Below are 144,179 nucleotides of genomic sequence, written 5' to 3'. Positions count from 1 at the left end.
GACGTTAGCTAGCATTAGCCCTCTTCTGTACAGTAACGTTAAGCACTAGAGAAATTTCAGTTGCCAAAGTATTTCAATCTTTTCAGTGATCAACAACTAAACATCAAACTGACAATTTCTTACATGGCTAAAAACGTTGACATATATTAAAAGTTAAACATGTACATCATGTTGCAGTCGAGCTGCGCTCTTTCCTCTCATCCATCTTGGCATCTGTCCCTGTCCATCCATTTCTTTAGCGCAATTAATGATGGGATATTGTGCTTGGTTAGTTGCCATCAGTTGTACACTACTTTTCACTATGCATTGTTGGATACTTTGAGTCCAACAGGGTTTAATAATTCCCACTATACATTTAGACAGCACTAAAAATGGTTCACTATAAAGTGGACTATAGTGAGTCGTGAGGGATTTCTGACACAGCCAAATAGTCAGACTGTGTGTTCCAATCCCCATACCCAGAAAAAATTGTAGCATGTCTCAATACATAGTATGTCAAATGCAGTATGCCAAAAATACCAGGATGTTCTACTACGTTTGCAGTATCCAAGCCAGCATGCTTTTCTGGCTATTCTTACCCACAATCCTCTCCACATTGGACGATATGTCACATCGACTGAGCCTCAAACACATGACAGCTTGACGGCTCATTGTTTAACAGCTGATTGACAACTGTAAGAAGTTGCAATGATGAATGACGGTGCATTCAAGTAACTGATGACCAGTCGAATAGCAATAGTAAGAATATTGATTTTTTAAAGTGAACAAAATAATTATGAATATTACAAATAACAAGAGGACATATGTGTAACGATAACAATAACAGAGAACTCCAGATGTGATTTCACTGTGGCAAAGATGTTATAATCTTCAATCTGTGCAGTTAAAATACACACATTGCAAAGTAATGACAGCAGAGCTCTCCGGGTTGATCTTCGTCTCTGGCGAACCTGGTAAGTGGCGTTTAATTTATCTCCAAGATAACAAATAGTAAAGCAAAAGGGTGAAAGTTCAGGGTGTAATGTTACGAGACAGTAGTATATCCCGACTCTGTGCATACTGCATGCAGACGTACATACCTTTTAAAAGGAAATTTCGGTTTATTTCAACCTGTCTCCTATCGTCCTAAATTTGTAAAAAACACCTTCTCATTCTATATGTTCTCTGACATTTATCCTAACGATATGAGGCGGTCTTTGTGGAAGCTTGTTTAGTGGACTAACTTTGCACTTGAAGTATGCCCTTTCACTTACGTTTTAACAGGTCTGATGCTACTATGCGCCCCGGTTGTATCTAGGCTAACGGCTAACATGCTAACTATTATCTGTATGTCACTAGTCACTTGAAACAAATTTAGGATGATAGGAGACAGGCTGAAATAAACCGAAATTTCCCTTTAAGGGCAACTGCAATACCCACGAAAAGTAAAAAGAACGCACCCAGAGAGTCTGTGGGAAGGTGGTGAGCTTTTATGTCATGAACCACAACCAGCCCAGGTGACTCATGAGGTAAATGACGACCTTCTGTCTTGACACGGACCCAGTAAGACAAAGAGCAGCCTGCAATACAGGCACAGGGACACAGTGGAGGGGTCATCACAACGTTTACCTCGTTATTTGAAACTTTGGACACGTTAATTATGAACATCCAACACTGTCACTTACATATACAGTACAGGCCAAAAGTTTGGACACACCTTCTCATTCAATGTGTTTTCTTTATTTTCATGACTATTTACATTGTAGATTCTCACTGAAGGCATCAAAACTATGAATGAACACATGTGGAGTTATGTACTTAACAAAAAAAGGTGAAATAAATGTTTTATATTCTAGTTTCTTCAAAATAGCCACCCTTTGCTCTGATTACTGCTTTGCACACTCTTGGCATTCTCTCGATGAGCTTCAAGAGGTAGTCACCTGAAATGGTTTCCACTTCACAGGTGTGCCTTATCAGGGTTAATTAGTGGAATTTCTTGCTTTATCAATGGGGTTGGGACCATCAGTTGTGTTGTGCAGAAGTCAGGTTAATACACAGCCGACAGCCCTATTGGACAACTGTTAAAATTCATATTATGGCAAGAACCAATCAGCTAACTAAAGAAAAACAAGTGGCCATCATTACTTTAAGAAATGAAGGTCAGTCAGTCCGGAAAATTGCAAAAACTTTAAATGTGTCCCCAAGTGGAGTCGCAAAAACCATCAAGCGCTACAACGAAACTGGCACACATGAGGACCGACCCAGGAAAGGAAGACCAAGAGTCACCTCTGCTTCTGAGGATAAGTTCATCCGAGTCACCAGCCTCAGAAATCGCAAGTTAACAGCAGCTCAGATCAGAGACCAGATGAATGCCACACAGAGTTCTAGCAGCAGACCCATCTCTAGAACAACTGTTAAGAGGAGACTGCGCCAATCAGGCCTTCATGGTCAAATAGCTGCTAGGAAACCACTGCTAAGGAGAGGCAACAAGCAGAAGAGATTTGTTTGGGCCAAGAAACACAAGGAATGGACATTAGACCAGTGGAAATCTGTGCTTTGGTCTGATGAGTCCAAATTTGAGATCTTTGGTTCCAACCGCCGTGTCTTTGTGAGACGCAGAAAAGGTGAACGGATGGATTCCACATGCCTGGTTCCCACTGTGAAGCATGGAGGAGGAGGTGTGATGGTGTGGGGGTGTTTTGCTGGTGACACTGTTGGGGATTTATTCAAAATTGAAGGCACACTGAACCAGCATGGCTACCACAGCATCCTGCAGCGACATGCCATCACATCCGGTTTGCGTTTAGTTGGACGATCATTTATTTTTCAACAGGACAATGACCCCAAACACACCTCCAGGCTGTGTAAGGGCTATTTGACCAAGAAGGAGAGTGATGGAGTGCTGCGGCAGATGACCTGGCCTCCACAGTCACCGGACCTGAACCCAATCGAGATGGTTTGGGGTGAGCTGGACCGCAGAGTGAAGGCAAAGGGGCCAACAAGTGCTAAACACCTCTGGGAACTCCTTCAAGACTGTTGGAAAACCATTTCAGGTGACTACCTCTTGAAGCTCATCGAGAGAATGCCAAGAGTGTGCAAAGCAGTAATCAGAGCAAAGGGTGGCTACTTTGAAGAAACTAGAATATAAAACATGTTTTCAGTTATTTCACCTTTTTTTGTTAAGTACATAACTCCACATGTGTTCATTCATAGTTTTGATGCCTTCAGTGAGAATCTACAATGTAAATAGTCATGAAAATAAAGAAAACGCATTGAATGAGAAGGTGTGTCCAAACTTTTGGCCTGTACTGTATGTGACAGAAAATAAGGACAGGCATAGAGGGTCACCTTTAAAAGGTTTTAGTGAAAGGGATATGGGTAATACTGTTTTTTGGACTGACAGGGTGGAGCCCTACATGCTTAGTAGGATTTTAAGGAAACATAAACGCTGCAGGCCTGAAGCAGTGGGTCATGATAAGGCTGTAAAAAAGCTCCTGGAGGCATGTGCGACCGAGTGGGTGGGTGAGGGGTCACTGTTGGATGCAGCAGAAGATACCAACCAGACTTAATGTTGTTTACTTTCTCCTTCAAGTGGCCATTGTGCTCCCTTCCACCCATCACATGACACCTGGTCACAGTCTCCCCATCAGGGTTGTCCTCGACCCTCCACCATCACAAAGACACACACACACATACAATCACGCACTCAGATGCACACAATGGGATGCTTGTTATCCCCCCCGAGTGTACAGGAAGCCTCCCCTCCTAAGTTGAGTCGACTCAAGAGGATCCCAGATCATGATGTTGGCATGGTCCCTCATGTGCCCCGCACTGACCCCTAAACCCTCATCAATAAAGGCCATTGATACGCCGCTAATTTCCTCTAAGTGACAACATCACTTCTCATCCAACTGCCATTATCTATCACTGACAGTCAACACTGAAACAGGATGTGGTAATACTCGACCATTCTCCACCGCTGCATGTGAAATTCTGTATAATTAGTGTCTAATACATGTTTAACTGAAACAGTGGGAAAGTAGCTGTTATTATGTTTTTTACAGAGCTTGTAATCAGTATCATTCTATAAAAACACATGATGAGATGGCTGACCTGGCACTCATTTTGACATTTCCAGATATTTATCCCATAATTTAATCCTACTATCCCCAAACAATTCAATTTAGAAGGAACAAGTCTCCGTGTCCAGGTTTAATGGAGGTCAGATGTAGGTTTGTACAACATGGGAAAGTATTAGATTTGCTGAAGCTTAGTATTTGTCAAACACAGAGGAGACACTGAGTCTGATGACATCTTACAAGAAAAGTTGTTTCTTTTTGAAGTTTGTTCTGCCACAAAACTCATGTGGGCATTTGGTATTTTGTAGGAAACAAGAACTGATGCTCTCATTTTGCTCAACAAGATTATCACTTGTACAACACTTGTAATTAATGTCGCACAATTAACACTTTTTGGCTTATGAGGACCACAACAAAACATTTTTAACATAAATTTAAAAACCCTGTGTGAAGTAGGCATTTGAAATATAGCAAAGGAACCCCTAACTCGAATTTTACGCTTTCTGGCCCTCCTCTTCTGCCCTGTGATGATGGTGATGATGGTACACTGTTTTCAGAGAGTAAGTGGAGCAGAGGAAAGAGAAATGCAAAGCAGATGTCCAGCTGGGCTTGTAAGCACAGCCAGAACCCTACAGCAGCATCCATGTTGAGAATCCAGAACTTAAATTCTGACGGGATGTTGCACTGGCAGCCAAGGTCAAATATTTCATAATAAACAGTGTTTATTTTCTACTTGCTTTGTTCGCTTGAAATCCCATAATGTTGCTTTGAGACCAATCTGACCAAAAAGCTTCAATCATAGCGGACGTTTCATAGGCTAAGTTAAATCATAGGTTAAGTTAAATCAGACCGTCTGTCTTTCTCTCCTTTAACCTAATTGTTTGTAGTACAAAATAATCAGTGAAGTGTCTTATACTTATCGACATATACTTATCTCTCTGAAAGACAACTGGGAGCTTTTTGTCTCCAATTAGGCTGTCTGCCAGCCAGTAATGGGTCACATGAGACGGACCTGGAAGCCCTCAGTTGCATTAATGGCCTGGAGATTTGCATGCACACACAAACCCGCTTCAAACATACAAGAAGCCACAGCAGACAAACAACACTTGAGTGGACAAATACTCAACATTCCCCAGGGATGGCCACACACACACACATATATTTACACGCACCAGGGTGACCTCTCAACCGGAGGACAGAATGACTTGAACGCATCTTTGTCTGCAAGTATCTGCTGAAAATGTCCTTGAGCAAGACATCTGTCGTCCACTAGACCCATGTGCCTTTTGATAACTGGTCTCATGCTCTGACCTTCATGTGAAGGGGGCATACACAGTTCACAAGATCCTTAAAATAAAATTCCAGTATTTTAAAAAAAAAAAGTACTTATACTTCACACAAGGAATTAATAAGAGTCCAACTGTAAGTGTTCATCGCTGGATTTCACCTGTTGACAGCACAATCACAATGGGCCATGTCCTATTTTACAGTAATTACGTTCCCACAGTAATTGTTAACAGCCGCCACAGCAGGCCTGGTATTGTTTCTACCTTGTGAGTCTGTGTGTGCGTGTCATCACAGCAGAATGTGGTCCTGGCACAACCTGGTCTCACAGAAATACGTTGCAGAACAACCACCACTCCACCCAGCTTGGTCTTGGCAAGGAAATAGTAAATCTAGACTAGTAGAGAAGAAAAGATTAACACACACTTACATCTATGCAGTATTTCACTTTATTGTTGAGCTTTTGGGTCTATTAGACTTTCATCAGAGTGTACATTTGGCAACAATGGACATTCTGGCAAAAGTAATGAATCTCAGCTTAATTATCGGCAGTATGCAACACACCTGTGCTCAACCCTGGTGGTAGAAGCTCCACCTCCTTGGAAATGCAATACAATCCAAGTGTGGAATACAGAAAAACATATAAAATCACAAAGCACCTTATAACAGAATCACATTACAATTTCATCACACAGTAAATGGGGCTTTGGAAGGAATCAGGCTAAAGCCATATGGCTTTATGGCTCAGTTTTTCATGATCTCAACTATAAATTTGAACACAACTCTGGTTGTAAGTTTGCCCTGATATACTGATGAAATATTTTTTTCTTATTCATGTTCCCCTAAATAAACATCACAAATTGGGAGGTATTTATGATGATTGGGCTACTTTTTATCAGTCCACTGACTGTGTAACAGAGCAGTGATCTCAGTGAGCAGAGGATTTGCAGTAGATATGGCTTTGCGAAATATATGTTACTGAAGAGCAGAGATGGTAATACAGACTACTAAATTTTTATTTATTCAGCTTCGCTAGAGCTCCAGGATTTAGAGCTATATCTGTTGGCAGAAAAGGTATGTAATATAAATTGTCATAAAAATTAAATTGTTGCGTTTTCGTTACTACAGCTGTGAGCTGTTTATATCTTCATACTGAGCAGATCCTCTTCCACAGAGTCCGCCATGTTGTTTGTACTATAGCCCAGAATGGACAAATAAATCACTGGCTCTCACACAAAGTTCTCCTACATGCTTCAATTCTGCAACCACACAACTAGATGCCACTAAAGTCTACACACTGGACCTTTAAGTTGTCTTCACTGCCAACAATCTCCACTGCATATCAGCATATCACTAAAGGCCCGTTTCCACTGCAGGAACTTCGGGGTAAATTTACGGGGCCGGGGCCGTTGGTGCGTGTCTCCACCGCAGGAACCACCCCTGAAGGACAGAGTACCGGAACTTTTACAGAGGCTAAACAAGTCCCTGCCTCGGAGTAGGTACTCAGAACAGCCCATGAAAGACTCCTGGCTGGGGCTTGGGGATTACTTGGTGCTGATTGGATATTCTCAAGGCGGAATGTGACATCAACAGAAAGCAACAAAATAGCTGGCATTTTTAAAACTCAGCAGACGAGGGTTAGCTCGTTCATAGCTTCCACCGCCATGTAAACAAACTCAATAACCGGTCCGTGAAAAACATATTTTTTTCCAGCGTATATCTTAGTTACAACATGATTGAGCTAGCAAAGCAGGTTTGTGTTGCTATGTGTGGTATTTATTCAGTTTTGGGAAATCACAACATCTAACAAGTATCAGTGGCCGCAGCTGACAGGGTCAGCCGACAGCAGCAGCAAAGCTAACATCAGGACTTCATCTGTTAAAAGCCGCCCGTTGTCGGATACGACGTGAAACTACTCCAGTTAGCTCAATCATGTTGTAACTAAGACATCCGCTGGAAAAAACAGTTTTTTCACAGGCCACTTTGTGAGTTTAGTGAGTTATTACAGACACCGCTATCGGCTAACAGCTAACAGCATCCCTACACCACTACGTCGCCCCAGTCAAAATGGTCGCGCAACAATTACGTCACATCCAGAGCCCGGTAACTTTACAGGAACCTTCCTCCTACTCCGCTCTCTCAGTGGAGACACGGCGGTTGAGAGGGCCAAGTGAGAGGACGTTCCTGTGGTAGTTCCTGCCCCCCAAATGGTACCAGGAACTTCTTCAGTGGAAACGGGCCTTAAGTGGTGATATGTGGCTGTAGCCCAGTCAACTATGGCCTAGCTTTGGAGTCTACACACATAGCCACAGAAGGTGCAGCGTAACCCCTTCATGCTGAAGTAGCTTAATAATGACAATAATAATATCTTTATTTGTAGCACTTATCTAAGCAAGGCTACAAAGTGCTTCACAAAGTACATTAAATCAAAAAATGAGAAAAAAAAATACTGTCATAATAATCAAAACAATGTTAAGAGCCAAGAAAAATAGAGTGCACAGAATCAAAAACATAACAAAATAAATAAAACATAGAAGTTAAAAATCGCAAAAGTACAAATCAGGCATTGAAAAGAAAAGATTTCCATAAAAATATGTTTTAAGCAATGAAAAACAGGTAATTTTCTGGCAAGCCTGATCTCTTCTCTGGGCCCTGATGGCAAAGGCCCGGGCACCTGTGGTTACCAGCCTTGCCCTATGGATGACTAGTAAGGCCTGAGGGTCTAAGGTCACAGCTTCAAGCGCAGGGTGTCAGAGGCTCAGCTTTATCACTGGGGGGTCAAACCATTTTGAGACTCAAAAGTTATTAAAGGAATGTTAAAATGAATCCTAAAGGTCACTGGCAACCAATGGGAGGAGTCACGAATTGGGATGAAATGCAGTCTACCATTTGCTCAGTAAAAATTGGAGCAGCAGCATTCTGCACTCGTTGAAGCCAAGCCACTGAAGATTTAGTGAGGCATGTAAACAGTGAATTACAGTAGTCAAGCACGGGAGGACAAAGGCATGATTTTTTGGTCAGGAAAAGACACAGCTGATTTAATTTTGGTAATATTTCTTAGGTGGGTCATCACGCTAATGTTGTGTGCTCACCTCCATTGGAGAGATTCGTGAAACATGACTCATGAAACAATGTGTACTGGGGCAGGCAATGAAAGCCTCCTTAAAACATTTGTCTCTGAGACCAAATGAAAGTCGACACTGAATGTAGACGACTGGATTAGCTATTGATTGAAGCAATTACTCTCCGTGTGTGTAGCTAACGACGGGAGAGTTGGAGCTGAATCAAATGAGGAACTAAGGCGGAAAGGCAGCAAATTAACTGTGAGAAGAGACAGAAGCAGGCTAGACTAAGTGATCATGTCTCTGTGTGGTAAGTGATAGCAAAAACCACTCATTTTTGTAACAAGTGTTTACTTCTGTTTAAGCAGAATTATGATATGAAACAATATATGGTGTTTGTTATTGCTGCACATTATCACAACCTCGTTCTTGGGCCATGACAAAAGAAAGGAAATGCACACAGTTGTAAGGGGAAGGTCAACAATTAGATTCATTTACAGAGTTTACAACAAAATACATTAATTAAATGACATGATAAGTAGGACAGTAGTGTTAGTGTGTGGATGTATGAAAGTGTATGGTGTTTAAAACAAAAAAAGATTAGTGTAAGTAAACCAAACCAATCAAAAAGAAACGCAGTGCAAAAGGGAGAGCCAACAAATAATTAAGTGAGGGATGAAATGAGAACGGCTGACATCCAGTGTTTTCTGGATGGACTGAACACTACAATCTCCACCTACCAGGACTTGAAGGAGACTGAAAACACAAGCAGCAACCCAGAGCGAGACACAGACCTACAGGCCATGGACGAGGAGAGAAGCCTTTGATGTCAAATTTAAGTTTGTTTGGAAAGTTTCAGGAGCCTTATGCTGCTGGCCCTGATATATGCTGTTCTCTGCAATGGAGGTGGCTATTTTAACCCGGGTTGAAAAATGCTGGAATTCCCCTGTCAGTGAGGAAATAGATGACTGAAATGAATATCCCAAAACTCAAGATATGATTCATAAAATAATCTACTCTAATCTACAAAATACAGTCATGGCTCTTTATATCAGTGTTTGTGATTTACAGATCAATTTGGTGAAGTCATTTGCACTTCAGGAATTTTGAAGCAAGCCGCCTCAGCTGGGTTTGATTATCCAAAAACATGTTTTCAGTTTTCATATTGTCAGATTTTCCAGCGCACGTAACAGCAGACACTGACAGAAGAAAATGGATTGACAGAAAACTGGCAAACACAATGTGCCGTTCAGCCTCCTCCTGTTATTTTATCAGACAGCAGAGTGCAGTATATAACTGACTCAAACCAGTGAACTCATGATTCAAGTTTCTGGGTTCTCTAGGGCTGGAAGCAAAATAGTAATATGGAAAGCACATGAGGACGTTTTGTCAGCTGTGGATCAGCGTGAATTCTTCGGTCGAGGGAATACAGCAGACAGAATTGCTTACGGCACCTGCACCACGGCCAGTTGACTGTTTGCTCACATGAATACTGGTTGACATGGCAATGTGTGTTTTTCTGTTTCACTTTGGAGTCTTATCCATTTCCAGTCTCCTTTTTTTCTGTCTGTCTCTGTCTCGCCCTCTCAGACTCTTACTCCCTCTTTGCCAGCGACCATTGACCTTTGACTTTAAGGGTAAGTGCTGAAGAATGAAGAGATGAACAGTCAGACAATGATATCTTTGCATGGATGATACCCAACAACAATAATGCACAGCAAGTAGGAAATACAATAAATGAAAAGTACTAAAATATGACTATGCAACACTAAATTTCAAGGAATGGCAGAACACACAGTCCCATGAATTTATCTCCCTTTGTCCATCCGTTTTGCTGTCTTTCTGTATCAGCAGTTTCCTGCACAGAGGAATAAAGGAAGTACCCACCTATCCTGACTCTGACACTAACTGTCATTTATTTTCATATTGTGGCTAAACAGGGGGGAAAACCCTTTGCCCTGACACTAGCATTGTGCTCCTTGCAAATGTCGCTTGTCCAATAATAAACCAGATGTGTGCAGCAGGTCTCCCAGTTGTTGATGTCAGCAGGGAGTCACTGTTCCTGTTCCCAGGGTAGAACCGGGCAGGGCGGGTGGGAATTGTCCCACTGTGGAAGGGGATATGAGGCATGTGTATGTGTTTGGTGTTGATATGTTGGAAGTCTCTTTGGGCTTTTCACAGAACTGCTCAGGGAAAAAAACTGTCAAACAACCACCACAAAGACAGAAACCATCATACATTGTGAGGTCACCTTCTCCCTGCACCACAAGCCACACACAGCATCCACCAAGGATGAATGGATTTTTTAAAAAAAATTATAGCAGACAAGGGTGGAAAGAGTGATGGTCATACTGTGAGTGTCCATGCATGGCAACTGTATACTATTAGTTGTATCTTGGTGTCCTCATGGTCACCAGCGTCTTTCATGCCCTCACGTACAAAGAGGCCCTTATAGTATGTATGTTACCCAACAGAGCTCCTGTAGTTATGGCTGAAATATGACCTACAAATTGGGCTGAAACGGTTTGTTCATTCATGTCACACCATCACAATTTATGGGTCACAATTTAGTGCAAGCAGTTGCATGCAAAATACACAGTATGTAGATTAATCCATGTAATGTGGAACCAAGCGTGAGCTCTGCCTGAAAACTAGCTGTACACTGTCAACAGCATGTGCTGAGGTTAGCACGACAAACTACTTGGCATGTGAGTCACAACAATGAGGTCTATGGTCACGATATGGCGAGTGCAATTGAAACACAGGTCAGCCACAGCAATGAAGAGAGAGTTGTTTATAAGCAGGGATGGTGTGTTGAAACATATTCAACATACTAATGCACATTTCACACCATCACCCAGATGGGCCGTTCACTGGGATGGGACAAAAAACTAATTGAGCCCAACTCCTTATCTTACCTTCAAGCAGCCTTTGGTGCAAAAGCAGGTTGTGATAGGCATTTATATTGGCATCTAGCCAAATTGCCTAATTGTAGCATTCCTCCCAATGCACAGGTTTTGATTTGTATTTTTCAATTTATTTTGTGTTTTCATTTTCATAAGCAAAAAAAAAAGACTTCTCAGTTTTATAGCCTCTCGTGACTCGTTGCTTTTTAGAAAAGTGTTTGTTCAGTGTTCTTACAGTGTAATACAGAAGAGCTTGAATTGTTACAAGTTTCTGTAATGAAAATAGTTTGCCAAAGTAAGTGCAATGTCAGTGGGAAAAATGCTACCTCAGTCCCCAGCAAGAGGATCGTATCTGTCACACCTGCACTACTGTCTATTCAGAATAAATACATTAAAATGTATGCTTGCACACTGGCTTTCCCCCCACTATGCCGAACTTGCACCAAACCGTGACTCCTAAACAGGCGTATGACCTGTGACTTCTGTGTACCCTTACACCCCTACCTATATATGCATACGCTACAGGACAAGAGGGCATATTAAAGAGGGTATATTATGTAGGTATAAAGGAGGGATTAACAAAAACTATGTAAGTGAACTATATGTTTCAGAGTATTTGAAGCAAGAAGGCTCCAGGTTTGAACCAGCTGGCTGGCTGGGGCCCTTCTGTGTGGAATTTGCGTGTTCTCCCCATAGGTGTTCTCTGACTACCTCCCACAATCCAAAGACATGAGGATAACATTAATTGTTGATTCTTAAATCACCCTCAGGTGTGAGTGTGAATGGTTGACAAGTTGGCCCTGTGATGATCTGGCGACCTGTCCAGGGTGTACCCTGCTTCTCGCCTAATGTCAGCAGGGATCTGCTCCAGCCTCCCACAATCCTGTAAAGGATAAGCAGTTACAGATAATGAATGGATGTACTGTATTTGACATGCTCCTTCTGGCCATCTTGGGTTGGACTTGAGCAGGGTTCATTGTTGCTTTGTGACCATCACAATTGAAGAAAAACCTGCAAGAGCAGGGCAGGGGAGTGGGAATGTCAACATTAGTTTTCTTGTTTTCAGCACCATCTTCCATAATAATCCCAGAGGACACACACACACACACACACATACATAAGCAGACACCTATATATCCATACAATGATAAACTGCAGACTGAACAAGGGGAGAAATCGCTACCAGATGTCACTTTGCTCCATACCAACTGTAAAACATTATTGAGTTATTCTAAACTGTAGTTTTCTGGTAAACATCTTATTCATGAGAATGTGCAACATATTCATTACAAACTGTTTCTATGATATCATTGGGAAATCCCCTTGGACTGAGTAATCTAAATAATTGTTAGTATAACGTGCAATGGATCTTGGAAATGCAGTTTTCCTTACTTGACAAAAAAACACAACACTGAACTCACGTCAATCACAGAATTTAATGCTTTCAAGTGTTCACCTAAAGATAAATTCCAGAAGTCCCTTGTTGGCACCTAGCCAAACAATTTTCACACATCCAAAAACTATGCAAAGGTTTCCTCTACAATACTCCCCACTGCTTTTCAGCCTGCTGCCAAGTACAATGGTATTCTTCTCTCAAATAGCAGGCAGGACAACTGGAAAAATGATTAGAGCATTTATGGTGTTTTCTTAGACAGGCTTATGATCTCTTGCTCAACTCATCCTCTAATCCTGTTAGTCCTTTTGTCTTTTGTTTTCAAGCTTTTTTGAATGGTAGCCCCAAGGATCAACTTCAAATCCAGTAAGAGAATGATAGGTTAATCCATCTCTCAATTTATTCATTTTCTGCAGGGGATTAGGGCTGGACCATATCCCAGAATGACTAGGATGACCAGCGAGCTCTCCATCATGGCTCAGGAGGAAGCCTTATAATGGACTTCATTGTGTTCAAGGAGAAAACCCATGTTCATTTTATTGCGAAAGCTCTACAGTACATATCCAATTTACTGACGTAAAACTACAGTAGCTAGACACACTAGATCATCAGAAAAAAATGTTCTCATGGTCCCAGCCACCAGAACAGAGTTGGGTAAATCTGCCTTTTCCTTTAACACCACACAAGATTGGACTGAGCTGCAACCAGCTGAAAAATGAAGCCAACACAGAAGTGCCTAAAACTGCACTTCCTCAAATGGCCACTTGAGGCTGACTCCAAGTCTAAGTCAATTGCAATAGACAAGTCGTAACCACCATAACTCCAGATCCACAGAGTATAGAAAAAGATGTAGCTGTCACAATTTTAGCGTATTTTCAGCTCATGAAAGTTAATTATGATGTTTTGGTCGCTTGGAAAATACTTTTTTAGCACTTTGGTTGTAAAAAGACCCTCTACAGAATCGGATGCTCAGTGTTCCCAGTAAGTACATTTAGTTTTAATTGTTTTGAGACAGTTTTTCGCTTGCCAAAATTTGCGGAAGCATTATCACAGTGAACCATAGCTTTAAATGTGCTGTGCTAAGGAAGCTAGGAGCTAGCATTAGGGTTAGCACAACCCTCTTTTCTGAATATGGTCACTTCTGGCTCCAGAAACCCAAGATGGCAATGGACCAAATGCCAAAGGCTTCAAATCGGGAGTCCACAAACCAGTTGGTGAAGTCACAGTGGCTACATCCATTAGCCTACTCTAAACAGTCTATGGCTGTAAGGCATCCTAAACTCTGAAACTTGACCTTCTCTTGATGTGTTTAAAAATACTTTAAACCCAAATATTTTTTCACAGAGTTGTCACTTTTAATAAGTGCCATGATTTACCATGATTGTTTTAGCCCCTGATTCTGTATGTTTTCTTCTGTTGTTGTGTTTTGGTATTAGTGTTGGTATTGTAGTTTTTGTTTTGGTATTTGGTAATAAAACACTGAAACAACAACATGGTGTTGGGCTGTGTGTTAGGTTAGCTCTGGGTGAGACATCACTCTCCACCTAACACCTATCCCAGCTGCAAAGCAAACAAAAGGAAGTCAGTAATGTTGTAAGACACAGGCCTAACCAATGTCATCTGCTTGGCTACACACCAAACATGTGTAGTTCACACAAGTTAGAGTGCATGGTTAAGAGCTTTACCATCCTACAAAACAGATAACCATGCTACAGACTATATCAGGATATAAGCAACCTAACCTACCAACCAAACAGAGCACAGCTGGTCTGGGGGTTAAAAAACAAACTTCTCACCATTGTTTCAGTAGTTTACACAAAGGTGACGCAATATGGCAACAGATGATCTTTTCCTAGACTCCATTTGACAAAAACTGACTCATGCATAAGGTTGGACAGTGGAAACAGCAAGATCCCTCATAAAGAAAGCTGAGTGACTCCTCTTTCCTGGCACCACTTTCCAAAACAAAACAACTTTGCACGTTCATCATGAGCAGAGCATCCAATAATCCTACAGGCACCAACCTGTTTCTCTCAGGATCTAATCCTTGAGAGCCTGCTCTTCACCAGGCACCGTGTCCATCATGTCATCTTCTTGGTACAGTGCTTCCCAGTATTGGGTGACAGATGAGTCCATGTGTACCACAGCGTGTTGGACCGTGGATGAGGAGTGGAGAGGGGCACGTACAGAACAAGTGTGGACTTGACATGTCAGCTGGGAGGGACTGGAATTTCGACCATCCTGACAAAATGGACCAAAAACAGGCTCTTAATTAGCTGTTAACATCAAGGGTTGTTTGAAGCCTGCTTGTTGATAAGCCACCACGGTCCAGTTGTTTGCATCTTGTCCATGGCTTGAAGTTCTGCAGGACTAACAAAGCTGCTTTCATTTCCAGTAGCCTGTTTTGGCATTGTTCCCATGGACTCCAAACTCCACCTATTTCACCTCATTACGCAAATTCTCCTTTATTTCCATCAAGCCAAAACATGAGTGGTTTCCTCCCTAGAGATGATTCTTCTGCCAGTACTTGAGGGTTTATAGGCACTGGAAGTCCTGCTGTATCCCCAGACCTTTTCTTCATCTTAACTGTGTCGATAATGTTTCATTATTTAGTCCATTCTGTGGCAAGAGATGTATTTCCTGGCATTGAAGTGGTCACGTATGTGTTCCAGCTTACACATTTGAAAAATGTAAGGATGTATCCGGAGCACTTATCTATTCTATTTACAGACTACTTGCTGGGAAGGGAATTCTCAATGCCTCAGTGCTAGTTTTAACATTTCTTGCAACTAAATCTTGCAAAATGGTCAATTCACAATATAAACATTTCATGGGAACACTGTAGGATACTTAAAAGTAGCCACACAGGGGTTTGTGGTGGCCTTGATTAAGACATAAACCATATGCTGTGATCGCAATGTCCCTAGTTTAATTCCCAGCGAGGGGCATTGGTTTTATGTTGTTTCCCCTCTTTTTTTCAGTCACTTCTCCACTGTCCACCTTTGAGTTACAGTAAAAAGAAAATACCCAGAATACAGACCTTTGTTTCCATCCTGTAGAGGAACTACAAAAACATGTTTCTGGAAAAACTCTTCAGGGGAGGGCATCCACTTCCTCTTGAGACATCACAGATGGGGGAGATACATTTAGAGTATATGGTCCAGCTGCAGCATTCTTTCCATTGAGCTTGGAACAGCTGCGTTACCACTGTAGATGTGTATTACCAGGAGACAAAGTCAGGATAGGTCGGAATTAGTATTAGAACTAAGGCCATACTCAATCGGCTCTAGTTTCCCGGCGCAGCGCAGGTGGCGCAGGGTGGCGAACCCCGCACAGAGCTAGTTTCGAGCAGCGCAACCCGAAGCGCGCTCAGTTTGGTAGTTTGGCAGACTGAGGTGCGCTGAGATGGGTGTGGCGGCGCAGCAGGGGGAGGTGTCGACAGATCCAGCTTGGCGCAGTGACAGTTTCGTGCCAAAAGGTGCGCTAAAAGCTCGCCATCTGAAACCAGGTCTACTGTCAGCGCAGGGGGAGCACAGCTGGTGTAAGCCGAAGTTTGGCTGACCAGCGGACAGTGCGCACATGTCACCAAAACCTCACAGGCAGGTTTCCAGAATATCAGGCAGATTAACAATGAAATAAATAGCCACAAAACCACTATTCAATACAACTATCTGCAATCAACACATAAATGTATCTCTGTACCGACTGTCCCGTCACATCTGATGTCAGATCAAAGGGGATTGGCACCGTTTGGCACGTTTGGCACGCGTAATGGAAACCCACCCTGATTTGATTAACACAGCTGCAAACTAATGAGTTCACATCCTCTCAGCCAACCACAAACAGCCACAGCATCAGATAGGGAGTATATATTCAGCATCTGTCATCTTAGAAAAGTCAAAAGAAAAGAAACAGAGTGAGACTGCGAGAGAAAGAGAGAGAGAGCGCGCACACACAAGAGAAACACAACATTGATTTACAATTGTGGTGACCTCCTCCCAGGCTACCTTTGCATCATCAGCCCGTGGAGGTCTGCTCGCAGTTACGTATATTCGGACACTGCGAGCAGACCTCCCGGACCAAAACAAAAGTTTCCTCCTGGGAGGAGTTTGGCTGTCTGATGCTGCTGCTCTCTTCTGCCATGGCGAATTGAGTAAACTCTCATTACACCTTCGCGCGGCGCATTTAAGGGCGATGAGAGGGGCTCATTTGATTGGTGTGATGTGTGTAAAACCCACTCCACGCCTTCTCTCCTCCCTCTTTCCGACTTGCGCCGGTAGGAGGGACGGAGGTAGGAAAGAGGAGTAACTGCGCCAATGCGCACAGTGTGCCAAACTTACAAAATCCTCCTGGCCACACCCAGTTGGCGAAGCACAGGTGCGCTGCCCGGTCTGCAAAGCCCAATGTCTTTATTGTAAATATTATTGTTATTTAAAGCTTCTTTTGAGGTTTTTGAATGGAGCTTTGACTGTATGATGCAAGCACCCTAAAAGGAAAAATAAATCCTTAACGTGAATAAAGTAGCCTAAAAGAGTTGGTATTTTGTTTATTAAATCACCTTTTTTAATAAATACATTTGTGATGCTGTTAGATTGTTGTTTATGAAAGGCTAAACACCAGCAAATATAGACTGAAACAGAATACTTTGTTAGATGAATACATGTAAATTTTGGAAATGATTACATCTATACATCTATTACATTGTCTAACACTATGAATGACACCTCGAAGCTTTGAAATATTCGGTACATTAGAACAGAACATTATGTTCAGTCATGCAGTATGAAATCATTGTCCAAAAAGATCACAAGTAAAGATGCTACATTCCTCCTCACAGCGGAGCACAGATTGAGGAAATCCTTGGAAGAAGACCTGCCGCTTACAGAAAAAGAGCACATTCTGGAGAGTGCAGGGAGCTGGCAGTGTGAGGAACTCTTACACTGCCAGCTCCCTGCACATTCTGGAGAGTGCAGGGAGCTGGCAGTGTAAGAGTTCCTCATTGTTGGTGAGTTGATTTGATGCAGCTGAGCCCAAACAGGAACAGCAGACCTCAGTTCATTCTTCTGATGAAGCCATTCCTTGGCCAGGCTGTTTTCATGGTTATTGAAGTTGTCTGCTTGGTCAGTGGTTTTGGCATCACACACTGACGCAAAAAGGCACCTTTCGCAGCCACCAGGCGACGTCAGTTCATAACACTGCTGGATGGCATCAGTTTTAACAGCTGCCAGTTTAAAACTGACACTGCACCTTTTGAAGCGGTATGATACATCACTGGGCGGCATAAGTTTATAACATCACCAGACAACGTCAGTTTGAAATCCCACTGGTAACAAGGCAATATAAGGAGCCGTCCAACAAACCCCGGACATTCACCCAGGAGCCCACTGTTTACTTCTTGTCTGAATGTTGACCTTGATGTTATTTTCGGAACCTAACCACGTACTTTTGCTGCGTGAGGAAATAAATGTAAATACAAGGGGTTTTACCAACATTGTACATTTATTTTGAAAAAGAGTGTATGCATCTCACAAGCAGAAACTGGACAGTTCCTGTGAAAATGGCAGTGTATTTTGAAATGACACAATGCATATAACAAGCATGAATTGACACGGTGTCCCAGAACATCAACTAGAGACACAGGAGGATACCTAACGCGACATATATGGACGTGCCAGGCCACTGATCAAACAATATTTGACAAGTTGGGATGAGAATGTGTTGAATCATAACCTGCAGTTCACAAAGTTGAGTTCAGTTGGGGATGTGAAAAGTCATATGTTATTAGATTTGTCAGATTTCCATTTAGTTATTTGTGGCAATTTTAATGCAATATGGGATCATGTGCTGGATATGACCGGTCAAATTCAGGCAAGAGAACAACAGTTGGCCACTTCAGCTTTGCGACAATGGGCTGAGGAAATTGTTGCTGTGGATATCTGGCGTTCTGTCAATCTCACTGCCAGAGATTATTTCTTATACTCTACAAGGCATAAAACAAATACAATTTATTTTTGCCTCCAAGAATATTTTTGCAATTATCTATAATATAGGGTATATGCCTTTTGCTTTATCTGATCATAAAGCAGTGATTTGCAAGGCCTCTATAAGGATAGAAATAACTTGAGCAGCCTGTTGGCACTTTAATACCACACTCCTATATGATAAAATGTTCATGTCTTAGATGTCTTAGAAGGTCTAAATAAATCTTCCTTAGGTACAATTACTGCATCAGAGGTCAAACTGTGACATTTAGAAGCATAAACACATGTTGACAGCTCTCCCTAGGTTTCCCCAAGTGAGAAAGTTTGTTGAAAGAAGATGTACTGAACTTTGCATTCACAGAGCTCGCTCTAACCACTATTTTCAGAGTGCCCACCTTACCCACCTACTTCCTCACAAACTTCATATTGATGAATACTTTTCTAATATATTTGCCATAGATTAAGAGATGGCTCTATAAACTCTGATCCCTCTACTAAATTATACTTTTACTGATTTTTCTTCACAACCTCCAGTTGCCTCAGTTGGATCCTGTGGCTAGGCCATCACCTGATGCTCCCATTACTCTGACTGAATTAAATGAGACATCACAAAGTATGAATACTTCTGATCCAATTAGATCAGTTAATTCTGGACATGATTCAATTTGCAATCCTGAAGGGCTCCTTGTCTGGGGAGTTCAATACTGCAATAATCTCCTTACTGCTCAAAAATGATCCCTTGAACTATGCACATCATTGGCCCCTGTCTTTGTTGAACTCAGATATAAATGTGTATACAAAGGTACTTTCATGCCACCTGAAGCCCCATATGACTTCTCTAGTCCACCACGACCAGACAGAATAACATTTGTCATTTACCGCTGATAATTGGGGCCACCCTAAATATTGCCACACCAGCTGCTGTTCTGTCATGAGATGCAGAGAAAGCTTTCCAGCACTACAATATTTGTGGGAGGTTCTAAGGCACAAGAGGTTTGGGGAACATTTCACTGCATTTATTCAGGTTCTTTATTCTAGTCCTACAGCTATGGTTCAAGGCAGTTCAAAGTATCTAGGGCCAGTCTCCAAGGCTGTGGCATTTGTCTTCTTTGTTTGCCCCAGCTTTAGAACCACTGGCACAGGCTATTTGTCTGTCGCATGATCTTATAACTGTACAGAATACAGATCATCATATTTCTTTAAATGCGAATGACATCTTGCTTTATCTTGGTAATACTCCTCAGTTGGTACCTTACCTTCTTCAGCTTTTTAAAGAAATTTGCAGATTATCTGGAGAGATGGGTTAAAATCCCAAACTTGGTATGCTCACGATTCTTAGTGATTAAAATGAATGTTCTTTCTCACATAAACTTATGAAACACTATGATCTCTCTGTCATCTCCAGTGGGCATTAGATTAGATTGCACACATTAGTCTCTAAATTTATTTAGAAAGTCAAACACCCTCGTATCAAATGTTCTACCTTACATTGAGAGAAATGCAAAGGTGGGCAGAATCTCCCAAATTTTAAGTGTTATTCCTGGGCCTGTATTCTTCAGACCCTCCATTCTTGGTTGAACTTAAGCTTTTTTAGTGACCTGGCATCCCATAGAGGAGAAAGTAATGTTACTTTAAGCAAGACTTTGTGTATTCAAACATTCCACTATAAGATTGTAGTTATAGGTTTGGTCCAGTCATCTCCCAGTTAATTGCAGTTTGGCACCTGGTGAGCAATCACACCACAATCAATCCAAAATTTCATCAGCACCCTTCATTATTCCACAACTGTGATTTACTACAGGGAGGAGGGCCCATTTCCTTTCCTCATTGGACTGAGCAGGGGAAATATACAGTTGTAGATACTACAAAAGATTACTTTCTTCGTACTTTTCAGGAAATACAACAGCAGTTGATTTTACCCACAGCTTAATTTTTCTTTTATTTCCAGATCCGATCTGTCCAATGTGCTTATGGAATCCCCTAGAGGCAAGAATAGCCACTGCACATATTACGTAGTTTAAGTTTAGGTACTTGAGGTCTGGTCTCCAAATTAAACTCCCTGCTAATAATGGCAACTCTTACACTAATGTCAACTGTCAAAATATGGAAAAAGGGTGTACAATGAGTTTACACAGGTATTAATTGGGTCAAAGTCTGGTCCAATATATCAGTTACTTTAAGAAACCCAAATCATCAGATGAGGCATTCGTTTTTAGATATAACAGCACACCTCACAAATTATTTCTGATGAAAGCCAGACAATCCCTAAATTGCACGCTTCAGTCTCAGGGAGCTTCTGGAACATTATTGCATATGTTTGGGAAAGACCAAACGTTTTTAGATGTTGGGAACCGTCTCTCTTCACATCTGCCAGAGAATCTGGAAAGCTCTGTAACATGCTCCCCATTGGTTTTATTGTTGAATGATGATTATTTATTGAAACTTACACTTCAACAATGACGAGTCTGACTGGCTGGCCTAACAGCAACCAAAGAGATGATTTCTCTATGTTGGCAGGCCCTGCATTTGTTACAGAGACGAGAGTGGTTACTTACTCCTCTGGGTATTCTCTGCATTGAGCAGTCTGTTGCAAGAAAACATAGTGCAAAACAAAAGAATGTAAATGTTTTAGTTACGGCTGTGAAAGGAGCTTCTATAACTGCATGAGTGTTGCCCTGGGAGGGGGTTGTCTGTTATATTTGTCTTGTGAAATTGTTCCTCTATTTTTGCTCTTTATGCATGTTTTATATAATCAATAAAAATTTGCTCACAATGCTGTCCTTTCAGTAAGACTGAATGGGTTTTTTCTCATTTGCTGAGCATATTTTTCCAAAATTAAAGTGCTCAAATATATGAGGGTGAGTTTGTATGAACTGTATGAACAACGTATGTAGAGCAGTTGTGTTTGGCTTTGAGAGTCAGAGAGTCAGACATATAGAATAACACAAACATAAACCTGGTACACACATTATTGACCTCAAGGCTCTGGTCCAATGGGATATCAGATGCATGTAGAAAACATCCAGACAGCTGCAAGGTGCTCTGTGTGTGTGTGTGTGTGTGTGTGCGCGCAGAGCAAGGGGCTAGTGTTGGTTTGGGAAGTGATGGAGCAGATGGAGAGGGGTTTTTTTGAATGCCTTTACAAATATTTCTCTTCATTCTACATACAGTCTTGTGTTGTTAAAGTCAACGACTGAATCAGGAGAAACGTACAGTAATTATTCTCTGTTGTGAGCTTGTGCATTTCATTGCACCATTGCATGAGACCAATGAATTATCTAGCTATTCCCCGCTGTGCTGATCCCTTGGTTTTCAAAGTTCTACCACAAGAATCATGAACCCACTGACCCATTGACTAAGGGCACTTATACATTCTGCATAATCTTATAATCTTACTTCTGGTTTAGATTGGAAATGCAATTACCTACTTTCTTTGTTTGCTAAAAAAATTTTTTTAAGCATAAACAGGCTTTGGCTGTGTTTTCTTGCTTTGTTGGTTTCCTAATATGTGATCAATGTATCCAAAAAACGACTATTTAGAAATTTGCGCCAACATTTTCATAACTGTTGCAGAGTAGCTGTGGTGTAACAACATGTTGCAACAAGATTTCAGTGGAACCTGGGTTTGGTTTAAGCATCATTGTGGCCAAATTTCGACTCTCTGGTGCGGACCGTTGTCAACCCCTTCTGGCAGTGAGCAATGTTAAAGGTTACTTTTAAAATGTAATTACCCTGTAAAAAATGTATGAAGTCATATAACTATTTTAACTGCTTAATTTTTTATTACATTTGATTACATTTTGATTACTTTTCTAACAAATGTTTAAAACCGGGTGATAAAGCTGAAAATTCTCAGGAAATAGGCTCTGCCAGAAGAATGCATTCCTGTACAACGAAAAGATGCAAAGCAACAGAATAAATGTTAAATTCTACATACGCACTTTTTACCGAAAAGAACAATGTAACCTATTTTAAGTCACCAACATTTTCATTAGTAACTGTAATCTAATTACACAGTTATCCATGTAACTATTTACACCTTAACACTGGCAGTGAGAGTACATCACAGAAACACTGTCAACATGTGATTTTGTAAGCCAACTGGCCAGCACACAGCAAGCACCTCTTCTCAGCTGTTTTAGCAGCGTGTTGTTATTCCCAAGTAGTCAAATACCCCTGTTTTGTCAGTGATTTCCATGTAAAATGTAAAAAGGCACCTGTCGCAGCAATATGATACGCCACTGGGACACTAGACAGCTCTAGTTTGAAACGCTGCTGGTAGCAATGTTACGTAGGGAGCTGAAACATCCCTGTAGGGCGGGTAAGAGTAGAGGTCGATAGATTTTTCTAAACCTAACCATGTGCTTTTGTTGCACAAGGAAATAAACTTAAATACGAAGTGTCTTACCAATGTTGTACGTTTATTTTGAAAAGACACAATGCATGGAACAAGCGTAAATTGACATGGTGTCCTGGAATATCAACAACAGACGCAGGAGGATACCTAGTGTATCATATGTGTGCATGAAAAAAAAACAGCAATATTTGATGCGTTAGGATGATAATGTGTTGGTACAGTATTGTGCATGTAATTGTGCAGTACAGCAAAAAAACTGCAAAATCATAGACTAAAAATGTCTAAGTGGAGAGACAAAAGGTCTCACAAACCTTTAGTGTTGGGCAAGCCGCTGCTCAGCAGGCAGTGGAGAGGCAGAGAGAGACAGCAGGGATAAAGAGCATATACTGCCACATATTTTCACATCTAACTGAATTAAGAAAGTAATTCAGAAGTTGGTATTTGGTAGAATAGTGGAATGACTAACTGAAACAGTTTTGGTGAGTTTGTTTGGTTTCTGCTGAGTTTGAATTTCTTTCACGATGTGTTAACAAGGCAATTAAGCTAGTCTTTGTTTGGTTAAAGACAGATACTTGAATTCAGAGGGCACATGGATGCATTTTTCCGTTTAATAGGTGTAAAAACATTTCCTTTCTTGGCATTAAAAAACAAAGGAAGATTTGGCAACATAGTCACCTCGCTGAAGCAAGAGACACTACAAAGTAATTTAAAATGTTCTTATATGTGATTTTAGGCCATTTTCTTTATGTCGTCCTCACAGGCATTGTTGGCTGATGGATGTGGTACGGTAAAACCATCTGACCACTGCTGTATAGCTGCAGAATGTTCCAAAAGTTCATTTATTGTTTACAGCACCAGGTAGCACTGCTAGGGCTAAACCAGAAGCATGAATAGAATTGTGTCAGAATCAGAAGAGAAAAAAATGGGTGGGCTAGCATAAGGCCAGTAGGCGATGGTCATGTTTCTTGCTATCAAAGCATTGGTCTTTCTTGCTAGGATGAATCTTTGAGTTTTACCTGACCTGTGTATCTCCTTACATTTGCTACTATCAGGCACAGATATCCTCTTGAGACCTGATAAGTACAAAAAAAACTAACATTGTCAATGATAATAAAATCCCAATGTCCTCAAACAAGTACTTCCTAATTAACAGTGTCTCAGCTTGTTACTGTTGATGAAACTGGTCAATTGTTGCCTTATCAATATACAGACTTTTATTTTAGTCAAGTTTGATCGTCCTCTCAGCGCTCTGCCAGGGCCACTAGATGGGACAAAAAAGTGTCCACAAACAAGGCCAATAGGTCTAAGTTAAACAGAATGAAGTATAAGGTCAAGTAAACCCAAAACATGATGTCATCATATGAGGACGCAGGGTCTCAGGAGGATATAGTGTTTTTGTAGCCAGACAATGCAGCTACCACCTAATCCACCTAACAGGTGCTGCCTCAAAGTGTGTTGCGTTAAATTCATGAAGAAAAATCTATTTCTCTTGCTCACCTTTAAGGTGAACAAATAATCCAAAAATGGTGACCGTGAATACGAGCCACGTGCCTGGGCAAGCACATGCATTTGAACTCTGTTTGTGTACATGAGACTGTTTATGCGGATGTGGGTAATGAGACTTGGAGTATACTTGGGAGTTGTGTGAGAGTTTGTAAACAGATGTTTTGATATAGTTTTACTATTGTTAAATACAGTCCCACAGTTCTCTTCAGTTTTTGGATTCTTCGTTGACCACAGGGGCATGTGAGAAAAATGTTTGAAATTTCCTTCACAACTCAACATAACACAGTGTGAGTAATTGATATACAAATGATCGTTTTGTGGGTGAAGCATTGCTTTAATGGGCTGCTGGAAGTTATTAATTTCAGACATAAGTTTTAGATCTACAGCTGACAGACATAATTCCTTACACTTGTTTCCAGACTCAGTAGGAAACATTCAACTGCTGGTGCTGCTCAGCCTCAGATGATTTATGTTAAAGGTTATGCTTAAACCTTGAGTGCCTGATTTAGCATGAATTACTGGCCTACATCAGCAGACATGACCAACCTGGTGTGTCTGTGATTTCTTGAATTTTCTTCCATGATCCATATCATCAGGCTGGCTATGGCTTTTAAAGGACTTCAGACTCCTTTGCCGAACAGTCATAGATGTTTTTCATAGATTCAGACTAAGAATAACGGTCTTGTTTTTAGCTTGATGTCTGATGACTGTCTACGGTGGGTTTTAACGTTTTTTAATCCTCTTAAAAGTCCTGGGAACTTTTTCACCGTATGGATAAGCATGGTATCGTTTACATAGTCTCTATATACAGACTCTACATTCAGTGAATGTAAAGTCTATAGGCAAACCCCGGAGATCTTGCCTCTGGAAGAAAAAGAGCGGAAGAGCCCTGGTTTCCGGTTGTAGGCTGTTTGTGGTCCGCGTGATATTCACGTTTGAGCCGGCTGCCGTTGTTGCCAGGATAAACGGTCCATGTGGTGAACTAACGAGGCAGAACATAATTTGCGTCACTGCAAACTCTGAATCCATCACGATGGTTCAGCATATTTACTTACGGAAATTTGCCTCCTCCGCCCAAATCAAACCGGAATGTCAGAAAATCAGGGGTCTGCCCCTAGAGGCTGTATCGCTGTCTACCGGAAGTCAGATGCCGAATACAGCCGATGGGTTCCGAGAATGTTGTTTACATGAAGAGAATGCACAATTGGACCTGCAGGGTTTTCACATGTTTGGGGCTCTTATTTTTTTGGTTTTATTTTGGTGTCTTGTAGTCTGACCCTACTGTAAGTAAATCCTTATGTTTGAAACTCTCATGTAACAAGTAGCGTGTCAGTTGTTCAAAGCCAATGTGTGATTGAGCATTGTTCAAACCCACAGATATTTATTTTTAAATTCTTTCAAAGACCCCAACTTGTGAAAACATGCCATATATGTCAGGAGGAATGTGTGGAAGAAATGTTTACAAAGTGATGCACAAAACATGCAATAACTGCATTTGCACAGTGTGTGATTTTTTCTCCTCAATACAAAGAAACTCAAAAGTTCAAGAGGTCGAGCTGATGCCAACAGAAGATAATGAGACAAGAAAGATTCTTTCTGTGACGTAAATGGTGTCCTGTCTGACAGAAGGGTATGGTGCATTGAAACTTGATTTATCACATCACAACCAAGAGGGAGAATAAAGTGTGTGGTTGTGCGGTTCCCAGCATAAATAGTTCTAATGGGTAAGTTACAGAGGGACAAATGAATTGATAGAAACATTGTGGTAAAGTGAACTTTTTCAGAAAAAAACATCATTACATTACATAACAACATTACGAGCAGGGGGGGTGTTAGACACAGAGACTCTTTACTTGCCTGGGTCCAGACCTTTGAATCCGCACACTCCACAAATTGACTGATTTGTCTGGTATCATGACGTCAAACAGCAGATTCTATGTTGAAACATCAATCGATACAATGAGTGCCCTTGGGGACTAACAATCAGCCAATCAGTGCCACGGGTGGGCCTTTGTCAAGCATTGTCAATGAGTAACTACAATGGCGCCTGCTTTAGGCAAGATAGATGCTGCCATGGAGGCTGTATTACATCAGTTTGTTTAACTTTGCTTCACTCTTACATTCCCAGCAAAACAAGTATGTCGGAATGAGAATGCATCGGTATGGAATTAAAATATTGTCAGATTCAGGCAGATACATTGGTCTCCTGTAGGGCTGGGTACTAAACTTTATTGTACAGATCGACTTACGTCGGTACTACAGAGTACCGATTCCTGTTAAATACATCTTGTCATGATCCTGTTTTCAGTTCTGTGTACCGAACCCTGCCTGTCTTTTGGTAATAAACCTTGCTCTTGTCAAACCGGAGAAGAATTAAGCCTTTGTGTTCCTTCTGTGCCACATTTATGATACATCTGTGTTTTAGTCTACAATGCCTGTTGTAGTGACAACATGATCACAGCCTGGATTAGACATTCAGAGACTTTAAGTTAACAAAACACTACATTTATGTACTGGGCCGGAATTGCAGAGAGGTGGTGGATGCTGGACATATAAAGTGCAGGACTGTGACACCAGAATCCAAGGTTCACATCCAGACTCTGTGGTTAGGTTTGAGCAACAAAAGCATTTTACTTACATTCATTCATTCATCTTCAGTAACCGCTTATGCTGTTAGGGGTTGCAGGGGTGCTGGAGCCTGTCCCAGCTGACATTGGGTGAGAGGCAGGGCACACCCTGGACAGGCTGCCAGACTATCACAGGGCTGACACATAGACACACACACACACACACACACACACACACACACACACACACTACCAAAAACACAGACTACATGACTGTTACACACTGGAGCAACCAATTAGAAAACTGTTCAACGTTTTCAGAGAGATCATTTGAAACCGACTGTCTAGATAACTCTTTCTTTTACATTTCTGGTGACAGAAATTCAAAACAGTATTGTAATATACTGTATACCGCTGACAGTTTATACGGGAATACTATGCTAATGACCTTTGCAATATAATACTGACAAATCATGTAAGGAAGAGTCAATGAATGGTAAAAAAAAAAACAATAATAATTTGCAGAGGTTTTACAGTTTTTTATCAATCGCTAAGACACATGTAAAGAAACTGGGCTCCACCTGATCTTCATCATCACCTTCTTCGCACAGTAGAAGTCTTTTACAAAACTTTCACACCCTTTTTCAAACCTGTTTACACAGATCTCATAGAAAGACCCAAAAATCTGTCAGATAAACTGTGTGAAGCGAAAGGAAAACATCCAGTCACACCTGACATAATTCTCTAATGCACCTGTGTGAAACTGCTTTGCACATCTCTTCAGCCAACATTCAGTCCTTATCTGTCTATAACATATGCCACCTCTGTGTTGCTATTTGCAGCATGCATCAAAGAAGCCAGAGGCATGTAAGGAGAGTGAGAGGCCATGGCAGAGGGGCTCAAGGAAAAGGAGTTTCATGTGTGCCGGAGGCAGCAAGGAGAGAAAACAGAGCTTCCACCCATACGTTTCCTTTGATTGACTTTATGTTTATTTTATTTTTACTCACAGTGTTCAACATGTCTGAGGTTGAACAGTATAGACATGAGAGGTCAAAACATAGTATATGGCTGTTGCAGTCTACCTAAAAAGAAATACACAGAAGAAACTGATGCTGTACAATAAACAATTTTGAGTTTTGGTGACTTTTTTTATTGTTTCACTGGTGAAGACAGAAGGCAGTAAAAAAGCTGTATCATAATAAATGTACTACAGGTCTTTCATGTCAATGTCAGTTCATGAGCACAGAAAGACCTGCACACAAGAATACAGTTTTTCTCAATCCCTAAGACATGCTTAATGAAACTGAGATACAGTTGATTGTTATCATCACCTTTCTAGCACAGCAGAACTCTTCTTTTTCATTGGTTTTATACATTTTTACACCCTTTTTCAAAACAGCAAACATAGATCTCATACAAAGACCCCAAACTCTATTAGATTAACTCTGTTAAACAAAAGGAAAATATGGATTTACATCTGATAGAAAGTACACCGTTCAGCCAAAACATTCCAACTACTGACAGGTGAAGTGAATAACTTTGATTATTTTGTTCCATTATTATCTTACTATATAATGACGAACACTCTGTCTGTGGGTGTGTCTGTCTGTGTCTCTGTTCCATGTTTTTCTCCTCACTGACTTGGTCAATCCATGTGAAATTTGGCACAGTGGTAGAGGGTCATGGGAGGATGTGAATGAAGCAATATTACATCAATTGGCCAGAGGAGGGCGCTATAGCAACCGATTGAAATTGAACACATGCAAGATTTGAAGAACAAATTTGCCTCAAGAACCCATAACTTCCGTTTATATAGATTTCCGCCATTTTGAATTTTTCGAAAAACACACAAAAATCAATCTTATCCTAGGAAGTTTGACCGATCTGCATGAAACTCGGTGAACATAATCTAGGGACCAATATCTAAAGTTCCTTCTTGGCAAAAGTTGGAAAACTTACTAAAACTGAGCTTCTACAAGGCAATGAATATTGCGGAGGGCGTGGCTCATCACATAAAGGTGTATAACATCTCAAGGGTTTCACTGATCACCACGCAACTTTGTAAGCATATGACCACACATAATCTGAGGGGACCCCTCCATTATTGACCCCATCAAACAAAATGGGGGCACTAGAACTCTAATTGGCAACTGGGTGGTGCTATAACAACAGAAAAATGCTTAAAAATGGCTAAAGTGCAACTGATCGCTGTGGCTCCCCCCTGTGGCCAAATGTTGTTGTTTTTTCTTCTAATTTTTGGTATGACTAAGTCATGGTATGGTATGCTGTACATAATCTAGGAAACTGCCAGTGTGTCATTCTGTCAGTCAGTCATTCTGTCTGTCCCACGTTTTTCTACTCTCTGACGCAGTCAGTCTATGTGAAACTGCACATAGGCACTGAGGATTGGCATAGGTAGAAGGTGACAAAGCTACCAATGGGTATGGACTAGTTATTATTATTTTGAAACCTTTGGCTCTGGCATTCATGTGGATGCCACCTGACATGTTCCACCCACTCATACACCGTTGCAGACCAAGTACCTGGCAACAGTACTCCCCAATGGCAGTGGCCCCCCAGCAGAAAAAAGCAGCATGCCACACTACAAAAACTGTTTAGAAATGGCATGTGGAGCGTGACAAAAAGCTCAAGGTGTTGACCTGGCTTCTAAATTTCCCAGGTCCCAGTCTGCTCAAGGATTCTTGTGATGTGCCGGTACCCCAGATGTACCCCTAATCCAAGGTGTGGCCTCCTTGGATTGGGCTTGGCTCTGACCTGTCGAGGCATGGACACAGGATCTCTGGGAGTGTCCTGCGGTGTCTGGCACCAGTGTGTTGGCAGCAGATCCACTTAGTCCAGTGGGTTGTGAGGTGGGTTAATGGCACGTGCCACAGATTCTCATTCAGATTGGTATTTGGGGAATTTGGAGGCCAGGTTGACACTTTGAGGTCTTTGTCACATTCCTTGTGTCATTCCTGAGCAATGTTTGCAGTGTGGCATGGTGCATTATTCTTCTGGGGGGCCACTGCCATTGGGGAGCACTGCTGCCATGGGGGGGGTACTTGGTCTGCAACGGTGTTTGAGTGGGTGGAACATGTTAGGTGGTATCCACATGAATGCCAAAACCAAAGGTTTCCCAGCAGAACAATGCATTGGAAAAAAATAATCAAAGTTATTCACTTCGCCTGTTAGTGGTTTTAATGTTTTGGCTGATTGGTGTACTTGCCTAATTTCACCCCTGTGAAAAACCTTTGCACAACTCCTCAATCAGCACTCAATTAGTCCTTACCCATCTGTAACAGATACCACCTGTGTTGCTATTTGCAAGCATGGATCAAAGAGGCCAAAGGCACGTACAAATGAATGATAAATGTAATAGGGTCAGTGAGTGCAGAAAACTTTCTTAGAAAACGTCTGTTTTACATATTTTAATTGGGCAGCTCAACAAAGTGCAGCAGGGTTTGTTATCTCTGGTAAAATCACCTTCATCTTCATCTTGTATTTTGTCCACTGTGACTGATCAAGAGAATATACTGATTTGCCCCAAAGTTGTGTTGTTTGCTGGAAATATATATATATAATATATATAATGCTGTTGTTGCATGTGTTAAATATTTTGTGGGTGTGAAAGCAATTTGCAAATAGGATGTGTCATCTTAGCCAGAGACTTTCAGTTTTTGCCTCTGTGTGAACTGTTTTGAAAATGTAACTTCCGAATGGATGTGGATGTGTTCAAGCAAATTAGAAAAACATGAAATGCATATAGGTATTAAGACTTGTGTACAGAGTGAGTATTTGTTGCTTTTTAAGTGGATGATGATGAAGAGAACTACTGTCACGTAAAACACTTTAGAAGTGATGCCGGACTGTTTCTGCCGCTGAGGTAAAAAGTGGAAAATTAGTAAATGACTGATGAAATCTATCTGACTGAAATGTTGTATTTATAATCACAGAAGCCAGTTAACAGTGTGTGGGTTATTTTACTAATATAAGACAACCATTGTTTTTATTTCCAGTTATCATATCGTATTACTTGGGAGGTCTGTTTTAAAAAGCTTGTTGAAATAAGAAAGTGGAAACAGAAAGCTAGAACAATGATTCTGCTGATCTATAAAAATATACAAGCTACTCTTTCTAACCTTGCCCTCCAGACTTTTTCCATGTCTGGATTCCCTCTATCTTTTTTTTTTTTTTAGTGATCTGATTGGTCAGTGGTCGGGGTGTTGACAGGTTGCAATCCGATCCTCTGAAGTCATCCTGCTCCGGAGCAGGTTCGCTGATGAGCAGATTTCTCTCAGTAAAAAGAGAACCAGCTTTGTAGTACTGAAAATCCTGGGTTACTCTTAAAATTACCATGCCAACTTCAGTTCCTGCTTTGTAGTACAGGCCTCCGGTCTTCAAACAGATGGTATTATTGGCAATCACCGTATTCACCAGGGAAGTCTCTGCCTCATTCTAATAGATGACTGCCTCTCAGTCTCTGACATTTGACCATCAATTACAGTGGTACAAACCACACTGAGAGTTCAGTCTAAATCCATGACAACATCACGTGTCACAGTAACAACAAGGTAAATGACCTGTTTTCCCCTCTGAAAGCACAGACAGTAGACGTAACCATCCAACAGCTTAGGTTGAGTTTCACTGGCTGTTTCGCTTCTCTCATAGTAGTCTCAAGTATGAACACATGATGAACTGGAGTGGAACAAAGTCTGACATTACTTATCTTTGTTGTTGTTGTCCTCTTCCTCTCTGTTGTTTTGCAAATTTGGCATTGCTGTTCCAAAGCACATGAACATACTTTTCGGCCTTATTTTTGAACCAGTGCAATTTTGATTGTTGTGTTAACAATTTGAGGCTCAGTGTTTGCACCTGGAGAAAGGCGTGATATTTGAGTTTAGGCTGTGATGACTTGAGTTTATCATATTGAGAGCATGTGTTTGCTGAATGAACACAGGGTGCTATGAACATGTGGAAACAGGTGAATAGTGTTTATAGCTTCGGAAAATGTGTCTGTGATTTTGCAGATGGCTTCATGATCTGGGAAAAACTGTAATAAAAAACGGTTATGAGAGAAAATAATGCTGTAGTCACTACAGGTGGACAGTGTTTTGCAAGATTGCCTTTTCTGGTGGAAAACATGAAATACGTTGCCAGTTAGCATTTTGCTTATACATTCACTGTCAACATTTTTACAGTTTGCCATTTTTACATTAAGTTAACATGAAATATATTCGCTCCTTATTTTGTTTCCCTCACAAACAGTATTTGCTATTTCAAATTGGTTGTACAAACGTAATTTCTAGGAGACAGGGCTGCTGTCTGATATCAAGCAAACTCTTTACAAGTTTGAGGACGACATCTATATGTCCCAGGATGGTGCAGAAACAAGCCCCCCTGCCCTGGGAATGTTTATTGGGGTCCTCCCACTGCACATTAGCCTTAAGATGGAGCCCTGCTCGTTCCTCAGTGGTTAGCTTAATTAAAAGATACAAAAAGGATTCATGTCTCACAGTTTGTTTCTGTCTGCCAGCCTTTGTTTCTTACACATTTTGAGTTAAAAAAGAACCTCTTCCTCACATTCAGACGTGATAAGGACATGCTGTAATGTTCAAAGAGAGCATGTTTCCTGTTACAGAGGATGAAGAGTGTTTACAGGTCAGAAAGATGATTACCGTACATAACTATCCAACTGTGTCCCTCTGCCAAGGCCACGTAGACTAGGGAGCAGCAGGGCCAACAGCATGTCCTCTCCACACACACACACACACACACACACACACACACACACACACGCATGGGTGCATTGCAATGCAGTATTGAGTTGGGGCCTAATGCGTGTAACCATGTGTATAATGGTGATAATGTCTGTTAATGATTTAATCATATGAGACTGTGGTAATGACAATAATGATGCACCAGGAATAGTCACCTCCAAAAATAGAGCAGGGGATGGGTGTCATTAAACAGACTTCACAGAAAGGTCCTTTGTTTGGTGTGTGTGTGTGTGTGTGTGTGTGTGTGTGTGTGGTGATGGTGATGGTGATGGTCTGAGGGGTTGGGACATTGAAGAGGCAGCTCCTGTTTTTGGTGTGTTTGGGGTCTTTGTTTGCACATGTGCAGGTGAGTGTCACAAGCACTGAGAAATGAAACACTGTGAGTTGTTTTGAGCATGTGAAAGGAAACGTGCAAAACAACATGTACACACACACACACACACGCTCAAATACTCTCTGCAGACAGATAGTATCTGTCTGTGATAACGAGTGTGAAAGTTAAAAAATTTGCAATAACACTGACAACGAAAAGGACAAACGGGCCATCTACAGCTACATGTAAGCATATCCACAGGGGAGTTTACAGACACAAACTGGTTGCGCTGCTTCCTGGCATTGGACGCTTGATGGCCGTGCCACCTGGCACGTTGGCTGTCTGCTCCCAGATTTCAAACCAGATCAACATGGTGGCTCATTTGGCATATTTTTCTTGTGTTACAAGAATAGCTCGTAAAAATGTTTTTTTTAAAATATCTAAGATGAGAAAAAAGTTGCTCAATCTGTCTCAACAATGGTTAAAGTTTTTTAGGAGTTTTCAGAGGTGGTGAGTCACACTGGACGTCGCTGACTTGTAGCCTAAATTCAACTTTATAAAAATGTGGAGCGGATGCCCTGTGTCTCCAAATGCAATGCTGCACAACCAGAATGCATTGCACAGCTGTTTACAAGGACAATAAATGGGAAGCGTGCGAATGACAGATCCCGTGGACATGTACTTCAGCAGTCAACGGCAGATGTCATTGTTAGCTCTGCTGCTAGACAAATGATGGGGAACCTAAAAATAAGAAAAAAAACAGTCCCTTCTTCAACTGAAGGATTTATTGTTGTAGGTGATATACAATCTGCGAGGTCTATCAGTCATTCATTTTCCGTAACCGCTTATCCTGTTGGGGGTCACAGAGGTGCTGGAGCATATCCCAGCTGACATTGGACGAGAGCCAGACTATCACAGTGCTGACACTTAGAGACAGACACACCTACGGTCAATTTAGGGCCGAACAGGGGTTCAAACCCTGCACTTCAAGCCCCCCACCCTAGGTTTGAACCAAGAACCCTCTGGCTGTGAGGCGACAATGCTAACCACTGCTCCACCGTGCTGCCACGAGGTCTATCAATTATTTTATATTGTTGGATCAGTCATAATACGTTTTTGCAAGTAAAATCCTTTTCAGCAAAGTCCTCCCGGCCTGTGGGTAATAAGCGGGCTACAACATTTGTTTCTTTGTCTTCATTTCCTTTTTACCAACATGGCAGGACAGTACTAACACATCCCAACTTAGGGGTACAGAGACTTCTCTACACTGTTATGCACGAGGCACTCACTCCTGTCCCCACAAAACAAGGGCAGGCAGGATCCAATTAGCTCACAACCAAGGGAACACAATGACTCCACTTGAACGCCGCACATGAAAATACAAATGAAACAATATACAAACTACTATGAATGACAATGAAATAATAATTTACCAGTAACTCAATAATGCTGAATCTATTATTGCTTAAATATTAATAATGTTCCCATTTAAGTAATAAAAATAACCCAAAAATATAATGTGTTGAGTAATTATGGTTACAAAAGTAACAAGGGTGAAGGGTTCACTTTACCGTTGGGGGGACACATATGACATGAGGGGTTAAAGTGTCCTACAAGAACATTTTAAGCATGAAACATTCTGCATTCTGGTGAATTATGCACCAATTTGTGCCTGTTCTTCATTAGTTTATGGTGTAAAGGTATTACAAATAAATCCTCTGCTTCTTCCATGTTTTTCTTTGGGAGAACATATGCAGTGGAGGTGGACCTGTGTCCCGTGCCCAAAAAATCTACACCAGTGTATATAGTTATAAATGTGTTGAAAAATGTTTGTCAGTGGAAAAAAATCACATGTCCTAAGCAACTGAGTCATCTTGGTGAGTGTGTGCAGGAGGCAGATGTCAGGCAGTTTGTGTATCTTGTGTTTTGAAGTGATCGTTAGGGGGGGTGTGGACCCTGGAGGCTGAACCATTCCCATGACAGCAGACCTCTATTGAAGTTTACAGCAAATCATAGAAAACAAGTCCTCTTTCATCTCTAGTGTACAGCTACACTATTTACACGGCATCAGCCCCTCAATCAAAAGAAGTCTTTAATTGTTGTTTCAGGGCTGGAAACTGTGAAACCGATGAGGCGTTGCGCATGTTAAGGAAAAGTATAAAAGTTAATGCGTGCGCGTTAGTCGCGTCTTGACTGCAGAGAGGGAAGGATGCTCGTGTCTGTAATATGATTGGTTGTCTCTGCAGCCTCCAGGCTCGCGGCTATATAAGCCTGCAACGTCCGGCGGTGCGTCAGAGCGCAGAAGGAGCGGGGAGCGGAGGATCCGAACTGGACACACGGCGAACTTTCACTGCTGGAACTCACTGAAGAAACCCTAATTACTCGTTAAGCGTCGGGCCAGTCTGTGGAACTCTGCTGGAATATTGATCCGGGAAACTTTGGTCTTGACCACACCATAACACCGCGGTAAGTTTAATCGACCTTGATGTGATAAATCACGGAGTTTAACTGTAAGACGCAAAGGAGTGGTTTCAGTGCACTTTGCGCAAAAGGAGCCTGGAGCCACATGACTAAATACTGCGCCTCTTTGGATGACTTCTGAGCTGTAGTTGCGCACTTTGGAAAACTTTTATTTTGGATGAAAGGCGTTGCTCTCTGTCTTATTGTAGTTTACCTTTGTCGTGTGAATGTGAATTCCTGTCTGTGAATTTAGTCAGTTTAATTATAGGACTGATGATTTCATAAACTGGTGTCCTTCAGACTTCGTGAACCATTTTACATTTTCAGCAGAATTATAGGTTTGCATGTTTTGTTTTGTTACTCACCGAAGTATTTCATCGCTAACACTTAATAATAATGGTACAAATATTGTCAAGTGATGCATGACCCATGATGATGTATTGTATAAATTAAGTGAGTATATATAATGAGCTTCTGTTGCTCACCATTAACAAATTAGTCAGTTGAATTCAGTCTTATTTATATAACCGAAAATCACAAATCTCAATTTGCCTCAGAGGGCTCTCTGTCCTTGGACCCTCACATGATCAAGTCACTTCCACTTTATGTGATTAGTGCACACTTAACAAATAATCTGATAAGGAGTGTTAATACACATTTACTTCATACATTATTCAATACCTTACCCATACATTTGCTCAACCTCTCTGAAAGCAGAACAATATCTGTTCTTTTAGTTTTCACACTGGTCATTTACATGTTTCTGCATGACCGCATAGTATTTATGCCACATGCCACAACCCAGAGGGTGTAACATGAGTTTATTTTAATTCTTCTTATATTTGTTTGTTACTGAAAGAAGTAATGCACTAAAAAAGCTCCATATTTCTATGAGAGGAGGTACTGCTCTGCTACAGAGAGGCTGAGCAAATGCATGGGCCTGAAATGAACTTTTCTACCCAGCAAATGTGGTCGCACATCATTTAATATATGAAGTAACTGTGAATTAACACTCCTTAATTCAAGATCCTTTAAGTACTTTTTAATCACATGAAGTCATAGTGACTTAATCATCTGTTAGTGGTGAGCAGAAATTTATGATACATGCTGCATTAATTCATGCATAAAATCATCATGAGTCATGCATTAGTTAAGCTTTCATATGATTTGCAGCATTACTACAAAGTGTTACCCTTTCACTTTTACTTCCATTAAAACTTATTTTGTCCTTTCTTCTGGACCCGTTGAGTGATTTATTACTTATTAAAAGTCGACGTGTGAGACTGGAAGGCCTCAGAGATGTTCTCATAATGTGGCAATATCAGTTTCATGCTGTTATGCAGATGAAAGTAAAGGCCCGCTGTGTTGCAACTTGAATTATCACAGTCTGATAGTGCTGATGTATCCATAGCGGTCACACAGTTTGCTTTTTTGATTTCACAATCTGCTGCTACGTGCAGTTTATGTGTTGGCGTCATGCAGCGTGATATATGGGCATGATGGGAGTGTGTATTGTTGCCTCAACAATAACATATTTAAATCAAAAGAATGTAACAAAGTCCAATTAACTGACCTGTCATGTTATATAGACTGGATTTATTAGCTCTCTTCTCAGCAGAGACAACTAAACTCTAGGAACCTGGCAGGAAAACAATATTTCACACCTTCGCAAAGAATTGAAAATGAGGCTATAAACTTACAACCGTATATTTGAAATAATTGGAGCTGAAACTAATTTCCTATCTTAATAAACAACACTGTGATGGCATGTGTGTCTGTGTTTGCGTTAAAATGCAGCATTCCTGTTTTGACCATATGGTGTTCCTGTTATTCCAAACTGGAGACGGAGGGAGGACAAAATAACAGGAACACTTTGCAAAGTCAATACAACACCAAAAAAGCTACAGGCTCAAAAATGACCACAGAGTTGAATTAACACCTCTGTGACTCATTTTCACCAAAAACACCACAAGCTTCATGTGCAGGACTCGCTGATTGCAGTAGATTTTACAGTTGTTTGTGCAGTTGTGTCCTGGATCATAGTCTGAGTCATATTTCTGTATCACTTATCTACTCAAGCGCTGTACTTGTATCACAATTTTGAGGTAATTGTACTTTACGTGAATATTACTTTACACTTCTACTACACTATATTTCAGAGAGAAATATTGTAGTTTTTACCCTACAGCTGTAGTTGCTTTTCGGATCATGGTTTTGCTTCGAAGATACTTAACAATTACATTATATTCTTAAAGTTAAAACATGTGCTTTCCAGCCTCTCTGGCCTGTAACCATTCACACTCAGTTTGTAGTTGGGGCCCGCTGTCTTGTTTCAGATGTCTATAAGTCGTTATCAGCTTCACCAAAGAGACGTTTTCCTGCTAAACTACTCATATGGTTTCATTTACTGTTTGAATGAAATTATGTGAGAAGTTTAAAGCTCCAAAGAGGTTAATTCATACCATATTTCACAGGGAATGAAACAACAAGAGAAAAATCGCAGGACCTCTCAGATTTATCTTGTGATCCTTTGAAGGGACCCAGAGGTTTGGAGCCACTGGAGTAAACTGCTGAACTGTAATATTAATAGTAGTTTAAGTTAGGTTTCTGTACTTGGGTATGATTTTAAATAGAGGACTTGTAATGTAGTACATGTTGAACAATCTGGCATTGGTACTTTTACTTAACAGGATCTAAGTACTTCTACCAGTGCAACTAAACAGATGCACGAATGTGTTCAACTTTGGTGCAGACAGCTGCAGAAAAAATCGAAGTGTTTTTTATGGTGTTGCACTCCATCAATTTATCGAGCAGTGAGCAGCAAGTTCAGGATCAAAGTCACTTTTTTTTCCTACTAAATACTGGACATCAATTTTTCCATTTGAATAGAAGTCACTTCACTACAGTCATTGTTTGGCCTCTTGGGCATCAGCTCTCACTCTCTCTCCTCTTCGGACTTTTCCTGTGCTTTCCTTTTTCCTCCCATTGTTCTTCTAAACGGTGCAGTAGCTCATTCATCTTAATCTTTGCCTCTTTTCTTGCCAATCTGTTCCTGTGGAGTTTTTTTTCTTTTCTTTTTGATGCACTTTTTGAACACCTTTCTCTCATTTCTCATGCTCCTCTTCCCAGCCTCTCCTCTTACACACAAACACACATGACCGTTAATTCCCCTTCCACTTTCACCCTGCTGCTTGCCAACTTTCCGTCACTTTCCTTCTAAGAAGTGAAGCCAGCAGAGCTAAAGGTGGGAGATGGTTTGTTAAGTCGTATCTGTGAGGTTAAGAGGATCAGCCTGATTAAAACTCATCTTTCCAATTAGATTAGACAGTCCTGCTCTGATAGGGCCTAATGAGGTTCCACATTATACAACATAAAGGCATTATTCGGATGTGAGGACAAATTTTTCAAAACTGATATGAACTGTAAGTTCATCCATGTGACTTTGTGTCTTTGTGTGTGTGTGAACAGAACAAGCCTCTGTGTTTTTGAGCCGAACGCAGTTATGAATGCCAGTTGTGTTTGAGTATGTGTGTGTGTGTGTGTGTGTGTGTGTGTGTGTGCGTGCGTGTGTGTGCGTGTGTGTGTTTGTACGGTATGGAAGCGGTGATGCATGAAATCCTCTAAATGTAAGCATGTTCTGAATTCATTAAAAAAGTAAAACATTTGTCCACAAAGCCTTTGCCTTCCCAAACCATGGTGTCAAAAGGTTTGCACATCTGCGCACAGATGGAGAGATTGTGCATGTGTGTGAGATTATGCGCCCTGATAGCGTGTCTCTTCAGTTATTGCCTCCATCGTCAATCAGCCCATTTATCCAGAGAGATGCCCCGAGGCATTCTGGGGGGTACTCATGATGCTTGAGAGGCTCAGAGCTGAGCAAGGGTCCTCTGTGAGAGACAGAAAGTTTCTATGTCACACACATTCGACACACAGAACTGCTGTTCCTCATGTAACCTATAACCTCAGTTATCACCACTCCATTTGTCTGTTTTGTTTCATGCTCTCCTCTCTGTCTGTTCATTTCACCCCTCTCCTTTATTTTAGTTTTCCATGACACAGAAATGGTCTGTGCTGTAATGACATACATTGTGTACACATACACTCTTATTATATTTAATGGAATTTTAGAAATATCAGAATCAACATGAATTTTGCACCTTTTGTTTCACAACCAATGACTGTGTTTTCAATAGGGCTGTGCTGAAGAGTTTGAAGCTTCAAAGCTTCATTCATGGCATTGACATTTCAATTCTAAATCAGCATTCACATGTTGCGCAGCCTTTTCTTTTCATGTCTATTTATTCTAGGGTTGCAATGGTGTAAATGTTTAAAAATAACTCTAACAGTATATGGTTTAAAACTATTATTATCAGGTACAATGACCTTCAAATGTTTCTTTTATTGGAACAATGCTTTATTATAATTAAAAACTGAAATAACTGAAACTTGAAACCATTTTTAAATGGAAGTAGGCTATGTGTAAAAAACTCCCTTTTGAAAAAAATAAAAATAAAGGTGAGCTTCTCTGTCCGTTTCACTCTCTTTCAATACCATAGGTAAGAAGATGTATAATAATCATCAGTGTTAATACCACAGTAAACCTTGAAACGAGTATGCAGCTGCAACCGTGCTCCAGACGGCTGTAAAGTTCAAATTTATTGGAAAGAGATACTTGTATTTATTTCCAAAATTCCTATTTATCTAACAAAATATCATGTTTCAGTCCATAATTGATGGCATTTAGCCTTTCAAAAACAACATTTAGAGATGCAACCCCTGTCCTTTGCACAATAGGTGTCAGTCGCACTGAACATCTGCACCAGAGTTCAGATTTGGAGTTTTTAAAAAGGCAAACAATTTTAAATGTTTTGATTTATTTTATTGTCATTGTCAAATGTTGTTTTAAGTCTAAGGATATGATTATTATTTCATAATTATTTTATGCTCTTACTGGATTAGCCGGCTGCCTACATGTTTATGTTGGAAAAAAAGTTATAGATGTAAGCATCTGAGGAAGAGCCGATATGGCTCGAAACGTCATGCTATAAATAAATCACACTTGATTGGAGCTTTTTTGGGGTGGACTTTACTTGTTTTTACATGTTAACTTTTTTGGTCCAGCACCCACCCTCATACGGGGTAAGATGTGCCTGTTGTTTTTCCACTTTTGTTTGGAAAAAAAGTTATATTCATTAAAAAAAAAAAGAAAAAAAAAGAAAAAGAAAAAAAAAGGCTTAATTACTTTCAATTTGAGCAATTTGCTTGAGGATTTTTTTCAGGGTGATGATGATGACACAAAATATCACAACAGACTTGTATTGTTGTATTGTTTGTATTGAATATTTGAAACTGTTTCAGTCCTCCTTAACCACAGTATTGATACACCAGTACCAGCTGTGCTTTCTTGAGCTGTGTTTTCGTTAGTGTTAACTATAGTCATTCTGCTGTTTTCTGCTACTAACCAAGAAAAGAAAAGTCTTTGTTGTCATTTTATAGCCTTGCTATATTTATCTTTTTGTAAAAAAAAAAATAATAATTTTATGCACCCAATGTCAGTTTTTCCTGTGGTACTAAAAATGGTACAGAATATTAATATTTTTCAAGGTATTGTAGAAGCTTCAAATATTAAGAAATAAGATTTGGATCAGCCCTAGTTATCCACACTTAGACTGTGGATTTGCTTTGAACATTTACATGAAGGCAGACAAAGAGTCAAAGGCTCAAGTAAACTGAGCCTGATCCCAGGCAGCGGATGCCTTTGCCCTTAGTTCATCACCAAACATAAGACCGGTTGTAACTCTACAGATGTGAAAGTCTTTACAAACTTGATATCAATCTGTCTGATACATAGTGAGATATACTGTACATGCAACTGTTTGAACGCTGATAGTTTATCTTCTTTCTCTGCAGGACAAACACGCTCTGATTCAGACCCACGCCAGGCACGGAGCAAAGCCCAATGTGTGGATGTCTGTGAACATGTGTGTGTGAGCCTTGAAGTGTGTATATTAAGACTGCTGAGTGCCTTTCTGTGAGCGAATGTCGTGCTGTGTGTGTACGAGGATGAGGGCTGTCGCCATTCTGCTGTGTCTCCTGATGGCCGCCGAGGTCGGAGCCTCTCGGTTCGTCCGGGACACCCAGAGCGCCCCCGAAGCTTCAGAACCGTCAAAGAACAATGCCTCCATCCCGCGTCCGCCCCTGCAGCCAGCCCGTCCGCGGGGCTCCTTCCCTCCCATGTGCATCAAGCCCACAGAGATCAAGCATGCTTTCAAGTATGTGAACACCATCGTGTCCTGCTTGATCTTTGTGGTGGGGATCATCGGCAACTCAACGCTGCTGCGGATCATATACAAGAACAAGTGTATGAGGAACGGACCCAACGTCCTGATCGGCAGCCTGGCTCTGGGGGACCTGCTTTATATCATTATCGCCATCCCCATCAATGTGTACAAGGTGACCACATTTATCCTCTGTGTCCGTTTATCTGTCTGTCTGGTAGGGCTGAGCGATATAAAGAAAATCAGATATCACAATTTTTTTTTTACCAAATACCTCGATATCAATATTGTAATAATATTGTAGGGTTGACTATTGGTGCTTTTACAAAATACTTATACTGAATTAGGGTTGCAGCGGTTTGAAACTGTATATGCGTCATACCATATACGCATATATGCTATGGTATGAAAATGGATAGTTATCATACCTTGTACATTTGCTTATTTACAATATTGAAAAAAATGCAACCAGACAGAGAAAATGGTTCCAAGTTATAGGTTACAATTAAATTAAATTGTAAATTGTTCACCTCTTTTTCATTGTAACTGATAATATTAATTAACATTATCGTACTGTGAAAAACTCATACCATTGCAACCCTACATTAGCCCCTTTTACACTGCCAGATTTTCTGCGAATGTTGGGCCGTTTTGCCAGCAAGCTGCGATCGTTTAGACACACAGAGCCGGATTGGCAAGTTGATCCGAGGTGCCCAATTTTCCACCTCATAGGGTAGACATATTGATCGAACCCTTTTAGTTTAAACAGACCGAGGCGGCCTTCCGCCACAGGAGGGGCTGTTGATGACGTGCGACTCACTGGCGGTGGATAAAGAGGGAATAGCTGATAGCAGGAATTATCGAGCAGCTAGTAGCAAGAGGGAAACGCAAACCTGACAGACACTGTAAAGATGAGCAACTGGGAATACAAAGAATTGTGCGCCCTCCTTGTCCTCGCAAATGAAGAGGCCATTAACCGTCAGATGACGGGGACGCTGAAGAACGGGCCGACTTACGAGAGAATTGCAGAAGGACTGACTAGCTGCGGCTTCCCTCCCACATCACTGGTTACGTCACATGCTGAGCTACACGTTTTGTTACTTGCTCACGCCCCCCATTGCCCTGAAAAAGGCACATTCTGTATCAACAAAAGTAGGTAGGCGGTATTTTGCCGCACTCCCCGATTTTGTTTTTATACTGCCAATGCTGAAAGAAGACTGATTGGGCTTTCCTGCAAATTTGCACAACTCCTGTTTAAAAAGGGCTAATGAGTCAATGAGATTTTTGATATATTATCATCAGTAATGTGTATATAATGACTAAGTGGGTAAAGGCAAATAATAGAACAGCTAGAACAGTCTGATTAGTTCAGAAAATGGCATCACTTAACTAATGAAGCCTTTAAAAACAGGAAAAGACAACACTTACCATGTTGCAACAAACAAAGTCTAAGGTAACATCAAGTCTCTTCTTACAGTATAATTATAACGTCAATTGTCCAGCTCTAGTCTGGTGTTTCTCAAATGTGACTGATGATCTCTACCAGACCTGTAGTTCAAAGTCTTCTCCGAGGTGATAATTATGTTGCATATTTTGAATTGAGCCTATTTGTTTGCTGGGAATCATATGGTAAGACACACATCTTCAAATGAACTGGATTTATTATGCATCGCTTGGTGTGTGTCAAATTTAGCATGACTTTAAAGCAATTTCCCTGCTCTGCACTTTCCCAGTTACCGGTGAGCCATTTCCAACGCATTGTTTGTCACATCATGAGTGTAGCTGAGGTTTATTTACTTCTATATTGTTGTGGTTTCTCCCTACATTTAGTGTTTTGTGTGGTTTTGTTTATTTCCCTTGTTCAGTATAGAATCCACTGAGAATACAAGGGACCATTCAAACTAAAAAAAAAAAGACTCAATAAAAGCAGATGCGAGCCAGCAGTTGGGGATAACTTGAAGAAAAACTTGGTCTTTGTTTTTCTCACTTGCCTGGTGTGTGTGACGCTAAAACATCCGCTGAGCTTGGGTGCAAAAGCTGTCCCCGCCAAAATGTTCAGCCCACACTGTAACCACACCTGTTTGCCAGTGAGAAGTTACAAAAACAAAGCAGAAAACAACATGTGAAACTGGTTTTATTTCCCAAATCTGATAGGATTTAGTTTAAGTGAATGAAGCTGGAGTGTTGCGCTGCATTTTATCCAGGCAAATATGACTAATAGTATGGTTAGGCATTTCAGGTATTTGTGACACAGCGTAGAGATGATGGCTGTAGATTTCTTTAAGCTAAAAAGTACAAAGCAGCCCATAATGATAAAATATGTAGCTTGATTTGCTGTTAAAGACGCTGTCCTGATGCTGAACTGATTTTATAACCCCTGGGAGAAGGACTAGCAGTGTGGAGGAATTGTTGACTTTGACTGCAGTAATAACAGAAGACATGAGGACCCCTACATGAACCTCAACCTGTCTGTTTGTGTTCACAAGGGACACTTCTTAAATTTCTCTCACTACAAACGTCTTTCTTCTGTCTGCCTCCCCCATTGTTTCTCTCCGCAGCTAATTGCCAAGGACTGGCCATTTGGCGTGTACGTCTGTAAGCTGTTGCCATTCATCCAGAAAGCTTCAGTTGGAATCACCGTCCTCAGCCTGTGTGCTCTCAGTATTGACCGGTATGTAGATTTCTTCTTTACACACACACATACGACAAATATTGGTGCTGAAAGCAGCTAATGCGTACATCTGTGTTTGCAAAGCTACCATGCAGTGACTTCATGGAGCAGGGTGAAGGGGATGGGGATCCCTCTGTGGAAAGCAGTGGAGGTGACTCTGATCTGGCTGCTTGCTGTGGTGCTCGCAGTCCCCGAGGCGCTGGCATTTGACATGCTGGAGATGCCGTACAGAGGCAACAAGCTGCGTGTGTGTCTGCTGCATCCAGAACAGACCACCAGCTTTATGAAGGTAGCCACTTAATTTTAACAGCATCATAAACTCAAGCACCTGGATACTTTCATCTTGCAGAAATAAGGATTACATGTTATGTTGTTGTTTTCAAACATGCATATGGTCAGAATGACCTGCACACGTATTTATTGCTTTCTATTAAAGGGACAGTTCACCCAAAATCAAAACTACTTTTTTTCCTCTTACCTGTAGTGCTGTTTATCAGTCTAGATTGTTTTGGTCCGAGGTGCCGAGTGTTGGAGATATCAGCCATAGAGATGTCTGCCTTCTCTCCAGTATAACTATATGGCACTCAGCTTGTGGTGCTCTAAGCATCAAAAAATATGCTTGAAAACTGCAGTTTCCTCAGAGATCATGATCTGGTTACTCAAGCTAATCCACAGACCTTGTTGTGAGCAGGAACTATTACTGAGCCTGCCAACCAAATCACCACACGGAAGGAAGTGTACATCTACTCATGGATGAGAGGCTCTAGCTTGTGACAGTAAACATTAATGGTATCCTCTTTCACTTAAATGTGACTTAAGCGAGCTTGGTGGTGCTAGCTGAGCTAGCGGTAGATGCACGCTTCCCTTTGCTTGCTTTGATATTGTTGGCAGGTGTAGATCAATAAAAAGGAAATAGCTCCTACATTGTCTGCTAAAAATAAGGTCTGTGTATTATCTTGAGTAACCAGGTCATGATTTCTGAAAAGAGACACTGCTGTTGAGTTTTTCAAATGTATTATTTTGGTGTTCCATTATATTTCATTTCTCTCTACAGCCAGTATCTCCAACACTCTGCAACTCACACTGAAACAGTTTAGACTGATAAATAGCACTACAGGTGAGCGGAAAAATATGTAATTTGATGTTGATGTGAACTTCCTTTGGGATAAATAAAGTTCTGTGTAATCTAATCTAATCTAATTTAATCTAATCTATTCTAATCTAATCTGTCTTTTAAATGCAAGGTTAAGAAATAATGGATTTTGTTAAACCTGCACCTGATATTAAGTTAAATACAAATAGCGTCTGGACATCTGCGGTACTATTCGTGTGTCTCTTTAATCATGATTTCTCCTTTCTTTTTCAAGCTTTGCCAACAACTAATTCAGTTTTCCAAAAAAATGTACTATAATACCATCCATATACACTGTATTAATCATTTGAATGTGACTCATAACATTAATGGTACATTAAGAAAGCTGCACAGCAAGACACAAATTACAAAAGACATTTCCAATATGTGGATACTTCAAGTTTATTTATGCCACAAGGGTCTGGAGGAAGAACGAGACATGGTGGAAATGATGCATAAAGCCGTGATGTCTTTTCATGTGTCATTTTAAATCAATGAATTGTAAATTAAGCTTGATGTCTTTGGCAAAAAGACACAATTCAGCTTAAGCTGGTGGATTACCCTAAGAAGAACTTGGACTATTTGGACTTCTTTGAGGAAATGACTTTAATTCATTTAACCACATTTCAAGTCAAAAAATAACTTTGTACATAACCAAAACAAAATCTGAAACTAATTTAGCATATTTGTACCAAATTTCCTGATGTTAAAGTGAAATCATCTGTACAAACAAGTTGGGGGAAAATTTCAAAGTGGAAAAAAATTGCCTGGATCAGGTGATTGTTTTTCATGATTTATTTCAAGTGTTCATCCAGAAGATTTTAAATGTCTCCATGCATCCTAAACACAAGGCACATATGTCTTTATTGGTAAAACATTCCACTCATAAGCAATGAAGTGCCCATTAAGTCTTTTCCATGACTAATTTTACAGTAGGCGAAACATTGCATTTACTTATAGTTAAGATTTATGTTAGCTATGCAGTCAACTTAAGTAAGGTTGTAGCTGCTGATCAACAATACAATATGTTTCACTTGCTAGCTAGCAGGCTAATAGTTAACATCAGTATAGCTAATGCTAACAGCAGTCAAACACCGATTAAAACACATTTTTAGCCAAAAGACATGACAGTAATGATTTGCTAACACACAATTTATGAACCTTAAATTAAAACTCACTTGAACTAAAACATGAAAGTGTTTAGTACTATGTGGAACATAGAGTTGTGTTACACTTCAGCTTCTTGTGCGAGAAAAGTCATACAACAACAAACACCTTAAAAAATGATCCTGACAAATCCTTTTCACATGTTTTTAAAGGTCCAGTGTGAAGGGGGATATACTGGCAAAAATGTTATATAAAATAATAAGTATGTTTTCCTCAGTGTATAGTCACCAGAAAATAAGAACCAGAGTCCACCATGTTACAACAGTAGCCCAGAATGGACAAACCAAACACTGGCTGAATATAGGGCCATTTGTGTTTTTGTGTTATAGGTGATCATACTGTACATTAGCAGGTGGTTGGCTGGCAGCCCATCTGTGACGAGCCAAAAAACATTGGAGAAACACTGATTTGTCATGTGAAAGTGCTTTATTCAGTGTTTTTTTTACCAGTTTTAATCACCTGGTCCGTTTGTTTTTGGAGAGGAGGAATTCTCTGCAGATCATTCAGTTCCTGGAAAAAAAAACCCCTCCTAAACCAGGGGTCAGCAACCTTTACGATCAAAAGAGCCATTTTTGGCCTATCAACATTACTAATAGATCTAAATGAGCATTCATTAGTATGTTTTAGCACAAGGTGGCTCCTCTGCAGTGAGCTATTTTTGATTATTTGGTACTTGAACTTTGCAGCATTGCTGATAAAAGCAAAAAAATCTAATCAAATTCTGTATTTTTCCCTGAGACTGTTTCTTTTATGGATTTGGAATCCACAGCTAGCCTAGCAAGGAAGACTCAAGGCTACTGTAGCATTGTTAGTGATGTTTTAGAGGAAAAGGGGCTAAAGAGCCGCATGTCCTAAACAATGAACACTGAATTCGAACCACAAGAAATTTCAGCTGGTTGCAATCTGCATTTTTCACCACTAGATGTCACTAATCCACCCCCAAACCTTACACACTGGACCTTTAAGACATAAACACAGGAAAGAAAACAATTTAGATCAGACTTGAAAAACGGATCACCAATTTTTGTTTTCTCACTTGCCTCTCAGGGATTCCACAGTGTTATTATGAAACAGATTTTTTTTAAAACAGCTTTCAAAGTAAGTGTTTCGGAGCAAAAGTTCAGAGCAAAAAGAAAAGATTATACACCACACCGTTTTAATTCTAAACCTGTGAGAAACTTCAGTCACACTGTATTTGCTGTTGCTTTTTTTTTGACTCACACTTTCTCATTTTCCCAGTTCTACCAGGATGTTAAAGACTGGTGGCTGTTTGGCTTCTATTTCTGCTTCCCACTGGCCTGCACAGCAATCTTCTACACACTCATGTCCTGCGAGATGCTCAGTCGCAAAAAAGGCATGCGCATCGCACTCAACGACCACATGAAACAGGTACACGTGCAAAGGACTGCTGTGCTCCTTCAGATCCACTGTAAGCATAAGACTTGTAAAGACAAAGGCTTTCAGTAATTTCAATATTTGTCTTCTGTGTGTGTAGCGGCGGGAAGTAGCGAAGACAGTGTTTTGCCTTGTGTTGATTTTCGCTCTCTGCTGGCTGCCCCTTCATCTCAGCCGTATTCTGAAGAAAACAATCTACGACCAAAATGACCCCAACCGCTGTGAACTCCTCAGGTAGACACGCATATAAGCGACGCAAATCCACTGCAAATGCCATAAGAGCCCATTGTTCTCTGCTCTGTGACTTCCTGTGGACCTTGCCGTAAACTTTGCCCTTTTCCCCACCAGCTTCCTGTTAGTGATGGATTACATCGGCATCAACATGGCCTCCCTAAACTCCTGCATTAACCCAATTGCCCTCTACTTTGTCAGCCAGAAGTTTAAAAACTGCTTCCAGGTAAGAGGGCACCGGCTAGCACTAAAAATGTGTGAAAATTGGAAAATACAGAAGAAGCAAATAACTGTGTGTGTGTGTGTGTGTGTGTGTGTGTCCCCGTGTCCTTGTCTCGCAGTCTTGTCTGTGCTGCTGGTGCTACAGAACATCTTCCCTGGATGATCGGAGTTCAGGAGGACGCTGGAAGGGCTCCTGTCACGGGAACGGACTAGACCGCTCCAGCTCCCGCTCCAGTCAGAAATACACAAGCTCCTCATAAACACACATCACACACCTTTTCTTTGCCAAACCCATGTTCCCATCAGCTCCCAACATGGAGAAACAGCGCTGTCACTGCCAACAAACCGCCAATCAGAGCACAGTGAGGACGGAGAAATGGAGCGTGGTAGAAGTCACTTCTACCAGACTTGTAGCAGACTGAAAGACGGACGGACCCAAAGTGCTGAATGAAATAACAAGGCTGTACTTGTTCAGGCTGTAATACCAAGTGCGAAAACTTATGAAGGCAACATGTATCAGTTCATAATCCGACACTGAGGCTTGTGTAAAGGACTGAAAGTCTCTCAGTGGACCAACATGGTGAATACATTTATAAAGAATGTTTATTAAAGCTGCATGTAGATTTATGTACAGGATTATTTACATGCAGATTGCAGACCTATGATTATATCTAGCGTTAGTGCCTCACGTATGACTAGCAGCTCTGATAAGTGCTACCTGTTGAAGCTGTGATACCTCACAGGGAGAGATAGAGGGAAACTGTGACCCTGAGTAATTTTTTAAAAATGCACGAGTGTGCCTCTGCATGTAGACACTACCAAAAGCTGATGATTACCAAGCAATCAGCTGCATGCTGTCGCTGAGCTCCTCGACACCCACGTGCCCCGGTGACGTCATACCAGAGCAAAATGGGCCGCACTGTCATGCAGAGAGCCGCTCAGCGCAAATCTTTTATCAGGAAATCATCTCCGCTTTAAGTCATGTGGAGGCCAGCTGTTGTCCGAGAACACTGACAAACACCAGATGATTTCCATCATGCTACACAGAGAAGGTCATTTATTAGAACTTCTTTTTTTTTTTTTTTTTTTTTTTTTGTTCAGTATCAATGCTGATGTGTTTCCATTTTGTATCAAGTCTTAACCTGTCTCTTACAATGTAGCCTCTATTTTTCTACGAAAATATCACAGAGCATGTGAAGCTTGTATAACCTTCAAACATGAGGTGTCCATTTATCATTTCCTAGTATTTAACCTTCATCAGTGAGTGGTCATGTTACAAAGATGTTGCTGCAGATGGAAACTAGTCTGATAATTATTTCTAAGAGCTGCCCAAGGAAAACATTCCCAAAATTAACCCGTTAGAAAAGCTTTAGGAAGGAAAAATAAATCCTGTACAGCTGGATGTTTTTAAGAACTGAATGTTTTTAGTAGAGATTACATTTCATTAACTGTGTAGTGGTTGTAGAAATTATTCAGAGACACTGTTTCCATTAACTATAATTCAGGTAAAATTCAGGACCTCTAATGTGTTTAATCAACATAATTTGTGAAGAAGAGAGCTAAAGAAGAATCTCATAATGAGACATGAGAGGAGAAATGTGTTCCTAATACTCGTTGATAAACTCAGAGTCAGGACGTCTGTAGCCAGAGGTAGCTGCAAGCACTCCGTAGTCACGTACTCGTGACAGATCTTGTGATGGCAACACATCGTAAAAAAAAAATGAATAAAAATTACACTATATCTGGCTCTTTGAAAAGTCAAACATGAGGAGAAAGAACTCAGTGACAGACAATACATGGATTGTGTATTCTTAGTAATGTAATTTGGGGAAAACGGTCACGTTGCAGTCCTCTGAATTGTAAAATGAGTAAGAGTTTTTAACACTGGCAGTAGTGAGCGCTCATACTGATGATACAAGCACAAGATGAATCCATTTTTTATGCTCTCTTGACCACGACATGGTGTTGGAACTTCACATATTCTGAGTTTTCTATATCAAACTAATGAGCAAATGTGTCCTCTTTCAAAACCACATTTGTGCTGACAAAACAGACATGGTATTTGCTCACACTGAAGCTAAAGAGATTTATGTATTATACAAATCTTTTGGACAAAATATTTTCCTTTGTCGCTGTATTAAGAGTGCTCAAATAAGCTGATCATGCAGTATGTCACTTAATAACTCCTCATGTATATTTATGCCATCATCATACTGCTTTTAGCTACATGTAAAGGGGACTGTGTACTGGAAGGTCTGAGCAGCTTTGTGACTCTCTTTATGGACATGTAGAAGTCATTTGAGAATGAAGATAAAATGTAATGTGAATATTGGCCCTGTTGATTTGAATTACATTTATACTGTACTTAAATGTTGAGAGTATGCTGTAATAAATATTATTTTATAGCATATGTGTTTGAGTTATTTACCAAAGTACAGTGCATGTATTTCGGGTAATTTCTGGTCAACAGTGACACAGTCTCATGGCTGCTGAGACAATATTTACACGTATATGAATACATTAAACGTTCCCTGTGGAGTTTATGACCTCGTGTAGCAATATAAAGTTGTTTTTCTATGAGTGGGTCGGCGATTTGTTTTTCTTGGTTGCACACTATTCAACTAATTGACAAGCACCAAGATATGCCGCCGATGGATTTAAACAATGCTGGACTTGAAATGGTTAAATGCTTGGCTCGAGCAAATGTTTTATGAGGACAGAAATGCATTTAATATGCTTGTTGGAGCTTAAGGATACATGTTTTGGCAAGTAACACTAAATGTAAACATAACTTATGTTTACATGAAAACCTTGCAGGGCACCTTTAAAGAGGACCTGTTATGCTTTTCCTTATTTTCTATCACAATGTTTAATGTCCATATGACATGTGGCCAGATTTTCAAATAATGAGATAAACGAATGTAAAAGTAATCCCTGTTAGCAATACCCCTCAGGCTTCAGACTGTTCTGTTTCCAACTTTTTTTGACAAGCAGATGTCAGCTCATGACTGATTTCTTTATATGGTCGTCTGCTCCAAGCGGACTACTGCAAGTGTTTCAAATGAGCCCTTTCCCTGCTAACTCCCACGAACATCTGGCTTTTTAATGTAATAGACAAGGTTGCAATCGGCATTAACACCCAAGTCAACTGACTCTGCAGTAGTCAAGGGTATTTATCAGCTCTGGCTCTGATCTGCATTGAGGGAAACACAACACCCAGGTGAACATGCTAATTTTAGCTCCTTTACAGGATGTAATGACGCACCACTACAAAATACCGGCCATCTCTGCCTAAGCAGCGCTCAAACATCAATCCAAATTAGTGTGCACGGAGTTTGAAAGAGACTGAATAAGTATATAGAGAGAAGTAACCACCATAAAGTAGAGAAAAGTAAAGAAAAGTTTTGTTTCCACTGAGGGAAATGGTTTCAGCTTACAAAAATAGACAGGAGGTCTGTGTCGCCGTGACAGTTACATTTCTGGGGAGGTGCATGTCAGGTTATGGACTACGGCATAGGCTACAGCGTAGGCTCTACATCGACGCAGAGCCGACGCCATAGGTACTGCGTCAATTTGATGCAGAAATATAAATTCCACCTAATCTTGGTGCAAAGGGGGTATTACATGCACTGCTACATACAGCTACATGCTAACATCAGGGATCACATTCCTGCTGGAACATCTGTGAAGATTTTGAAGCTTTTATTGGTGAATATTCACAGTAGAAAGCGCCTTCATACTCCATCAGAGTCATTTCCCAGCTGTAATGACGGTGCAGAGACGCTGAGATTCGGAAGACCAATGGACTCACACTTCTTAACATATGCTCAATTATCTTCTATTTTAAATAAGAAATGTGAGGAGGGAGTGGTTCCTGCCTCATGTCCGGAGTGGGATCAGCTTCTAAAGAAGGCCACTGTGGTGAAAGGTGTGGTCTCAGACATCTGTAACAAAATGTCCATAGCTGCCCCTAATACATATTTTTCTGTCCAGCTGGCTTGGGAGCATGATCTTAAAACATCTTTCACTTCCTCTCAGTGGAACATATTTTGGAGGTCGGCTCCAAAATACGTATGTGTGAGATTTAGGATCATACAATACAAAATTCTGTGCAGAACATACATCATTCTTGTAAGATCATCTAAGATGGATGACGGACATCAAGATTTATGCTGGCATGATTGTGGCAACAGAGGTTCTCTATTTCACTTACTCTGGGACTGTCCATCTGTTAAAACACTATGGTCAGAAGTGATATCTCTTATGTCAGAGTTTTTTAATGTCAATTTCCCTAAAGTATGCCTGCTGGGCCTGAAGTTTGACAATAATGTTGGAGTAACTGTTGAGCACCTATGGACACTGGCTTGCCTATCCACCAAGAGACTAATACTCGTAAACTGGAAGGAGCGTAAAGCAGCCTGCTTCTCAAGGGACTCTTGGCTGAAGGAATACTTGGACGTATTAAACATGGAACGGGCAGCCTGCCTGTTAAAAGACTTTGATAAGGGGCTGGAAGGCCACTGGGACACTGTCATTATACTTTTAAAACGGTAGCCCCCAGTTTATATGCATAATGTACAAGATCTATTGTATGTTACATTTGTTACGTGAATGTCACCCTTGCACACAGTGTTTTTTGAACATTAAAGCATTTGAACATATTCAAGTAGAAACCGAAAATACAAGTATGAACCTGAAAAAGAGCACAATAGGTCCCCTTTAAGTAGGTTGTTTGGAAAGGATGAGCTGTTATAACAGGTGTCAGGGCATGCTGTCCTTTCCTGTAAATGTGTCATGTAATGTGCTTTACATTTCTTGTTACGTCAGCTACTTGAGTGTAACATTGCTTTTACAGATGCTCAAAAATTCCATCCTCTTTAGAGTACAGCTGTGGTATGAGAACGTTGCACTCTTGACAGGAGTCAACATAAGCAATTGTCTGTTAGCAACAGCCTTTCAAAAGTGAAATGTTATGTTACAGGTTCTGTGTCTTTTGTTTTTCTTCAGCATCAAAAGAAAACCAAGTCAAATATGTTATCAATGACCTCTTACAAGACTTTTCCTGTTTTGAAATAATTGCTTTAGACTAGTAGACATTAGGCGCCAAGGGCCAGTTCCAAGAAGCAGGTTTACGGAGATAACTGCTGTATCTCAGAAGAGATCTTCCACATCAGTTCCTCTTACAAATTGGAAGAAGCTCTGTTTCTCATTCAGTAAAGCTGTGTCTTGAAAACAGTCACAAGTTCCGCAAGGCAGGAAATTAGAGACATTAAATCAGTGCTTGGCAGTAGGCTTGATTCTCACAAAACTGAGAAACATCTTCAGGCAATAAGGTACTTATATTAGTGCAAAGGAACCCTCTTGTTGCAAAGCATACCCTGAAGTGGTGGCGATGAAACCATGCCCACTTCCATATGAAGTCTTGACGGCTGTGTTCCCCATGGAAAGTGTACAGATCCCATGAAATATGACAGCTACAGTAGCTTGGAAAATAGCTGCTATGTGGCATTGAATTTGATGAATTAATTGTCCATCAGGCCACAAATGAGAGCTGTTGGGAGAAGTTTGTCCTCAGGGCTAATGTCTGAAAAGCCTTGCTTGGAGAGGTTGAAGGAAAAGACCATGATTTGGGTTAAAATGAAAAAAAAAAAAATCTGCTGGAAAAGGATTCCTGACAGAAAACCATGTGCCAAATGAGACAGGAATTAGCTAGCTAGCACTGTGGTTCTCAATCTTTTTCGTGTAAAGAGCCCCTTAATTGATACACTTTAGGTCATGGAACCCCATTTGTTGAGATTTGGCTTCAGGAACCTCCAACTTAAAAGATATTGGTCGTTGGACATAATTAAAATCAAAATTCTATAGTTGCCAACTACAGTTGAGGAGAAAACCTTGGAGGAAGCGACACCTGTGATCAGAATAGTCACTTATCTGACTCTTACTCATGCGGGTTATAGGGGAAAAAAATGTAGCAATACACTGCATCCACGTACACTGCTTCATTAACAAAACTCAGTGTAGGATAAAAAAAAACTAAAATAATTACACAAAATTAACTCATTAAAGCACAAACATAAGCAGTGCAATATAGATATATGAAAAATAAGAGAGCTTTTTTGTGGATTAAATGCAGCAAAAGAAATAGTAGTAATGAGATGGAAACGTCCACAAGATTTAAATATACGTTACTGGCAGTCATCATTTTATTGTAATCTTTCCATAGAAGTGGCAATGGGTAGAATAAGGGACATTAAAACTGAAGTAACAGAAGCTCTTCTTCTAATAATGGAAAAATTGAAATCACAATAACTAGTATGTGTAGAGATTATTGATGTCGATCTATGGTCCTATATGGTGTACGCCTAAATGATATGAATATGTCATCCCTTATACATGTATGTGTATGCACATGTGAATAATGTTGTATGTTGTATATGTTGTGTTCATTTTATTTTATTTATTATTAATGTATATACATGTATGTATCTGTGTATTTGTAGATATATAGATATATGGATTCATGTATAGGTGTGTGTGTATGTAGATACTTATTCTTATATTTTGTTTTGATTAGTTAATCTAATAATCTCGTGTTTTGTTTTTTTTTTCTCTTTTTTTTTCTCAATGTTTAAACTGAGGCCACAGGGGGTGGGGTGGGGTGGGGTGGGAGGGTGGGGGTAAAGAGTAGGGTTTAAACTATTGTTTGGATTATAGGAGGATAAGTGAAGGTATATTTACATTTTGAGTATTGCTCCAATTTATTTTTGTATTGCTATTCATCTAATTTACATAAATACACTATATGCTTAATGTATTTGTGGATACCCTCAAGTACAGATGTAGATATGGCATGTATTGTCAATACTGTATTTTTCAGTTGTAGTGCTTCCTCCATGATGAAAACAAAAAGAAAAAAACAATAAAAAATTTGGTCACAAAAAAAAAAGAAAAATAAGAGAGCTTATTGATTGTGAAACAAACATACAGTGAACTGTCATCGCAATGTCTTTCAAATATAACTTGATATGAGCAAGGACTGAATTCTCAACCTCATGACAGTGTGACATTTTCAACAAAACCACATTAAAGATGGCACAAGACTCAAAGTTATTGTTTGCTGACGGAAACATTTCTTCACAGCAGCGCTTTAGGCTCCATGTGTCGCTGTGGATGAATTATTTTCTGCACAAACAGTATCAATAATTTCAGGCTTGTTGTGGTTTTGGACATGTGGAATTCCCCCTACACAGCCAGCTCTTTACATTGTGCTGTGCCATTACAAAAGTTGAACTAATTTTGAAAAACATTAACAGTGTGAGTCAGGGTACCATCACTACAGTGTATGACGTATTCTTTGTCTTACAGATGAACATTGAATTAATTGGAAATAAAGGTCACCCTTATGGTTATGTTTTTTCACTCATCTAGTTGCGCTACTGTTAACCGTCATCCCATATTTGCCACTTGGTGTCACAGTAGAAATTACACAGAGGTTTGTTTAACAAAAGCTTCCTCTTTCTAGTTCAAGGACCAGAAATCTTTCTTGTGTAACTCTTTTTTTGCCACATTTAAGCAATAGTTTGACATTTTGGAAAAAATTGTTACACCTAATTACTCTTATTTGTGTTCTTGTTGAGAGTTAGAGGAGATGACAGGTACCACTTTCTTGCAATACTACACTGTAGAAATATTCAGTTAAGTAAAAGTACAAAGATATAAGCCTAAAAAGTTTCAAACGTAGAATAGAATAGCCTTTATTGTCATTGTGTGTACAACGAAATTACGGTGCCACTCCAGTCAGTGCAACAAGAAACAACAATAGCAATAAAAAAAATAGCAATAAAATATATATCAATACAAATATAATAGAAAAAAAAAGAAAAATATGAACAAATATATACAGTGTGTGCCATAAATATTTCTGTACAGTATAGTGCAAATGGTTTGCTTGTAGATATTCCAGGATTTCCAAAAGTCAAAGTACTTACTTAGAATAATCTCTATAATTTCATCATAATAACTGATGTATAAATGTCTTCATCACATTAATATTGAAGCTTGTAAAGTGGGGCTAACTTATTACTTTATATACTGCTGAGTGGTTTAATATGTAATATTATAATTTATTAGTTGATCTATATGATGTATTCATAATCTAAATCTTCAAAGTAGCTTGTAACTAAAGCTGTCAAATAAATGTTGTGAATTAGATAATAAAATAATTGCCTCTGAGATGTATTGGAGTTGAAGTATAAATTAGCATAAAATGGAAATCTAGTATAAGTCGTACAAGTATATAGTTCAAGTTCAATAAAGAGTAAAAACAATGGTGAGCGCGATAATAAAGACAGATGCCTCTATCAAGGTTTTCTCAATATCGCCTGACATAGTTTGTTTTTACTTTGCTCTGCTGCACTCTTAAAACCCAGGCAAAAGAGGTATGTTAGCATGACTACGCATAAATGTGGACGTAAAATGGATCAACAACAACGTGGAATTCAAGCACATATGTCGTTGAGGGTGAAGATTAATGAGCTGACAACTCTGTCTCTTATCAGGCAACTACAGTACTTGAGTAAATGTGCTTAGTTACAGTTATCCGTTTATCAACTTTGGGTACCTAGCTCCGCAGATTTAATTATTTCAAATGAATATTGTCTATCAGATTACAAGGAAATAGACATCCCACAGGTTTTCCTTCTGGACCACAACTGAAAACTGTGAAAAGAAAAAATCTGTGGGTTCTGTTTGGGTCTGCTAATTACTAACAACTTTTAACATCACCATTAACATTCAATCTGGAAAGCAAATAAGTTTTTGAGGTACACATTTCAATAATTGAGACATGAGGTGCCATAGTGCTCGCATCAATATAGAGCTTGTTTGTCAAAAACACTTTCCTGAGGACCCCCCAGATTCCCCACAAAGGTCAGGGCTAAGCCTCCAGTGTCCTTGAACCCTAGATACGCTCCTGCTCAGCACCCACCACAAGCTCTATGGCTTATAATTCCATATATGTGCACATGATTTAGTGTGCATATGGGTGATTAGGCCCATGGCGTCAAAATCTCACTGCAGCCAGGTCCCTGAAGTTGGCAACCCAGAGTTATGAGGCTTAAAACAAAGACTGGAATCAGCTTAGAGGCTCAGTCCGAATGTGTTTGTATAGATTAAAGAAATGACATATAAAATGGTAATTAGTGAGCCTTAGGTTCTGCACTTTCTTCTCCCAGACAGAACCAGGCCAGATGTTAGCCTGTTTCCAGTCTTTGTACTGGGCTGAGCTCACTGACTGTTGGCTGTAGCTTTTATATTTGACTGACACAGTATGAAATTGACCTTCTCATTTGTCAGCAAGAATGAGAACAAGTTTATTTTCACAAAATGTCAAACTACGGATTCAAAAAAATGGTATTTAACTGGTTCTATCAGGTCCTATTTCCCATACTGCACATTTAATCAAATACAAGTCCTAGTTAGTTGCCGTTTTTCCTTACGTTCTCTACCCACAGAGACAGCATGAACATGTGACTGACAGAGGGCTATGATTAACCTCAAAAAAATAACTTTAACCTCATTATTTACACTTGTCTCCCCTCATTTTCCCCCTGTCTCCCTGGCACTGTATGAAGTCCCTCTCACTACATTCCTCTGCTAATAAGGACATTCTAGCTTCCACTACTTCTTCCACCCGACAAACACAGCTTCAAAGGACAGATGAGAGCAATTTAGTGTTCATCACTCATCACTTTGACCTAGACATCCTTCGAACACTGTTACACGAGACGTCATGAAAATAAATATCCCATCAAGTCAAACATGTGAGGGTTATTCATGTTAGAACTCTTTCCTGGAAATATATAAAAAGAAAAAAAATTGAAGCTGTTTTTAGGTCATAAATTTATTTTGCTAATCATTCCAATAATCTGGAACTGGTGAACATTTATCATACACATTTCAGATACATCAATTCAAATGAAATACAAAACAGAAACTGTACAAATGTTTGTAACGTTATCAAACTATTTCAAGGGGAATGTTTCATACCACCTTATTCATGTACAAAAAAGACAAACCAGCTTGATTGTAGAAACTGTCTGACAGCTTCATAGTCTCACATATGTGACACTCTTCACTCCATGGGCTGCTCCTGCCTCTCTTTGAACTCATTAACTCTGGCCTGGAACAAAATAAAAGAAAATGTAGTCAGAATTGGAGCCGAGACAACGCGGAGAGCATAACATTTAATCCATGCTGACTGACTTTCCTCTCACTGTAGGACTAATATCCAGAGCCAACCAGACAACCCAGGGTTTCTTCATGCAACCCACATGAAAATGTTATTATTCCATCAGTGGAGACGAAGGTTTGTTTCATGCTTGCCCTCCTCTGTGGAGAGGTCAGAGAGCTGGGTCAGCTTCTGAACAGAAGCCCTGTGGCGGGCAGAATCATGGACTCTTCGGCAGGGCAGAAGTCGCAAGTAGCTGACAGGGGAGGATAACTAATGATGCTCCCTGCTCGTTACACAAGCTTTCATTACCACTGAGGGTCAGATGCCATCCAGTTTTGGTGGTGAGTCAACATAAAATATGAGCTTGTGAAATGTCTGTAAACAAGCCAAATTTTGGTCAAACTGTGTTCAACTTTAAGTCTGAGGCTGGACTCAAATATTTCAAATATCTGGATATTTTTTTGTTGGTTAGGTTTTTAGTTTTCAATTTTGGGATTCGGGTATTTGCTTTTTTTTTCTCTCTCTCGAGGCGGCCTGCCACAAAATAAACATGTTTATTTTCTTAAATGGGTAAAATCTTCTCTCATTGTAAAACTGCATGCGGCGTATTGATTCACACACGAGCCCCTCCGAGCCCCATTCTATTTCTGTTCATCATGAGAGCTGGTCCCTCCACCCCACCTTCCTGCTGCTAGGAGACCACTGCTGCTGGAATGTGAGCTCCGTGCCAGGGGCAGCTTGTGAGAGTCCACATGCATGCACACACACAATGACAGGTTTAACTAGCATCATTAAACTAATGTTACCCAAAATCCTAAAGACAGACATCCCTGCTTGTTGTTTGCATGATCCTGTTTAAAGAGATTTAAAATAAGCTAAAATCCCACACCATCATATGTGACCCTACATTACCTTACAATACGCGCCATGCAAACGTGGTAATTTGCTGTAATTACACTGGTATTTCCCTGTAATAGTCACAGAAGATTGTTGTTTGCATAATCCTGTACATATATTGATCAAAAATTAAAACCATAATAGCTAGAACATTCATTCTTTTTGCAGCAGAGAGCCAAAGCTTCTGTCTTCAGTGATATCTTAATAACATCACTGTGCTGCGATATGTGTGGCACAGTGGCACAAGAAGAATGAATGATGAATTTATTTATCACCGTCTTTGCACTCTACTAAAAAAAATGAGCATCTCAAAAACTAAATAATAAACATAAATCAAGTAAGTGATGTTGTGTTAAGAAATATTTTGTTTATGTTCCTACATTTTGTTTGGATCAATGTGTCTTGTTTTTATTTTGTAAAATCTGATGAAAAAACATGCCTGATTTTTGTGTTTCTTTTTTAAAAAGACGCCATTTTAATTATTTTATCAATTATTATGGTTTATTGACTTACATAACCTTTTAGCTTAGGTTGGATAGATCTTAGGGATATGAAGCTTGACAACACAATATAGAAAAAGACCAATAAAGGCACTGGAAGACCATTTCTATTGCACAGTTCAAAGGGTTAACAGGTTTAATGACAGAGTTGAGCCATTTCAGTGCCTGTGTGATGTGTAGGGACTGTTTCACAGCTCGGAGTCAGATGTTAGCCACTGCTGTTGCGTTAGCTTGTGCTAACCAGGCAGACACTGAGCTGAGCATTCAGAAGAGAGCAGCTCCAGAGATGGATCTTTGGCGCTGCGTCTAACCCGTGTATGTCAAATCACACACTGAATCATAAAGATTTCAATCTCTTCAATTTGTTTCTGCTCTTGAGTTTCACAGGGCTTTGTCAGGGGTTGTCTGGGATTTGGAGCCTTATACTATGAGAATTACTAATACTATGACAGCTTACTGCTGTCAAAGATAAGATGTCATTAAATCTTTTGCAGCTGAATACAGACGAAACAGAAAACTTGGTCATTGGCCCAGACCACGTTTCAAAGAGTTTTAGTCCCTACCTCAGTCATTAAGCCAGGAGTATAAAACCATCTGCCAGAAATTAGTGCTGTGTTTGATCAGGATCTGAATTTTGACCATTACATTAAGATAATGGTTCTGTCTTTTTTTTTTGCAACTCAGATATATTGCCAAAATTAGTCGAGCCTTGCCAAAGAGCATCATCGAGCAAAACCACCGCTTTTATCTCTTCCTGCCTGGATTACTTAACTGCTTATTTTCCTGTCTAAACGAGCCTGGAATTGCTCAACTTAATTTGGTTCAGAGCGTGGCAACTAGGCTTTTAACAAACACTAAACAAAGAGCGCACATTACCCCCTTATGAATCACTTACACTGGCTTCCTATGCGCTTCAGATTTCAATTCAAGATCCTCTTGACCATAGTCAGTGCCCTCCACGGCATGGCTCGCTCTTATATTTTTCAGCTTATAACCCAATACTCTGCACCAAGATTACTCAGATCATCTTATCTATTGCTGTAACATATCCCATAAAATATCCCATAAATATCACAGTCCAGTCTCAAAACAAAAAGGAACTGTGCTTTTACTGTTTTACCCCCAACACTACAGACTCAGCTGACCTGTGCACTGATTTAAATCACTTTTATAACTTATATAGGCTAGTTTTTAGAAGTTTGTTGTTTGTAATTCCTCTTTGTTTTATTTGTCTTTTACTGTTTTTTTTTTTTTTAAATAATGCTTGTGAGTAGCTGTTCTATAAACTGTATTTGTACTTGCTGTTGTATGCTTTGTACCATGATGCACTTTTATCAACTGTGAAGCACTTTGGAAGCGCTGTTTTGAAAAGTGCAATATAAAAAAAGTTTATCATTATTATTATATTATGAAATCTGTCCAAACTAAACCACTGCTGGACAGTTTTTCTGTCAGACATATGAAACAGACATGACCTGAGTATTTTTGTGAAACAGCTGTTTCTGTTACATGATATTGTGTTGTGCGAGTGTGTCATATATTTATTCATGAATGACTGGAACTGATACACACGTGTGTGCAGGGAGGAGCAGGAGAGGAATGAGAGAGATAGACATAAATTAACATTGGGTAATATGGGCCTTGCTATTTTTAGGCTATTTTGCAGTACACGGAATAGATCTCAATATTTTAGAAAGCTTCTCTGTGGACTAATAAAATACAAAACTAATAAATAAACTACAGTTACAATAAAGTTAAATAAAGTAGCTACTGTTATATAATAAAACTAAATAACATAATGTTATAATAAAGTTAAAGGAGGTGTTACAATAATTAAATTAAACTAAATAAAAATTAAATTAAATTAAATTTCATTTAAGCGGAACCCCTGGTGGTTTTATTCTGAAGCACCGGCTTGTCTCAGGCCCAAATGTTGATGTTTCTGCTGTGACAGTTAGCTATTAGCAGTTAGTGTAAAGTTAAAGCGTTACCACGGCACCATTGAACGTAAGGACTTGCTCACTGTAAGCAGGTAACAAACTAACAGCTCTCCAGTTCATATATCAATAATATCTGCAAGTCAAACTGGTGCTCCATGGTTGCAAAATGCCATTAAGTAGCTGCAGTCTGGAGCTCTGCAGATACAAACACAGGCCTCACTTGCTCATACTATCACTTAAGAGAGATCAATCTGTATGGGCAGGAGAGTCTGTGTTCAGTATTATGTTTGTGATTCTTTTTTTTCTTCCTTCTCTGTCTGTGAGATGGAGAGAGCCCACCCCTAAAATAAATCAATAGGTTGATAAAGTGTACTAATTTAGAGATGTATTCATAGAAAAGTAAAAATAAATAAGTACATAAATAAATTAAATGTAAAACATTTGGTGTAGCCTTGGAAGGAGGTGTCTGTAGGGAGGGCACTGGAGCCCCCCCACCACATCCTGTTTTTATGTCCTCGTGATTTCGTTTCCTTTTTATGTCATGGGTGTCATCGCCATGGGCTGTCCCCAAACCTGTATGAGGGAGCAGGCCCACTGCAGACAATCCCTTCCAATATTCGCCTGCCCCAGGCTCTCTGGGAGGGAGCCAGTCTGCTATGAGTTATGATGTTTTTGATGTTTCTCTTTTCTTTCAAGTTTATTTTGGTATTTGGGGTCAGTTTCTCTCAGTGAAAAAAAAACTGTTAATAAAAGTGGACACACAGGCTTACCTGAAAGGTGTTGAGAACATGCTGAGAAACATCGCTGAGCTCATTCAGGCCTCTCCGCAGCAGCTCTGTGGCCGGAATTCCCCCTGAAACAGATGGCAGATATCTCTACTGAAAACATTCACGTCTGATGGGAATAACAATGACAGACACAGATGATGCATTGTACTTTGTGAGTCAATCAACTCTCCAGGATTGAGCAAAAGGTAAACTACTGGCTTTTATTCTTGCGCTGTCTAAGCCAACAAAGTTTGCACAAACACCTGCATTCTTATGAAGGGCTGCCAGAGAAAAATCAAAAAACAAATGAAGAGGGAGCTGCTTATCAGGGGCCCATTTCACCAAATTTGTAACATGCAAGCTGCAGTTTACAGCACAGGAAACCTTCCCCTCTCACTCCTGATTCAAAGCACATTACATATTTAATCAATGTCACATGTATCTATAATGATGACACTGACACTAATTGCAACCTCCATGTAAGCACTGATTCGCAAATTGCTTTCAAGGAAAGGGACCACAGTCCGATCGACAAAGATGAACAGCAAAGTCAAATGACAATGAATTAGCAAACAAATACAAATTAAAAGTCTTTCACAGAATATTTATCAAAGCGATGAAAGGACACTTCTGTCCTCCTCCTCCTCCTTGGAATGATATGATAGTTTGAAATAAATAAAAATGCAGCAGGTCAACAGGAAATGAAAAATCATTGTGAATCAACCAAAAGTAATTACAACTCCACACAAGTACAGAGAGCTACTTGTTTATCTGGCTTCTTATAATTACAGACTGACCTCCTTTGCTTTATTCAATGCTGATTAAACTAAACAGGAGGTCACACTAAGCTTGAGTATCTTGTTGTTGTCGATATACATGATATACAAGAAATGTGACCCAGAAAACAAATGAATGACAATAACTGTTATTTGGAGTCCTAGCGCTTTTTTCCTAACTGACAAGGAGGACTTCCAACCACCCATTTTCATTGTGGTTACAGTGGGGAACAAGCAATATAGAAATATCTGTTCGCTGAATGTCTGAAAGCACAGTGGAAACTGGGATTTTTCCTGGTGCCTGAAAGGTAATTGTGTTTTGCTGTGATGAAGCCTCCCAGCATACCGAAACTTAGTTCAACAACAAAAACATGTTGTTTTCTCAGTCTTGCAGAGTCCTTTCATGTGATGGAGCTGCTGTTATCTGTAGGCACTTTGTGCAAAGCGGATGACAGATCTATTTGTAACAAGGCGAGTGGTTTCAGTTCTGTGTGGGGAAGAACAAGAGGGGGTGTGTATATGCTTGTGTTTTACTTAAAAGGCAGCCACTGGCATGTCTTGTTCGGCTTGAGTGGACAAAGTGAACGCACCAGACTCCAATTTACATGTTCATCCCGCAACACAGCCTGAAAACGTTTCCTCTATAGCTACCACACGCATGTATGCATACATAGACTAACATAGATTGTAAGGAGAAGAAAAAGGAGATTAAATGACGGAGGTTTAAGGGGTGTTGCTCACCTCGTGTCTGAATGCGAAAGTTGATCTTGCTCTCAGACGGGTGGGTGATCGTGTAGCCACAAAAATCCACATCCACACTGACGGAAACAGGAAAATGAAAGCAAGATTTGTGATTAATATCAATATTTTTGGTTAAAATGGTTGAAGGCATGTTAGACGTATTACAATATTTCCACCATCAACTCGTCCCTGCTGACCTGAGAACAAAGACACAGCGAACAAAGTGGAACCACATTATCACTTATGAATCCCTTTGAGATAGCATTATTATGAATGGTTCAATTGACCCCTCGAGTTGTTTCTTCCAGCTGGAGTCATATCACAAACTTCCTAAATTAAGCACCAGTAATATCCTTTGTTCTTTGTACCTGCCTCTTGGGAGGAGGAGGAAGTGTTTTTAGGAACAAAACAGGTCAAACTCATGACCACAACATGCTGACTTTAAAGCAGCTGCTTGTTAAATAACACCTACGTCTTCATGATCATATATCTGAGGGCGTTGCCCAGTGTATGGTCTTCATCATGCAGCACAAATGTCACACAGCCTTCATCAGCCCCATCAGCCTGGACCTAGAACACAAAACAAGTAATTAAATCTAACATCACACATCCAGCTCTAAACAGAAATATCACCTCCTAAGAGATTACTGAGTGTGAGAGTAGGTCACAAAGAGAATGAACTACAATGAACTGCCTCTACATCCAATACTTATTATCTCACAGATGCACACAAATAAGCGTGAGTTGCACTAATGTAACAGAGACGCTAAGGAAACACTCGGGTCTGTGTCAATACTGCCCCCCAGTGGAGAAACTCTGACTCAGCTCTGGACTGAGACGTAAATGTAAAGTAGGAAAAGTGATGAACGTTTCAGGCAACCTTTGCTTTACATAAAACCTCTTGTGATATCAGTCACAACCGGAGTCGCATTGACGTAAGCAGCTTTTAATGTAGTTTGGGTTACAGGTGGAATAACGTTAGCTGCTTTCTCACTGCTAGCTTCTGTAGCTACCCACGTGAGGCGTTCACTGGCGGTAGAAATGCTGTCGTTAGCTTCTTCAGGTGAATATTTTCTTATAGACAGATATTAACAATGAACATTAAACGTAGCTATATAAAATATCAATGAGCATAAGGCATTTTATCTTCTTACCATCTCCAGCACTGGCTTCTTTTCGCCCTCTCCAGCCATGCTGCTTCACATACCGACCAGTGCGTCAACGGAGATTGATAAGTTTTCAGCCCTCACTGTTGTCTGACAGGCAGGTACAGGACAAGGGGTTGCTTATTTCTTTTATCTATATTGTGTAAAACATGTTTTTATCAATGTATGTAAACTAGAATATTTTGGGATGGATGTTCAACTTTACATAAGAAGAAAAACGGGATAACAATTCAATTACAGGATAAAAATATTTGCATTGTGTTGTAAAAGTAATTAGGTGGGGGAAAATAATAAGATAAGATAAGATAAGATAACATAAGATATACTTTAAATAGAATAAGAAAAAAGAGAAAAAAATAAAAATAATAATAGATAAATTAAAGATGAAATAAATTAAAATTGCTACATCAAGATGAATAAAGTGACTAAAAATGGCAGACAAAGTGTTGAATAAAATAAAGTGTCATATTTTGTCATATTTTCAAAACACTATTATTTTTATTACTGGGGAAATTTACATTCACAAGTAGAGGTGGGCGGCCTCCCAACTGGATTTTGAACTTTTCTATCAAGAACTACAACAATATGGCACCACACTGAGAGGCCTTAAGAATAAAAAGGCACCTTTTCATTTCTTTGATTTTGTTTTTTCTTTGTATATATGTATTCCTGGTATGGATAGTTTTATGTCTACATATTGTTCTTATCTTTCTTTCAAAATGAATTATACATAGATTTGCATGGCTGAAGCAAAAAAAAAATTAGTCTAGTGTCAGGAAGCTGCCACTGGAGCAGAAAAACACAGTAAGGGGGCTAGTCCTACGATGCAGACTAACGTGCACAGCATCTTTTAATTTCCAGGATGTCGATAATGAATAGTTGCTTTATTTCTTAGAAGGAGCCAGAAGAGTAAAACTTTATCCCATTATAACTAAACACTTTATGCACTGCAAAATTGTGGCATGCACAGTTATGTAGTCTGTAATTTTTCTTTATGTTGTGTGTCTTAACTGGTTATTATGTCACACTGCATATAGTGGGCCCCTTAATGTAGTGTATGTTGTGGTGTTATAATGTATTGATTTCTATTTCATTAAGAACCCATCCCCGCTGTCAAGTAGGTATTAAGAGTGAGAATTATTCATGCTAACAGTGGTTCATGTGCCTGTAAGACCCAAACAAGGGCTCAAATACCCATTTAAGCGCTCCTCCTCCTGTCGACATAACGTGACGTAGAATGAAAACATGTGACGAAACACCACACAACAGGAAGTTCAAAATGTAGTTCTTAAAACGAAACCATATAATGGAAAACGCGGCCTTATGAATGTGGTAAGAACTACATTCCCCAGCAAATGAGTAAACCAGTTTCCGGTCTGGAGGTCTGGGCGATTTGCAAAGCAGAAGTCACTCGAAAGGGATTAGCTAGCTTGCTAGCAGGTAAAATCTCTTTAGATGAGCTACTTTGAACACCGCTGACACATCGAGGTATTGAATTCATTATTATATATCACTGTTAATGGCGCCAGCTCCAGTGCTAGACACGATAATTGGTATTGCGACAGACCGATGTTGTTATCAACCAGACGCCGTCATGTTCCTTGGTCAACAACATTTTTAGCTAGCTAGCTTGTTGTTTTCCTGCCACCGTTACTCTGGCTTTCGTTTTCGTTTCTCGTGACAACTGGATCGCGTAACTAGTAACTTAGTGAGCTTAGCGGTTACAAACGTTAGTTAAGTTACACATATTCACACACATCGTTTCCTCTACTTTGTGTCTGTTAGATATGTGACATTACTGTGAAATGTTTCACCAGAATCACTCTCTCTGTTGAGCAATCTCCTCCTTCCCCAGCCTGCTCTGCCTGTAACATCTCACTCTTCTTTTTTAATGTGTTGTCAGCGAGTTATAAAGCTGAGACCCCAGCTGTTGCCATGGCAATCCTGTTTGCTGTGGTGGCTCGTGGAACCACGATCCTGGCAAAGCATGCATGGTGTGGCGGCAACTTCCTGGAAGTGACTGAACAGATTTTGGCCAAAATACCATCAGAGAATAACAAATTGACCTACAGCCACGGCAGGTAGGACTGACACACACCTACTACACTCTTCCTTACAGTCCTGTCACACTGCAGTCACTCACTCATATGCTGTGGCTACATGAGTCTGCACGTCTGTACAAGTGATGATGTGATCAGATCAAATGGTGCACCATGGGTGTACACAGTGGTAAGCTTATCTAGAGTTCTGCCTCTCATCTGATGGACAAGTCATGAAGGCAGTGCTTTCTTTAGGCAAACTCTGGTTGTCAACACTTGTCAAATATAAGTGTGTTTACATGGACATGAATAACCTGTTTATAATCAGGTTTTTGGAGTATTCTGTTTATGTGTTTGAGGACATAAACACCATATTCTGTTTATGAGAAACCCAAATATAATAGCTGAAATCTACTCTGAAAGAAACTGGGATGTATAGAGGAATATGAATAACCCCTTTTCTCTGTGCTCATTTAAATAGCATATCGTGATTGTGATCATAAGCAGGATTACTAATTACTACAGATTATTAATGCCCATGTGATTGCAGTAATAGACATGACTAACCTGTTTAGGATTGGGTTTTTGGTGTATTTATGTGTTTGAGCATGTGAACACAAACTTCTGTTATGAGCAACCTAGTCTCTATATACAGACTCTACATTCAGTGAATGTATCTGCCGGAAGTTAGACGCCGAATACAGCCGATGGGTTCCGAGAATGTGAGCAACCTGATTATTCATGTCTGTGTAATCACCCTCTATGACTATGCAAACAAAAACAGGCTAGCCTGTCATCAGGTTAAGGCAAGATAATGTTTATGTGTTTGGGTGTGTTTGAGTGATTCTTGGAAAATACCTGTCAACATGCACCTTAACTTTAATTTCAGTCATGCACTATTGTAAATGATGATCAGCCATGTAGAACAAATTTACTTGCAAATCGCAACTGTTACAGCTACTTGGGTATCGTAGTTTATTGCTGCCAATAAAAGCTGTTATGATAAATTCTTCCAACATAATTACTCTCCAGCAAGATGTTAATTTTATCTCACAAGGTCTTTTTCATGCACATTCACAAACTTGTGAAATCTGTAAGAAGGGTTTTCTGGATAAGTAATCAAGATTTTCAAGTAGAAATACAGCTGGGTTCACTGACTAACTTTTTAAAACCCCAAAAATGTAACAGCGACAAGCTCTGTATCATGAAAAGCTCAGAACTTAAAATGGTTGCACTGCAGGAAACCACAGCCTAAAACAATAAAATGGTATCGCATGCCACAAAAGCACAATGTGATGTCTTATCTCCCAAAATCTTAGCAGTAAATAGGTGAGAGGAAATGTCATTTAGATTTACAACCCATTTACTGTTTTTTATAGTAGTTAATGTTTTCTTAGACATTTATCAGTGCATGTAGGGTACTGTGTTAAACTGTGTACTTTGAACTGTGTATCAGTTGTGTTGACAGATTTCTCTTTCTTTCTTTTTTTTTAGCTATCTCTTTCATTACATCTGCCATGACAGAATCATATACCTGTGTATCACTGACGATGTAAGTATATAATTGGCTTAGATGTCTGTGTCTTTATTTGTGTAGGGGTGAGTGGGAAGTTGAGTGATAGATATATACAGTATGTGCACTTAATATTCAAATATAAAGAAGAGTTCAGAAGTAAAGTTGCCACTTTAAGAAACAGAAATAAAGTTAATGTACCAAATGCATCTCTAGAAAATGTTTGTGGAGAAATATATTGAGCCTGTTACAGTGCAATACACTGAGAGACACATGGTGATGATATAGAAAGCCTCTTATCATTTCACTGGACCTCTTAATGGGAATGTACTTAAAATTACAACTTTTACATATATGTATTTTTTTTGCTCTAAAGGACTTTGAGAGGTCACGTGCATTCAGCTTCCTCAGTGAAGTCAAGAAGCGCTTCCAGACGACGTACGGGTCGAGAGCGCAAACAGCCCTGCCTTATGCCATGAACAGCGAGTTCTCCTCAACACTGGCAGCTCAGATGGTGAGTATGAGAAGAGGCCAAGCATATTGAGCAACCCTGTCTTGTGAGAGCCCTGTGACTGCTCTGTACTTCTGTAGTCTATAAAAAAAAACACACACAACACCCATAACAAATTTAGCAATCACAACACACAGTTTGATGTCTTTTTCATTTCCGTCTTTTCCCCTTACCTTTCTCTTCGTAGAAACACCACTCTGACCCACGAGGATCAGATCGTGTCACTGAGACTCAGATGCAGGTGGATGACCTGAAGGGCATTATGGTCCGCAACATTGGTGAGCTTCTCATTAGTTTCCCCCTGGCACAGTAATGCTAAAAGGACCTCTTTTTGATAAGGGGCTGTGAGGTAATCAGAAAAAGCTTGTTATGTGTGAGTGGCATTTCTTCACTTCTGAAAGAATACAGTGTGTAAAGGTTGCACCAGTGACCTCTTCATTACGCTGTGCCAATTAAGCACTGGTATTCGTTTGCCTTCATGCCAAAAGCAAATGTTCTGGCCAAAAAAATGACACAATATGTTAATGCTTAAAACTCTGATGAAAAGTGGAGGATCACAGTCTCAAATGTCAGTCAGATTTCACCAACCATTTGATATTAGTCTCATAACAGTGGGCCTTTTGTGTGTTCCTAGTTAACTCTCTTGGCTCTCTTTGTGTCTTTTTTACAGACTTAGTAGCTCAGAGAGGAGAGAAGCTTGAGTTGCTGATCGACAAGACAGAAAATCTGGTTGATTCAGTGAGTTTAAAGACCAGTGCTTTCTGCCCTGTTTATCCTACTTGTTTTCTAACCCATGATATTTAGCAGTATACAAATCATTTATTTTTTGATAGTTATCAAGCAAGCTACTCATCCACAGATATTGTCACTGATGTTAATTTCTCTCCCTACCCCATTCAGTCGGTGACATTTAAGACCACAAGTCGTAACCTTGCACGAGCCATGTGTATGAAGAACCTCAAGCTGACTATTGTCATTGTGCTGGTGTGCCTGGTGAGTATGGACAGAAATGGTTATTGGTGAGATGGTGGTAATTAGTGGGACAGTGTAATGGTTCTTTAGTCTATTTGCACAATTGTATTGTATATTTTGTTTAATTTGACGTTTCGTGTGTCTGTCTGTACCTTTGATTTCTGAGAGAAGCCAAAGACAAATTTTCTGTCTATCTATCTATCTGTCTGTCTGTCTATCGTCTATCATCTATCTATCGTCTGTCTGTCTATATCTATCTATCTATCTATCGTCTATCTATCGTCTGTCTATCTATCATCTATCTATCTATCTATCTATCTATCTATCTATCATCTGTCTATCTATTGTATCTATCTATCTATCTATCTATCTGTCTATCGTCTGTCTATCGTCTGTCTGTCTCTCTATCTATCTATCTATCTATCTATCTATCTATCATCTATCTATCGTCTGTCTACCTATCATCTATCTATATATCTATCTATCTATCGTCTGTCTATCTATCATCTATCTATATATCTATCTATCGTCTGTCTATCTTTTGTATCTATCTATCTACCTGTCTATCTAGCTATCTATCTATCTGTCTATCGTCTGTCTATCTATCTATCTATCTATCTATCATCTATCTATCGTCTGTCTATCTATTGTATCTATCTATCTATCTGTCTATCGTCTGTCTATCTATCTGTCTATCTATCTATCTGTCTATCGTCTGTCTATCTATCTGTCTATCGTCTGTCTATCTATCTGTCTATCGTCTGTCTATCTATCTATCTATCGTCTGTCTATCGTCTGTCTATCTATCTATCTATCTATCTATCTATCTATCTATCGTCTATCTATCTATCGTCTATCTATCTATCTATCTATCTATCTATCTATGGTCTATATATCTATCCATCTATCATCTATCTATCTATCTATCTATCGTCTATCTATCTATCTATCTATCTATCTATCTATCTACCTACTGAATACTGAACCAATTTAGTCACTTAGCCACAAAACATGGGAAAATACGGTGTTAAAAATATTCATGATATACCCTTTAAATTGTTTTTGGTTTTTTTTTATTTGAAAAAAATACCCAGATTACTCAGCTACTTCTGCTTTGATTTCAGGTAGATTAGGATCAGCTGTCCTGTAAAACTCCTGTACATCTTAACATGAACTTACTGAAAACACATGCAGTAATGATCTTTCCTAATAGGGCTCTTCACTAAATTTCCTCAAGTGTGTTGCTACTGTATGCTTCACTGCATGATAAATCAAACAGTGGTGCAGGAAGTGACTTATGTTTTTATGCTCCTTGTCAGGTGATCCTTTACATTATTGTTTCTGCTGCCTGTGGAGGCCTCAACTGGCCCACTTGTGTCAAATGAGAGGAGAGTGGAGATAAAAGAGAAGGAGATAAAGGAAAAAAGGAAGAGGAGGAGAAGCACCTGTTCAACTTTGCCTGCCAGTGGACACACAAGGAAACACAGCTTTCCTTCCTTTACTCCTCTAGCTTCAGTATCCCTAGATGAGACATGCTGCTGCTGCTCCTCCTCCTGCCTCCTTCCTCGCCCCCTCTTTGATAGTGTGCACATGGACTTGCCTTCTGGACAGGGAGTCCCACCTCATACCCACACTAATGGACAGCAGCCATGTGGCCTAAAACTGATGTGGAACAATAATCTTGTCTTATTACATTCATCCTGTCTCATGCACTTCGTGGCCTGATGTATCAGTTTGTGATACTGTCCTGCTCCTGTCTATGTATTTAGACTGATACCAGAATGAACCACAAAGATTGCTTGTCCTGCTTTTCCTTTATTGTCCACACAGATATATGTGACCTGCATAGGTAGCATGTTGCAGATCCATCATGAAGGAATCCAACAATACAGTGTCTGGTCCTCTGTTATATAACTTAAAACTAATTTTTTGACAAAACTGATGCAGTATACAATATGTCTCAAGCGTCTACTGAACCATGGTGGTCGTGTCTCATGAATGAGAGCCATTTTTTCCTCTGAAACCAACATTTTCTGATTTCTTTCACGTTTTACCGCCAAGCACAGTAGTATATTCTAAAATGGATGTTGTAAAATACAAGATATGATCATATAAATAAATATTGTAAATTTGATTAATATTACTGACTCAAGAGATGTAATGGTTCTTTTAAATCAAGCCTGTTTTTTTTAGGGAATCCTTATCTCCTTCTCACCTTGATAGGAGGCTTCCTTTCACCTCTGCTAGGATGTTCAGTGTGCCCATATGTTCTTTCTGTTAACACAATGCACTTTTTACATTGTACATAGATTTGCTTCCTGGTATCATATGGTTTATAATCATGTAATTATTTAATTATTGTACATTCAGATTTGATATAATAAAATCTGATGGTATCAAGTGGTTGATCTCTTCAGATGGAAAACATAAAAGGTGTTATGATATCTGTGGCTTTCATTTTGAACATCTGACCTTATTACCAGAACTTAACTGATGAAGGCAATAAGCATTTACTTAATTTATTTCAACTGTTAGTGACTAAATGTTTGTATTAAGGACCCCCCATCTCATCACATTGTGCCAAAGTTCAAGCGAACGACGCTTTTACGTCACTTCGGCGAGCTGAACTCCGGTGTGACGCATTTGTAGTTTTGAATGACATATTGACATTTGATTGGTCAAGAAGAAGGAAACGTCCAGGTGAAGATAATTGGCCATTAGGTCCTCGTCTGAGATGTCGGTGCTTCTGTGACAGGTAACGTTGCAAAATATAAACCGAGTGCTGTGCCTTTTGTTAACTTAATTGAGTACTTACCTGTTTGTCTTAATTGCTGGGCAAGTGGTAGGGCAGTTTGATGTTTTCTCCCACATTAGTTACTCACTTTAGTGGTTTAAATGATCCACTAACGGTACCAAAAAGTTCAACCTCCCATCAACAGAATTTAACGTTAGCGCCCAGCACTGTAGTGTTCTGTTTGATAACGTTAGCTAGCTAACATTAGCTTCCTTTTGTCAACCGTTGGCCTCCATGTTTGTTTGTAATTACTCAAGACCGCTAGTGGTAACGTTAGGCCGTTATGTTCACAACTGTATCCAAAACTCCTAATGTTAGCTAAAACCGCGACATTTTAACTTAAGTCTAGCTTATTTCCTTATCTCTTTAAGCGTCTCAGACGTGTTGTGTAGTCTACTGTGTTTAAAACCATTTAAGGAGTTGAAAGAGTATTTTCCTTGCTATTTGTAGATGCATACTATGTTTACTCCTGATCTAATTATAGACTGGCTGGAGGAGGCCTCACACAGGGATAATCTGTCAGGTACAAAATGCTGTAGCTACCAGTGGCCTGGAGTGTCACAGGAGCCAGGGAGGAATAGAGGTACTACATACACACCCAGTAAGATTCATTCATGTCATGGCTTTAAATATACACATTTGACTAAGTGGATGTGGAATCACTTTTTTTCTGCTTGCACATTGATTAAAGTGTGATAACTTAAAGGCCAAATTTTGTTATGCTTGTGATGCTGATTGTACACTATTGCAAGATGAAATTTTGTTCAGCAGGGACAGCTTATAGACTGTAAACATACACTACAATACCACAAACACTCTGAGAAGTTACTATAGAAGATAATTGAATATCCTCACAAGCTTATGTCACGGAGGGACCCACATAAGCCCTTTTAACACAGGCAGCACAGTAAGGCCACTATGAAGTCCCTTCTTTCTGTCGACTTTGCATTTTTACTCAAAACCAAACAATGATGGCATCTTGCGCTTCTAGTATGTGTTTTTTAGAGAGCATGCCAGTATCTTATAATCAAAGGAGGCTTTGACGGGTGTGCCATGTAACACAAAAGCATCGTGTAACATAACATATGCGCCAGCAGCGCTTCTTAAACATGAACAATAGCATTACATGGCAGCAACAATCAGTTATCATCCCTGTTACATGGTGGCTGATCTCGTCCTGTGTTCTGAGGGTCAGGAGCTCCCGGACCTCTTAGTTTTTCCAATTTGCAGACTGCTGTTAATCTTCTTTGAGTTAGCTGCTAACTGCTATCGGCTTCTTTTTAAATCTCCCACGGTCGGTCACACGCATCAGACGTCATTAGAACGTCACACCCATGCCGCTCATGATCGCATCCTGCCAGGTTTCCCGTTTATGCAGACATTGTTTCAGCGCTGTCACTACCACCAATGCCAGCTTAAAGGCAAGGCAACTGTGTCCCTTACCTGTTTTTTTCTTCTCTATTATTTGATTTCATTGATATTTTGACAGGGGAATTTCTTTGATAAGCTTTTAGTGGCTTCTAACCTCTCCAGCACTTTTTTTTTTAATCTTGTAAATTTTATACTGTCTGTTTTTAACATTATGTGCAAATAAAGTAATCTAAACTAAAATTAACATTATTCATCCCGTTATGCGTTGCCACACGTTTCCTCCTCCTGCAGCTGCCACGGTGTTGGCCTTTTCTGTAATGTTGCTTTCCTCCTCCTCATATTTTAGTAGAATTAATCTCTGATCCTCACATGATAAATACTTTTTTTCCTCACATATGGCACTCTGTGAGGACGCTCAGTGACGCTGCGCTTCTCTCATGATTGTGATTGGTCTGCTGCGTGTGCGTTCACGGCTCTTGATAAAGCAACCCTGGGTTGAGTTACCGAGTTGATATCCAGCGTCGTGATACCGATTATCCTGATTGCCATTGTTAGGGTTAGTCAACCCAGGATAGGTCTGGGTAACCCAGGAAAGGTTGATCTCACTTCGTGATTCAGGCCCCAGGTTCAAATAGTATTGTTGTTGGTGTTGCTTGTGTTTTGCCCACAAGTAACTACATGTCGTTTTCTTAGAGTGTGGGTCGATTTCCCTTTTGCTCATCTGTTAATTGTAATTCATTTGTGCAGCGTGACAGCTCACCGTGACCATTTGCTGTTATACTAGCACAATATTTTTTGTGATGACAATGATGCTTTTGCCCATCAGTGTTGTGCATGTTTGTTTACACACACTGGTCGCTTCTATTGTTTGTTGTTGTCCAACCCTGAAAAAGCCTTATGAATGTATATTCAGTGTAAGTATCACAGTTTAGGCTAACTGGACAAATGGCTAACCAGGACACATTGCACAGCCGCTGACACATCTGACATACCTCTGTTTTTCACTAGATGGCATAGGCCCACAGCTTTGTATTGAAAGCCTTTTGTATTACTTCTTGCCTGAGCAGACTGACTAATATTCAGACCGTTGAAAGACAGTGCCGTGCTTTTCTTCTAACCAGGCTCATTGGTGTGGTTTTGTTCCCCTGTGCTTTACAGAGGACAGCGTTGTCCCTGTGGTATGCTGGCTGGAATCCCCCAGCTTGACCTGCTGCCCTGCTGTAGTGTGGTGCAGCTCTGTGCCAGGGCTTTTGATGGCTGTCCCTGCTACTCATAACTGCTCACTGTATGATACTGATGTGTTCAGTCACCCATGCAAAGGCAAGGAAAGGCCATTTGAGCCTTTCTGCCCAATGCCTGGGGGGGCTTTAGAAATAGAGAAGCATTGTTCTGTTGATCTCACTCTGTTTTAAATGTTTAATTCAACTTGAAGGCAGTAATTTGGATTGGATTTTTCTTGGACAAATCGAGGTACTTGGTGAGGCCTTGTATCAAACAGTAATGTTGATAATGAATCTAAGGCAATCACAAAATAACCACATTTTATTGTTTGACAAAGCAGAATGAATTGGGTCCAGTAGACCATACAGTAGTTGGCAGTTTACTGTGAGTGTTGGGTATCAGAGGGATCTTAGCTGGTTATCCTCGTGGTTTTGAATATTTTGTATATGCTTTCAGAGTGTATACTGTTTAATTGGCAGCATATATCACTGAGGTTTCAGGTCTGAATCTTGGACTGGAGAGTCTCAATTCTGCTGAAAATAGACATCACCTCATTCTTATAACAAAGATACTTGAAGATCAGTGTGAAAATGTTTAGATTACATAACAAGACCCACTAACCAACAGATTTTAAAGGACATAAGACCAGGGTTTCTGTGGATTAAAAGTCTCAAAAGGCATTAAGCTAATTAATCTAAAAATAAGTCATTAATTGGTATTAAAATGTTTTAAATCAAGCCCTCAAAAATCTTAAAAATGCTAAAATATATGAAGGAGGCTTTAATTAATCAGGTGTTATCTAACATTGCATTGTTAAATCTCAAAATAATTGGTCACATGGATTTGATTTGATTTTTTAAATTATTTACCAAATGTCATTAACATCTCATGGATAAGGATAGTGAAACCAACAGCACTCATATTTTGTTCCTGGCGGAGATGCTCAGAGCAGAAGATCCACTGTGTGCCAGCTAGCTGTCATTGTACTGTGCCCTGGGTGACATAGGGAAACAAATTCAACAAAAACTGGCTGTCTGATCAAGATTTCACAGCATGTCTGAAACCGGTATTAGACAGTGCATAAAAGGCCTGGTGTAATTTAAGCAAAATGTTTTTCAAACTTGGCATGATGGTAATAAGAGCAGTGGAATCCTATATGCAGGGTTGGAAACACAAAATTGCCATGAAAACCAGCCAACAAATGCCTGGTATTTATCAGTTCTGTTTTACCCTTGTCGTTGTCATACCTAGAAATTACTACATTTTTTCAACTCTTGAAATAGATCATCTAACTTTTAACAAGGCCAAAAACATAATGTTTTATGTTACAAAAACATTTGGGCAAAATTGTCACCACAGTAATAATTGATGTCTGTTCTTGTTTTTGTTTTTCTGCGATTTTGTTTATTGTAAAATTGGTCTTAAATTAAATTCAGAGTGGCAGTAAAAGTCTTCAGTCTATCATGAGTTAAGCCTTAGAAACCCTGAAGACTAATTCTCAGAACTGTGAGTGGATAATAAGCGTGCTCTATACCATGATTTACATCTTGTCTCTAGTTAAGATTAGACTGTTGTTCCCAGGGTCAGGGGCCTTGTATAGATTAAGCAGAAATAGCATAGGTCTTAGGGGTCTTAGACTGGTGTCACACCACTGCTGTAGTGTCAGGATCAAGTGTTGAGTTGTTTGTGTACAACATGAGGCGGTGTCTTCAGACAGTGACATTATCAGTGCAGAACTATGGAGATCTTATCAGCTATGACCAACATTGTAATGCATTGAAGTAAGTTCCTGGGCAAATTATGGTTGGTAACTACCATTTGAAACTGCCATAGCACAACATTTTCCTAGGAATCCAGGCCTCCCGTCACTCTACTCCCCTTTTCACTTATCCCTTGCTAAAAAGCAGGCTGATCCATTCCCTCATAAAAGAGGGACTTTGGCTGCTTAGCAACAGTGAATGCCAACACAGCCTGGCAGGCCATGGCCACTCCCCCAGCGCTGGGCTCGGCATGGATAAGGTAACATGTTGCTTTCTTCCTTACTTGCTCCCTATGTAAACTTGGGAGTGGAGCTCCACACTCAGCACAGTCCTTAGCTGGACCTTGACATGCCTGCACTGGAGAGCAGTGTGCAGCCAAGTCACTGATGGTGTCTGACACAGTGACTGTTTGGAGAGAGTGCTGATCCACCGCTACAGTATGCCTGCTGGACTTAGTCACGTTACCTCAGGGAGGGGAGGGAAAAAAAACACTACTGCCTGCACAGGGGGCACCCTCATTCAGGCTGTGATGTTACTGATGCACGGTTGACTCTGAACACGAGGAGGGAGGAGTGGTCTGGTTGAAGCACACTCGCACACCACTGCCTGCCCAGTTGGCTGGATTTAGCGCATTGGAAGGAAAGCAGTAATGGGATTGTCTCTGAGAGAGTAAAATGAGCCGGGTGAACCTGCAAAAACTAAGTGATCTGACGTAATACAGCAGGCAACACATCTGAGTGTGGAGACATATCCTTGTCAGCTGAATGGATAGAACAAGAGTGAGGGTACTGAGGTACTTCATACTATAGTTGATCCTTTTTTTTAAGACGAAGGTAAGTTTTGTCCCGTTTTTAATAATTATTGCTTTTCTGCAGTCTTTCTTTCTATCTGTTGGCTCAGTGTCTTGCAGCTTGTTTTTGTGGTTTTATGTTTCCACAAACATTCTCATGTCTTGGTTTGTTTCAGTTGCAGTTGTACTTTGCATGACAATGTAATGCCCAGTCACGTCTTTAACCAGAAAAGAATCACTGTTCTGCATTGTTTTATTGAGTGGGAAGATACTGCAGTGGCATGAAGGTGCAGTTCTTGCCAAGGTTCAATGTGCACAGCAGCTTGCCAAGGCTGTATATTTTATTTGATTGTACAGATTGTAATAATGCCCAGTAAGGCGTGTTGCCTTTCTGCCTGTTAAACAAACATATTATTCATCAAGATTTGGACTGTTGGTCATGTTGATGAAAGCAGAGCTTCCTTGATAGATCTTATCAGCAGTAGTGCCAAAAGTAGGACAGATCTAATATTAACATCTAGTTTGTCTCCCAAATGTTTAAACCAAAGATCAATTTAAAGAATAGAGTAAGAGGGTTAGTAAGATTCAGAAATTCCAGCTGAGTACAGTAATTCATGGATTGCGTTGTCTTTACTGATTGAACTGTTTAATATTTGGAGGTGTGCATGTTTGAAGTTAGGGGCCAAAATTATAGTTGACAATGTCTTTTTGATTTCTCTATTACAGTTGCTGTTTTTCAAATCAGTTACTTTGGTCAGTAAACTTACATAAAGCACAGTGTTTACACTATGTACTTATTTACATGGTACACAGATTTTGACAGGGTAGTGTTATCTCAATTAAAAACACAGACATTGTGTACTTGATGAAAATGACGGTCGCAAATCTGGCACCTTTTCTTATGCTTGGCGAATTCCAGCCAAAATATATTCTTGCTATAGGCTTTCTGCTTGCTTGCTCATTTGACTTCTTCTGTATTTATGTTTTTATTGTATTAAAAATGAACATGCTTTCACGGCTTGTTTCTATTATATCTATGAATGTTTATGGCTTCTACTGGCTGGCTCTACCATCAGCTGATCTACTTAGTTAATAATAGCTGCTGCATTTTGTGAATGTTTACAACTTGTCAAGCATCTGACTGCAGATCTAATACTTAAATGTTCTACACAGTGAAGACAGCAGTTTAACATGCATAAACACCAAATGCTACTACGCCCATAGGCCATAGCTTATAGTCCAAACAGTAACTCCAACATATAGCTTATGGCACTACATTTGTAATGTCAGTGCCTGATGATGAAATGTGCCACTGTTAGCTAGCTAGCAAACTAATGTTATCATTGTGTTATTGTTCTCAGTAAATTACTACAGAATGAATGAATTAGTTAACTAAACAAAGTCGTGGCTTCTATCCAATAACAGTACACTGGTAGTGAAAAATACATGTGTTTTTGCACAGTGCCTCTGTGTTCACTGCAGTAGTTGGCTGACATTTAACAAGTTTGAAATGTTTTTGTGGCCCCGCCCTTTCCACTACGTAGGAGACATGGTGACCATTTAGAGCGACAAGTGTCCATTATTCCACACTCAACTTTTTGACCGTTATGAGGAGCGGTGTTGTGGTTCACAGAATTCACGGTTTCATGAGACACAGTGCTGTCACAGTTCGGTATGTTTTCGATACATCGGAAAATTTGAAATTTCCTCGATTTTTAAAATGTTTAATTAATAAAAACAAACAGAGTGACATTTTTTGACTTGGAACAATGATGGAGCTATACATGAGTGACCCATCTTCTGGAGCGTCTTCTTAGCAGCATATAAAACAAAAATTTCTCCGTAAAAATATTAAGCGTGGTATAGTAGATTTAAGCAAAAATACAAACAAACAGTTCTGTTTCTGGAGTGTCCTTTTAAAAAAGAAATGTATAAAAACTAACATCATAACTTGGGCAGCAAGTTACCTGTTCCATCATGTGGATTGCCTTGTTGAGCGCAGTGGCACTGAAAACATGATATTTTACACAATTCAATCTGTATATTTTATTTTCTAAATGTCATAGGATTAGTTCATCAAATTGTCCGGTTCCTAATGCAGACCATACTGAAAGCCTCTTTCCAAAAGGTTAGTACAAATATGTGTATTGTTACACCCCTACTCATGAATACAGTCTCATATTGCACTGCATTTTGCCATACTTCTCAGATTGAACACATTCATGCACTCAAAAGAGCAAGTATAAGTACAGAAGTATCCAATTTAAGACACAGAAAGTGTCTCATTTCAAAGCAAAAAAAATTTGCTCATTTATTTGAGTGGACACGTGCTGAATTTTCTGATTGAGTCCATGTGCTACTAAAAATTAGTTTGTGAAGGTGGCAAATGTTTTTGCTATGATTTAAAAAAAAAAAAAAACAGCCAATGTAATTACAGTTTTGTGCACCTCAGACCTGCAGCTTGCTCTAGTATTGTCAGGTCTTAAGTGACTAGAGGTGTCTCTCACTCTTTTCGTATGTCACTCACTTTTAAGTAGAGCCCTGTTTGCCTCTCATTTCTTAGGGAAAGAATTGGCTTGTTTTGACACCCAGACCACCCAACTGCCGGATTATGTTTTGATATTGCTACAAAGAAACTTCTGTCTTAGCAGTAGTACACAGATGAGCCAAAGGCAAGCAGGCTGCCACTCAAGGATGAAAACAAGAGTTTAATATGCTGCATATTATGAACTGGACCCTCTCTTCTTCTTTAGACATGTATTGTTTTGTGTTTTCGAATTAGAGAGCTTAACTAAGTTATATGTTTTCTGCATTTTATTTTGTTTTCCAGGAAAGTCAAATAGCCTCACTGATTCTGCCCCTTCTTCCTCAACCAGTGTACTCGCTGTCTTATTAAACTTCACAGAAGCGCAGTGCGGACTATGCACAGTTTTTCTCCCAACAATTGAGATATATGTTTGTGATTCATTTACTATTTTAGGATGACTGCTACTGGGAAGGGTGGACGGGATCAACTTTTTGCTATAGAAACATGTTACGCAGAATAATAAATAATTTTAAGTTTACTTCAAGTGGTACATTTTCTTATACGCAGCAGGATGACTGGGGCCTGCATACTGGAACATTTTTAGGCTGTTGGTGACTTGATATCTTACTCTCTGGTGGTACATGCTACAATGGTGCTTTTGTTGTAGTAGTAGCTGCCTGGCAAGCTAAGCAGTCTGGTCAGCTTAAAAAAACACAACAGTACACAACAAAGTAGTTAAGACTGCCGTTAACTTCTCATGCCAGCCACATGACATCTCATTTCAGAGTAGAAACATGGCGTGTTACTGCTGGTCCATCCTCACAATTAAGCTTTTATTAATTCAGGAAAGACAGCAGGTGTGTCTGGGAAAACATCTTTAGAAACAGTACAGATACTGAAGTAATCTGATATTCAACAATCTTAACAAAAATTACATATTGTGCCACACAGCACAATTGGGAGATAATTTAGACAGACTTGCACAACAGTATTCTCCAAGCATGATCCTGATGACTTTTGCATTTTTCATTGAGCCAAGTCATAAATAATTTGTGTATCCAGTTACTGTTACAATGACCAATTGTTGCAAAGGTTTACTAGGGCAGGCCTAGTCTTGCACTAAAATCTTCAGCAGAATATCTGGGCATACCCTATCACTCTGTTTGGGCACTCCTGTTAACATTGAAATTACAGAGATGTCAATATATCTTATGTAGTAACACAATAATAAAAATGTGACCTTTTCCTCCTCTTTACAGATATTAATGCCTGATCAACAAAACCAATGGATTACAGTGCTGCTAACTGAATGTGAGGTTATTTAGAGCTGTCTGAACATCAAAATGTCTAATACAACATTTGACATGTCCAGTGACCAAGTTGAGAGTACAGTTCCCCTGCCCCACAGAGAGGTCGTCTCCCCTGAGAGTCATTACAGCAACTCGTCACTGTCGCCCTCACCTGACCCCAGCAGTAGTATTTCAAACCTGAGTGACAGAGAAGCCAGTAGCTCACCGGACATCACCATGTTTGGGGTCTGCCTCAGCAACGGCTCCTCTGTGGATAACCGCTACAACACTACCTCACCTCAGGGCAATGGATTTTGTGGTGTAAATGCATACATGAACCAAACTTTTATTGCTAAACCTGTTAATGGCAGTGTGGATTTCTGTAACGAAACCTTGAGTCTGAGCAACCATGAGACAGAATCAGAGAAGTACCAGACTTTCAGTGAGGACACAGAGGATGGAAGTAACAGCGCAGTGATGTCTCCAGAATCTGCTGGGAGGGAGAGCCAACTGAGATCAGACGGGACCTCCCGTAGAGGATCCACTGAGAATGACTGCTGCTCCCTGAGCTCTGGGGAAATGGTTATAAGGAGCAACAGTTTTTGTCTGCAGGATGAGTCTTTGTTGCTTATCTCTTCCCTGGAGGATTCATCAATATCTCTAACTGCAGGCCATGCAGCATTGCCTGCTGAATCTAACCTGCTGTCAACCACTCTGCCAGATGTCCTTGAGAAATCCACAGAGAGAGTCATTGAGGAGAACACAGGCCATCCATGTCTTGGCATGACTTTCACTCAGGCAGAGCCCCTCACTGAGGAAAATGATATGGCAACATCCAACTCTCTTGTAGCTCTGCCAAGTGAGAATGAAAGAGTTCTTTTGATGACCTTTGTCTGTGAAACATCTCCTGCAGATTGTGCAAAAGAGGCTCCGTTTGCTGGTGCTGAAGCGGAGCCGATGCCCCATTTCCCTGAAGCATTTACACCAGAACAAGGCAGGACCTCTGTGTCCACTTTGTCAGCTATGCAAGACACTGATAAGGATATTCATACTTCCACGCCACTACAAAACATTGGGAACATGATACCCAGCCTCCCCTCCTTCTCAGAGTCTCCCTGCGCTGAAAGCCAGGCAGCCAGCCCCGGACTCCGCCTTGTTAAACAGCAGCAAATCTCTGTGACTCCTAACCATTTGGTTGTAGGACTGCCGCCTTCAGCCAGCAAAGTCAAGAAAATGGGAATTAAGAAGTTTCCCAAGTCAGACTTCAGCAGCGTAAAATGTAAAGTCATGACAAGAAGTGTACGTCAAACGTCAGTGCCAGGCTCGACATCCCTGCAAAAATCATCTCAAGTTAAAGTGAACAATGAACTCACTGAAGCACACAGAGGAGCAACTGTCAGGGTTAGTCCTGCCAAGTTAAGGAGTAGCACCTCCGTTGTCTCTACAGCCACTAAAATGGTCAGTGATGCTCAGAGAAGAGTCAATACAGGAGGTGCTAATTCAGGTTCAACAGATGTACAGTCATCTGGGCATACTGCTGTGGAGGGACAGGGCAAGAGTACAGTGTCCCAGCCTCACATCCACCCAGCTGCAAACAAACAGGCTCCAGCAGTCCAATGCAGTAATGCCAGCTCTGAAACAGAACAGGCAGCCTCATGCCAAGTAGCAGGCACTGCAGCACAGCATCCTGGCAACCAGACCTTTTGCCTCTCATCCTTAGAAAAATCCCCCGATAGAAGTGGCCAAACGGATCCCAAACCAACACCAAAAAAGGGCATGATAAACAAAATTGAGGTCAGATCAGGCTCAGCTTTGGGTCAGGACAAACCTCTTTTCAAGACTCGACCTCGCTGCTCATCAGAGAGTTCATCATTGTCATCTATGCCACCCAGGGAGAAGAGAACATCTCTAAGGATCGTAAATAGCTTTACCATTCCCAAAGATGACACCCACCTGGGCCAGAGCAAACCAGGCAATCTGAGTTGCTCCTCTCAGAATAAACAGGCCATACGGACAGAGGCCACAAGCAGACCTACTGGGAACTCCTCAAGGGAGATTAAGAGGATCAGCCTGGTGGTGAGTATGGAAATATAATGTGAACAATTAAAAATTCAGCAACAATTATTACTATTCAAGTGCTGTTAACATTCAGAGGGACTGAGAAATGGCTCTTTTTGCAGGCAGAGTCCAGCAAATCTTCATCAGCTGGAGCCTCATGTGATGAGAGAAAGAGCAGATTTCGAGGACGGCCATCTCCTAGACAAACAAGAGAACCACCATCTTCACAACCTCCAGCTGCCAGTCCCAGACCAGCCACTCTGTCAGCCAGGCAGAGGCAGGGGACACTGGGAAGGGATGAAAACAGGACCCCCAAAGCTGTAGGGACACAACATTCCAAGCAGAGGAACAGTCCAGGTAAGGCATATTAGTTGGGTAATGTTAGATACTGTGCATGCTTTGTGATTTTTGTCATGCAGTGAAGCTCAGCCTGTGACAACATTGCAGGGGTCTTTAGAAAAGTTTAAAGGGTGGGTGCGTCTGCATTCCAGGTTTTTCACATGGAAACACCCACTTGATGACGTAGATTAGAGCGACGAACGCTGATGATAACTGAAAGGTTTAGTTTGGATTTTTTAAAGGAATATCAGTAACAGACGATTTTCAAAGGAGGCTTGGCTCTGTCATGAAGAGATACATTAGGTGGGTAAGGGGGGTTATATGTAGTAAAATCATGATGGAGAAATCTATGTCAGGTCATGTGGGAAAATGTTTTTAGAAGGGCTTGGGAGAATAGCATTTTGAACATTATTGTTACAACCAAATCTTGAATGTTCGGATTTGAATACATAAAGAACTCTACTGGAAAGATACAGAAGGACATAAAAACCTCCAAAAAGTAAAACACAGTGAACCTGCCGTTTAAAATTCCTTTGTTTGTGTCACAAAGGGAAAGTTGACCGATAAATGTCAGTAAATAAACATTGACAGTAGGTCAAAATCAGTATCCTCATAAGTCTCATGACCTGCCTTTAAGCTGAAAGCTAATGATTTCCTAACTAGTTTCTCTGTTGTGTAAACACAGATTTGTGTAATAGGTCTGTGTAACCCTTTGTGTAGGTGAAACAAGCACAGTAGTGAAGTTGGCTTGAAGGTGACAGCACCAGAGGTACATGGTTTTGTGTGGCAGTTATGTACTGTAGTTGCAGCAGGATCCTTTAAAGCAACATGGTAATGATACAAGATAGTGCTTTATACTCTTGAGATGATTAGAAAACATTTCTGACTTATTCACTAGCTTGCTGCCATCATTTCAGATAATTGAAAATGACATAAAAATAATGACACTACTTAAGTTTAATTTGTGTAGCGCTGCTTCACCTCGACATGTCATCGTAAACTGAAATTATTGAGGTTGTAGTAAAAGAGTCTCCCCATTAGAGGGTGACATCGAGCAGTTCCTCTGATAGCCCTACTATCGTTCCTCCTGATGAGCTCAGCCTTGTTCCACAGGAACAGTGCTGGATACAGATGTCACCTCCGGTCTCTTGTCCAGTTCTTGGGGATAAACAGCCAACTCCCTCTGCCCTTTTGCTCTTCATAGTAAAAGGAGTCCTGGGGAAGGAGGGGGACTCTTCCTCTGATGGGAAGCCATCTGTGCAAGTGGAAAAAGCAGGGGAAGGAAAGGGAGGTTTTGAGCTCACCAATAGTGTTTAAGTAAGAAAACAATGTTTGAAACAAGTGCCCTGAGCACAGTAAAATAGCAGTAACCTTCATATGCTCCGGCTACAGGGACACTTTATTGGAATGCAGTATTTTGCTTACACTTCAACCATTTTTTTAAATTGTTGTTTGTTTGTATTTGATAATTTTTGACATGCTTGCTGTAGTGCGTAAGATACATGCAGGTAAGTTTTGTACAATTGTTATGTTAAATGTAAGAAGAAATAAGTAAGCTGTCGGGGATCATTTAATTATTTCTTTTTTATAAGTTAATGGTTACATTGTTTTATAAGCTTTTAAAGATATACTATGTTGGATTGGATTGGACTCAATCAAAACTAATCCCTCTCAATCATTATTTATGGCTCACTGTAAGTGTTTGGAAGTGTATTTATCTTTAGAGGCCCTGCCCTTGGCTTGTATTTTCTTATGTTTGGGATGTTCTAGGGCACAGCACACAGGTGAGGTAAAGGTGGTGACCAGGTGTCAGAGCATTAGCATTGACAAATGTCTCTAAAATATCCCATGAAAATCACTCATTATACTACTGTCACTTATTAGGGAAAGATTGGCTCCTTTTATTAGGCCGCATTTAGCCTGTCTTGAGCTCAGTGGACATTTTTACAACCGGTGTTTGTACTCATGACCGCTACACTGGTGAGCTAAGTATTTGTCCATTTAATAAAGGGGATATTGCTTCTGACCTCTGATATTTATTTTTGCTCTATTGCAACCCAGGCAGTCAGAGAGTTCAGGCAACAGGAGAGCCATCCCTTGGAACTGACTCAACAGCAAGTATTAAGCCTCAACTGAATGGATCCAGACCTCCTCATACTCCCGTTCGCCGCTCTCTTATGGGCCCTCCCCCTACTCCTTCTTCTAGACTACCACGCAAGGCCCCAGGGCCATCTAGGAGCCTTACTGGGGCCAGTGTTCACACTGAGCAGAGTGAAGATGCAAGGAGTACACAAGGTAAGCCTAACAAGAATTTACAGTTTTTAGAAATAGGATGGTCAGTGCCCACAGGCTGTTACATAAAGGTAGAAAGTCAGTTTTATGCAGGTGTTTTCCAGGGTCAGGTCATGGTGTTTATTGTGCTTTTAGGACACATCTGGACATGAAGGGGAGGGGCCTCTGTTCTGAACAGTGACCCACTTCAGGGCTGATGTAAATCTCCCTGGGGCAAATCTGTCTCTGATTTAATACCTCCACATCTGCCAAGATACAGGAGCTTGGCATCTTTAAAAAAACATTGTGGCATTGTTCAGATTTCTTTATTTCATGCTCTGTAAGAAAAAAGAACATCTTTCAAAGCTATCAAAAATCTATATGAATGAGCTGAACTCCGAATCCAGTGCCAGCAAATCATTGTGTTGCTGCTGAATTTCAGATGGTTCTAATGTGTTATAATGGTATTTTTTTTATATTTCTTACTGGTGTATTGAATAAAGAGGAACACTGTCAGACAGTGGACTCTTCTCCTCCCAGCATCTTCAACAGCATGCATGGCTATGATTGGCTAAGAGGACCTGTTTTCCAATCTGGGGACCCCCACCCCTTATGTGGTTGTCATGGCAATGGGTTCTATTCCACTCTAGTTCACACACACAGCGTTGCCTGGAGGAAAGTGAGCAGACATACACTACAACTGATGTCGTCTGAGGTGCAGAAAAAGGAACAGTTGTGCTATTTTTCTTCATTTTTCTCACATTTTAAATCAGAAACCAATGGCTGGTTACACAGGACTTAGAAGTTGCACTTGGACTGAATTTCCAGCTCATGTTTTCAACAGCTCCTCTGTAATGGCACAGGGTAGTGCAGCATCCAACTGTGATCTCACCCTCTTGACATGCCTGCTTGTTGGCTCCTATCGTTTTTGTATCATCCCTTTGTTAGCTGCGTTTAATGGAAACGATAAAAAGCTTTGGAGAAGTAAGTGAGACTGGAAGTTAAATCATAATTGCAGTAGCCGTGGTCAAGTGTTGAATTTTTAAGAGCTGGATATTACCATTTTGGCGGTTTATGCTAGATATTCATTCAGTTGTTTATAGATTTCTTTATTTGCTGCATCTTACTATGGTATTTTTTTTTTGTCATAATGGCCAGATTAACATTGTCTTTTGTAAATAACAGTCATTCAGGTAAAAGACAGGGGATCCTCCCTTACCTTAATCATTATATTTGATCACATTATTAAATTGTCAAGAAATGTTACTAACCTTGTTGCACTTGAGATTGATCTTGTTATACCATAAATGCTCTGTTTACATTCTCCAAGTAGATTGACATGTCATGTCTGAGATGATTACAGCAGTACTTCACTAAAATCTTTATAGAAAGAAGTACTAAAATGCTCATGCTTTAGTGCTTTTACTTAAACACATGCAGTCTTCAAAACTGAACCAACACTTTTCTACTTGTTAAACAGTTTCTGGAGGAGCGGCACATAAACCATCATCTTTCAAAACGGTTGTGCTGAAAGCTAGACTCATCACAACCCCTGGGAAAAACACTGGACCATGTGAGATCACATCTCTACACATACAAACAGACTCTCTTTCCTGTACGAGAATGTGTCTCTCATTTTTTTTAAATAATTTTTGTTTTAATGAAAATTAAGTCTCCCTTTCTGAACTCATGAGTGAGACCACACTGACATTTATCAAATCTTCACACTGATAAGTAAAGAGCCCTTTTAAATCTGACTGGGGTTGAAAGTGATTAAACTCCCCCAAAACACTAACCTACAAAAAGCTATTGTTTCTTTCTAATGTTTAAATTGTATGGTAATCACATTTGGTAAGGGCCCTTTGATGTTGATTAAATCAAATAACTTGCATCTTTGTTTTTCAGTTAAACTGTATGTTTCATCAAACCTCATCAATTAGGTCTAGCATAAAAGCTGTCTGTGGTTGTGGTCAGTTGCTAGTTTGGTCTACAATATGGGTCAGATTAACTCCAGACGCTCATCTCACCTGGATCTTTTGCTTGTGACAGCTTTGGCCACAGCATGCAAACCTGCTGCTTCCACCAGCAAAGGCTCTTCAAATTCTACAGCCAGTTCTCTGAAAAAGACTGCTTCTCCAAGAATTGTTCGTGTACCTTCAAGTGGACCTGGTAAGAGTTAAATTGCATCTATTTGATTTATTATCTGTGTTTTAAATTAATGCTTAGATGACTTGTCAAGTGTGTGGGCTTTGTTTCAGAGGATAATGGTTATTGTGCTTTGTGTTATGGTTAAGTATAAGATAAAAAGAAAATAGAAATGCAGTTTAAACCTCTGTACTGTTAATGTGCTTGCCCTGTGTAGTTTTCTTAATAGAGACCTGATACATTATGATAATGCTGTATTTGTGTCAACTACAAAGAGCACTACCCTGTGCTGCCTTTTCTTTGACTGGTGTTCAAGGCTAGTATGTATTTAGAAGAAAATGAGCTATAAATGAAAAGACAGGGCTTCCCCCCCCCCCCCCCGCCCCCAGAAAAGAGGGCAATGTTAAGAGGTTCTAGTATGAACATCAACCTGAAACTTTAAAAGCCAGGGGCATGAAATTATTCCCAGTGGACATTATGCCCATGTGGCTTGTCTTCAGAGAGTACTTCTGCTTTCAGCTGAAACTAATGATAAACTGCTGCTCAGTGCTGTAAGGAATTGTGGTTTGGTAGATCAAGGATGGTTTGTGATAATTTTGACCAGAACATTAAAGTTCTCGTACCCTTGGTGTTTATCAGTGGCCACATCTGTAAACATTAATCACACTAAAGCTCTAATGTGTGCTCTCTTTTATTGGCCTTAGCATGTTTTGGAGCTTACCATGTGTCTTTCTGTCTTTTACACGAACTGGATGGAGAAGTTGCTGATTTTTATAACACTCAATTAGTCAGCACATTGTTTTGAGTCCTGGATTAAATACATGTCACAGTCATAGCTGAGGACACATTTTCACAGAGAGCTGTGCCAGCCAAGCAGTTTCCAGCTCAGCTCATCAGACAAAACCATGCCACGACAGGTCTGTCATCTCTCGCCATCCCACTGCTGGTGACACAGGGACAGAGAGAAAATGAGAGGAAGTGTGGGGGCTGGATTTAATTTCCATTGGCTGCAGTTACGCTGTTAGCTCCACCCTCTCCTTTCTCTCCCCACCCTACCCCCCTCTGCTCTCCTCTAGCATCCTGGCTCTGCTACAGCACCGCCATCACTAAGCTTGGAGATGCTGCTTTGCTTTGCTGTGAGAGATTCAAGTGTTGGTGAATAACTGGAGCCTGGCTTTACCAAGAGGATTAAGAGATTTTAACTTTTTTTTTCCTGCCACCATCACATCTATCAGGCTGTGCCACAAACCACTGGCCAGCCTGTAACCTTCTCTGTATCTTCCAGCCTTCACAGCTGGGAATCAGATTTGAGTTGGGAGACCTGCCATGCTGAACTGGGTGCCTTTACTTTTTTCCACGCTGTCTCAGTGGCGTAAATCTTACTTTTGTTTTTTATTAATTTATTTGTTTTCTCCTTGTTGGTTCTGCTATCACCTGAGGCATGATATACTGAGGCACAACATGGCATGTGGTTCATAGCCAGTATTGAGCTTCTGCATTTGGAAACTCTTTTTAAAATAATTTTTGGCTAAATACATTGGCTGTCTTGTTTTGTTTTTGAGAGATGTTATGGTCTCCGAGGCTCTCCCTGTCGAACTTCCACGTGCGTCTGACAGCCAAGGGTTTACTCCGAAACATTCAGGTGCTGTCAGGATGCCAGAAGAACACTGTGGTTTTCCAAGCAGGTCTGTCAGTTTTTTCAGTATTTAATATTTCTGCTAACACTGTCATGGTTTTTGGGTCTCTATGCTGTAATATTTAAGCCAAGCCTATCAGTGTTTGCCTCTCACGTAGACCCATGCAGTTAGCTGTTTCTGAAATCTATTTTTAGTGATGCTATTTACTCGCTGGCAAAACAGGAGGTTCAACTTTCATTTACCTACCTTGGTCACCAAAACAAGTGACCCTGAGCAGAAACATTATATCGGAATATCGAATTCAGGAATAATTTTCTTTAAAGAAACTTCAGAATGGTCTTCTTTTTAAAAGTCAGCATTTCAGGATGGCATGCATTAATTGTGAGGCCACCTTTTTATATGTCTGTGTGTCAAAATGCACTTCGTCTTGCTCTCTGGGCTACCCAGTGCTCCTGTTTCACCCTGAGATAAACCAAGGTTATTTTGGTTCGTGGTCTCTGGGTTGAACCATGGGACCCTTGTTGTGATTGTTGAACAGGACTGTGGGAATACAGTTGCTTCCTGTGGTTCCCACATCATTTAAAGCATCCGTCTTCTGAAAGATTATGACCAAATATTGTGACTTAGTTTCAGCCAAGAAGAAAATGTTTGCATTGTACGTTTTTGCAAACCAGGGATATGTTTCTAAAGTGACGTATTTCAGCTTACATGTATACAAGCTGACTTTGTCATTGGTGGATGTGGATGGCGTGAGATGTCAGAGAGATGGCTACAAAGCTGTAGACCACTGTTCCAAAGCTACAGTCAACATAAGCGGTTATTTTTTACCTTTTTTTTAGCAAGACGTGGGCAGAATTCATGGCAGCTATTTTGCCAATAGACCTGGTGTTTTTTTAGCAAGACATCAGTGGCATTGCTATCTGTGATTGTGGCACCTAAAGAGGGTATTTTAAGTTAAACCATGGTCTTTTCCAAACCATAACCAAGTGGTTTTTGTGCCTAAACATAACTACAGTGTTGCTCATATGTCAAGAAACACCAAGTTTCATTGTGTCCTTAACATGATAATATTCAGACATTACACATTCCTGTTTTTCAGAAACATACATTGCCAACATTTATTCTGGTGATTTGTTTGTTAGTTTTACACTCTCAAAGGTTTTAATAACCCAGTAGAATTATGTCTTATTTAAACAAAGGAATGTCATCCGTTTACTTCAAATCATCATTGTTTTACTATGACCAAGATGTCTTATGTATTAGTTAGTTAAAATACTTATTTATTTAATCATTTACTTTAAGCAAGTGTCTAGGGAATGTCACACTGACAATTATTGTCTGGTATTGTGTCAACCAAGTGCTATAACAAGTGCCTGATTGTGGGGGGTCTCATCACCCATCATGCTTTGTGCTATTGTGTGATATCTCCTTACAGCAGCCGTCGGAGAACTATGCTGTGGAGTTACTAGTCACTTAGTATTTAATGTAAAGTGTACTAATTGAATTGGTACAAAATGATTCTTTGAGCCTGGGAGGAAGTATGAAATAAAGAGGGCAACATGTGTCATCAACGCTGTTAAGACAGAAAATAGCTGCAGGTCCTCTGTTGCCATGGAGCAGCCGTCAAAGGGAGATAGTCAAATCAGATGAAAGATGAAGTGCAGATTTGTGCATTGAGGGAAAAAAACATTACAGTTAGAATTACTATTGAAATGTGAGATGATAAAGTCAGGAATAATACGCAATATGCATCTTTCAATAAGATCTTTTAAAAGGAGCCATTTAATTTTATTCACTATAGGAATCTCTGAATCACCCACCTCTTTAGGCCATTATAAATCATTCAAAAAGGTGAGAACATGAATTTTTTAAATTCAGCAGAGATCTATTGCATAATGTCCACTTCTGGTCCTGGACACAAGCACAAGATGGTAACTGGGGGAAAGAAACATACAGTATGTGGAAAGATTTCTGTCTTCCAGTTCGTCTTCATATGGATGAAGTGGTATCAGCGAACATGGTGATTAACCCACTGTTAAAAGAGGGCAGACAAAAAGCAAACAGCCAATACTATGTTTTAAATCAGATTTTAAAAGAAAGCCTTCATGAACAGATGATACATTATCATTACAGAGGGATAAGAGATTCACATGTTATTAACAATGACTTATTTTTCACTCCCATGTTGGTAACATCATCACATAGAAACTTACACAGTATGATGTGAACTGCCACTCTGCAGTAGCTCAACAGCCTGAGTCTGTCATGGAGCTTGACCTTATTCTGCATGCAGGCACATATGTGGTACGTGTTAGCTGTGATACAACTTGAGATGGTGTCTCTTTGTGCCCTTTGCACAACCAGCAGAGGGCACCCCGATTTAAAGAAACCCTTTTAGATTTAAACTGCAGCATCATCAAAATGATTGAAAGCTGAGCAGCACAGCTCAACAATTTGGATCTGTGTCAGAAAAGATTTTCTATTTTGACATTTCTCAAGCTGTACTAATGCACTGTACATGGTGCAAAAATGAGATAAAAAAAGCATTTCAATGTAAAAAGAATTTTATGTATATTATAAGGATGCAGCCAAGACACTGAGATGGAAAACTATTTTTCTGGTATCAAAGGATATATGCTCCATATTTCAATCTGAGAACTTAACACATGTAAAGTTGTTCACCAACTTAAAACATTAGAGGCGACAACATTTCACTTGCAAGGTACAGTAAGGTGTGTGTCTTGTTTTGTTTGTCTTGAAGGCTGCGCCTGTCTTTTATTCTGAAGTTTACTTTGGCTGTGAGACACTGAGAGGCCACTGAGAAACTAGTTTTGAGGTGAATTGCACATTCTGATATGAAGCTGTGTAAACTCAAGTCAGCCTGTGGCATTAATGCAGCATATAATTATTCAGATGAAATACATCTCATCCTGTTTTCACGTAGAAGGTTTTCATCTTGCTCCATCACAACAGTGTGGAGTGATAATCTCTCTACAGTATTATTTTGCCCCGGTCAGTGTAGGGTTGTCTGTTCCGCAGCTCCTGGATCAGCTGTCTACAGTAGGCAGAGAAGATATTTCCTCTTGTTAGATGAAATACCTTCTCCTCACTGCCAATAGAAACTGTTGGGTCTTACTTTGGAAAGCACCCAAGTAATGCAGCATGATTTTGCTCAGAAGGATGTCTATATCCCACAGGTACATGCTGGTGTTATTCTGGGATGTTATGAGGCTCTAAAATGATACCCTGTGCGGTGCATCTAAATTTAACGTGAATATGCTAAAGGTCTTATGGTTCAGAAACGAAATTATTATTAACACCTCATGGACAGGGATCATGCCTACACAGTGGTAAAAGAGTGCCTTTGAGTGGATTCAACTACAGCACCTTTTTGCTTTTCCAAACTCACTTCCAAGTCTGTCAAAATTCGTTGTTTGTTATCCTAATTGGCTTCAACAGCTGTCATCTAAAGTGAGTGAGTATCCCCACAGGCCACTAGTGGTACAGTATATTCCACTCATTGGTATTCCCCATGTGTCTCAGGATATCCTCACTACTGTGTTACATAACACTCACTACAGTCTCCCAGTCAACAAACTGCTTTCAAAGAAGCACACAGGTATCTAATATCAATGTTAAATCCCTTTCTTTCCTCTTGTAACACTCTGTGGCAGTGAGTTTGTCTGTTTAGTGTTCCACTCTTCTGACGTCTCATTGTAGATGTAGCATTGATGTAGCAGAGTAAACAAAGTGTTTTTCATCTGTAGGATTGATGGTAGCTGTTGTGTGGGGGTGATGTATTTATAAAACTGATGTAAATCAAAGCTACAGTAGAACTGCCTCGCTAAATAAGTTGTCCTTGGTGACCAGTGTCTGCACGGCACTAGATTGAATTAGGATATGGAGAACTGATTGCATTCAGAGGATCCATTTTTACGTCTGGACTGTCGGAGGAGCAGCACTGGGAACCATCAGACTGACTGATTGGACAGAACAGTTCTAGACTGCAGAAAATATCCAGCGCTTTGACACTGGAGCTTTGCTGCATCTGTGACCCTGACATGAGCATCTAGGGCGGGCGGTGTTGCTGTCAGACCAGCTGTAGCGGTTATGGAGGGGGGTATGATGATGATCAACGTTGTCACGACACTCAAACCGTGTTCTTTCACAGTGGACAAGAACAAACCCAAGGCCAGCTCCCGCCAGCAGCACCCTCAGCAGCAAGCGTCCCAACCAAGCCAGCGTAGTGGACCTGCATATGTGGTGCCAGCAAGTGTCAGCGAGGAAGGGAGAAAGGACGAGGGCATCCAGCAGTTCAGAGACCTCCTGGCAGCTAGTAACCGTGGATTTGAGGCTGTTGCTGTCGTCTTGCAGCAAGCTTTGACTGAGGTATTAAAATTTTATTTATGATGGGAAATTAGTTTTTCTAATTATATAGTTATTATTAATTATATAGTAGACTCTTGGATATTTATACTGGCAAATAATTCAATAGAGAGAAAATAATGAAGCATATGGCACAGTTGCAACATTTTGCAGCCACACCAACCTTTAATTCAGAGAAAAATATTGAGAGGTGTTGAAATATAAAAGACCAGTTGCATGTTATGCTGTGTCTTGTTGTGTTTGCTGTTGGTAATCATCACACCTCTGGAGATCACTGGCCTGGTTCAGTTTGTGATTGTTGGTATTGGATCAATTATACAGCTGTAATCAGAGTGTGGCTCACATTACCATATTATCACAAGGTCACTCAGTATAAAGAAGGTATCACAAAATATGTCAGGCCATTTTTCCATTTTACATAATTTGTATAGAAAGCTGAGGTTAAACAGTGTACAAGAAATATGTGTATTGCTTTAATACACAGATAAAAAACAGCCATACGCTGGTGAAACACAAATGCCAACAGAGCTAAAATGTCTGGGGTAAAAGAAGGATCATCTTAATCTCAGATTCCTTTAAGATCTCGTCTTTTTGTCTCATATTTTTCAATTTGTGTTGTTGTACACACAGTCTAAATTTATCCTTATGACATAACAACAAGTGTTGCAACATCAAATCCTGTGTTGATACAAGGCAAACAAAATGGCATTTCTATTTACAGCGACAGCATGGGGGGGGGGGGGGTTAATTGTAAGGGTATTAGGGGCTGCACACAAAGACTTCTTGGAAGCTGTTCAACACAAAACAGTCCTGTTGCTGTCATCCATTGAACAACTGAAGCAGTTTTGGATCAAAGAGAGATTCAGTTCCTGTTAAAAATGAATTGATATTGCAGCATGATTCTGCTGCAGCATGTTCTTCTGAAGATTTTAACAGAAGACCTGAACTTGTTGTGGTTGCAACCCAGAAGCATGCCATGAATGTTTGAGTTCTACCGACGTGTACCTTTCATAGATTCTTAGGTTTTTGAGGTAGGGAAGCATGACCCTGTAAGCCTTTAAAATATAGATGTTTAAACTGGCTGTTTGTTTTGGATCTGTTTTAATAGTGGTGGCATGTTACTGGCTTCCAGGAACTGGATGCCCCAAAGGATTAATCTTCCCCACAGTGCAGTACAAACAGGCTTATCCTATCAGCTACTCTCCACCCGACCCCAACCACCATACTCCCTCATTAGCTGTTATCAAAGCAAATTTATGATGTGGAGCTGGACTCTAAGTGTATTTGCTCACAAGCGCTACAGACTAATATGAGTGAATTATAAAATTAAATTAAAAGTAAATTGGCCCAATGAACTTAGTAAATATTTATATCCATGTTTTCCTGTGAACGCAGAGGAAAAATCAGATATACTGTTACCCTGTTTGAGCACATAAAATGTCACAAGCTATTTTAGTCTCTCTGGTTAACTTTAGAGGTGTCCTTGTCAAAGCTTTCACACCATATGCGTTGATTGAGAGAAACAACTGGAATGCATTATCCAAATAAAAGTTGATTAAAGGGCATACGATGATATTTAGTGGCTTCTTTAATTTGTATGACCATACAAATAGGATTACACCACTCAATGTTTTGACTCATCTCTATTGCATAAATATAGTACTAGGTGTGTTAGTGTTGAGATGTCGCTATCAAGTAACTTTGTTTTTCATTTTAGTCATTTTTCTTGATGTTTTATCTTGTTTTGAATTCACAAATTCATTCAGTAAATGCCTGTTGCATTGACCTTTGTCAAACATTAGCAGCATTTAACCAGCACACTGAAATATTTGGGCAACAACTGTAGAAACACCTGATGAGCCAAGGTTAATATAGTTAGTGAGTTGTTTGCTTTTTTCTTTTCTTACTTTATGTTTGTAAAACATTTTTATGTCCTAATCAAATGAGGCTTGATTCAGTGGCATAAGGGGCAGACATCAGGTCTGCCAGGACTTTCTCAAGAGGCCGCTGGAAATTTGCCATCATTCCTTTGCAATTCACTGGACCTTATCTGATATTGTTGCTACTCCTGTAACACATCAGCACAGGATGTTGAGGCCAAATTCATTAATGTACATGTACAGTATGAAGTTGTAAAAATAACTTGGCTCGAACACACAAATCTTTATTCAGTTAAGCATCCCTGTACTGCAGATACAGTAGACTTCCAGGGCATCAGGGTGGTGCAGAGGAAGAACACTACAGTAATGACCCTATTTCAAACCACACTGTAGCTGTGGCGCTTTCAGCTTGGCAGGGTGTTTGATCACACACAAATAAGCAGGGGGTGTGGGTGAGGGATCAAATGCTTGTTGCTGCTGTAGTGACTCCTTCTGGTTTGGTGCTGCCATAAAGTGAAAAGAAGCGGCTGGTGACTCCATCAGTTCTTAAGTTCTAAACAAGCTGTTGTTTGCAAGCCGTGTGCTACTGTATGTGTCACGAAGTACCACAGGGACTCAGGAGGAAGTGAAAAAACAGTGTACCAAGAAGGTGTTTGTTGACGAGAATTTAACAAATGTGTTAAAGTGGTGGTGCGCTTGAGCGCTCAGCAGCTGAGAACTATTTCAGAAAAGTAAACCATTGCTGCTACAGAAAGCCACTCATGCGTTTATTTCCTTTGGCCTAGATTACAGCACCTCCTTTTACTCCTGCCTCACTCCAGAGTTTGACACCATACAGATCCCTAGTGGCATTGCTCTGGATAGTTGCAGTTGTGACACAGCTCCTATCAGTCCAATTTTAGCCTCAGTGAGCTGCAGTGTGTACTGTTGTGTCTTAGTCCCTGCTGCCATGAGGGTGAAAAAGCAAAGGTATTCTGATTATGCAGTCAGGTGTCTAAGTTATTTTGACATTTGCTCTTCAGATGTGTAGGAGCCATCTTTTTTGCTTGTTGTAACTTGGGTGTACATTCCAGGCATTAGGAAGCCTGTTGTAGCCCACTTTTTTAGAAGAGTATTGAGTATTCACTGATGAATATATACATACAAAACAAAGCTAGAGAAAAATGTGTTTAAATGTATCAAATGCTGGCCTGTGTAACGTGACAGCTGGTATTTAGGACACAGTTTGTGATCTTTAGTCACTGATGCTTGACTCATGTGTCATGTTTGGGTGGCAGGGTTGTGAAACTGATTATATCAACAGATATTAAAAACACAACATGTTTGTTCCTCTCTCACAAAAAAAACAGTTGTCTCAACTTTAACCACAGCGTGTCCTGTTTCATTTCACCCTGTCCACTGGAACCAGTGATTCCAGTGGACATTAATACCTACAGTATCTATAACACACAGAACTTTAATTTGATAACAAAATATCGAGTTAGTAGACAAAAATACAGATTTGTGTGTTAGTTGTTTTACTTTATGAGTCTGTGTGCATGTAGTGTGCAATGGAATCTGGTGGCTACTCATCAGACCAAGAATAGGAGGCAGGTCCTTACCAGCATAGTGTGAGAATGTCCCAGCTGTTGACTTGATATGGTTATGAAGAGCAGCCAAACACTAAGTGAGGGCTGAGCACTGTTTCTTATCATCTGTTTGGATGGAGTGTGTAAGAACTGGACCTGGTTTGAAATACCTTCTCTCAGAGAAAATGCTGTGAAACACGTTGCATTTCAGTGTAGGAATGCAAGCACATTCCTATATAACTAGAAACAGGATTAAGAATCTCGCTTTACTTCGCTGGCTTTTTGATATTCACAGGATTTCTTGGAACTTGTAACTTGATCTGAAGCAATTAGTCATTGATCTTAGTCTCCCATCAAGTGTTATTCTACACCTGACATGGTATCATATTGATATACACTGGGGACGTGTCTATTCTTTGTACCCGGCTAGATGTCCCTTAGACTTACATAGGCTCTATCAGCTGAGAAACTGGATATCAAGTTAAAATGACAAAAACGTGCAGAGCCAAACATAGACATATGTAATAGCAACTATTAGACTAATGATAAGGTTTTATACATCATGAGTATAGGGCTGAAAAGTGACAGTTACTGTGCTAAATTATTATGCTCAAAAAGATAAATGATTAATTATAAATGATTTGGATATACCTGTAATTTTCTGCACATATATATTTTAAATTGACGCATACTGCTAATCAACATTTTTCCCCATTTTCTGACATGTTATTGACCAAATAATTCATTAATCAAGAAAATAATCAGTGCATTACTCAACAATAAAAATAATTGTGAGTTGCAGCTTTTCTATACATTGACTGTAAAGACTCGTGCTCACACAGAAGCTGGAAATGTGATCTGTCTCAGCATGATATCATCTTGTAACAGAGAGATTGTACCCATGAAGCCTGTAGCTGCACAGCAGATTGTAAGGTAGTGATGCAGAGGGCTGAGGGGATGATTTAATGTAGTTTTGGATGAGTGGTGGGGGATGGTGGTAATGAAGCCTCTCCGTGTATCCCCTGGGAAGGTCACTGCACAGCACAAGTCCTGCTCCATCAGCCTGATGTCAGGCAGCTCTGTACAAATTATCCGTTTGCTCCACTCCGGCTGCCTTCAGTGCTGTCTTAAAGTGACCTCACCTCACCGATGAGGAGGCTGTTCTTGTGCACACTGTAGCCTGCCCCTTTTGTTTTTTTTTTTTTAGGTGTAATACGGTAATGCACTCTGCAGTCACTCACCACAGCCAGTGAAGCGGCTTTTTCAGTCCTGCCTCAGATGTAGTCAGAGCAGTCTGGGAGGAGGTGTGTGGAGGTGGTGCGTCCACCTGGACCACTGTTTATCCTGGAGTACTGGGTCTCCACAGCTGCAGGGGGGGAGACTCCGGCACCCAAGCCTCAGGCTGAGGCTGGATCATGGGCTGTTCTGGCAGCAAAGCGTGCCTTAGTGCTCCCTGCGCTGCAGAGAGGGTAACTGGCTTCTACATTGTTCTACTCTGCAGTGAGGAATAGATGCAGATCTGGGGTACAGCAGGACAGGGTGGACTCTATTTGCTTTTGTAAACTGATCACTGAAGTCATATTCGGCTTGTCTTACTTGGCTACTCCTTCTTAGGTTCATAATTGAATAATGTACGCTGTGTCATGTTAGTATGTCAGGCTGTTTATGTGAGTCATTATTTTTTAAAGAAAGGTATTAAACAGGAGGTAAACTGTTTTGAATTTGGATGCGTCAGTTTGAAGTCTGGAGGAGCACTGCAGCTACAGCGCAGCCTCCTCTGCAGAACTGAGTCAGAAAGGGAGAAGTAAAGGAGTTAGGCTGATAGACAGCATGTGCAAAGACTGAAAACATGACTTGAATGTCTGTTTTTCCTTAATCTCCTTCCCTTGTTGCTCTGGTACTGTCACTATATTCGCATTTGGCAGTCGAACACAATATCCTGGAAGGGAAACCTGTCTTCATTAGATGGTTATGTGTCAGGGTGTTTCCCCGACAGAACCTTTAGTCTAATAGTAAATAACCTCTCAAATTCATAATGCTGACATTGCTCCTTTTTTAACTTAAATGTGAGGATTTAAGCTACAAAAACTGCTTTGACATCTTAATGTGCATGACTGTTTACATTTTTTTTCTCCGCAGCGTGATGTAGCCACAAAGCAGTGCAGGGATCTGTCCCAGGAGCTGGTCAACCTTCGAGGAGAGCTGGGTAAGTTAGATCACTTTATTCACACACCAGTTGTATTTAGTGTTGTTAGTACCAAAGTGCACCCTTCTGATACAGGGTCTGGTTTTAGTTCCTCTTTCCGGTGTATTTTTAGCATTTTGATTGTTCAGTTTAGATAAAAAAGTCAGGATCTGTTTAGATAATGAGGACAATTGGGTTTTGCTATGTTTGTTTTTATCATCATGTCTATTGGGTTTGGTTCACTTATTTTGTTTCTGTGATCTAATGCAGTTATTGATCTGGGTCATTGTTGCTTTAATTGTGTCGTCTTTAACGTATGTTGGGCATTATTTTGCATTGATAAGTTTAGTCACTCGTACACTGCACAAATTCCTCCGGACTGACAGTCATGCAGCTTAATCTAATCTGTATTTTATAGTTATAGTTATAGTTGGTTATAGTTAGTTTGTACTGTGATGGGTTAACTATTCTTATTTGGTGGAAGTGGTGTGTAAAATGCCTCATGAATGAAATATTAGCATTTCTGTATGCAGGGGACGACTTAGTCTTGTTTGCTTTTACCCATCACATAGATATCCCCTGTGTTTTTTTTCCTCCACTTGTTAATTGCTTTTTCCTCGTCTGAAAATCACATACGTATCACACAGTAGTGTGGTGTCAGTCCCCAGGGAGTTACACGCTGACCTCTGATCCTACACAGGAAGGGCTTCCAGTGGTGGAATGCCACACCACCTGAGGCCTTGTGAAGGCTAAGGAACAATAACTCATCTTCTGTCCAGCCTAAGTGCTGTCACACAGAATAGCTCGGCACTTACGGGCAACCTCACACACCAGTTTTCATCCCTCTGACTTGAGGCAGCAGTAGTGTTGTGGCTCCTCCCCTCTGTCACAGCCTCGAGACTGCCACATGACCGCTCTTATACGCTGAGCACTGTTGTATCTGCGCTTTAACACATTCTTCACTTCAGGGAGACTGTGAGACATTCACTGACCTCCAGTGGACCTTTTGTATTCTGTGCAGTAAAAGATGTTTGAAAGTTCCAGACGCATTCTTACAAGTCCGCTTTTGGTTCATTCCTTCCTCAGACTGTGTCCCTGCCTGCTTCCACGGTGATCTCACTCCTTCTACAGCAATAAATTACAGTCTTGGGCCACAGCCAAAACTATGATACAACCACACCTCCTTTTATCATTCCTCACACGTAAAGTTATATCTAAGAGGGATCTGCCTTTTTCACCATCTGTGACACTTCAAACCCCATCACCCTGCTGAGTGTGGGCCAAAATGCAGCTAACTTTAGATTAACTGGACCCTCCCCCATATGAGCCATGAGGTGTTTTTGTGGGGTGGATTTGGACCAGAAAGGCTCATATGACCAGATCTCTGTTACACATGGTAGCACAGTGCTGGACTCTGTTTGTTGAGCTGTACATGCCAAAGCCTGATAGATAGTCCCTATGTTAGCTTGGCCACTGTTCCTGGATGTGCTGCCATTATTCCACTCTTGGTAAGGTGAATCTTCATGTAGTGCAGTGTTCCTTTATACAGTTGCTCATTTTTTAGCTGTGCAAAACACCAACTTTTCATTTACCTCCAGACAGCAGCAGGAATACACATTATAATCAACATGATTTGAGACTGTTTGTCTGTGACAGAGTTGTCCGACATCACTTAAATTGTAACCTTCAATGCAGATAGTGTGAGCCAGTAAACATACAGCATATGTGCAAAAAAAAAAAAAAAAAAAGTGACCTTTATTGTGACCATTATAATATTGTGCCGTGCCCCCCAGTGTGTGTTTTAGAACTGGATATTAAACTGTAAGATAACTTTTATGAGGGAACATGCATGTACCTTTATTGTGCCCTGATGTTTTGTGAGAGCAGTGAGTGTACCTGCCACGTATTTTGTAGCAAAGCCGAGTAACATCTGGGTTCAATATTATTTTACGCCCACTACTGAAGTCATCGATTATGTCAAGTTCTAAGTAGTTATAGTTTATTGTCCTACCATGTATATTTGAGACCAAACCTTAAAGAGCAAATCACCTGCTTGACACAGCAATAGATGCTCTTGTTCTGCACAGCTGCGTTTCTTACCGTACACCATGAGTGTGACTTCACTAGTGGGTTGAAGTTTACTCGGCAGGCAACGCCAGCTGCTGGGTATCAACAGTGTTTGAGCACAAGCACGTAAACTGGAGACAGGGCATGGAGTTGGTCACTGTCGCCTACTCCAGATCAGATATAAACACTCGAAGATGGAAACAGTTGGGAAATAGTGAGACTGGTTTCCAGCACAAGAACAAAAGCCACCAATTGCGCAAACTTAAAAATGGCAAATTAGCAGCTGTGGAGGAAAGAAAGGCGTTCCTGATTGAAGAAATCTGTCTATTGTGTTACAGACGTCAAGATATTGTAAAAGAATAAAGAGACTTGTAACATAACTTCATCTGCCTATAAATAACTGCAGTGTAGTTGGCATATGCAGTCAAGTGCAAGAGGAACCTCCCCTTGAAAGTCACTTTTTCCATTCCTTTTTGGAGCTCATCTAGTGTCACACATTTACATCACAGGAGAACTTTGCTGAACGGAGTTCCTCAGTGGACATATCACATTTCTTACACAAGCAGTTACTAATAACATTTTTCCTCTGCCCTATTTTAATGAATATTACAGTCTACACAGCTGCATACAGTCACCAAACACCATGCAAATGTTCTGTCACCCTCTTAACAAGATAAAATACAACCTTTCTGTTTGTGATTTTCAGTTTCCTCCATCCAGTCCTCTGAACGGCTAGAGAAGGAGAAGGATGAGTTGCGTGTCGCTCTGGAGGATGCACTGCAAAAACTGCAGGAGCAGCACCAACAGGACCTGGCAGAGCTGGAGGAGAGACTACAGGCCTACTACCAGGCTGAGTGGGACAAGGCCCACCTCACCTACCAGGAGGAAACTGACAAGTGCAAGACTCTCATGCAACAGCAGGTGTGTTCCTGCTCACCTTTTAATTATGATTTGTATAATAGATTTTAATCATTTGTGCAGGAGGATTTACTTTCTTCTGAGTATCCTGCCGTGTCATTTATAAGCTCTTCTATTATTATATGCATTTAATGGAAAACTGCTCTCTGTAAAGGCTCAGACACCAGTGGAGGGTGGGGTGTTCTTTGTCAATATTCTGTCAGTGTAATCCTTGATGCGATAACGTTTTAAAATGCCAGTGTTTGTTTGAACTTCTCTTTGCTTTGTGAGAAATAACTGTAAAACAGCTTAATGCAGTGCAGTTCTTAGTAAGATCAGTAATGCTGTGGTCAATAATGAAGTCTATCCTTTGTTCTCTTAAAAGATTGGAGAACTTAAATCCAATCATGAATCCATGAAGCTGGAACTAGAGAGCAGCCACACAGAGCAGCTGCAGGCTATTAAACAGAAGTATGAAAAGTCACTGGAAGGTGAGTGAACAGTATTTGACTGAAATAACGAAGCTGACTCAAGCTGAGAAAGTGTCTGGTGTATTTTAACTTTTGATGTTCTACCTCAGTTAACCAATGTGTGTGTGTGGGTTTATATATTGTGATTATCCCTGAGCTATCTTTTACAGTCTGAGTTTTCTGAGATATTTTCTGATGTCATATTACCTGTAAACCTTTTAGAGCTCAACAAAGTCCACAGTGAGGAGCTGCAGTCTTTGGAAAAAACTTTGAAAGAGACAGGAGCTGCTCTGTCTGTAAGCTCGACCTGCTTTTCCCTTTTATTAAAACAATTCACAAACAGTGCATGTCAACTCATGGATTGATGAACCAGTGTGGTACTCAGCGACTGTGTTGTGCTGTGTATATCCACAGGGACGGATTGAAGAGCTGACTGTGGAAAACAACGCTCTAATTGAGAAGCTAACTGCAGAGGAGAGCAGGAGGAAACAGCTGGCCGAAAAGAGTCAGGTACTCTTATCTTGTGCTTATTACAGCAGAGCTCCACTTTAAAACATCCCATGACTCCAGTGTTGCCTGCCCTTGAGCAAAAGATGGCAAAACTATGAAGCCAGTGATTACCAGAAATATAAACTACTAACAGAAAAAAAAATCAGCACAGGTTTTCTTCAGAGACCTTATTTTTCTATGACTCTATTAGGTTGAATAACCATTTTTTACCATATAAAACAATTTGAACAGGAGTGGGTTAAACTCTCAATGCAGATATGGATGACTTGGCACCGATTCACAAGTGTCAATAATCAGTTATCTAAATATTTGTTAATAACGTGATGTTGACAGAACAAAGGAGGCGGAGTCCAACAGTGAGAGCAGTGCAGCACCCAGGCGACACACACACACTGGAGTTAACTTGTTATTCATCTTCACGAAAGGTGGATGTTGCAAGCATATTTGATTTTAATGACTAAGTAATTACAGTTGTGAGGCGAACGTGAAGTGAGTAGTGAATACCTTCTTCGCCATCACCTAGAAACTAAGATTAATTGAGCAGAGCAACTGTCAGCAGTGTTAACAAACGAGACCAGTGAGACGCTCATTGTAGCATTAAACAACTTAAAACACCTCTCTGGTGAAGACAATGGCCCTAATATACGAAAAGCCCATCACTTATCTATGTGAACGTGAGTGGAGGCTACAGTTAAACATCAGTAAATCTGACCGAGTCGGAAAACTGTCATGAAATCTTATTCTAACTGACATCTAAGTATTTTCAGTCAAATATTTATATTTTGTAAAATCATTGAGATAGAACCATTTGGTTAAATTGGTCCTGGGACGCCAGCATTTTTACCTCGTGTTACACCTCTCTATGTTGAAACTCTAGGAGCAAGGCCTCTAAGCCAAGAACATATTGGGGTGAGATATTTAAATGTCAGCTTTTTTTCAGCCACTACATTTATCAGCGCCCGATCATTGCTACACTGTGATCAGCGAGAGATAAGAATGTTTCATGAATCACACGTGAACCCTATCGTTGCATGATTTCTGCACTCAGATCTGCTCTGGTTTGTACGCTAGATTGATAAATGAGGGCCAGTAAATCTGTGTTTAGCCTGTTTCACCTCAAAAACCCTGCGCCAGGCCCGCTCAGCGTCTTGGCTTTCTTCCTGGGCAAGAGAGGCTGCTCTCCACTGCTGGAGATGTTCATAACACACAACCTCCCCTTCATGTGATTCTCATACAGGCAGGAGACTTGAGGTGCTTCAAATGAACTAATTCATTAATTAATGTGGTTAACATTTAAAATAAAAAGGCTGAGGACCATTTAATGTTCAACAGTACATTAACTGCATACTATTTCAGATGAAATACTACAGTATGCAAACACTGGACACTACAGTGACATAAAAATATCACAGTGGGTTGGTGTGAGCAACCACAGATGGATACAATCTGACTGGCACTTCCTGGTTTAAAAGCTAGCCTGTGGAGGCATTTGGGCTTCAGGGAAGTCGAAGGGATAAGGGACCTAGACAAGAGGCACACTGTATATACATAACCTCATCTGTTTTATTAAATCATGGGTAATTACAAATATGGTACGGTTTGTTTAAAATTAACAAAAACTTTGATGCATCAATAATCGTTTGATAATCAGATCATTCTCCACTGAATCTTAATCGAATCATGAGGTGCCTGGAGATTCCCTCCCCTACACAACACCGCCCTCCCTCTCTGCTCAGGGTGTAGATTTTAATTTTCCCAGAGTGCTGTTGCACAGTGAGGATGCCACTCCTCATCAGTGTTAAGTAGCTGCCACATGCACTCAGCATTCTGCCCTGGCACAGTAGAGTCATTAAGGTAACTACCTCACATCACCCTGCCACTCCTCATCTGCTATTAATAATTAGAGCAGCATTAGCAACAGCTCAGTATTACATATTGGCCACTTGTAGCTAAAAAGGGACTGTTAGTTTAAACAGTACCTTCATGCAAAACACATTATTTGCATGTTTATATTTTTTATGTCAATGTGTATGACACCTTAACGTCCAGAGTTTCATTGCCTCTGTGAGTCTGGAGCAATGATTAATTTGTAAATGATGCACGGCGCCCTCTGTTGTATGGTTCTGGATTTATGGCCACATGATATTTATGACACTGGCTGTACTCATATTTAAAGTCTTTAACAGTCCCTTAACATCTTGGCACTTATTTGCCCCACAGAAGGACTCCCACACGCTGTATCTGGAGCAGGAGTTGGAGAGTCTCAAAGTGGTGCTGGATATCAAAAACAATCAGCTCCACCAGCAGGAAAAGAAGCTGATGGAGATAGAAAAACTGGTGAGACCTGAGGCAGATGATCATGATCATTAAAAAGGAACCAATAGAATGATTGAGGAATTCATGTGTTGTTGTTTTTGTCTTTCCAGACAGAGAAAAATGTGAAGTTGGATGAGAGCCTTAAGAAGGTCCAGCAGGAGAATGAGGACCTGAAAGCCCGAATGGAAAGACATTATGCACTGTCAAGGTAAGAGCTCACAGTACGAACTCATCTGTAGTGATGGAAACCAGACTTTGAAGCATCAAACTATCCGCCTCAATTCAGACTCTTCATGCTTCACTGAACTTTTGAAAGGCCGCATTCAATTAAGAACATGCTGCGCTGTGGTATCGACCTGCATCCTGCAGTTGCACTGGGTGACAACTTCCTGTGATAAATATGGGCACTGTAGTTTAATGTGACGGAGTCCCAAACACACTGTCCTCACCAAATACATTATGTACTCCAGTTTCTGTGCTGCCGGGTTTAAGATGTGTGTGTGAGGCATCTGAGTTTTCACTGACATGGATGTAAATTTTTAATGCAACTTAACTGGTTTGTGGAGGCCGTAATTGTAGGTTTTACGTTTATTTAATCAAATCACAAGTATATACTCTTAGTAATTAGATTTGATATATGTGTGTCTGTAAACATTTGTTCTTTAGAGCATTCCTAACTTGTCTGTTGTGTTGATGCATTACAGACAGCTGTCAACAGAGCAGGCGGTGCTGCAGGAGTCCCTTCAGAAGGAGTCCAAGGTGAACAAGCGCCTGTCGATGGAGAACGAGGAGCTGATGTGGAAGCTCCACAACGGAGACCTGAGTAGCCCCCGCAAGGTGTCCCCCACCTCCACCTCACCCTCCCACTCCTTCAGCCTCCAATCACCTCGCAGCTCTGGCATGTTCTCCAGCCCTCCTGTCTCACCCAGATAACGATGGGCCCCTGCTTCTAGGAAGCACTCCCTCTCTTTTGAGTTATCCCTCTGGAATTAAGAGCCATGTTTGTTTCCTGTTCGCTTAGCAACACAACAGCCCGACTTTGGCTCTTTCAGGATCGGATGAACTCTCACACTTTCTGTACAGACATGCTACAGACTGTATTAAAGAAAAAGAAAAAAAAAACAGTTGCACAAAAGCACTTAATAAGCGAGGTCGCCTTGTTGTTTTGCCTTTCACGTCTGATACTATAAATGGGGGGGAAAGGAAATCTCAGGACTTCTATATGATACACTATTTTTGTTACTTGTTGTCAGAGGCTTGTCTGTCCTGAGGCTCAGCGTACATACACAGCACATGCAGTAAAAGATGCACACATGCATGCATGTCAACACGTGCAGACACAGCCCTGTTGTGTGAGTGAGGGCTTCTTTGTGTCTCTGGAGACCACAGCCATGGAAAGTCTGAATTCAGAGTAGCTGTGAATACAGACAACACTCCTTAGAGCGCATTTTATTTGAAGTACGCATGAAATATGAAATTGCTTCTGTGGGATTCCTGTACCATTTCTCGCAGCTAACGCTGCAGGAGTCACAGCCAGTTTGTCGTATTACTAAAACCCTGCTGCTAGTCAGTACACCAGGGCTGTACAAGCCTCCCTCTGTGTTCCGAGTTTCTTTGAGGTTACTTTTTTTTTAAAAGGTTGGAATTTTTTACACCTGGGCTGTCAGTTAAAGTTTCATCTGTGGCCTCAAACATGTTTTTTTTTTTTCACATTTGTTTGTTTGACCAAGGGACCAATCCAAGTCTTTGTGCATGTGTTTGAGTCTTGGTGATCACCCCTTACTGAACCCTCCAAATGCAGCTTTAAAGTTGGGGTCTTTGCAGAGAGTTGACCAGTAGAGGCTTTAATGTACATGTCAGAGGCCGCAGTGTCTCAAAAAGAGTAATTTATGTGGAATTGGTATTATTGGTTTGTTGACCCTGTTTGAAATATGCAATTAATAAAGTCTTGTATAAAGCAAAGTCAAGATATATAACTGTGATCTTCATATTCTGACTCACAGCAGATGAAACTACTTGTGGTGACCTTATTCAGAAGTATATTATAGGAATTCAGTTTTTCCTGGAACTCAGCAGGTATCAGCTCAGCCTTGTGACTGTTGTGTTTGAGCTTAATATACTTAAATGTTTTCTAAACCACAAACATTCACAGGCTAAGCTAACGTGGATTCCAAAATCATAACAACCAGCAACTATTCAACAAAGTGGAAACTGCAGCAAGTGTTGCGTTGGGCCGAAATAAGTTCTGGGCCCGCAGATCACATTCCACATATGGAGTGCATTAGGACGTCAGCCTGGCACACAGCTCAGCTTTAAACCAGATTCTCCTCTTCACAACATGCTACAAAGCCAGAGAAGGTCTCTGACGGCTGCTGCTTGCTTTTCCAGCATCATTATTTCATCTCAATATAACATGAAGGCTAAATGTGATGTTTGATTATGTGTCCAACACAGCAGAGTGCCAGGGTTTACAACAGCAGGGTGTTGTCCCTGTCACATAGAGGCCCAGAAAATCTGACTCCACCAGCCACAACTCTAGTTTCATTTGTTAATTACTTTTAAAGTTAACATTTATTTACAAATCAAAATCTCAGTGTTTGATGAATGCAGCACTCATCTGAGTTACAGTTTTCTCTTGGCATTCATTCAACTTTTTGCAGAGTTTGGAAATCTAAAACCTACACCCTGCTGTCAGACAGTTTTGGCTTTTCTCTTATCAAATGTTTCCAGATACACTCAGTAGACTTGAGGTCTGGTGACTGTGGAGGAAAAAGCCTTGCAGGTCAACACTCCTTGTTCTTTGGACTTCAGATATTTTGGGTTCATGTGTGGGCTCATTGTCCTGCTGCTAAATTAAACCTCTCCTTGGGCTTTGAGTCAGAGGAAGAGTAAAGCCTCTGCACAAATACAACTTGTTTTGGATCACTCCCAAATAAGACAGAAAACAAAAGAAGTAGCAAATCTTTATTATGTTATCACAATCTGCAAACTAAAAATACACCCATATTAATGTATATACATGATGATGTCATGAGGTCTCACTGGTTGGTGTGTTCCAGTTATATCTCAACAATACACTGACATCAAACGTAACACAGGCTCTGCTGCCGGGGCTATTTGGAGATGATGTCGGTTGTCACAATTGTCTCACCGTGCTGGTTTTTGGCTTTACAGATGTAGTTCCCAAAGTCGATGGTTTCCATGTCTTCCACAGTCATGACGCTCTGGGTGACCCGCGTGGTGTGGCTCATACCTCTGTTAACCAACCTCCAGGAAGTTTGGATGTGAACTGGGCGGTGGCCCTGAACAATAAAACAAAGACTTACCACCATTCTGTTATTTGTTGGTGACAGTCAGGCCATGTGTAAATGTGTTTTTCTAACTATGATCTCACTTGAGTGTTTGAGCTTCTCTGTGCAGAGTTTTTCACATTCATCTGCTGAGGGGGGAAAGTTTGTCTGAAATCTGAGTTTAACACCTGGATGTACCAGCTGGTTCTTGTGACATCACAACTTGTTTTGAAGCCAAATATGCAACCTACATATGTGTGATGTGGAAACTTGAAACCTCCCGGTGTGCACATGCTTTCAACATTTCAGTGAAGGAGACAACTTGTGTCCACAGTAAAGGATTTTTAAAGCGCTGTCATGGTGGTTGGTTGGCTGGTTAACTTGTTCACCTCGCTATTACGAACAAGTGCTGCACAGTGATTTAGTGCTAGCTAGCTCAAGTGATTGCACAAAGATTCAAAGGTAACAGTCTTTCATGAATGTTGTGTACTGTGAATTAAACGTTGTATTTTGTTCTGTTTTAATAGGCAGATTTATCTCATATACATTCATTAAGTTATTTTCTGTAACCGCTTATCCTGTTAGGGGCCACAGGGGGGCTGGAGCCTATCCCAGCTGACATTGGGCGAGAGGTGGGGTACACCCTGGACAAGTCACCAGAGAATCACTGGGCAGACACATAGAGACAGACGACTATTTACGCTCACATTCACACCTACGGGCAATTTAGTCACCAGTTAAGTTAGCCTACATGTCTGGACTGTGGGAGGAAGCTGGAGTACCCAGAGAAAACCCACGCTGACATAGGGAGAACATGCAGACTCTGCACAGAGGGGTTATGCATATAAATATGTAATAATATGTTGGATTAATATTAAAGTGTATTTTCACATATATGTAGCTATATATTCATTTTTGAGAAAAAAATATTCAGACTTAAGTCATCCAACACTAAGATGGCGACCCCCCTGCAGTAACTGAGAACCCCCTAAGGGTCGTGAACCCCCTGTTGAAGACGCAGGCATTAACTAATTATTATGTACTACTGACAAAGTATCACACTCAGACTGTATAAAAGAAGTAGACGTCACCACTGTGACGTCACCCACTGGTTTGTGGACTGCCATTTTAAGGTTTTGAGTTTGGCATTTTGGCCGTCGCTATCTTGGTTCTTTGGAGCCAGTAGTGACCATATTCAGACCAAAGGGGGAGCTGGAGAGGGTGCATATTAATAAGCCTCTATCCTGATTGACAGGCCTTCGCGGGAGCAAACTGTCAGTCACAAGGTGGCTGTGCCCCAAAGTATATCCTAATTTATCATCTATTTTACTCTAAATGGGACCATAATTCACAAAATGAACATTATGCTGTACGGAAGATGACTTAAAACTAGTGACTGAGCCTGTATACACATTAGGAAAATGTTTACTGAGGTAATAAATCAAGTGAGACGTAGGGTCATTTTCTCATTGACCTCTATACAATCAGACTTCTATTTGCAACCAGTGGAGTTGCCCCCTGCTGGCCATTAGAAAGACTGCAGGATTACTGCACTTCTGCGTTGGTTTCACTTTTAAGACCAGGCAGCAAAGTCTACTTCTTTTATATAGTCTATGGTCACACTTGAGTAAGAATGCTGTCAACTATATATAGTGTTGGTTCTATTCTCCTGGTTACAAAATAAATGTCTCTGTTGGGACAGTCCAACTGAAGTGAACTGACATGTACAAGCGAAGGTTGTGATTTGTTGGTTTTCAACCTTAATCAGTTTGGATTTTTGGTTTTAAGCTGAGCTGTCCTCTTACCTGACCAGGATAAGACCAGGTAAAGCTCACGTCCACCTCCGGCTCCCCCAGCACTGTGCACGTCAGATTGACGTTGTCGCCTCCTCTCACCGACTCTGGAGAAGATTCAAGGCTCACAAATGGTGCCCCGCTAGGAACTGTCAACAAGAAACAGTAAGCAGCTTATGGCAGTTATAGATGAAAGCTTGATGGTATTTATACAGTTAAACCTCTGTCACCAGTCCAAAGTCTATTTCTCTCCATCTGCCAGTCAAACACGCCATGGCAGCTTACTTTACCTAAACCACACACAATTTCCATTTTATAAATTCATATCCTCCCATTTGCGAAATCCAGACTGTGTTTCCATTTCAGCTGGCAAACGTCCACATAAGCCGAGCTCAGCGGCGAGGAGAGAGGAGGCTTTTGACAACTCTGAAATACAACCTTTTCCTGGAAGCTGATGAAGCTAAGTAACCAGCACTTGACTCATGACTTTGTGAAACTGCCTCTCGCAGTGGTTCTTGGTGCTTTTAATCAATACAGTGACAAGTTACATGGTTATGTTTGACAGTTAAAGGCACAGAAAAAAAATGGTTACTGATGCCGCACCAGGAGCAGCATCACTACATGTTACTGTGTTCTTGATCATATTCAAGTGTGACTGCTGCGTCCTTACCCTCCACATAGAGCAGCTGGTACTTAGTGGAGATCTGAGGGGTGCCCTTTGTCACAGCCTTGCAGTAGAAGACCCCCTGATGCTCTGGGCTGGGGTTCTGCAGGACAAACCCCTTGGTGGGGTCATAGGTCACCTGTGTCCCGTTGGCTATGATCTCCTCTGGAGGGACTTCTCTGTGCAGGGACACCATGGCCTGTGGGTCGGTCACACGGCACGGCACCACAGCGGGCCTGTCCGGGCGCAGGTACACAATCTCAAAGTGGATGGTAGAGGGGACGAAGAGGTTGTCTTTGTCTGTTTAGAGGGACACACATCAGACAGTCAAATAAGAGCCTACATGTGTAACTGTCAGACATGAGTGCAGATCCTCTACAACAGAGCTGGCCAACTTTATGTCATAGAAATCCAACTGCCTGCATCTTTTTATTCCAATTCAGTTCAATTTTATTTATAAAGCCTAATATCACAAATCATAATTTGCCTCGGAGGGAAAAAATTAAATTAAATTTCCTACCACAGACTGAGAACAACCAACAGCTGATAAGCACTTGTTAAACCTGCAATAAATTATTTTTTTGGCCACTTTGGAGCAAAAGAACAAACTGTAAGAACCTTGTCTCCTAAAAAAATATGTTTTGTGTACTACTTTCTTAATTACATTGTTGTGGCAACATAATCACTGCCTGGATTACAAAACACTGCAATTCATGTCCTGCGTAGGCTTCAGAGGGGGGTGGTTGGGAGGGATGGTGGGCATACAAGTGCAGACTTTGAAATCAAAACCAGAGTTCATGTTCCGACTCTTGTTTTGGCAACAAAAAAATACTAGTCTTAGGTTTAGACAACAAATGCACCTTTGGGAAAGATTGTGATTTTGGTTAAATGTTAATTTAAAAAAATAATGCTGTAGTCACTATGAGTGGATATTATATTCTAGAACTGCCTATTTAGGGTGGAAAACAACTGATATACATCGTTAGGGAACATTTTGCTGATACAGTCATTCGCATCATTTTTGCAACTTGCCAGATCAGTTAATTAACAACATTTCCTCATTGGAGACAGGACTGACTATAAACACAACACTAGCATACTGTAAGACCTCCATAAAACTGACAAGTGAACATATTGACAAGAAAATATCCAATTTACACATTCAGCAGACACAAAGCAACATCATCATTAATTTGTAGTTGTGTTTCTGGCCACTTGGGAAATGTAAGTGCAATGTTCACTCTCCTTTCAGCTCTGTTTTGGTCTCCACCAACTCATGGGGGAAATATGTCTCTTTAGCCACTAAATGCTGCACTATTCTATGTTCACAGCTAACTGCTAGCTCTGTCTTTCTACTTGTGTTATCTGTCTTTTGTTGATTTGCTGAAAACAGTTGCCCGCAGTGGCTGAAAGTTAAAAGATAAGAGTGGTGAGAGTGAACCAAAACAGTGAAGGGAAGGCACAAAAAAATGAAACAGTGAGCTGAAAGATGCTAAAATGGTCCAACAAGCAGAGGGGAAACTGCCTTAGCAGGTGGTATTTCTCTGTGGGTTCATAGTTGTGAGCAGCACTACATTACACGTAGCCATTCAACACGTTCACACACCGACCTCATCACATATTGACGTTTTTGTCATGGACTGTCCACTATCAGATACAACACGCAAGGTACCCTGGGTGCGTTGGTTGCTGACGTTCTGGGATACCGTGTCAAGTTCTGCCTGTTACATGCATTGTCTTGTCTTGTCAGATACACTTCCGTTTTCACAGGAAATTTTACGTTTACATACAGTCTCTTCAAAATAAATGCACTACGTTGTACAACACCTCAAACTGACTTTTTTTTCCTTCAACAACTAACGCACATGGTTGGGTTTAGAAAAAAAGAACAGGGTTTGTCTTTAGAATCTTATGGGACATGAACACCGCTCTCTTGGGTGAAGGTCGGTGTTTGTTGGACCCATCCACCACCCCTCCCACCTGCCCCACTCGGACTTTTGCCAGCGTAACTTTTATCCCTATCCCAACGCGTTTCCCCCCGACACCACCAGGGGCCACTAAACTATAGCAGCAACCGGCCTTGCATCATGCCGACGTTAAAGAACGCATTTTTTCATTAATTTTTGATGCCCCAAGTCACTGCCCAAGCACCAGCTTTTGACAACTTCTTAGTGAGATTAGGCTCAGTCATTTGATCCATTGTTTCCTTAAAATATCGATTAGTGCAGCTTTAAAGCTAAGAAAGGGGGGCTTTGTGTAAATGTGGGCTCTCATCTTGGTAACCTTATCACTGATAATAAAGCATTAATGAATATTTTATATATATATATATATATATATATATATATATATATAAATAATTATTTATTAACCATTAGTTAAAGTCACAAGTGAGATTTTGTACTCTTTGTATATACCTTATGTAATGTAAATACAGTGTGGTATGGTATCCTGTGAATCACCTGTGAAATAGATGTATGAGACGTAGCTGCGTTCGTGGTCCTTCTCACACTCTGTGCCATCACACACTATCACCCAGCAGCTGTAGGGCCCCGTGTCAGCAGCAGAGGGCAACGTCAAGATCAGCTGACTGTACTTGTCACTCTGCTTGATGCTGGAGGCGGGAAACAAAAATATAAGACTTTCACAATCATATCAACGTATAGCATGACAAACAGCTGACATGTGATCCATCACCTGAGGCGTGAGTCATTGAAGGTGTCCAGGTAAGTCGGGTATGACCAGCCGATAGAATTGCCTTTGCAACGCAGCTCGATGTTCTTCCCAGGAGTCAGGTTTGTGCTCTGGCCCAGGCGCAAGAAGTGTCCCTTATCTAAAACCTGGGTCAACAGGGACTGACCTTTCCCTCCTCCATCTTTTAATTTGGGGTGTCGCATCTTCATCCGCTTCCCCCCTGGACGGATGCGGTTCTCTCCTACATCTTTTCTCCGCTTGACTTGTTGGCAGTCGCCTGGATACACAAAGGGAGGAGGGTGAGTTAGAGGCAAGAGCAAAGATAATGAAGACAACACAGATGCAGCCTCTCTTTCAGCTGCGTGCTCTGTATCTCTCAGCGGGCACAGAACATGTAAAGCATTAAGGACAAGAAACAAATGAACCGTCTGTAGTGTAGACTTTCAGGGTTTGTTGTTTTATTCTTGCGTGCAGCATTAATGAGAACTTCAAGAAAAGGTCAGCAGTAAAGGCCAGTTAATTAAAAACGCCTGCTGCATGCCTCAGATGCAGCTGGTTTGAGTTGGTCTGCAGAAATACTTTGCAAAATCTCACACACAACTTCACACAACTCTTATGCAAACATTTACAATTTACATGCATTATAGAAAATCTAAACATAGCAGATTAGTTGCAGTGTACGCCTGAAGATATACAGGATGATGGCAGATGAAGTGTTTGTCTTTGCCTTATGTGAATGACATTTACTTCTTTTTGAATCCACCTCCTATTCCCATTTCACCCATCACAGAGACAGAGCCCCTGCCAGTATTTACACAACCTCAGATTATCTACCACCAGGTTACACTCCAAGTTTTCGTGATTAAAATAACAGTGATTTTGCTTCAATCATAAATCTACGAGACAGATGTGGAGACTTTACTCACCATTTTGGAGCTCCACCCAGAGCAGTGCCAGGCAAAGCACAAACCAGAGTTTCATAGTGTGCTGACGGGATGGTCTGATCTGCAGGGGCCGGAGAGATCAGTGAGTTTTGGTGAGGGGCTCAGTAGGAACTCTGCAGGCTCCAATTGCCCTGTTTAGATTTGCAGCTCCATCCTCACAGACTGAGGGGAAAAGGGAAAATAACTTCAGAGCCCCTCTGTTTACTCCCTCTCCTCAGACCTGAAGAGCAGAAACACGTACTCTGGAGCCCTCTGCTGGACCTGAGCATGAATCATAGTGCTTCTTCAAGGATAGCTGCACATTTTTCATCTTAAAACACTACTTAAACACCTGTATGCACATTGAAAGAGTCCCCTCAAGGGTAATCACTGAATCAGGACAGGACAGGTTCATACTTTCATATGTTGCACACCATGCAACATCCTAATTAATGATGTAACCACAGGTGTTTTGCCCTTGACTGCTCATGATTAACACCTGACATCACTAAATGGGGTGTGTATGGTGGCCAAAATCTTTCAAATGAAACCCAAATTTGGGCATTAATGGCAAAAACAAATACAAAACCACAACAGAAGAGAGCCTCAACTGAGGTTGTTGGGCCGACTATTAGTGCCTACACGTATGGAAGAGCAAAGTTCATGCTCGTTTGAGAAGTAAGTGAAGTTCGCTAGCTAAAGTCCTTATATTTTATATATTTATGTACTCTGGCATCTAATGTCAGGCTAATATGAATCTAATCATACAGATGCTAGCATTATTTTATTCAGCCACCATTACCCAATCAGATGTAACCCAAGCTGTTCCTGTAGGCTATATGGAGACAGTGATATTAGGACTGATTTATGGTAACATTAGGTCATCAACACTTTTGATGAGTGTCACTAGAAAAAAAATTAAACATTTGTGTGTTGTTTTCAATTTATGGTTCAGTGAAATAAAGGTTTTTATACATTTGCCAAGACATTTTGTACAAACTGCACATCCAAAATGTTTTGCAAATTTGAAAAACACAATGAGAACATTAACAGAAAACATAAATCCAAAATGACTATGGAAGTAAGCATCAACGGATGTTGACAGGAGAGACAAAAGAATGAAGTAAAGATAATATTTAGGATTTGTGCTGATTAAGATTTAACAGAAGTCGTTGGTGCTTGGATACCAGAGGGAGATATTTTGTGATCAAGCAGCAGGATAAATCCCCCCATGGAGTCCAGACACTGGTGGTGGCTGATGACTCTGAGGCTGCTGACTGCTGAGGCAGATTTGGCTGATGAATCTATGAAGGCTAGGTGGTGATGAAGAGATGAAGGGCACGCACAACTACAGCAAGAAAGAACTACAGCAGAGAAAGAACCATATTTAAAATGAGGAGCAGAAAGATGATAGGCTGACAGAGAAGGCGTGACACTGTCTTATTGGTTAACCTACCCAGACAATGACACCAAGAGATAGTGCGTGAGCATATGTGCAAGGGGTGAATGGCATGGTGAGAAAAAAACTTACAGCTTGAGAATGAAAAGTATTGTGTTCCTGACTGAGCTTTCGCTAGAGGTTCATTGCCAGTGGACTATTATTGCACACCTGGAAGAGGAAAGTTCTTCCCTGTTTGTTGAGAAATAAGTGAAATGTTGTTTGGTAGCTAACTATGATTACTATTGCTATGTGATTATTACAAATGAACAGTGTTGTTCAGTGTCTTTATATTTTCACATCTATGCACTCTGGCATCTTATGTTGAGCCGTAATAAATCTAACTACCCAGCAGCTAGCATTACTTAATTTAGTTACTGTTAGCCAATAAGGGGAACGCAACCTAAACTGTACCTACATGCAGACAGCAATATTAAGACTGATTCATGGTAAAGTTAGGTTGCTCACCGCTTTTGATGAGTGTCACTCAACAGAAATTTTAATTTATGATTCAGTGAAAGAAAAATTTATACAGTGGCAGAGACATTTTGAATGAATATCTAAGATACTTTGCAAATTTGAAAAATACAAGCCCATTAATAAAAAAACACAAATGCAATAGCCACAACACAAACTTTTACATTTGTGTTTTCTGTTAATGGTTTTGTCTGTTTGTTTGTTTTCTCTTCGAGTTTGCATTTACATTTGAAACGTCTTAGCCACCATAGCTGTGGCCAGCACTGCAGCAATTTTCTCCCATTTGTAATTCACCCTTTATTCTACTTTAGGTTTCAATTACTGTTGTAGCTGTAACATATAAGCATTTTATTTAATTCTATTTTCAGTTTAGTTCAGACATACAAAGTTGTCTAAATAGGTCTGAACTAACTTGGGATCCCTCTGTGGAAAGCAGTGGCGGTGACTCTGATCTGGCTGCTTGCTGTGGTGCTCGCAGTCCCCGAGGCGCTGGCGTTTGACATGCTGGAGATGCCGTACAGAGGCAACAAGCTGCGCGTGTGTCTGCTGCATCCAGAACAGACCACCAGCTTTATGAAGGTAGCCACTTAATTTTAACAGCATCATAAACTCAAGCACCTGGATACTTTCATCTTGCAGAAATAAGGATTACATGTTATGTTGTTGTTTTCAAACATGCATATGGTCAGAGTATCTTGCACACTGATTTAAAGCATTCTTTCTATTAAGGCTTAGTTAGAAAGATATTATGGATTTTTTTTTAAACCTGTACCTACAGCTCCTGAACAGCAATGATTCAGTTAGTGCATTTCTTTAATCAGGATTTCTTTTCTATTTTTCAAACTCTGCCAACAAGTAGATATTCCAAAAAATGTGCTGTAATACCGTCCATATACACTGCATGCAAATCATCTGTGACTCAAAACAGTTCATGGTACTGTCAAAAAGCTGCAAAGCAAGACAAAAATTGCAAAGACATTTCCTGGATACTGTGGATAGTGGATACTTGTGGATACCAGTGGATACTTCAAGTTTATTTATGTCCCAGGGTCTGGAGGAATTGCATAAAGCTGCGATGTCTTTTCCTGTGTCATTTTAAATCAGTTTATTGTAATTAGAGTTGAATTTCAATGGCAAAAAGACATAATTCAGCCTGAGATGGTGGATTACTTTGAGGAGAATTGGTGTTTGTGTCCTTAAATCATTCAACTTTGTTTTCCACAAGGGCAAAAAATAATTACAAAAGGTCTCTGCCAAACCAAAACAAGTCTGAAACTAATTTAACTTGTATGTACCAAATTTGTTGTGGAAGTGCACTGACATCTTCTCTTTATTCTGCAGTACAAGTACTTTAACCTTACTTCACCATGAGATTGGTGTACTGTATGGACAAGAAAAAAAAAGCTGACTATTTCACAGTGAAGTCCTTAAATGGCCACATGGTGGCATCATCTACATAAAAAATGAATCAGTTATTCTCTGATTTATGGCTGAGATGTGAAATTAGTTCCTTAGTTTTTCAGACATCCTGTTAACAGATAAATAAACCTGAAACACAACTACCTTGAGATAGTAAATAAACAAAACAAACAACAACAAAAAAAACACCAAACACTATCTTACTGAAAAATAAGACTTTATTGTAATTGTCTGCGCAGTTGGTAACAAGTGATACTACATCATGACATCATGGATACTTCTATGTACTTCATCCTGTGACAGCACTGGAAGTCTGTACACTGTTAATGTAGCGGTTAAGTTCAGCAGGGGCAAAGGCAGAGATTTTTTATATGGGTGGCCAGATGGGGCCACTGAAAATCTTGGGATGGCACACCAAAACCAAAAGCTGTGACTGAATTTCAGTTATTCTGTTATGCTGTAGAAGTATAAAGGCTGGTTGAAAACTATGTCAAGAGTTACAGAATCTCATACTGATAAATTTTGGTTTCTTAATTTACAGTTAATGTCACTCATTTTCTGATGTGCATCGACTAATATTGGCACAGTTAACATTTTGAGTTCTACAACAATCCTGTTTTAATGTGTCAGTGCCTATAGCCCAGGTCAGACCAAAGATTCGCAACAAGACGAAACCATTTTACAACATTGCAGACCAAAGTTGCAGCGGTGTGTGCCGGCTGATGGCGTCACCTGCAATTCCAATGCTCAAATCAACGGTGGCTGGTTTTAGAACATAAAGCATATAAAGCACGTCACCTGTTTTAACAGCCAATCGGTTTGTAGTGAAGTCCACTGGTCAAGTCAAAATGACCGCAGATGGAATGTTTGCCCTCAGTTTTTTGTCCTCACAGTGCCCCAACACACACACAGACACACACAAACACATTTCATTGACTCATTAATTGGCACTGGTTATAAATATTATTGTGTTGTATTTATCTTGAATACAGTCCATCTGATGCTCGTTTTGTTTCTGTTTTTTGCAGTTTTATCAATACAACAAATGCAGCTGTAGCCAGTATCTCCCTATCACTTTCCTCATTCATATTTTAAGAAACTATAAATTATATTCAGCCACAAAACAAGCCTGTAAAGCTGGAATTTAGAACGGAAGTACAGAGAGTTGTTGCATAGAAATGATACTCCATCTCATCTAGTTGTATTGGTGTGAACCAACAGCTTTTTAGAACATTGCAGAACGGCACATTGCAATTAGTTGCCTGTTTCAACTTGTCCTGTTGCAAGTCTTTGGTCTGAACTGGGCTTTAGATGATTCATTGTTCCTCAGATGGGCTGGTTGTCCTTTTCCTTAAAAAGACAAATATACAGCTTTAATTTGAATGACCACATGGATTGTAAGGAACAAAGCATTTCCTGGGAACACACCTACTCAAATAAAAAAAAAACACCACAAACAGAGACCTCCAATTATTTTGATTATTTTTGCAATTATATCAGGGTGGCCATGACACTCACCCTCCCCCGGCTGCACCACTACTGACAGTAGGATACTTACCTTATTCCTGCTGAGACAAGCTTCTGAAATTTTCCACATTCATGTAAAATGTTGCACTGCAGATATCAATCAAACCTATCACTCACCAACGTCTTACAGCCTCGGTATCTGACCTCCTGAAAAGTGTAGGATTAGTGTAAATCACTGGCAGTAAAGGAAAAACAGGATGGCCCCTTAAAGCCCAGAGGGAGAAATGTAAGAACTGAGTGCACTCAGTGCAGCACAAAAAGGCTCCTCAGGGTGGTTATAGAGCAATGCAGACTCCAGCCTTTTAAGAACGACACTGAATGCAACAGAATAAACCTCAAAAAATGTCAAGGCCATCTAAATTATGTGGCAAGACAGATCTTGTATTATACAGTAATACAATACTTCAATTTCTAAGTAATTGTGCTTTTTTTTGGTGGCAAGGTACTCCGGTTAAGACAGTACTATTTTCCTCCATATTTATTTCTAAGTGACCAATAGGAACAACAATTATTCTAAATTGGTCTGGTACTGAGCGAGAATGCTGCAGCCAGCAGTGCCCCACAGGCTGCAATGTGATAACTCAGAGCATGTTTGCACCATCAATGTATGTCCACTAGAAGTACTTGCTTTTGCCACTGACAGGCTCAGATTGTTATTCTAAGTGTCAGACAACATTATGCAAAGGATCCCTACAGAGATACACCTTGTTGGTAAAAGTAAGATCCTTTTTATTTGACCAGAAACAGCCACAAAATCACTACTGATGTATACAATGTGTGCTCCACTCTTAGAAAAGTCCACTGCATATCAAATCAAGTGTTTCCTAAACTAATAGCCAGCCTCTATTTTTGGAGGTTGCGTGTGTACCCTGCAGTGGCAGCCTGTGAAAAACCTTCCTGAATGTTGCTGCTGCAGCAGAGGCAAAAAGTAATATACAGCAGAGAGCAGACGAGCAAAATGAAAATCAAATGCCTGGAGCAGAAGGTGAAGAGTCACTTAAGTTACCTCACTGAATCCCTGTCTTTGTCCAGCATCACCTCAGACTCCAACCAGCTCACAAAGACAGACTGAAATAACAACTGTAATCACATTACACTAAAAATATGTGTCCAATATAAAGGCTGTTTTCATTTGGTTGCATTCTGTGTTGGCACATCTAATTTTAGCTAGCTTATATTTTAGGTACAGTTATATTTATGTTTTGTTCCTAGGAGATGCACTGAATTCAGGCGAAGGATTTATTTTTGGGTTTAATGTTTTGATACAGTTTTATTTACATGTTATTTCTAGGAGATGTAAAGATTTGTACATTAGCAGGAAGTAGCACAACATGGAAGTGAAAGCAGTGCTCTGTTTATTTAAATGTGACAGTGCAATAAAAATATTTTGTGCCTAAAATCAATTAATAATTGTGATAAATAATCGTGATCTCAGCATTGATCAAAATAATCGTGATTATCATTTTGGCCATTGTTGTGCAGCATGAGGACCCACTAACTTTCCCACCTGTGAGTCCCGGGGACTCACTACGTTGGAGACCCGTCAACATCAATGAACTAACACTATTTCTAATGTACACGAGTGTTGTATCAAAATCTAATAATACTCTGTGCCATTAAATGGATGAGACGGATTTCCCAGATTTTACATTTAAAAAAACACTTGTATAAATCTGCTTTAAAATGTAAAGAGTAACAGAAAAAATAAAATGAGCATCAAGCACTAAGAAGTCCATAATGAAAAAGCTTTGCTGCAGTCGTGCGCTGACTGCTTCATCATTAAAAGAAATGAACATCACTCTCCAGTGTGTTACCTGTCCTTTCAATTCTGCCTCCATGCTGTCCATGTGACCTACAGGATGTGGTTCCATCACAGTGATAGAGCGGCTCCCCATCGTGTGGCCGCTGATACAGAGTACTGACGCTGCCTTTGCAGGCTGAATGTGCTTGTGACTGAGGCGCCACATGGCGAAGCTGTATAAACAGGTGCATCGAGGCAGAGCTGCTGTGTGCTTTTATGCATCCGTTGCCTCACAGAGTCTTTCGCTTTAACACTGGCTGGTCTTTTCTGGGCAGATGAAAGACTCCTGGTCTTTTCCCACTGCACCCATAGCAACCTGCTTCTCCCCGCCAGTCTTGTTGTGTTCTGTGGTGCTGCTGCTTTTTGAAGGATTCTGGAGGTTACGCTGGCGCTCCACACTGTGCCACATGCCGTAGCCAAAGTAGATCAGGAAGCCTGAGAAAAATGTTGGAAGAGATATGAAATAGGCTACTAATGAAAAAAACAGTGTAACACCTCCTTCTAACATACAGTGAGCGGGCAACCTCTGGCAGATGGAGCACCAAAAACTAGCCAACAACAATCAGGGAGCCTTTTAAAGCCCTGATCGAGCCTAAGGAACAGCATGCCAGAAACTTCACAAAAATAGAGCCAGGGTGAACATTTGTGGGGGGTTTTTTAGCAAGCATCACGTCACTTAGCCTGTTCACTGACACACGGAGCAGGTTAGGACATCTTCATCTTCAAACTGAAATAATCTGATATTTGCTTCTTTGCTCCTTCGCATCCAGTTAGGAAGAGTTGTCAGGTGTCGCATCTCTGAGGGTTGAGTTTGACATTTTAGATCATGTTTGCTTTCTTGCCAAGAATTAGATATCACTGATACCACTTTCATATGTGTAAATATGAAGCCACAGGCAGTCAGACTGTGTAAAAGAAGCGGACGTAGTCACTGTGACGTCACCCATTGGTTTGTGAAACCTTGAGTTTGACATTTTGGTCGTTGTTTTTTTCTGAGCCAGAAGGGACCATATTTGGGTGAAAGGGTGGAGCTGTGGAGGAGCGAGGGATGGACCTGACTTGTAGCCACACCCTTACGCGTAGCTGGCTTTAACGTATATTTTATTCTAAATAGGACCATGATTTACTAAATGAACCTCATGCTTTATCAAAGAATATTTGAAACTTGAGATTGAGATCATAAATCAATCAAAAAGTAGCATCATTTTCCCATTGATGTCTACACAATCAGACATTATTTTGCAACCAGTGGAGTCGCCCCCTGCTGGCCAATAGAAAGACTGCAGGTTTTAGACACCTGCAGGAGACAGTTAGCTTAGCTTTGCTCGTCCGAAAGACAGAATCCATCCACTAGCCTCTAAAGCTCATTAATCAACATTCTGTATCTGGTTTGTTAAATCAGTATAAAATCCAAACTGTGAAATCACCATGTTGTGGTGTTCCGAGGGATTATGTTCACAACTACAGCAGAGGCAGAGTTCCTTTGGTATTCATCTTCTCTTCTAATTCTTAACAAAAAAAACTAATAAGCATATTTTCCAAAATGTCAAACTACTCCTGTAAATGTCCACGATGGATCATGGCTGTTTGTAACCGGATGGGATCAGCTTTGGACCAGCAGTTAAAAGACACTCACCCACAAACATCCACACAGAGAAACGTATCCAGGTGTCTCCACTGAGCTGGACCATGAGGTAAATATTGACAAATATGCTCAGAATGGGCAGAAAGGGCAGAAGGGGAACCTGTGATGACAACAAGCAAAATATTGGATCAATCTCACTCAATAACTCAGGGTTTGGTATGAAAGTGGTGAAGTTACTGAGCTGCCACGCACCATGAAGGAGACCTTCTTGCTAGTCTGAGGCTGCCTACAGACCATGAAGATGCAGCCGCTGAAGATGAGGAGACACACGGCCAGCAATACCAGAATCCACACTTCCATACCAAGGATGGAGTAGATGTGGTATGTGGTGAGGTAGCTGACCACACACACTACCAGCACTGTGGTTTGAAAACACACACTTAATTCGGATGTCTTTTGTCACACCATTTAAAAAAGGAAAGATTATATAACCTTGGTTCACTCACCTAGCACACAGATGGACATGTTGACCACACTGGAAGAATGCTCAGAGGGTGAGACAGCAGGGTGCAGGACAGCCTGCAGGGTGGAGCTGCCACCCTTCAGCATGTTGAGGTGGGACTCTGACTCTGTCAGGTCGGACTCGCCCTCCTCAGAGGACAGGTAGTCTCTCTCACTGGTGCCTGCTCGCCGCTCTAGGGTTCCATCTGGCTGGTACCTGGACCACAGAGGCATCAGACATTAAAGGTCACAAGTCTGCATTTTACCACAGCAAAATGTTCAGTGTTTTCAATGTCTCTACATACAACCTATTTACATTAGGGATGCACCCATTGTGAAATTTTGGGTTGATACCGATGTTTATATCAATTTGGCCCATAGTGATGTTTCTGTTGTTTTTATTTATTTTGTTTTTGTTTTTACTTACTCCCCTTTTGTGCCAGGGAAACAAAAAAAATCTTCATTATAAAATTATAATAACTGAGCTGTTTTAAAGTCATTCAGCCCTTCATTACACAATCTTTGAACAAGCACAAATACAATCATACAAATTTATGAAACAACCTTAAATAAATCCCAAAATCCCAATTGCATTTTGCATTTGAACACATCACGATAGCAATATAATTTACCTTAACCCAATAATCATTTTTACTGAATAGAGCTTGAACGCATCATAATGTAAGCAATCACAAAGTACATTTACATGGACATTAATAACCTGTTTATAAGGTTTATCCAGGTTATGATTATATTTGTGATATTGTGTTTACATGACCACAGAAAAACTGGGTTATTCTTATTTCTCATTATTCTTGTTTCTTTTAGAGTGCTCCAGCATATTAGGGTATCTCATAAATGGAGTATAGTGTTTACATGCTTAGATACATAAACAAGATATTTCAAAATCCGATCATAAACAAGGTATTAATGTCCATGTAAACGCAATCCTAGATGTATAATAATATGTAGATACCGAACCCCTGCTTTAACTGGAACAGTTTGTAGCAGTGGTGTTTCTCCTGCAAGCTGTGCCCACGATATTCTGTTTAGCTCATAGACTTAACATTGTGATGACATCACAGATTTTTAAATCGCTTTTCTCGGCTTGAGGAAAGTTTTACAAATATAAAACCTCCATGGACCAAAACTTCATAATAAAAATTGTCAACAGCTTATAGACGTCAATAGTGGTCTATGGGGAAAATGTCTGAAAATTGATGACCGGTGAATGTCATTTTATTAACATGACTATAGGCCAATGGCAGTTAATAAGGCCAATATTGGCTCATACCAAAATTCAGCTGATCAATCAGTACATCTCTACTTTAGTGTCATATATACAGCCACAGATCGCTTTCACGGTGAAATAAGCTGTTTAGTTTTACTTTACAAAACAGCGAGGCCTGTAAATCCAGTTAAAATCAGGGAACGAACACTGTGTTCATGTTTACTACTGCTGTGGTGATGAGTCACCTCAGTTCACCCAGCAGAGGTGTACAGCAGGTCCAGACTGCAGCGAAACTTCAGTAAACACCTTCATTCACTCAAGCAGCCACTTCACACTCACACAATGGGAGCATTCACAGCTCTTACATCACCAATGTGATGCAATAACAGGAGGCGTTTGCGAGGTGATCATACCTGTAGTGGGTTTTTAGAAATCCACAAGGTAAACTGTTTCACAGTGTGGCTCAAATAAGAGTCCTTCGATATTTATAACTGTACCCACCTGAGAATCAGGACACACACAGCAACCAGCGAGTAGGCCAGCAGAGTTCCAATGGACATCATGTCGACCAGTGCTTTGAGGTCAAACAGGAAAGCCATGATGGCTATAGCAAGCAAAACAAAAATGTAGTTAGCACAAAGAACATTTACAAGACATGGGATCATTACTGATTACTGGAGACAATCATTTACACAAAATACATGCATTTACATTTACACCCACAACAATAATATTCTTGCACTTAAAATGTTGATTTTTTTTCAGATGCACACTCCAACAATAAACATAAACATGACCGGATGCAAATTAAATTTCATGCAGACATGTCTTCATGATAAAAAGACACAAAGGAGCCAAATGCGTCTCTGGGCTGACAGCTGTAATCATCTGCGTACTGAGTGTCGTTTGATGTGAGATACACTGTGGTGTTCCCTCTCTTGTATCTCAGCAGCAGACTCCGGTATGAATTTGATCTCAGCAGCACAGTACAAACACAGAGCCGTGGTATGTCCACTGCTCCTCATAACATAATATTAAAACTGAAATAACAGAGAAAGCTCCCCTGCCCTGTTCTATCAGCTGCACTATACACTGTACACCCAGTGTTCACATCTGCCTGCCATTTTTACTCACATCATTCATCCTACAGGTCTCAGCCCAATACCTGAGGGCAGTGAGCACCTTACCAGTCCCCAGAGGTCAACCATTTGCATTTCTACTTTATTTTATCATTGGAAGTAGAACATCTCAGTTTAAGTCATTTTACTTAACTTTAAGACTGACTCAACAGCAGGCCAAAAAGACATGTTTCACTATCCTTTCAGGTTGAAAGTTTCAATCCTGTTCACTGCGTGGTCAGAAGTGCACTCTGTTGGAGTGATGTTACGATGTACTAACACACCCTGGAGTACACTTCGACATCACTGCAGCAAAGTGAGAAGTTGATTTCAATACAGCCACTAACCACTAACTGTTATCTTAATGCTCTTCAATGTGGTGACCATCTTTTCTAAATAAAAAACTTTATGAAAGAAAACCTAAATCTCAATCAAACCTACAGAATTAAAGACTTAATTTGATATATGGGGAAATGGCGTATATTCTGTCTTGCCAGGGATTAGATGAGAAGATTGATACCACTCTCATGTATGTGTGCTAAATATGAATACAGCCCAGCATCTTAAAAGTCACAATGAAACCCCGGGAAGTCACTGTTCCAAACCAGGAAATCCAGCAACCTCCTGTAAAACCACAACTTGTCCTTTTTTGTTTTGTTTTTTTCCATGTCAGTTTTTATACTAATTCAACAAACCAGATATAACGTGTTAATAGATCAGCTTCACAGATGCTGGTATGCAAGTGTTGTTACCTTTGGACTCGGGCTGGCATGATATCAAATTTTCATTACACGATAATTGTGGCCAAAGAAATCATGATAATGATATAACCGTGATATGAAAAGAAAATTTTAAACAATAGTAAAAATAATAGTAATGCTATCAAATTTATCTTTAACTTATTGTGCGTTTTCTCTCTTTTTTGGCAAATAAATTACACAAAGGCGAGGGAGACCAAGCGAGAACGGAAAGAAATAGGTTTTTTTTTAATAATACTGGTACATTGCGACACCCTTACTAACGAGCTGTTTCCCCTTGTTTCCGGTCTTTGAGCCAAACTAAGGTAAGCGTCTCTGTACTCTAGTTTCATGTGTTGTTTAATCTGTACAAAAAAGGTGTAACTAGAAAGTCAAGTGCAGATCACTGTCAGGTGTGTCTCCAGGCATGTGGGTGGGGAACAGGGAGTGTGCAGCAGTCTGTGTGTTCAGTGTGTATACATGACAGTAATGGAATGAAGGGGAGACAATATGCAGGTTACATTATCAAAGTGTAAGCAGAGTAGACAGGCTATATGGAGACAAACCTTAAACAAGATGTCCAATAAAACCCCTATGTATACTTCCCAAAGAAAGAAGAGTTGAATCTCACTGAATTGTCTCCTCCAGCAGCAAAGACAGCAAAACTGGGATTTATTAATCTCCTATCATACGTAGCTTTAGTGAATTATATATTGCTGTCCAATGAAAAACACGTATCTCCACTTTTGATGATTTTGACTTTCTACAGTGCATGGAGTGTCCATAATATTCCCTAGCAATCGTTAGCATTGGGTATCCAAATGACCAATGGAAAGACATTTTATTACATCATCTATTCAACACGTATCTCCACTGGGTGTCAGAAGTGTCCATCAAAGTGCATAGAAAGTCAAATCGTCAAAAGTGGAGATACGTGTTTTTCATTGGACAGCGACAATATGGGGTATGAAATTAATCTGCAGATGCTCGGGTTCAAAACAAAACCAAAGTTTTCTCTGGATGTCAGTTTGCCTGCAACAGACTAGGCAAGGCTTGTTTGTAGTCGAGACGGTTGTCGGAAATGTCTTTTGCTGTGATTTTGTTGATTACCTGCAGCTCCTACCGGCCGGTTAAGAGGAGGGAGGAATCATCAGTCGATTAAATGATTAAACAGAGCAGTCAATACAAAAATTGTGAATCACCACAACCACGAGATGCTCTTGAGCATACAGTTATTACTGTGTGCACTCAAAAAACATTAGGCTGATGGGTCCAGTAGTATGTGAGATTAGCTGAGGACAGACAGCACACACACAACCAAACACATAATCCTCTCCAGGCTCACGACTGGTATAGATAAAAAAGAAGACATTGTGTTTTTCAGGGGGTTATGTGCCAGGAGCAGTAACTTCCTGGAGTCTTGCCGTTACTTTAAGGTTGCCAGGCTGTAGCTTCCTATTTAAATGTTAATGAACTTATCAACCTAAATAATGTGTGCAATGTTTTTCATATGGGTTTGGAAGCACCATCACTAACTTTAACATGCAGTCACCACCACCAGCGTGCACAGATCAAAACACCAAACAACGTCCACGATACAACCCCATAATAGGCGAGTCTTCATCTCTTACCCGCAGTGGTACCTGCCGCCATGGTGGCAGCTACAGGAGACTGGCGCTTACTCACTTTGGACATAAATTTGAACAGAATACCATCTCGTGCCATGGCAAAGAGAATGCGCGGCAGAGGGAACATGCAGCCCAACAGGCTAGGGAGAAGAGGGTTCATGGTTAAGTTGAGGGAAAAAAAACATAGCACCTGCACAACTGTGAAAAACAACATATGTATATTGAGGGAAAACCTCCTATAAAGGGAATTATTGATACAAGAGGTTTAAAAGAATGGGTCAATTTCAGGAAAAAAGAAGCAAATTAATATCTGCATCTGTCACTGTGTCTTTCACAGTTGATTAGTGGAAAAAGATTAGCGGGAGTAATCTCACTGGACGCTCTCCGACTCTCACCTGCTACTACACCGGAGGTCATAGTGGCAATAAGTGGGGTCTTCGTCTTAGGATTGATTCGGGCTAAGACTTTGAAAAGCACCCCATCCTGCGACATAGCATAGATTACACGAGGCATGGGGAAAATGGAGCCCAGCAGACTGCATGAGACAGCAGAGACATGCAAGACCAACAAAGTTAGTCCAAAGCCCGAAACACAGACACACACAAATTAACACCAACAGTCACATCATCAAAGCTTCAGAGCATGATTGAGGTCAGCTGGTGTCTTTCTTTCCTGTTGTTTCCGTTGTCTTTAAACAGACATGTTTATGTTTGAAAGCAGGTTTTAGTTGTTTTTCTCAGTTTTCAGTGTTGATTTGGAGTCAAGCCTGTTTTGAGCATGTGTCTGTGAGTCCTTACAGTACCCAGAAATATTAACATTTATTCCAAATATATAAATGCACCAAAATGTGTGTCAAAGGGGATTCACAACTAGTAGCAACTGTGAGAACAACTGCCAAGGGGCGGACCCCAAAGGAACCGTCCTAACACCAACTGCAGGCACTGACATGTCTAATTGGAGAATATGCACATGAGTGCAGATCATAGGTGAAGTCTGTGACTGACATCCACCAGGGCTTGCTTATGGAAAACTGAGGGAGAACTGATTTCGGAAGACTTCAGGGAAGAAAGACAGAATTAAATCACACCAATATATTGTTTATAGACAAACTTGCCCACCATATGTATGATACTTCAATTATAAATAATATGTTACAAACACATGCAGGTATCTGACAGCACAGAGGCTTAAGCACTGGACCCACTATGCCCCAGTAAGCAACAGGAACCAATCTAATAACAAGACAGACAAATGCAATGTCAGAAAGTTTGACCAGATCTCCTCCACCATTATCACCCATTTATAGTATGCACATCAGCCAGAAAGTCTTAAAGACACCTAAATGCAACAACTAAATACTTTGTCTACTATGAATATTAACATTTTGTCCTCAACTTGTTTTACAAAAGCAATCCAGTGCTTACCTGGTGGAGAGGGCACACAGTGAACCTGCAGCGACCACATATTTGGCAGGGCCCCAGCCCACATATTCAAAGGCCATGGGCAGAGGGCTCTTCTCATCCAGCAGGTAGTAGGGCATCATCAGAGTGAGTGCGGCTGACACACCAAAGTATGCCAGGAAGCACACGGTCAGTGACACCACAATGCCGATGGGAATGGCTCTCTGAGGGTTCTTCACCTCCTCGCCTGTCACACACAGACACACAAATATCTTTAGCTTTGTTTAAGTCACTCTTAAAGGGACAGTTCACCCCAAAATCAAAAGGAAAATATTATTCCTCTCACCTTTAATGCTGATTACCAATCTAGATTGTTGTGGTGTGAGTTGCTGAGTGTTGGAGTTATCGGCCATAGAGATGTCTGCCTTCTCTTCAGTATAATGGAACTAGAAGGCACTCAGCTTGTGGTGCTCAAAGTGCACCACAAAAAAATAGTTTCATGTGGGAACTATTTTCTTTCTACCAAACAACACCCACCAACTGCATCACTGTGCAGAAGGAAGCGTGCATCTACTCATGGACAAGAGGCTTGTGCTTGTGACAGCACGAGATGTTAAGATTTATGGCATCTTCTTTGGCTTAACTGTAGCATTAGCTAGCTCAGTGGTGCTAGGTGAGCCAGCAGTAGATGCACACTTCCTTCTGGATTGTGATACGGTTGGTGGGTGTAGTTTGGTAAAAGAAAGTAGTTCCTTTATGAAACTGCTTCACAACAAGGAATGTGGATTATCTTGAGTAACTGGTTCATGACTACAGGTAAGAGGAAAAATATGTGGTCTTGATTTTGGGGTGAACTGTTCTTTTTATCACATCCGATCAGTAGCTCACCTGTAGTTGCAATGCAGTCAAATCCAACAAAAGCGTAAAAGCAGGTAGCAGCTCCAGCTAAGGTCCCACTGAAGCCGAAGGGCATAAATCCTCCAACTCCATAATCACTGCTCACGTTGGCTGTCACCGACAAGTTCCTGAGACACATAAACTGTTATTTCATAACATAAAAACATGGTTGACATAAGGAGAAGTTTAACCACTGCTGCCCTGCATGTTTTATAGAGACCAATGCATCAATGCAAACAAATCAGACTATCAGCAATACTGATAGTTCTGTTATGTCTGTTGTTTAGGGCTTTACAAACATATAACTGTAATGGTTAAATTAATGAATTACCTTCTAACTATGGTGACATTAATAAGGGATTCTTCAGTGATCTTCCAGTTTTGTGAGTCTCCTTTGACGAAGCCAGAGATGATGACGAACAAGAGTACGAGCACATTGATCGAAGTGAAGACTTTGTTGACCCAGGCTGACTCCTTCACCCCAAACGACAGCAGTCCTGTGATGGGCAGAGAGGCAACAGAGCTCAGCACAGTGATGTGATGTTTGCTGTTTAACTGAAATGCCAGCACTACTTTGATAAATATTTTATCAGTGAATGTCGAGTAGTTGCAATGTGTCTTTGTCCACATCATTATTAATATTATTATCAAGTTGTATCACCTAAAAACCTAATACTTTTTTTAAAAGACACTGCCACTTGATGGACTTTAAATTAAACAGCTTACAGATGAACGATGCTAGCAGCTCTGTGAGGCAGTAGCCTACTGAGGCACAGTGGTGCTTTGAGCTAAATGCTAACATTAGCATGCTACATAAAAATCTACAAGTAGGATCACCAAAGTTAATAAAATTTGTCATTTAGGGTACACATTTCACAGCTTCTGAACAGTTTATGTTGACATTTATGCATTTACGTGTTTTAATGTACTCTGAAATAAAGCAGAGAACAAATAAACAATTGGAGATAAAAAAAATCTTTGTTTTAACACGTTTAATCTTTTGACTTATCAAGGTAGCAACCATTTGCAGATATAACAGCTGAACACACTGGCAGCATTCTTTCTACAATGGAAATCAGATACTGTTTTGTTATTCCCAGCACTGTCGTAGAAGTTCCCAGTAATCTCAATATCTTGCATTTGTAGCTTAGGGGTTTGTTTTGGGTCTTTAGCTTGCTGTAGATGAAGAGAGAGACCGGAGGGTAATGCATAGTGCAGCAAAATGTTGTGGTAGCCCTTTTCATTCAGCATATATCTAGCGTAGACTTATACTTTACCTGTCCCTCCCTCTTTCTTTGCAGTACAGTCTTGGTTAGATGTGTTACAGTAGCTTCTTGCTGTCTGAGCCACACAAATTTTAAACTAATGGTTCCTGGAATAATGTGTTTTATAATAACCAATCATATTTCTCCCTAAAATTGACCTCTATACTTAAAAAAATATTTAGTACTGACCTTTACCTAACCTGCTGTGCTTTATGAAAATAAGATCTGTTCTATGAAAAGAAATGAATGTTGGAAAAATATCATAGAAAACATTAAATCAAACTTTCTCATATAGGTAGACACTATGTTACAACACTAATTTTATGTTTAAAACAAATTAGTAAACTGTTTGTATTCTCTGAAAATAATTGCTTCTTTACGTGATTTGTAAGATAAAACCTTATAACTCCAAGTAGAAATGGACTTCTTAGGATTAGAAGTTCCGTCCCTAAAAAACCCATCTACAAAGCTGACAGGATTTTGATATTTTACATTCAGAATAACTTGAGGGTGTGTGTCATTTTCATGTATGTAAGAGACTTGTTCCATGTATCATTTTTGCTATTTGGAATGCAAAAACTTTGAAGCTCAATACCTAAAAATCACTCAGACTGCAGTTAGAACCTGTTATGTTAACTCTACAAACTATGACGTGCATTATAAGAATGCTAAGTGCTTCACCTTGGTACAGTCCATACAGTAAATGTCCCATTAAAATCCATTGTTTGGGGTTATGGTGCAGATCTGACTAGTCAAAGAGTGGCATTCATAAGAAGGTTGTGAATGCATCACTAGAACACAATGAGACATTCTCATATCTCTCTTATAGTAGTAGTATTTACATTTTTAAAAACAAACATAAAAAGACAGACTGAAAAGTCTTTTTTGTTTTTATTGTCTTGTAAATGTCTTTCTTCGTCAGTAAGATAGGTGGAGATCCTGGCTAAAATATTTGCATGGATACAATAAGATAAATGAGGGATGAGATATGCTCTCCGGTAAATAGTTTCTGGCTTGCTTTTAAAGTTAAAGCTTCTTCTTTGAAAGACTTTGATTATCTTGACCAATTTTAGCAATAACTTTTTTACTGCCACTCAATCGGTCAAACCTGCAGCTTTTTAGTTTAAACAGAGACTTCCTTGTTTTTAACTTGGCAGCAACCTTGAGGGCTGAAAAATGAGGCCAACACAGAAATACCAAAAACTGCAGTTCCCTGAATGGCCACTTGAGGCTGGCTCCAGAAGCCAGTCAATACCCATAGACGCCCATGTTAAAATGCCCAACTTCACAGCAGAAATGAACCTGTTAACAACCTGGTACAAAAACAGTTTTGGTCTATTTCACCGTTTTTGACAACTAAACAAAGAGTGACTTTTTATATAACTCACCTGTTACATTTTATTATGGCTTAAATGTTATGCATATTCAAGGGCAGGAATGCTTTGAGCGACTGCTTGGCTGTGGATTGTGTCCTCAGGTTCTCAGTCAGATCAAGATGGGCACCAAATTGACTCAAGGCTTCAAAACCGGTGTCCACAAACCAATGGGTGACAGCTACATCCACTATTTTAAAGTCTATGCTTTCAACCACCGTTACGCTGTGCTTGAAGTTGTTGTCCTGTTAGTTGCCTATCAGCACGAGCTGTTGACTCTCAGAAACTTGCCTTCTGATTCTGTTACGAACTGTGTCTGCCAGACCTCTCCCTGTCAAAGTTTCCTCCAGTTTCCAGGCGCCTTTTGATGTCGACGAAATTGTTCTTACTGATACCTTGGCTATCTTTGCAATTTCTCTAAAGGAAAGACCTAAGGCTTATAATAGTCTGTCTCTTTTCCTTTATTATTTGCCTTTTTCTTGCCAATATGACAGCAATGTACCTCCTGCAGTGCAATATTGCCCAAACAATGTTTTGTAGGGTGTAGTAACACAGTCTGTTCCAACACTGCTTTTATTCAGAGAGAGGATTTGTGGGTAATCAACAAACATTGGGGGCACCTGTAGAAATAGTTAACACTAGCTGTTAAGGCTTCATTTACTTCCACTGCTGCAGAGCATCTGTAAGTTTTTAGGCCATTACTTGTTACCTGAAAATTATAACTATAAAATTTATATTGTTTTTCAGCTTCTTGCATCCTAAACTTTTGTTTTTTAAGTTGTGGTAGTTTAGCACTTATCTTTGTATGATTTCACATTATTCACTGGACTTAAACTGCTTGAATTTCAGTCAAATTTGTTCAGAAGTATTTGACTGATAGTGTATATTCATGAAAGAACTGACAAAAATCTTCAAAAAAATGTACAGAAAATTATTTGGGGTGCCTCAGACTATATCAAAAGAGTGATAGCTACAAACCTCTATTTTTCTTTTAGTTTCACAGAAACAGGATCTGATTTCTTTGTGGTTTTGATGGGTATAGTAGCACAAGTTTGAAAGCAGTGGTCCTTCAAAACAGTCAAACACAAGTGGCTGGTTTCTGGGTCACACTGACCGAATGTGACCATTGCATTGGCAGGCGAATGGATACAACGCATGATAAAGTTTTCAGTTTTAGCCTGAGGGTTATAAAGACGGGATTTAACCAAAACATGTCCACTTTGAATCAGTGGACTGTCATGAATCTGACCACGGGAAGTTAATATGGAGTCCTCTCCAAGTCATTAACAGCTACTGAGGACACTAAACCCTCAGCTGTTGCAGCGGAGCTTCTCAGTTGCCTGAGGTTGTATAGCGATTGTAGCTTTACTGGGCATTCCCAGATGTGATTGAGTGCAACTGTGGGAAAGAGAAGCGGGTGCTGCTGAAGACCAGCAGGATGATCAGGGAGTTTTCAAAACGGAAGAGGGTGAACGTGGTCTCCCAGTGGACTCACATTGCCCTGCCCTATTAAGCACTTATCACACAGTGTCCTGCCATCTCTTTATTGGATTAATCCAGCTGGGGCTCATGAACGTTGTTTGTTTTTCTTAAACAAGATGTACCAAACCTAGTTTCCATTCTTTGTCTGCAGCCCCTGCACCATCATATTGACTTAAATTCTATGATTTTCAGCCTTTATTTGCTGCCTTACCAGAAAGCAGCAGTATCAGGCAGACGGCAAAGAAGTCAGGGTACTGAGCCAAACCAGGAGAGTTCATGCTGAAGTAGGTCTTACAGAACATCTCTATGTGCCCTCCTATCATTTCGTCAAATGTGCCGCTCCAAGCCCGGGCCACTGAGGAGGTACCTGCGAGAAAGCAAAAAACAAAAACAATGGAGAATCAGCATCTCCTTTAAAGGTTCAGAGTTCAGTATTTAGTGACATCTAATGGTGGGGTTGCAGATTGCAACCGACTGAAACTTCTCCCGTTTGCTTTATGTGTAGGAGAACTATGGTGACCGATGTGAAAATATGAGTGGCCCTGTCTAGAGCCAGTGTTTGGTTCATCCGTTTTGTACTACTGTAGAAACAGCATGGTCGCTACCATGGAGGAGGACCCAGACCATATGTGGATATAAACGGCTCATTCTAAGGTGTCAATGATTCTTAGTTTCAGGTGATTATACACAAGGGAAAACACATTTAATATTTCTGGCATTAGATCCTCCTATATCGTACACACTGGACATTTAAATAACATGATTCAAAGAATGTCACTAACTCACCAATCACATAGGAGAGAATGAGGTTCCATCCAGTAATGAAGGCCCAGATCTCTCCCACAGTCACATAGCTATAAAGGTAAGCAGAGCCAGTCTTGGGGACGCGTGCGCCAAACTCAGCGTAACACAGGCCGGCCATGACAGAGGCGAGGGCAGCAATTAAGAAGGAGATGACTATGCTGGGGCCTGAGTCGCCCTTGGCCACCTCGCCGGCCAGGACGTAGACGCCGGCGCCCAGAGTGCTGCCAACTCCCAGGGCAATGAGATCAACGGTCCCCAGGCAGCGGCACAGCTTTGAGTCCTCCAGGTTGCTCAGGTCGACCACTTTCCTGCGCACCAGGGAACGGCCGAACGACAGAACCTGCTCCAGCATGTTGACACCTACTGACAGGGGGGGCGGAGAAGAAAACTGTGGAAATACCTGTGCAGCATAGGTCTGGCTTAGAGGCAAACTTCTAACTAGGACATAAACATCAAAACCTATTTGAACTAGGTCATCAGATCTGTGAGCAAAGTTTGAACTCCACGTGCTTTACGTTTTGAGCAGCTCTTAAGGCTTGTTCTCTTGGACAAACATGCTGTAAATATGGATGAAACAAAGGTGGGATTAGGACTGTTGAAAAATGTTAACTCTACAAACTATGACGTGCATTGTAGGAATGCTGCTGAGTGCTTCAGCGTGGTAAAGTTCATACAGTAAGTGTCCCATTAAAATCCATTGTTTGGGGTTATGGTGCAGATCTAAGTACTCAAAGAGCGGCATTCATAAGAAGACTGTGAATGCACCATTAGAACACAATAAAGACATTCCAGTATCTCTCTTTAGTAATTAAATTAAAAAGGACATAAAGAACAACCTGCAGGGTCTTCTTTGTTGTCATTGTCTCCTTTCTAAAAATGTCTTTTTCCATTAGTAAGACTGGTGGAGACCCTGGCTAAAATATTTGCATGAATACAATAACATAAATGAGGGGGATATGTGCTCTCACATGAATAGTTTCTGGCTTGCTTTTGAAGTTAAGCTTTCTTCTTTGAACCAAAACCTTGACTATCTTGACCGTATATTAACACTGACGACCGTCCAAATATGCATTCATCTCAATTAAAGTGTGGTGGAAATGAGTTTTGGACGTGACAGCTCATTAACATTACAATGTGGGCTGTATTACAGCGTCTCCAAGAATACAGTAGATGTAAAAGTGAAGATCACAAAGAACAAAATCAGATTTAAAGAGTGAAAATTCAGTTTTGGAAAATGACAATGCAAATTACTGTACATCAGCCTGTCAGGTAAAATGTTACCTGCATTATTATTTCATAAATGTCATGTGTTTTTTTACATTGTACAGTGACAGCAACATGCAGGTCAAAACTGAACATGTTGAATTTCTCTGCAAAGACCGGTGCCTCACAAGCAACTCACACATACTGCAAAGGATTGACAAATACTGATTACACAAATACTGAGTTTTATCAGAAACATGCACCTACCTGTTAGAATGAGACTGTGCAGATGTAACGGGTGTAGGGTCCAACACCGAGAAAAAAACAGTCTTTCAGAAGTGTCGGTGCGTTTCTTACAGCTCACACAGCAGATCAGCTGCACATGAAGTGCAGGTAAAAGTCAAATTAGATCCAGTGCACCCATGAACTGCTGCCTTGAAACTCTGCTTTAGGACTGTGCTCAACACTAATTCATATGCTGGTATGTACACTGAGCAGAGCAGCACTGTTACGCCTCCCCTCTGTCCACACTGTTTCTTCATAGGATCTGCCCTTGTCTTGCCCCTACGCTCCATCCTCCAGTCCCACCGCTGCCAGGGGAGTGACGTCCCCTGAGCAGGGAGGCAAGAGGGGAGGAGGGGGCCCCAGGGAATTAGGGTGGTGGTAGGAGGGAGGTTATTCACCTCCATGCTTGACTTTTGAGGGAGAAAAACTCTGTGAGGACAACATTGCACCATAAGCTCTCCCCACGGGATCACACACAGCAGGACAGAGGAACGAATCTTGATGGAAGAATCTATAATTTCTAATGCACATAGATCCCAGCTGCCCAGATGCTTACTGTCAGTTGATAAATGGTTAGGTAACCGGCGTTGACAAACATTGAGGCAGACACTTGTGTTTACCCAGTGCAGCCCACAGGAGTGCTGCTAAAAGCATGGGTGCTGATTGGTCAATGAAGGGTGGACGAGCTACAGTACTGGGGGGGTTAAGTCCTCCTAATGGAAGACAGGTATTGCTCAATGTTCCCTGAGCTATTGGACTCGTGGACATTACAAAATCAATAACACGGCTCACACGACCAACAGCCTGGCATTTCCACGGTAACTTCAGTTACAAGTTTGAGCTTTTGGAGGGAGAAGTAAGTCAAATTTTTCCAACAAACACTGCCTGAGAATTTAAGCTAAGGTTGAGTTTGAAGTGGAGAGAATATCTGCCAAGACCAGCTCAAACCAGCTTCAGACCTCAGTGGGAAGGTGGCAGCTGGCTGCTGAAAACACTGTCCAATCGACAGGCCAGAGACTCGACGGCATGACAACAGCCAGCTCTCTCTCAGTTTGTCCATCCAGCCAAGCAGCCAAATATCATGGCCCACCGCCCACCAAACCTTGGCTGCAGGGTTGATTATCTGACCTGCATGCTGATGGGAAGCCAATGTTTTCCCTCAGTAGTGGGCACGCTGGAGTCACTACAGTTAATACTGGCCGTCTTTCATAAACACATGACATTTATCTACATAATGAACATAAAAACATTCACAAGACTTTAAATACAGCCAAAAATCTGTACTGACAGGAAAATGCGGCTTCTGTTAAATAACTGGGGAGCATAAAACTGAGAAAAAATTGATTAATAATAAGAAATCACAAGTTTCACTTGCTGATATTACTAAGTCTGCCACGATATGATTTTAATTTGATTAAATTAAGAGGCCTGCCATCAATATGAGAAGATAAATATCCTTGTCACTTTTTTGGCTGCTTGCCATTGTTTCCTTGGTGCCAGTTTCACTAATATAGCTTGAAATATTAATTAACAAACATAATTACAGTATATCTAAAAGCCCATTATATAAATATATTTTTATATATTATACAATTTGCACAAATGTCAAAACTTTTGAGAAAATTCAGGATTACACGTGATTTACATAGTTGGGATAATGCCATAATGTCCTCCTGGACCATAAAAATACTTGCTTTTGGAATGAGCATGGAGTTGTTTCACATGTGGGTGGTCACTGTAACCATGGAAAGGATGGAAAGGAGGCACTGGCTCACCGTATCTCTTTGTTGACATGCGCTAATTCTGTGAAGCCAATTGAATGCATTTGCTCACTGATGGCTGAGCGACCCAGCTTCAAAAACGTGGATATGGTCAACAGATTGAGTGGTGTTTGCCTTGCAGACACTGGGACTGTTCGCTCCAGTTAACACTGGTGTCACCAGGAAATGTTAGAGTGAACAATTACTGATAAGGCAGACAACAGCTCTGAGAAGAATCAAGACGGCAAGACTGACCTCCAGTCTAAAAACGGCAGGGTGAGAGAACACTAGACCTCAATCTGACAAGAATGTAACCAGTTTATTCAACTCAAGTTAAGGACACAGATAAGATGGGTTTCAGTGAAGCTCACTGGAAAAATGTAAAGTAAAGTATAAATTACATTAGAAATTTGTTCAGCAGGCCAGTATTAGCCACGTTGAATTTACCGTAATGGCACAAAGTCTCTTCATATTACATTTTAAGAACAGTCTGGGGACCAAAGCCTGGAGACAATACCTGCTCTAAGTTTGACTTAATACTCTTTTTATTAGGTAGCAGGATGGAGTATAATCTATGGATGTATTCATCCTCATTGAAGACTCCCTCTCCCTCCACTGCTGAACGTGATTTCCTGTCTCTGTCTAGGTCAGTGCACAACCCTTGTACAGTACAGAACTTTACACACAATTCTGAATACAATACAATTATTTGGTGTTGTGGTTTGGGGAACTACACTGGCGGAAGGTTTGGCTGTGAGTTAGACTACGATATCACAGTATATTTTGTTTAAACATCTTTGGCAGCAGTAACAGATTCCTGTAAATGTGATCTGTGATGTCCAAGAATCTTTTGGCCTGCGGGTTAATTGTGGCCTCAAGCTGACTTTACTCCAAGTCCCTCGGGATACACTGACTTCCAAAAATGAATTCCACACTGAGGACAGTGAATTGGGTTAAAATAAAACTGGCTTATATGCATGGAGGATTTCATAAGTTTACAACCCTAAATAAATATTTGGTTTCCAACTGTCCCTCTGCAGTGTCATAATCTTTTTTATATCTTTTTTTTTTTGGCCTTTTATATGAGGCAATTATACCCACTAGGTGTGCACTAGTGATAAAACACATATCAGTCATGAGCAAATATATCAAGGCTTGATTGTCCTAATTAGAATATGCAAATAATATGATTGCTTATTTAAACAGTGGAGAGTGATCTGATCCATGTGATGCTGTCAGAACTGAATAGTGTTTTACAATCATTGGACAATCAAGCTTTTTTTAGTTCCTTTCCATGAATGTAGCGCCGCAGCAGGAGTGGGCATGCAGCAGGGCTGTCAGGCTTCACTAAGTCAATCACTTCTGCTTAGTTTAACTACTAGCTTTTATTGTTTTTTTCAGTCTACTGTCCTGCAACAGATGGCTGCTCCGTTCACTGGTGTGCAAAATGCTGCTGACTATAAAATTACATTTGAAATTTGATATGTGTTACCAAAACAAAAAAAGATGTCAGAAGAACTTGATAATCTGATACAGCTCAGTGTGGGTGTGCAGATAAAATGGGTTTACATCTAGTTTAAATTACATGGGATCCATCTGTGTTTGCACTGGGGAGCTTCTCAAAATAGCCTCACGCTCTGTTTAACAGCCCGACAATCACTTAAACAAACTCAGGATATTTCATGCCCAGTGCCAGAATATACAGTACTTTATCCAATGAATTTAGGCTTTAAATAACATTTTAAACTGTCCTCTGACCTACCACATTGTGACACACCACTTAACATTTAGGCTGATTCAACAAACGATACCAGTCTCAGGCCAGTGGGGAGCAAATAAGGACATTTTCTACAGGATGCAGATGGACTTGTTATAAGCCTAAATGTTGGTCAGCTACATCCTGTCTCAAAACTAAGCTGTGTCTCTGAATGTCTCCTGATGACAGCTTTTAAAAATGCTTATTTTTAACACTAAATGTCCTTTTGACATTCATCCATGCTTTGCTCCTTTTTGACAGGTGGCATCATCACTCAGTCAGATGTCCTTTGGCAAGTGATCAATTTTTCCACAAATCTTGGGCAAGAATGTGAATCCATTTGGAAGTTAAGCACCTTTTTTGCCTCATTTAGTCAATTGGCATGAACACAAACATGCCCACACATATGACCTACATGCTGACTTTCAGCCTCGTAGGGCAAAAACTGTGGCTGCCAAAGGATGGGGAAATTTTTATGGACCAACCCATTGAGCAAGCTGTAGAGCTCCTGGTCGCAGCTTACTATGAAAACCCCTGTGCCACCAGGCCCCCAGGACGTGCACTGGGCTTTAAAGCCAGTTTTCATAGTGGCAGTTACAACTTATGGGTCTGTCTCGTGCATAGACTGTAAAAATAATGGACAAAGTAACCATGATTTCACCCACTGGTTTGTGGACTCCTGTTCTGAAGTCTTGAGTTCAACATTTCGGCCATTGCCATCTGGATTTTTTGGAGCCAGAAGTGACCATATTTGGGTGAAAGGATGGCACCGTAGAGGAGTGAGAGGTGGATCTGAGGACACTATCGGCCCTCTCTTAATCATGGTTTAAAGCTTAATAAAATATAAATGGTTGAGTTAAATAAAAATTCACCCTCTGCACAGTTGCCATGAAGAGGAAAATTAGCTACAGAGACCAAACCGTTTTTCGTAGCAGGTTGTGAACATGTTTGTTTTTGCTGTTAAGTTGGGCATTTCAATGTGGAGTCTCTGGGGAGTGACTGGCTTTGGGAGCCAGCCTCAAGTGGTCATTCAAAGAACTGCAGTTTTTGGCACTTCTGTGTTTTGGCTTAATTTTTCAGCTCTGGAGGTTGCCACTTGGTTACGTAATGCCATTGAGTCCAAAAAGACTTTTTCCCATAGGCTTAAATCTGAAAATCAGTGGATACATTTTTTGAGCGCCACAACCCCTGTGAAATGTGTAACAATTTGGATGTCTAGAAAAGCCACAAGATTAATTTTTTCAATCATTTTATCCCCATTCAAGTTAGCGAATGACTTAACGGGACGTTAGCTATGCAAAAGTCTGCAATGCATCTGCTCTACAAGCCCAATGATGCAGAAGATCCAGATCATTTTATACCCAGAGAGTCGAACTTTGTGGCATCATGTTCCATTGAGCAACAACTTTAATAGGAATGAATGGGGCCCTGCCTCGAACACTGTATCTAGTTCTCTTTATACATCTGTGTGTGAGTGTGGAGGGTCCTTGTACTCTTACATCTTTTGAAGTTTCTAGGATCTATTACTGGCTCTTAGGTGTAAATTGTTTCTCAGTTTGATAGCTGGAATGAAACCAGAGTCCTTTTGCTAGAAGTAACCTAACTTACGCCATGGTCCTGTCTGTAAAGACCTGTAAAATCATATTAATAAAGCTAACTTTCTCTCACCATTATCAGGCTCGATAAATTTTAAGCAATATTTTGCTCCTCACAATAGTCTTTTCATTGTCTCGTCAGAAATAAATCAGCTTCTTATTTGGATATTTCTAATTTCTGATCTGTTTTGCATAAACATCTGCTTAGTAGAAACAAGGAGCAAAAGAATACATCAGCA

General features: G+C 40.4%; 6 protein-coding genes across 12 annotated transcripts; 3 read left to right on the top strand and 3 right to left on the bottom strand.

Moving 5' to 3' along the window:
- Positions 1 to 35,414: 35,414 nt before the first annotated feature.
- LOC117260464 (endothelin receptor type B-like) lies at positions 35,415 to 51,168 on the top strand. The gene is made up of 8 exons (XM_033632409.2): positions 35,415 to 35,670; positions 41,575 to 42,117; positions 44,501 to 44,613; positions 44,698 to 44,902; positions 48,152 to 48,301; positions 48,408 to 48,541; positions 48,656 to 48,764; positions 48,880 to 51,168. Exons 2-8 carry the CDS (start codon positions 41,704 to 41,706, stop codon positions 49,018 to 49,020), a joined length of 1,266 nt encoding a protein of 421 aa, XP_033488300.1. The 5' UTR covers positions 35,415 to 35,670; positions 41,575 to 41,703; the 3' UTR covers positions 49,021 to 51,168.
- Positions 51,169 to 58,645: 7,477 nt separating this feature from the next.
- polr1d (RNA polymerase I and III subunit D) lies at positions 58,646 to 65,879 on the bottom strand. The gene is made up of 5 exons (XM_033633509.2): positions 65,767 to 65,879; positions 65,085 to 65,182; positions 64,613 to 64,689; positions 63,099 to 63,181; positions 58,646 to 58,940 (listed from the first exon to the last, which is right to left on the bottom strand). The coding sequence occupies exons 1-5, from the start codon at positions 65,803 to 65,805 to the stop codon at positions 58,893 to 58,895; spliced, it is 345 nt and encodes a 114-aa protein (XP_033489400.1). The 5' UTR covers positions 65,806 to 65,879; the 3' UTR covers positions 58,646 to 58,892.
- Positions 65,880 to 67,083: 1,204 nt separating this feature from the next.
- sybl1 (synaptobrevin-like 1) lies at positions 67,084 to 72,953 on the top strand. Of its 2 annotated transcripts, none has more exons than XM_033633508.2 (8): positions 67,084 to 67,218; positions 67,682 to 67,859; positions 69,312 to 69,369; positions 69,707 to 69,844; positions 70,029 to 70,119; positions 70,512 to 70,579; positions 70,742 to 70,834; positions 72,133 to 72,953. In XM_033633508.2, exons 1-8 carry the CDS (start codon positions 67,134 to 67,136, stop codon positions 72,196 to 72,198), a joined length of 777 nt encoding a protein of 258 aa, XP_033489399.2. In that variant the 5' UTR covers positions 67,084 to 67,133; the 3' UTR covers positions 72,199 to 72,953. The 2 variants fall into 2 exon arrangements, with proteins under 2 accessions (XP_033489399.2, XP_033489398.1); XM_033633507.2 differs by having other exon boundaries at positions 67,133 to 67,266.
- A 5,305-nt stretch (positions 72,954 to 78,258) lies between these two features.
- On the top strand, positions 78,259 to 109,256 carry mtus1a (microtubule associated tumor suppressor 1a). Of its 3 annotated transcripts, none has more exons than XM_033633045.2 (15): positions 78,259 to 78,792; positions 82,536 to 84,641; positions 84,746 to 84,980; positions 87,024 to 87,257; positions 88,714 to 88,806; positions 89,283 to 89,402; positions 95,187 to 95,404; positions 100,989 to 101,055; positions 103,808 to 104,022; positions 104,384 to 104,489; positions 104,691 to 104,764; positions 104,883 to 104,978; positions 107,202 to 107,315; positions 107,405 to 107,502; positions 107,999 to 109,256. In XM_033633045.2, the coding sequence occupies exons 2-15, from the start codon at positions 82,620 to 82,622 to the stop codon at positions 108,225 to 108,227; spliced, it is 3,921 nt and encodes a 1,306-aa protein (XP_033488936.1). In that variant the 5' UTR covers positions 78,259 to 78,792; positions 82,536 to 82,619; the 3' UTR covers positions 108,228 to 109,256. The 3 variants fall into 3 exon arrangements, with proteins under 3 accessions (XP_033488936.1, XP_033488932.1, XP_078025330.1); XM_033633041.2 differs by having other exon boundaries at positions 107,199 to 107,315; XM_078169204.1 differs by lacking the exons at positions 78,259 to 78,792; positions 82,536 to 84,641; positions 84,746 to 84,980; ... (1 more) ...; positions 88,714 to 88,806; positions 89,283 to 89,402 and adding an exon at positions 90,449 to 91,063.
- Positions 109,257 to 110,244: 988 nt separating this feature from the next.
- On the bottom strand, positions 110,245 to 116,861 carry pdgfrl (platelet-derived growth factor receptor-like). Its single transcript, XM_078169208.1, has 6 exons — positions 116,662 to 116,861; positions 115,739 to 116,012; positions 115,504 to 115,655; positions 113,048 to 113,341; positions 112,390 to 112,526; positions 110,245 to 110,596 (listed from the first exon to the last, which is right to left on the bottom strand). Exons 1-6 carry the CDS (start codon positions 116,714 to 116,716, stop codon positions 110,408 to 110,410), a joined length of 1,101 nt encoding a protein of 366 aa, XP_078025334.1. The 5' UTR covers positions 116,717 to 116,861; the 3' UTR covers positions 110,245 to 110,407.
- A 5,371-nt stretch (positions 116,862 to 122,232) lies between these two features.
- slc7a2 (solute carrier family 7 member 2) lies at positions 122,233 to 139,352 on the bottom strand. Of its 4 annotated transcripts, none has more exons than XM_033633455.2 (12): positions 138,812 to 139,352; positions 137,324 to 137,704; positions 136,749 to 136,904; positions 132,749 to 132,914; positions 132,409 to 132,545; positions 131,545 to 131,767; positions 130,516 to 130,655; positions 127,139 to 127,241; positions 125,412 to 125,623; positions 125,158 to 125,324; positions 124,957 to 125,065; positions 122,233 to 123,755 (listed from the first exon to the last, which is right to left on the bottom strand). In XM_033633455.2, exons 2-12 carry the CDS (start codon positions 137,691 to 137,693, stop codon positions 123,568 to 123,570), a joined length of 1,971 nt encoding a protein of 656 aa, XP_033489346.1. In that variant the 5' UTR covers positions 137,694 to 137,704; positions 138,812 to 139,352; the 3' UTR covers positions 122,233 to 123,567. The 4 variants fall into 4 exon arrangements, with proteins under 4 accessions (XP_033489346.1, XP_033489347.1, XP_033489348.1 ...); XM_033633456.2 differs by having other exon boundaries at positions 137,324 to 137,701; XM_033633457.2 differs by lacking the exon at positions 130,516 to 130,655 and adding an exon at positions 130,124 to 130,260 and having other exon boundaries at positions 138,812 to 139,351.
- Positions 139,353 to 144,179: the final 4,827 nt, after the last annotated feature.

The sequence above is a fragment of the Epinephelus lanceolatus genome, chromosome 7, assembly GCF_041903045.1.
Source record: "Epinephelus lanceolatus isolate andai-2023 chromosome 7, ASM4190304v1, whole genome shotgun sequence".
In the NCBI taxonomy this organism is placed as follows: domain Eukaryota; kingdom Metazoa; phylum Chordata; class Actinopteri; order Perciformes; family Serranidae; genus Epinephelus; species Epinephelus lanceolatus.
This window is presented reverse-complemented; position numbering and strand designations above follow the sequence as displayed.

Bases quoted from the DNA above. Each gene is read 5' to 3' on its own strand.
- LOC117260464 (XM_033632409.2), top strand. From the start codon at position 41,704: ATGTCGTGCTGTGTGTGTACGAGGATGAGGGCTGTCGCCATTCTGCTG. The intron at 44,903-48,151 runs GTAGCCACTTAA...TCATTTTCCCAG, and splicing joins AGACCACCAGCTTTATGAAG to TTCTACCAGGATGTTAAAGA. The intron at 48,302-48,407 runs GTACACGTGCAA...CTGTGTGTGTAG, and splicing joins TCAACGACCACATGAAACAG to CGGCGGGAAGTAGCGAAGAC.
- polr1d (XM_033633509.2), bottom strand. From the start codon at position 65,805: ATGGCTGGAGAGGGCGAAAAGAAGCCAGTGCTGGAGATG. The intron at 64,690-65,084 runs GTAGGTGTTATT...TGTTTCCGTCAG, and splicing joins AGATATATGATCATGAAGAC to TGTGGATGTGGATTTTTGTG. The intron at 63,182-64,612 runs GTGAGCAACACC...CATCTGTTTCAG, and splicing joins CTTTCGCATTCAGACACGAG to GGGGAATTCCGGCCACAGAG.
- sybl1 (XM_033633508.2), top strand. From the start codon at position 67,134: ATGAGTAAACCAGTTTCCGGTCTGGAGGTCTGGGCGATTTGCAAAGCA. The intron at 70,120-70,511 runs GTGAGCTTCTCA...TCTTTTTTACAG, and splicing joins CATTATGGTCCGCAACATTG to ACTTAGTAGCTCAGAGAGGA. The intron at 70,835-72,132 runs GTGAGTATGGAC...GCTCCTTGTCAG, and splicing joins TCATTGTGCTGGTGTGCCTG to GTGATCCTTTACATTATTGT.
- mtus1a (XM_033633041.2), top strand. From the start codon at position 82,620: ATGTCTAATACAACATTTGACATGTCCAGTGACCAAGTTGAGAGTACA. The intron at 95,405-100,988 runs GTATTAAAATTT...TTTTCTCCGCAG, and splicing joins TGCAGCAAGCTTTGACTGAG to CGTGATGTAGCCACAAAGCA. The intron at 104,023-104,383 runs GTGTGTTCCTGC...TTCTCTTAAAAG, and splicing joins AGACTCTCATGCAACAGCAG to ATTGGAGAACTTAAATCCAA.
- pdgfrl (XM_078169208.1), bottom strand. From the start codon at position 116,716: ATGAAACTCTGGTTTGTGCTTTGCCTGGCACTGCTCTGGGTGGAGCTC. The intron at 116,013-116,661 runs GTGAGTAAAGTC...TTGTGTATCCAG, and splicing joins CTGGGTGGAGCTCCAAAATG to GCGACTGCCAACAAGTCAAG. The intron at 112,527-113,047 runs GTAAGGACGCAG...TCTTGTTGACAG, and splicing joins CCAGCTGCTCTATGTGGAGG to TTCCTAGCGGGGCACCATTT.
- slc7a2 (XM_033633455.2), bottom strand. From the start codon at position 137,693: ATGCTGGAGCAGGTTCTGTCGTTCGGCCGTTCCCTGGTGCGCAGGAAA. The intron at 131,768-132,408 runs GTGAGCTACTGA...TGTGTGTGACAG, and splicing joins TGACTGCATTGCAACTACAG to GCGAGGAGGTGAAGAACCCT. The intron at 127,242-130,515 runs GTGAGAGTCGGA...TGCTTGCTATAG, and splicing joins GACCTCCGGTGTAGTAGCAG to CCATCATGGCTTTCCTGTTT.